Source organism: Salvelinus fontinalis, chromosome 2, assembly GCF_029448725.1.
Source record: "Salvelinus fontinalis isolate EN_2023a chromosome 2, ASM2944872v1, whole genome shotgun sequence".
NCBI classification, from domain to species: Eukaryota; Metazoa; Chordata; class Actinopteri; order Salmoniformes; family Salmonidae; genus Salvelinus; species Salvelinus fontinalis.
In genome coordinates, this window is record NC_074666.1 from 100,412,318 (window position 1) to 100,551,174 (window position 138,857).

Consider the following 138,857-nt stretch of genomic DNA (forward strand, 5'->3'; position numbering starts at 1 on the left):
GACATCATTATGGGGGTTATATGGACATCATTATGGGGGGTTATATGACATCATTATGGGGGGTTATATGACATCATTATGGGGGTTATATGGACATCATTATGGGGGTTATATGACATCATTATGGGGGTTATATGACATCATTATGGGGGTTATATGGACATCATTATGGGGGTTATATGGACATCATTATGGGGGTTATATGGACATCATTATGGGGGTTATATGACATCATTATGGGGGTTATGTGTACATCATTATAGAGTTATATGGACATCATTATGGGGGTTATATGGACATCATTATGGGGGTTATATGGACATCATTATGGGGTTATATGGACATCATTATGGGGGTTATATGACATCATTATGGGGTTATGACATCATTATGGGGGTTATATGGACATCATTATGGGGGTTATGTGGACATCATTATGGGGTTATATGGACATCATTATGGGGGTTATATGGACATCATTATGGGGTTTATATGGACATCATTATGGGGGTTATATGACATCATTATGGGGGTTATATGACATCATTATGGGGGTTATATGACATCATTATGGGGGTTATATGGACATCATTATGGGGTTTATATGGACATCATTATGGGGGTTATATGACATCATTATGGGGTTATATGGACGTCATTATGGGGGTTATATGGACGTACTAATGAGGGTTATGTGGACATCATTATGGGGGTTATATGGACATCATTATGGGGGTTATATGGACATCATTATGGGGTTATATGACATCATTATGGGGGTTATATGGACATCATTATGGGGGTTATATGGACATCATTATGGGGGTTATATGACATCATTATGGGGGTTATATGGACATCATTATGGGGGTTATATGGACATCATTATGGGGGTTATATGACATCATTATGGGGGTTATATGAACATCATTATGGGGGTTATATGACATCATTATGGGGGTTATATGACATCATTATGGGGGTTATATGACATCATTATGGGGGTTATGTGACATCATTATGGGGGTTATATGACATCGTTATGGGGGTTATATGACATCATTATGGGGGTTATATGGACATCATTATGGGGGTTATATGGACATCATTATGGGGGTTATGTGGACATCATTATGGGGGGTTATATGACATCATTATGGGGGGTTATATGACATCATTATGGGGGGTTATATGACATTATTATGGGGGGTTATATGACATCATTATGGGGGTTATATGACATCATTATGGGGGTTATATGGACATCATTATGGGGGTTATATGGACATCATTATGGGGTTATATGACATCATTATGGGGGTTATATGGACATCATTATGGGGGGTTATATGACATCATTATGGGGGTTATATGGACATCATTATGGGGGTTATATGACATCATTATGGGGGTTATATGGACATCATTATGGGGGGTTATATGGCATCATTATGGGGGTTATATGGACATCATTATGGGGGGTTATATGACATCATTATGGGGGTTATATGACATCATTATGGGGGTTATATGGACATCATTATGGGGGTTATATGACATCATTATGGGGGTTATATGACATCATTATGGGGGTTATGTGACATCATTATGGGGGTTATATGGACATCATTATGGGGTTATATGGACATTATTATGGGGGTTATATGGACATCATTATGGGGGTTATATGGACATCATTATGGGGGTTATATGACATCATTATGGGGGTTATGTGGACATCATTATGGGGTTATATGGACATCATTATGGGGGTTATATGGACATCATTATGGGGGTTATGTGGACATCATTATGGGGGTTATGTGGACATCATTATGGGGTTATATGGACGTCATTATGGGGGTTATATGGACATCATTATGGGGGTTATATGGACATCATTATGGAGGTTATATGGACATCATTATGGGGGTTATGTGACATCATTATGGGGGTTATGTGACATCATTATGGGGGTTATGTGACATCATTATGGGGGTTATATGACATCATTATGGGGGTTATATGGACATCATTATGGGGGTTATATGACATCATTATGGGGTTATATGGACATCATTATGGGGGTTATATGACATCATTATGGGGGTTATATGACATCATTATGGGGGTTATATGACATCATTATGGGGTTATATGGACATCATTATGGGGGTTATATGACATCATTATGGGGGTTATATGACATCATTATGGGGGTTATATGACATCATTATGGGGGTTATATGACATCATTATGGGGTTATATGGACATCATTATGGGGTTATATGGACATCATTATGGGGGTTATATGACATCATTATGGGGGTTATATGACATCATTATGGGGGTTATATGACATCATTATGGGGGTTATATGGACATCATTATGGGGGTTATATGGACATCATTATGGGGGTTATATGGACATCATTATGGGGTTATGACATCATTATGGGGGTTATATGACATCATTATGGGGGTTATATGACATCATTATGGGGTTATATGGACATCATTATGGGGGTTATATGACATCATTATGGGGGTTATATGACATCATTATGGGGGTTATATGACATCATTATGGGGTTATATGGACATCATTATGGGGGTTATATGACATCATTATGGGGGTTATATGACATCATTATGGGGGTTATATGACATCATTATGGGGGTTATATGGACATCATTATGGGGGTTATATGGACATCATTATGGGGGTTATATGGACATCATTATGGGGTTATATGACATCATTATGGGGGTTATATGGACATCATTATGGGGGGTTATATGACATCATTATGGGGGTTATATGGACATCATTATGGGGGTTATATGGACATTATTATGGGGGTTATATGGACATCATTATGGGGGTTATATGGACATCATTATGGGGGTTATATGACATCATTATGGGGGGTTATATGACATCATTATGGGGGTTATATGGACATCATTATGGGGGTTATATGGACATCATTATGGGGTTATATGGACATCATTATGGGGGTTATATGGACATCATTATGGGGGTTATATGGACATCATTATGGGGTTATATGGACATCATTATGGGGGTTATATGGACGTCATTATGGGGGTTATATGACATCATTATGGGGGTTATATGACATCATTATGGGGGTTATATGGACATCATTATGGGGGTTATATGGACATCATTATGGGGTTATATGGACATCATTATGGGGTTATATGGACATCATTATGGGGTTATATGGACATCATTATGGGGTTATATGGACATCATTATGGGGGTTATATGGACATCATTATGGGGTTATATGGACATCATTATGGGGTTATATGGACATCATTATGGGGGTTATATGGACATCATTATGGGGTTATATGGACATCATTATGGGGGTTATATGGACATCATTATGGGGTTATATGACATCATTATGGAGTTATATGGACATCATTATGGGGTTATATGACATCATTATGGGGGTTATATGACATCATTATGGGGTTATATGGACATCATTATGGGGTTATATGGACATCATTATGGGGGTTATATGGACATCATTATGGGGTGATATGGACATCATTATGGGGTTATATGGACATCATTATGGGGTTATATGGACATCATTATGGGGTTATGGACATCATTATGGGGTTATATGGACATCATTATGGGGGTTATATGGACATCATTATGGGGTTATATGGACATCATTATGGGGGTTATATGGACATCATTATGGGGGTTATATGGACATCATTATGGGGGTTATATGGACATCATTATGGGGTTATATGGACATCATTATGGGGGTTATATGGACATCATTATGGGGGTTATATGACATCATTATGGGGGTTATATGGACATCATTATGGGGTTATATTGACATCATTATGGGGGTTATATGACATCATTATGGGGTTATATGGACATCATTATGGGGTTATATGGACATCATTATGGGGGTTATATGGACATCATTATGGGGTTATATGGACATCATTATGGGGGTTATATGGACATCATGGGGTTATATGGACATCATTATGGGGGTTATATGGACATCATTATGGGGTTATATGGACATCATTATGGGGTTATATGGACATCATTATGGGGGTTATATGGACATCATTATGGGGGTTATATGGACATCATTATGGGGTTATATGGACATCATTATGGGGGTTATATGGACATCATTATGGGGGTTATATGGACATCATTATGGGGTTATATGGACATCATTATGGGGGTTATATGGACATCATTATGGGGGTTATATGGACATCATTATGGGGTTATATAGACATCATTATGGGGGTTATATGGACATCATTATGGGGTTATATGGACATCATTATGGGGTTATATGGACATCATTATGGGGGTTATATGGACATCATTATGGGGTTATATGGACATCATTATGGGGGTTATATGGACATCATTATGGGGTTATATGGACATCATTATGGGGGTTATATGGACATCATTATGGGGTTATATGGACATCATTATGGGGTTATATGGACATCATTATGGGGTTATATGGACATCATTATGGGGTTATATGGACATCATTATGGGGGTTATATGGACATCATTATGGGGTTATATGGACATCATTATGGGGGTTATATGGACATCATTATGGGGGTTATATGGACATCATTATGGGGTTTATATGGACATCATTATGGGGGTTATATGACATCATTATGGGGGTTATATGGACATCATTATGGGGGTTATATGACATCATTATGGGGGTTATATGACATCATTATGGGGGTTATATGGACATCATTATGGGGGTTATATGGACATCATTATGGGGGTTATATGGACATCATTATGGGGGTTATATGGACATCATTATGGGGTTTATATGGACATCATTATGGGGGTTATATGACATCATTATGGGGGTTATATGGACATCATTATGGGGGTTATATGACATCATTATGGGGGTTATATGGACATCATTATGGGGGTTATATGGACATCATTATGGGGGTTATATGGACATCATTATGGGGTTATATTGACATCATTATGGGGGTTATATGGACATCATTATGGGGGTTATATGGACATCATTATGGGGGTTATATGGACATCATTATGGGGGTTATATGGACATCATTATGGGGTTATATGGACATCATTATGGGGGTTATATGGACATCATTATGGGGTTACACTCTGGTTTAAACCCCGTAGTACACTCTGGTTTAAACCCCGTAGTACACTCTGGTTTGAACCCCGTAGTACACTCTGGTTTAAACCCCGTAGTACACTCTGGTTTAAACCCCGTAGTGCACTCTGGTTTAAACCCCGTAGTGCACTCTGGTTTAAACCCCGTAGTGCACTCTGGTTTAAACCCCGTAGTACACTCTGGTTTAAACCCCGTAGTACACTCTGGTTTAAACCCCATCACTCTGGTTTGAACCCCGTAGCCCCCCCCCCCCCCCCCCCCCCCCCAATGCCACTCGGGTGTTAACGTTTGCCCCCCCCCCCCCCCCCCCCCTCTATGCTTTACCCATTGGCTCTTCAACAGCTGCTTTGACAAACACAGCATAGTACACTGGCCAGACTGTTGTCAATAATGTATGTGTCTGTGTGTGTCTCTCTTTCTCAGATTTGGGCCGATCCAGGGAAGTATGCTTTAATAGGAGCTGCAGCACAACTGGGTGAGAGTCATTCCTGGAGTCCTACCTCTGGTTTAGAGATGTTACATTCCTATCAGTCTGGTTTAGAGATGTTACATTCCTATCAGTCTGGTTTAGAGATGTTACATTCCTATCAGTCTGGTTTAGAGATGTTACATTCCTATCAGTCTGGTTTAGAGATGTTACATTCCTATCAGTCTGGTTTAGAGATGTTACATTCCTATCAGTCTGGTTTAGAGATGTTACATTCCTATCAGTCTGGTTTAGAGATGTTACGTTCCTATCAGTCTGGTTTAGAGATGTTACATTCCTATCAGTCTGGTTTAGAGATGTTACATTCCTATCAGTCTGGTTTAGAGATGTTACGTTCCTATCAGTCTGGAGTCCTACCTCTGGTTTAGAGATCTTACATTGACTGTTTACCTGGTAGTTACATTCCTATCAGTCTGGTTTAGAGATGTTACATTCCTATCAGTCTGGTTTAGAGATGTCACACTGACTGTTTACCTGGTAGTTACATTCATATCAGTCTGGAGTCCTACCTCTGGTTTAGAGATGTTACATTGACTGTTTACCTGATTTGTCTTCATGCATTTTAATGTAATAGTGCAATACCTCCTCCTGTCCAGAAGGGGGCATAGTGACCTCTGCAATCCGCCCTGGCATGCTGTCAATTAACTTCTGGGCCACATCCTGACTGACGGCAGCCCGTTCTTGATTATTAAAATGCTTGGAGTATGTCATAATTTGTGGGTTTTTGTTTGTCCACCCGCCTCTTGAGGATTGACCACAAGTTCCCAATGGGATTAAGGTCTGGGGAGTTTCCTGGCCATGGACCCAAAATATCGATGTTTTGTTCCCCGAGCCACTTAGTTATCACTTTTTCCTTATGGCAAGGTGCTCCATCATGCTGGAAAAGGCATTGTTCTTCACCAAACTGTTCCTGGATGGTTGGGAGAAGTTGCTATCGGAGGATGTGTTGGTACCATTCTTTATTCATGGCTGTGTTCTTAGGCAGAATTGTGAGTGAGCCCACTCCCTTGGCTGAGAAGCAACCCCACACATGAATGGTCTCAGGATGCTTTACTGTTGGCATGACACAGGACTGATGGTAGCGCTCACCTTGTCTTCTCCGGACAAGCTTTTTTCCGGATGCCCCAAACAATGGGAAAGGGGGTTCATCAGAGAAAATGACTTTACCCCAGCCCTCAGTAATCCAATCCCTGTACCTTTTGCAGAATATCAGTCTGTCCCTGATGTTTTTCCTGGAGAGAAGTGGCTTCTTTGCTGCCCTTCTTGACACCAGGCCATCCTCCAAAAGTCTTTGCCTCACTGTGCGTGCAGATGCACTCACACCTGCCTGCTGCCATTCCCGAGCAAGCTCTGTACTGGTGGTGCCCCGATCCCGCAACTGAATCAACTTTAGGAGACGGTCCTGGCGCTTGCTGGACTTTCTTGGGCGCCCTGAAGCCTTCTTCACAACAATTGAACCGCTCTCCTTGAAGTTCTTGATCCGATAAATGGTTGATTTAGGTTCAATCTTACTGGCAGCAATATCCTTGCTTGTGAAGCCCTTTTTGTGCAAAGCAATGATGACGGCACGTGTTTCCTTGCAGGTAACCATGGTTGACAGAGGAAGAACAATGATTCCAAGCACCACCCTCCTTTTGAAGCTTCCAGTCTATTATTTGAACTCAATCAGCATTACAGAGTGATCTCCAGCCTTGTCCTCGTCAACACTCACACCTGTGTTTATAAGAGGATCCCTGACATGATGTCAGCTGGTCCTTTTGTGGCAGGGCTGAAATGCAGTGGAAATGTTTTTTTGGGGATTCAGTTCATCTGCATGGCAAAGAGGGACTTTGCAATTAATCTGATCACTCTTCATCGCATTCTGGAGTATATACAAATTGGCATCATACAAACTGAGGCAGCAGACTTTGTGAAAATGAATATTTGTGTCATTCTCAACTTTTGGCCACGACTATATACTGTATTAATAATAACTAATGTGATGTCTCGTCCTCTCCTCTAGGGGGCATAGTGAGGATGACTCTCAGTTTAACAGTCATCATGGTGGAAGCAACAGGAAATGTGACCTACGGTCTCCCCATCATGTTGGTGCTGTTGACGGCCAAGGTAGTAGGGGACTACTTTGTGGAGGTGAGTCTGAGGCACATGTATACTATACAGACTTAATGAGGCAATCCGTAGTGGACAACAACACGGCTCCCCGCCACTGTCTTGGCCTGAAGACATGTTACCACTCTTACATTCATAGACACAACTATTGATGCAAGGAGCGACCATCCAAGATATCAACATGATAGTTTGAACCATACGTCGAGGCTCTACAGTGTTTATGTTTACAGATAATAGACTACTGTAGCTTATCATTTGGTTCTGATGGGGTTACAACAGTTCAATTAATATCAGCTCATGATGCAAGTTATGTTCTAGAACAATCAATTAGTATTTATTATTCATCTAGAAATCCCATAATGGATGTAGTGACTGCGGATAGCGTCAACAGCAATATCCTGTCAATGAAGTGCGTTGAGGCGGTGGGGCTAAACTCCGCCGTTGTCTTGGTGACGTAGCTACCACGTAGTAGCAGCCTGAAGCTCTCCCCTGCACACGCACTGAGACTGTGGGAGACTGTGGGAGAGTGCCCTGCCCACTGAGACTGTGGGAGACTGTGTGTGAGAGTGCCCTGTCCACTGACACTGTGTAAGACTGTGTAAGACTGTGGGAGACTGTGGGAGACTGCCCTGCCCACTGAGACTGTGGGAGACTGTGGGAGAGTGCCCTGCCCACTGAGACTGTGGGAGAGTGCCCTGTCCACTGAGACTGTGGGAGACTGTGGGAGACTGCCCTGCCCACTGAGACTGTGGGAGACTGTCGGAGAGTGCCCTCTCCACTGATACTGTGGGAGACTGTGGGAGACTGCCCTGTCCACTGATACTGTGGGAGACTGTGGGAGAGTGCCCTGTCCACTGATACTGTGGGAGACTGTGGGAGAGTGCCCTACCCACTGAGACTGTGGGAGACTGTGGGAGAGTGCCCTGTCCACTGATACTGTGGGAGAGTGCCCTGCCCACTGAGACTGTGGGAGAGTGTGGGAGACTGTGGGAGACTGCCCTGCCCACTGAGACTGTGGGAGACTGTGGGAGAGTGCCCTGTCCACTGAGACTGTGGGAGACTGTGGGAGAGTGCCCTGTCCACTGATACTGTGGGAGAGTGCCCTGTCCACTGATACTGTGGGAGAGTGCCCTGCCCACTGAGACTGTGGGAGAGTGTGGGAGACTGTGGGAGACTGCCCTGCCCACTGAGACTGTGGGAGAGTGCCCTGCCCACTGAGACTGTGGGAGACTGTGGGAGAGTGCCCTGTCCACTGATACTGTGGGAGACTGTGGGAGAGTGCCCTGTCCACTGAGACTGTGGGAGACTGTGGGAGACTGCCCTGTCCACTGATACTGTGGGAGACTGTGGGAGAGTGCCCTGTCCACTGATACTGTGGGAGACTGTGGGAGAGTGCCCTGTCCACTGATACTGTGGGAGACTGTGGGAGAGTGCCCTGCCCACTGAGACTGTGGGAGACTGAAGTGTTGCTTCTTAGTATCTGTGGTGTTGCTCGTGGCAACGGAAGTCTCAGTTGACTATTTGACGTCCTGAGGTTCAGTCTGTGTAGTAATCCATCTGGTTGTTTGTTAGGGTCTGTATGAGGTTCAGTCTGTGTAGTAATCCATCTGGTTGTTTGTTAGGGTCTGTATGAGGTTCAGTCTGTGTAGGAATCCATCTGGTTGTTTCTTAGGGTCTGTATGAGGTTCAGTCTGTGTAGTAATCCATCTGGTTGTTTCTTAGGGTCGTTCTGAGGTTCAGTCTGTGTAGTAATCCATCTGGTTGTTTTTTAGGGTCTGTATGACATCCACATCAAGCTGCAGAGTGTTCCCTTCCTGCACTTAGAGGCCCCTGCCACCTCCCACTGGCTAACAGCCAGGTAAGTCACTCTCTCATCTCGTTTCCCATTGGCTTAACTACCAGTTGACCCTCTGACCTCACTACTCTCCTTTTTCTCTCTCTCTAAATCTCACCCTCTCTCTCTATCGATATCACCCTCCCTCCATCTCTCTCTCCATCTGGCCCTCCATCTCTCTCTCCATCTGGCCCTCCCTCCATCCTTCCTCTCTCTCAGGGAGGTGATGGGTGCCCCAGTCACCTGTTTTAACCGTATAGAAAAGGTTGGCACCATCGTGGACGTCCTTAGCAACACCTCCACCAATCACAACGGCTTCCCTGTCGTCGTGCCGGTCGCCGCTAGCGATGATGTATGGAAAGCTCCGCCCGAAGGCCATTAATGTCTTATAGTTGTGCTTGACTTCTAATTGGCTGAGAGAGATTCTCTCTGAACAGTCTATGACTCTCCTTCTTTCATTCATCCCTGCTTTCTGTCTTCTCTTTCACTCATCCCTTCATCCTCAGATGGGGAAGATCTGTGGACTCATCCTTCGTTCTCAGCTCATTGTTCTGCTCAAACACAAGGTGAGAGAAGCTCTAGGTGTCTGTCTCTGTCTCTGTCTGTCTCTGTCTCTGTCTGTCTCTGTCTGTCTCTGTCTGTCTCTGTCTGTCTCTGTCTGTCTCTGTCTGTCTGTCTGTCTGTCTGTCTGTCTGTCTGGTCCCGTCCCGTCCCGTCCCGTCTGTCTCTGTATTAATCTTTCTCTCACCTTCTCTCCCTCCCTGTTTCTCTTTCTCTCTCGGTTTCCCTGTCTCCTCTCTCTCCTCTCTCTCCTCTCTCTCCTCTCTCTCCTCTCTCTCTCTCTCGGTCTCTCTCGGTCTCTCTGTCTCTGTCCAGGTGTTTGTAGAGCTGGCTCGGTCCAGGTTGACCCAGAGGAAGCTACAGCTGAAGGACTTTAGGGATGCCTACCCTCGCTTCCCCCCCATCCAGAGTATCCACGTATCACAGGATGAGAGGGAGTGCATGATGGACCTTACAGAGTTCATGAACCCTACACCCTACACCGTACCACAGGTATATACAGAGCCTTCAGAAAGGACTCATACCCCTTGATGAATTCCACATTTTGTTGTTACACCCATTTACACACAATACCCCATAATGACAAAGTGAAAACTACAATGTTTTCTCCTATCACAGCCATTAAAATCTAACTGTTTTAAAGTCACCATTGGCCTCATGGTGAAATACCTGAGTGGTTTCCTTCCTTTCCGTCAACTGAGTTAGGAAGGACGTCTGTATCTTTGTAGTGTCTGGGTGTATTGATACACCATCCAAAGTGTGATTAATAACTTCACCATGTTCAAAGGGATATTCAATGTCTGCTTTTTTAAATTTTTACCCATCTAGGGGTTGGGGAGTAACAGATTACATTTAGAAAGTAACCTACCAACCCTGTCGACCAATAGGAGCCCTTTGAATCTGTGTTTGTAATTCACTCCTCAACTGAGGGACCTTACAGGGACCACACACACAGAGTACACACTTTTGATCACCCCTCCCTCTCTCCCCCACAACAGGAGACGTCTCTTCCTCGTGTGTTTAAGTTGTTCAGAGCTCTGGGTCTCAGACACCTGGTGGTAGTGGACAGTGAGAACAGGGTGAGTTACTGTGTGTGTGTGTACACCTACGGTACTGTGTGTGTGTGTGTGTGTGTGTACACCTACGGTACTGCGTGTGTGTGTGTGTGTGTGTGTGTACACCTACGGTACTGTGTGATAATGTGATAATATATGTATATATAAGCTGGTGTGTATAGGTTCAACTATATAGATGTTCTATGTGTTAATAGCATATATTCAATATTTTGTTCAGAATTAATTTTTCTACAAATGGTGTCCTATTCCCTATATAGTGTCCTTAAACAATCTGGGACCAGTCCCTGTTCTCTAATAATGTATTATTCCCTATATAGTGTCCTTAAACCATCTGGGACCAGTCCCTGTTCTCTAATGATGATAATGATGTATTATTCCCTATATAGTGTCCTTAAACCATCTGGGACCAGTCCCTGTTCTCTAATGATGATAATAATGTATTATTCCCCTATATAGTGTCTTTAAACCATCGGGGACCAGTCCCTGTTCTCTAATGATGATAATAATGTATTATTCCCCTATATAGTGTCCTTAAACCATCGGGGACCAGTCCCTGTTCTCTAATGATGATAATGATGTATTATTCCCTATATAGTGTCCTTAAACCATCTGGGACCAGTCCCTGTTCTCTAATGATGATAATGATGTATTATTCCCTATATAGTGTCCTTAAACCATCTGGGACCAGTCCCTGTTCTCCAATGATGATAATGATGTATTATTCCCTATATAGTGTCCTTAAACCATCGGGGACCAGTCCCTGTTCTCTAATGATGATAATAATGTATTATTCCCTATATAGTGTCCTTAAACCATCTGGGACCAGTCCCTGTTCTCTAATGATGATAATAATGTATTATTCCCTATATAGTGTCCTTAAACCATCGGGGACCAGTCCCTGTTCTCTAATGATGATAATAATGTATTATTCCCTATATAGTGTCCTTAAACCATCTGGGACCAGTCCCTGTTCTCTAATGATGATAATAATGTATTATTCCCTATATAGTGTCCTTAAACCATCTGGGACCAGTCCCTGTTCTCTAATGTATTATTCCCTATATAGTGTCCTTAAACCATCTGGGACCAGTCCCTGTTCTGTAATGATGACAATAATGTATTAACTGAGTCTGTGACTGCAGATGGAACTGTTTTAGTGTGATCAGTGGTGGGCTTTCAGTCTTACAGTAACATACTGCTATACTGTTATGTAGAATACTGTGATCCTGATGTGATCTTTGCAGACATTGATTCAGCTTTATCTAACGTTATTAAACAGCACCATTCTGCTGTGTAGCCTGTTCTCTGAGTCTAAAGCAGAGCATATGGACACGATGTCATCAGAAGCCTGTTCTCTGAGTCTAAAGCAGAGCATATGGACACGTCATCAGAAGCCTGTTCTCTGAGTCTAAAGCAGAGCATATGGACACGTCATCAGAAGCCTGTTCTCTGAGTCTAAAGCAGAGCATATGGACACGACGTCATCAGAAGCCTGTTCTCTGAGTCTAAAGCAGAGCATATGGACACGACGTCATCAGTAGCCTGTTCTCTGAGTCTAAAGCAGAGCACATGGACTTACCTATAGGTTGTAGGTCTGGTATAACCTGTCTCTTCTCTCTATAGGTTGTAGGTCTGGTATAACCTGTCTCTATAGGTTGTAGGTCTGGTATAACCTGTCTCTATAGGTTGTAGGTCTGGTATAACCTGTCTCTTCTCTCTATAGGTTGTAGGTCTGGTATAACCTGTCTCTATAGGTTGTGGGTCTGGTATAACCTGTCTCTATAGGTTGTAGGTCTGGTATAACCTGTCTCTTCTCTCTATAGGTTGTAGGTCTGGTATAACCTGTCTCTTCTCTCTATAGGTTGTAGGTCTGGTATAACCTGTCTCTTCTCTCTATAGATTGTAGGTCTGGTATAACCGGTCTCTATAGGTTGTAGGTCTGGTATAACCTGTCTCTTCTCTCTATAGGTTGTAGGTCTGGTATAACCTGTCTCTTCTCTCTATAGGTTGTAGGTCTGGTATAACCTGTCTCTATAGATTGTAGGTCTGGTATAACCGGTCTCTATAGGTTGTAGGTCTGGTATAACCTGTCTCTTCTCTCTATAGGTTGTAGGTCTGGTATAACCTGTCTCTATAGGTTGTAGGTCTGGTATAACCTGTCTCTTCTCTCTATAGGTTGTAGGTCTGGTATAACCTGTCTCTTCTCTCTATAGGTTGTAGGTCTGGTATAACCTGTCTCTATAGGTTGTAGGTCTGGTATAACCTGTCTCTTCTCTCTATAGGTTGTAGGTCTGGTATAACCTGTCTCTTCTCTCTATAGGTTGTGGGTCTGGTGACTAGGAAGGACTTGGCTCGCTACCACATGGGGAAGCACGGACTGGAGGAGATGCAACTGGCTCAGACATGATACACATACTACTATTATTAGTACTACTACACACACACACAGACACTATTAAACGCATACACACACACACACACACACACACACACACACACACACACACACACACACACACACACACACACACACACACACACACACACACACACACACACACACGACCTGAGAGACTACACTGGCCACCTGTTGCCTAGTTACCTGTGAGACCCCCCATCTATGCATTCTGATACTCCGGGGGTTAGAGGTCAGAGGTCCTTGTCAATCACCGATGCCGAAGCAGTCTGTCTGACTTTCACCATAACAGCATAACAACTACAGTCTCTCGCTCTCTCTCTCTCTCTCTCTCTCTCTCTCTCTCTGCTCAACAAGGCTATAATGCATCATATCACAGTCATAATGCTTCATAAGACTTGTAAGATGACCTAATGTCTTTCTGTGGTTTTTATAATGCTCCTGACTTGTTGCTGACAGCCGTTTTGACTCCGTCGATAAGTGGCCTTATCGAAAGCCATTATGACGTCACGAGTTTACGATGCATCATAAGGGCTCCTATAGATGCACTATAATGTGTTATACCTGTTGGCGCTCACCTTCTGGCCCTTTAATGAAGTCTCTCCCTGACTCAACACGTTGAGCCTGTTGATAAATCTGTTTTGCACTGTGTGAAAGAAGGAGAAGAAGGAAGTTTTTATTTATTCTAGACCTGTTTTAAAGTAGTCTGTAGACCACTGGGAGAAGCTGCTGAGCTACAGACTACGAACCTTTATTCATGTGTTCTGTTGTAGACTTCATTCAGTAGGTCAGAATTGCAGGTTTTGTATTTTGCGGAGGTTTCACAACGTGGAATTAGAATGAATGTATTGAAATGAATGAATTGTTATTCATTGATCACTCCTGGTAACAGTTGGACTGCAGTGATCGTGTGTGTCCACTAGGTGGGGCTGTTGAGGTCTGTAGCTTTCGTAGCAGGACCACAGTGGTTGTGGGGATTGAAATGAAGTTTATTTATGACAGTCTATACAACATGTACATGGCCAGGGGTTTCTCCTGACATAACCAGGGAAACCTCTGGGCTCGGGTTGGGCGGTATCCACACTTCCATGCTGTTTCTGTACCATACTGGGGCGTACGGTACTACCAGAAGTCCACACAAGGGACTCTATTTCAAACTATTATTATTATTTTAAACATTTTACAGTATGGAAAATCATACCGTGGGTATTTTGAAATACCCCGGTATACGGTATATCGGCCAAGCCTACTCTGGACCCTCATTATATACTACTGCCTGTATAGTGATGTTATGGTACCTACCCAGAACTCTGCTTGTGTTCTAGATGGAACTCTATATAGTTCACTATATATCTCTCTGTCTCTGTCTGTCTCTCTCTCTGTGTCTTTCGCTCTCTGTGTCTGTCTCTCTCTCTGTCTGTCTCTCTGTCTGTCTCTCTATCTGTCCCTGTCTCTCTCTCTCTCTCTGTCTCTCTCGTAGGGTGCCATTTGGGACACAGTCTCTTTATTTTTTCTCTAGATGTTTTGCACTCTGACCTCCTACTATAGAAACATATACATTTACATTGTCAATGTAAAAATCAACGCTGTGTTTCCCTGATGTGAAAACATATGTCCATCTGAATGACAACATGCAGACTGGGTGGGCTCTGGTCAGAAGTAGTGCATTGTATTGGGAATAGGGTGCCATTTGGGATACAGATGGTCTGTTTGAATTTCAGTTGGTGTGTCAGTCATTGCTGGCCAGGATGCCAGATATGTTTGTTGTGACTGTCTGTGCAGAAGCTGGCTAGTGCAGAGACGGGCCTGGCAACCCGGCTGGATCCTTTTAAACAGGGATGACTAATCGTCTCTACAAAAGGTCTGCTGTATTGCCTGGCTACCCAAACTCCCCAACGATTTCTAGAATGGAAATCCATACTAGACCGTCTGATTGGTCCAACCCGTCGGTTTCTGGGACCAGAGCCAGAACACATGTGGCTATAGCTTTGTTTTGATACTCTGATTGGTTAGAGATGATCCAATCGCTGATGACTTTGTTTTGTATGATCATGTGGAGCAAATCAACTAGTTTTTCTAGATATTTCTGACATGATTTCAAATCTGTTTTGACACTTTGCCTCAGGTCACTGGATGATTTAGTCTGCATCTGAAATGGCACCCTATTCCCTATGTAGGGCTCTGGTCTGAAGTAGTGCACTATGTAGGGAATAGGGTGCCATTTGGGACGTTAGTTTACTGTCTCTTGCTTTTTGTTTGTTTTTGTACAGTTCTAGATGTTCAGTAAAGATTTTCCTGTTTTTGTAACTATTTGAAAACCCCGTTTTGTGAACTAATAAAGTGATGTATTAATATCTGACTCATGTTGTCTCTTAAAGAGAAAACGGACCGCTGTGAGTCGCAGACAAACTGTGATTAGCAGCGGGTGTCCGTCCAATCGCCTCTGACCACCGAATGTTGGCCCCCATTTTGTATAAATTTTCTTGACAATTCTACGTGTTGGACCCAGCAGGTGATTTACTGCACCGTCATGTTATTGAATCTCTGACTCTCGTTTTCTCTCCCTCCACGGTGTTCTCTTTGTTACACATGCCATTACTCCATGTGGTTAAGACACCAAGGGCAAAACAGATGACAAAAGCATTTTATACTGTACTATAAATCAAGAGACTGACAGAAGGACAAGAAGGACAGAAACCGTTCAGCAGCACAGAGCTGAAGTCAATAAGGAAGTAGTTCATATTTAATAGACCGCAGGAGATGTAAAACACCCACACATCTCAATACATCTCAAACATTTAAAAACAAATCTACATTTTAAGGCCGTTAACCTCACCAGACATTTTAAAGTATAAGAACCAATGTCCCAGGTCATGAAGTGACAGCGGAAACACTGCTGACTATAGACCCGTAACAATGTCTTGTCTACGCGTTAGTTTACATTCTAAATCTACTCGGTAGTTAACATTCATTTTAGAGGACTCCCTGTTCATGCACTCGCATGGATTAGTGCAGGGTTCCCCAACTGTAGGCCCGAGAGGGGTTTTACCCCCCCCCCCCCCTCCCAAGTAATAAAATCATATATATAATTATCTATATGCATTTGTATTTATTTTTACCATCAAATCGGCTACAATTTATTTATATTTTGAAAATTTGTCCCAAGTATTCCCACTCATAATAGAGAGACGTGGTCGTATACAAATGTAAGCAAGGTTTGAAATGATTATGTTTTAGTCAAATATTATATCTGTCGTCAATTTGCAGTCTACAAATGATTTGTAATTATGTGTGTTCATAAATTCATTCTGGAGTGCCAGAGTGCTCTCTGTGTGTTTTGTAAATTCAGAGCGCTGTCAGATTGTCGGTTCAGAGCGTTTCATTCTTGGATGGAATATGTGAGCGGAGCGTGCCCGATTTGTATGGAGTCTGGAGTGAGATTCCCAAAGGCTGGATCGTCGGCCTTCTCAACCTTCCAATTTAGGTCCAGTAGCGAGGGCATGGCATGCCCTGCCCAGCAGCATCCATTTGTAGTCTGCTACAGCCCCTTGCTTTAGCTGTCATGGAGTAAGCTAAATATTTTAATAAAGAAACCGATAAAACACACAGGTGCTAAATCGATGTGTCTTACAAAGATGAGTAGCAAGAAAGGGAGTGTGGAATCTGAAAATAAATAACTACGTTTGTATGTGTAGCGTTTAAATATTTATAAACAAAAAATCCGATCTCTTAAACTTGTTCTATTATCTATAGGATAGGCCATAACTGATTTTAGCCCAATAGACCTGCATATTCCCAGCTTTCTGTTTTGATTGGGTTATTTTGCCTAAAAGCCTTCAGGCCTTCCTATAGATAAATAACTCTGCATCTCTGTCCAGCCTGGATAGAGCGGCCAAAAGGGTGTTAATCATCCCCAGTGGCTCTGAAAGTGAGGAGAGGATGTTCTCCACTGCTGTCCTGCCCTCCAGACACCATCACATGAGCCTGTAGACAGACTGGCCAAACTCCTGGTTCTGAAAAGGAATTCTGAAATTAAATTAAATGGCACTAGTAAGTTATTTTTTTGTTTCATTTGTATTTAATTTTAAGTAAGTCAGAGCCCATATGTGCAATTTATAGACCATAATGATTTAATACAATAAAATGTTGTTTAGGGTACTAGGGGGTAACTAGCCCCCTCCATCTGTAATTCACATTAACACCACAAGATGTCACAATTATTTCCCCAACACTTGTCCTGGCTGACACTGCTCTTGCTCAACAAAACATTTCAAGAGTCATCCCAACTTTTGGAGATATTTCAACAAAATGATTTGGTGGTAAATTGATTATTGTTTTTGTAGTTGTACATATTCCCATTTAAGTTAAAAAAAAATATACGAGTAGGAAAGCTTTAAGATAAATAATCCACTTTTTTAGAGAGAAAAATGTAGATAATTTTTTTGTAAAGTAGTAATATGTTGGATGAGTGTGTTTGGGGCAACTTGCCACCCCCTCCCCTCCTGGCTAGTTACCCCTTTATGGTTATACATGTGTTTCTACCTGCCATTTAGACAATGACGAGCACCGTTAGGGATAGTTTCTGCTAACTTACTAGTTAGCGACTTCACTAGCGGTAAATGCTAGTTAATTAGCATTAGCTGCTAAGAGTGCTAGCTAGCAACCTTACTACCAGATCGTCTGAGGTAAAATACATTAAAAAGATAACATAACTTCATTGCAGTTGTAAATGTTTCCACTAGTGACTGATAGCTTTAGAGGTAATGTTACTTTATAGCCTTTTAGCTATTTAAATAGCATTTTATAGATAGCTAGCTACGTTTTTGAGGCTATTTTACATAGCATTTTATATCATATAGCTAGATAGTTAGCTACGTTTTTGAGAGCGCTTTTCAACTGGCATCTGTCCCCCTGTTTTCAGTCACAGGTGGGGACTGGATTAGGTGTGAGCAGTGCTGGATGTGGTCTCATGTGTTGTGTTCACATTTTTACTGAGGACAGCTTTATTTGTGACCAATGTACGAATTAGAATCGTCCAATAGCATAGCATAAGAGAGCTGCCACATCAATGTCACACTGAGTTCATTAAGTTTTTGTTATTAAATGTTATAATCCAATGTTATTTAATGTTATTAGTTATATTCCAATATTATATTCCAATACATATTTTGTTTGTATGAATTTAAAAACAACTATTGAAAACCTTTTGCTCCTGAATGTCATTTTAAAGACTGTTGGGATTTAAAATCTTACATTATTCACTAATCATATTTAGTGTTATTGTACATAATGGACTGTCTGGGAAATGAGCAACACAGAAAGAACATAGTAAATGAATGTGGAGGTGAGTTATAAAGAGGGACTTTACATCACATCTCCTCATAGTGTGGATATTAATGATGAATATACAGGTGAGTTATAAAGAGGGACTTTACATCACATCTCCTCATAGTGTGGATATTAATGGTGAATATACAGGTGAGTTATAAAGAGGGACTTTACATCACATCTCATAGTGTGGATATTAATGGTGAATATACAGGTGAGTTATAAAGAGGGACTTTACATCACATCTCCTCATAGTGTGGATATTAATGGTGACGTGCAACACCACCCCCCTCCCCCATATTTTATTTAAATCATTAAAATAAGACAACTAGACTTAACTTTTAAGTATTACTTACTAAAGAATGTCTAAATAAAAGTGATTTCAATGTATTTTAGCACACTTGTGTGAACCGCTATGCCATGACCTTCTACATCTCTGATGTCAAGAGTGTTCAGAGCTGTCATCCAGGCAAAGGGTGGCTACTTTGAAGAATCTAAAATCTTAAATATATTTTCATTTGTTTAATAACACTTTCTTTTGGTTACTACATGATTCCATATGTGTTATTTCATACTTTTGATGTCTTCACTATTATTCTACAATGTAGAAAATAGTAACAATAAAGATAAACCCTTGAATGAGTAGGTGTGTCCGAACTTTTGACTGGTACTGTATATACACACCACACACCACACACACACACACACACACACACACATATATATATATATATATATATCTGTGTATATACACACATACGCCCAAATGGCAGAGAACCAGGAATGTGTTTTCAGAAAAGCCCTGATTCAACAAGACCTGAGACATGTAATTACAACCACCGCCTCTACACACATATACACACACACACGTTTTGGGTATTTCTCATACTTTTGCTCCGAAGCGTTGCCGTGTGTGTGTGTGTGTGTGTGTGATCTATGCCATGCCCCAGGGTAAGGTTTTTCTCCAGTCTCAGCGTTTCTCTGGTCTTTCATGTCTCCCTCCTCTGTTCACTCCTCCGCTCCCTCCTCCGCTCTCTCCCTCTTTTTATCTGTGAGCTCAGATAAGGGTAGGAGAAGGGACACATACACACACACTCTCTTCCCCCCGTCTCTTCTCTCCCTATCCCCCCATCTCTCCCCTCCCTCTCCCCCCGCCTCTCCTCTCCCTATCCCTCCATTTGACTCTCCTCTCCCTATCCCCCCGTCTCTCCTCTCCCTATCCCCCGTCTCTCCTCTCCCTCTCCCCCCGCCTCTCCTCTCCCTATCCCCCCGTCTCTCCTCTCCCTATCCCCCCATCTCTCCCCTCCCTCTCCCCCCGCCTCTCCTCTCCCTATCCCTCCATTTGACTCTCCTCTCCCTATCCCCCCGTCTCTCCTCTCCCTATCCCCCCGTCTCTCCTCTCCCTATCCCCCCGTCTCTCCTCTCCCTATCCCCCCCGTCTCTCCTCTCCCTATCCCCCCGTCTCTCCTCTCCCTATCCCCCCCGTCTCTCCTCTCCCTCACCCCCCGTCTCTCCTCTCCCTATCCCCCCGTCTCTCCTCTCCCTATCACCCCGTCTCTCCTCTCCCTATCCCCCCCGTCTCTCCTCTCCCTCTCCCCCGTCTCTCCTCTCCCTATCCCCCCCGTCTCTCCTCTCCCTATCCCCCCCGTCTCTCCTCTCCCTATCCCCCCCGTCTCTCCTCTCCCTATCCCCCCCGTCTCTCCTCTCCCTATCCCCCCCGTCTCTCCTCTCCCTATCCCCCCCGTCTCTCCTCTCCCTATCCCCATATCCGTCTCTCCTCTCCCTATCCCCCCATCCGTCTCTCCTCTCCCTATCCCCCCATCCGTCTCTCCTCTCCCTATCCCCCCATCCGTCTCTCCTCTCCCTATCCCCATATCCGTCTCTCCTCTCCCTATCCCCCCATCCGTCTCTCCTCTCCCTATCCCCCAATCCGTCTCTCCTCTCCCTATCCCCCCATCCGTCTCTCCTCTCCCTATCCCCATATCCGTCTCCTCTCCCTATCCCCATATCCGTCTCTCCTCTCCCTCTACTAGGTTGCAGTACTACCTAAATAAAAGTAAGATGACCAGAACTGTCTGAATGACTTGATGGATGATACAGACATAGGAATAGATATAATAGACAGGATCAATGCCATACAGATATTATCTACAGTAAATTCTATTCACTTGATATATGGTACAAACATAGAAATAGGTCAAATAGATAGGATAACTTCCATACAGTTGGTGTCATCTCGAGTAAATTATATTCTATTCACTTGATGGATGGTACAGGCATAGAAGTATGTAGAATTGATAGGATCAATGCTATACAGTTGGTGTCATTATCTAGAGTATATTCTATTCTATTCTATTCACTTGATGCATGGTACATACATAGAAATAGGTAGAATAGATAGGATCAATGCTATACAGTTGGTGTCATTATCTAGAGTATATTCACTCCTATCCACTTGCTGCATAGTAGGCCTATAGACATATAATAGGTAGACTGGAAATAATGTCCCCTGTCTCATGTCTACTCTACTCTATTGCATTCCCTTTCAAGCCTGTTATCAAAGTGTACATTATCTGTTGTCACAGACCCCAGGTCGATGCACATATAACATCTCCACACTGCTTCTATACCTGACACGAGATTCATCCCAAAATCACAATCATAACAATGGCTAATTCCCCCCCAAGGTCCCTTCCTTATCGCCAATAGTTTACATGCACAAAGTACTGTCTCCAGTTGGACTCCTTGACCAAAGTACTGTCTCCACTTGGACTCCTTGACCAAAGTACTGTCTCCACTTGGACTCCTTGACAAAGTACTGTCTCCACTTGGACTCCTTGACCAAAGTACTGTCTCCACTTGGACTCCTTGACCAAAGTACTGTCTCCACTTGGACTCCTTGACCAAAGTACTGTCTCCACTTGGACTCCTTGACCAAAGTACTGTCTCCAGTTAGGCACAAGTTATTCTGTCAAACAAGGGATAGTACTGGTAGCCCCCTAGAGAGAACAAGCCTGCTTTATTTAATGTCTCCTCTCAACAAACAACCCAAACTGGTCACAGAGCATTTCATATTATTCTTTACGTAAAAACGAGATTCTATTTAGTATGATATGTTATTTTTGGTGTGGTTACATAAGACAGATGGTTACTTAAAAAAAATGAAAAGAGGGTGGTTGGTTGTGGTGGATGGGTGAACGTGAACACGAATGTCTCGCAACTCAAAGGTTGCAAGTTCTAATCTCATCATGGACAACGTTAGCATTTTAGCAATTTAGCTACTATTCAACTACTTGCCATGTTAGCTAACCCTTCCCCTAAACCTAACCGTGACCCTTTTAACTAACCCTAACCTTAAACATTTAACCTAACCCTAGCCTAGCTAACGTTAGCGAGTTAGCTAACGTTAGCCATCTACCTACAATTTCGTAACATATTTCAAATATGTTGTAAATATTCAAATATTTCGTTTTTCAAATTCGTAACGTTTAATGCAAATTGTAATTCGTAAAATATCTTACTAAATGGGTGATGGACATCCACAAAATAATACATACTCTCTTTTCTGTCATATATTATGTTTTGTATCTCGGGTTTGCGTAAAGAATAATATGAAATGCTCTGAGACCAGGTTGAACAAAGAAACCAAAGTATTTTCTTTAACCGGGGAAAGACGTGTACAGCTACAGAAGACATCAGTAACGAAGTAACGGATGTACAAAAAGACTGGTGTCATTTTGTGTGTACCGATCTTATTGGTAGATACGTCTATTTCCTGCTCAGAGAAAGTGAGACTGAGAGAGAGACGCAGGAGAAATAGTTTGATTTCTGCGCAAGAAAAGTTTTACAGAACAAGTGTCCGTTGCTAAAAAGGTAAGATAAATAATTGATCATCTAATGCAACAGTATAATGTTGTGTTTGTTGTTTCGCTTGTAGGTTTGAGGAGTTTCCGTGGTAAATTGTCGGGTGATTGACGCAGTTGCAGAGAGATTTGCTCATTTGATGCGCGTTGATTGTCTATAGATGATTTTGCGCGCATTGATAAAGTTGAAGGAAAGCACCTGCCATCAGAAAGCCTGCCATAGTCCTATCTGTAAACAGTTTTTGTACTTTTGAAAGACATCAGATATAGAAAACTTTTCCCATTCGGGAAGGAGCTAGACCTACAGTAGTCTAGTGTGTTCTCTACACAGTGGCCCCTTTTTAAATGTTGCTCTAAATTACAGCAAACGCTCTCCCCTACTTATTAAGTGTAGGCCTACACTCGTTTCTCTAGTGAGGTCCGGTTTAGGTAGTGATTTAGTTGGAGGAACAAGTAGAGCCTGAACCAGAGAGACTGTCAGCAGACCCTGCCTTGCTCTAATGGCTAGTGATGAGTCGTTCGCGAACGAACGGAAAGTGTTTCTGCAAATAAATGACAAAACGATTCTCTAAAGAGGGTGAATCCCCAGTGCAGGAATATTAAATAGCGTGGAGAGTTAATCAATCTGGTCCACGCTGATATTTTCAGTACAGGCCATCTAATAATTTGGCCAGCTAAAAATGTATTTCAACGCGCATTTCCCGATCTGACATAATGGTAGCCTACCTTTTAGGCTTTACATTGGATATATATTTTTTTCATGGTTCTAGATCGATTATTAAGCTTTTTGAACTTAGAGTCGTTTGGGATCCATCCCTACACGTTTAAACAGCACCTTAGATTGGTCCCATCCCTACGTAGGTGTTTAACCAGCACCCTAGAAGGGTCGCATCCCTACGTAGTTGTTTAACCAGCTCCCTAGTATGCCTAGAGGGCATTACACTGACATCAGCACTCTGCTTGCATCCTAAGGGAATAGGGTGCCAAAGTAGTGCACTATGTAGGGAATAGGGTGCCAAAGTAGTGAACTATATAGGGAATAGGGTGCCAAAGTAGGGCTCTATACAGTGAATAGGTTGCCATTTAGGGCACGGCCTCTGACCACTGCCTGAGTGTAGACACAGATAGATTAAACAGATTGACTTTAAAGAGAAGATTCACCATCATTAAATATTGATTCATAGAGACTATTTATTATTCATCTGAATAATCTTACATTATTGATGTTGAACGCTGGTCAGAAATATCAGGTCCAGGGTAGAAGGGTTGGAGACATCTGCGCTCCAAATGGCACCCTATTCCCTATATAGTTCACTACTTTGGCACCCTGTTCCCTATATAGTTCACTACTTTGGCACCCTGTTCCCTATATAGTGCACCACTAAGCTGATCCTAGATCTGTAGTTCAGGTTAGTATTGGGGGGAGGGGAAGCTGATCCTAGATCTGTAGTTCAGGTTAGTATTGGGGGAGGGGAAGCTGATCCTAGATCTGTAGTTCAGGTTAGTATTGGGGGAGGGGAAGCTGATCCTAGATCTGTTGTTCAGGTTAGTATTGGGGGGAGGGGAAGCTGATCCTAGATCTGTAGTTCAGGTTAGTATTGGGGGGAGGGGAGGCTGATCCTAGATCTGTTGTTCAGGTTAGTATTGGGGGGAGGGGAAGCTGATCCTAGATCTGTAGTTCAGGTTAGTATTGGGGAGAGGGGAAGCTGATCCTAGATCTGTAGTTTAGGTTAGTATTGGGGGGAGGGGAGGCTGATCCTAGATCTGTAGTTCAGCTGATCCTAGAGCTGTCAGTCAGCTGATCCTAGAGCTGTCAGTCAGCTGATCCTAGAGCTGTCAGTCAGCTGATCCTAGAGCTGTCAGTCAGCTGATCCTAGATCTGTAGTTCAGCTTATCCTAGAGCTGTCAGTCAGCTGATCCTAGAGCTGTCAGTCAGCTGATCCTAGAGCTGTCAGTCAGCTGATCCTAGAGTTGATAATAAATGATTATAAGAGATATTATATCTTACTATGATAAGTATATATATAATAACTAAGTTATTATAACCAGTAATAATGCATTAGCCTTTCTGTTGGTAGTTGGTGTGAAACTACAAGTTAATATTGTTGATCAACCCATTGTTGAGAAATGTTGGTCTGTCTTCCTCTTTTGAGTCAGCATGTGTGTGTGTGCCTGTGTGTGTGTGTGTGCCTGCGTGTGTGTGTGTGCCTGCGTGTGCCTGTGTGTGTGTGTGTGTGTATGTGTGTGCGTGCCTGCGTGTGTGTTTGCTTGCATGTGTGTGCCTGCGTGTGTGTGCCTGCGTGTGCCTGCGTGTGTGTGCCTGCGTGTGTGTGCCTGCGTGTGCCTGCGTGCGTGTGCCTGCGTGTGTGTGCCTGCGTGTGTGTGCCTGCGTGTGTGTGCCTGCGTGTGTGTGCCTGCGTGTGTGTGCCTGCGTGTGCCTGCCTGCGTGTGTGTGCCTGCGTGTGCCTGTGTGTGTGTGCCTGCGTGTGCCTGTGTGTGTGTGCCTGCGTGTGTGTGCCTGCGTGTGTGTGCCTGCGTGTGTGTGCCTGCGTGTGTGTGCCTGCGTGTGCCTGTGTGTGTGTGCCTGCGTGTGTGTGCATGTGCGTGTGTGCCTGCGTGTGTGTGCATGTGTGTGTGCGTTTGTGAGAGAATACACCATATTATTTGTTAATTCTGTGTTGTGTCTGTGTGTGTCTTCTGCTCCTTTTGAGAATCTTTTTTTGTCATCTTCATTTCCTCCTGAACTGTAGCTAACAGAAGAACAAGTCAGACCAGCTTCTCACTCTCTCACCATCCTCACTGAACAGGCCTACAAACAGACTACAGTCCTGGAGAATTATTGTCCTCCATCCATTAGCTGTGTGTTTGTCTTAATATGACCCTCCCCACTCCCCTTTATACCAGCCCCTGAGACTCATTAACCCAGTTTATTAACCCCTCTATACCAGCCCCTGAGTCTCATTAACCCAGTTTATTAACCCAGTTTATTAACCCAGTTTATTAACCCAGTTTATTAACTCCTCTATACCAGCCCCTGAGTCTCATTAACCCAGTATATTAACCCCTCTATGCCAGCCCCTGAGTCTCATTAACCCAGGTTATTAACTCCTCTATACCAGCCCCTGAGTCTCATTAACCCAGTATATTAACCCCTCTATACCAGCCCCTGAGTCTCATTAACCCAGTTTATTAACCCAGTTTATTAACTCCTCTATACCAGCCCCTGAGACTCATTAACCCAGTTTATTAACCCAGTTTATTAACTCCTCTATACCAGCCCCTGAGACTCATTAACCCAGTTTATTAACCCAGTTTATTAACTCCTCTATACCAGCCCCTGAGACTCATTAACCCAGTATATTAACTCCTCTATACCAGCCCCTGAGTCTCATTAACCCAGTTTATTAACCCAGTTTATTAACTCCTCTATACCAGCCCCTGAGACTCATTAACCCAGGTTATTAACCCCTATCTGACCATCAGTACAGTGGCATGGTTATGGTTGGCAGTAAACCACATCATTAATCCCAATTATCTATATAAACATTATAGAGATGTATCTCCTACATGACTTGGTTTATTACATAGACATCCCATTACTCACTGGTGGACATTGGTATCCTAGCAACAGGACAAAAAAAATCTGCCTCCTTTGTCAGGAAAACTGAACATAGATTCTGGTGAGTGTCGACTGATCCTAGATCTGTGCCTGCTAGAGGAAACTTCTACCCAAATCAATGTTTTATTGGTTGCGTACACAGATTTGCAGATGTTATCGCAGGTGCAGATAAATGCTTGTGTTTTCTAGCTCCGACAGTGTAGTAATATCTAGCAATACAAAACAATACACACATAATCCAGGAAATTAAGAAATATCAGAATGAGAAATGTCAGTATCAAAAAAAAATATATATATATTTATAATCCGGGTAGTTTTGGTTTGGGGCTGCTGATTGGCTGAAACCCGTGGTATATCAGACAATATAACATGGGTATGAAACTAAATGACTTGTTTACTGGTCTAATTACATTGGTAACCTGTTAATAATGAGCAATAAGGCTCATCGGGGTTTTGTGGTATATGAGCAATATACTACGGCTAAGGGCTGTATCCAGGCTGTAGACTCTGTGATGCGTTGTGTCTGAGAACAGCCAGATACCACACCTCCTCTGACCTACATTGCTTAAATATACATTGATTGTACAAAACATCAGGAAATCCTGCTCGTTCCATGACATAGACTGACCAGGTGAAAGCTATGATCCCTTATTGATGTCACCTGTTAAATCCACTTCAATCAGTGTAGATGAAGGGGAGGAGACAGGTTAAAGAAAGATTTCAAAACCTTGAGACAATTGAGACATGGCTTGTGTCTGTGTGCCATTCAGAGGGTGAATGGGCAAGACAAAATATTTGTGCCTTTGAACGGGGTATTGTAAGTAGGTGCCAAGTGCACCAGTTTGTGTCAAGAACTGAAACTCTGCTGGGTTTCCCACGCACAACAGTTTCCTGTGTATATCAAGAATAGTCAAACACTGAAAGGACATCCAGCCAACTTGACACAACTGTGGGAACTATTGGCGTCAACATGGGCCAGCATCCCTCTGGAACGCTTTCCAACTGAGGCAGTTCTGAAGGCAACTCAATGTTAGTTCTTGTTCATGTTTGTACACTCAGTGTATAGATGGTGTGTATAGATGGTGTGTATAGAGGGTGTGTGTATAGATGGTGTGTATAGAGGGTGTGTATAGAGGGTGTGTATAATGGTGTGTATAATGGTGTGTATAATGGTGTGTGTAGATGGTGTCTATAGACGGTGTGTATAGATGGTGTGTGTATAGATGGTGTGTATAGAGGGTGTGTATAGAGGGTGTGTATAGATGGTGTGTATAATGGTGTGTATAGATGGTGTGTATAGATGGTGTGTATAGATGTTGTGTGTAGATGGTGTGTGTAGATGGTGTGTATAATGGTGTGTATAATGGTGTGTATAATGGTGTGTATAATGGTGCGTATAATGGTGTGTATAAAAGTGTGTATAATGGTGTGTATAATGGTGTGTATAATGGTGCGTATAATGGTGTGTGTAGATGGTGTGTATAGATGGTGTGTATAGATGGTGTGTATAGATGGTGTGTATAGATGGTGTGTATAATGGTGTGTATAATGGTGTGTATAGATGGTGTGTATAATGGTGTGTATAAAAGTGTGTATAATGGTGTGTATAGATGGTGTGTATAGGTGGTGTGTATAGATGGTGTGTGTAGATGGTGTGTGTAGATGGTGTGTATAGATGGTGTGTGTAGATGGTGTGTGTAGATGGTGTGTATAGATGGTGTGTATAATGGTGTGTGTAGATGTTGTGTATAGGTGGTGTGTATAATGGTATGTATAGATGGTGTGTATAATGGTGTGTTTGTAGGTGGTGTGTATAGATGGTGTGTATAATGGTGTGTTTGTAGGTGGTGTGTATAGATGTTGTGTGTAGATGGTGTGTATAATGGTATGTATAGATGGTGTGTATAGATGGTGTGTATAGATGGTGTGTATAGGTGGTGTGTATAGGTGGTGTGTATAGATGGTGTGTATAACGGTGTGTATAGATGGTGTGTATAGATGGTGTGTATAGATGGTGTGTATAGATGGTGTGTATAGATGGTGTGTGTAGATGGTGTGTGTAGGTGGTGTGTATAGGTGGTGTGTATAGGTGGTGTGTATAGGTGGTGTGTATAGGTGGTGTGTATAGGTGGTGTGTATAGGTGGTGTGTATAGATGGTGTGTATATTGGTGTGTATAGATGGTGTGTATAGACTGTGTGTATAATGGTATGTATAGATGGTGTGTATAGACGGTGTGTATAGATGGTGTGTATAGGTGGTGTGTATAGGTGGTGTGTATAGATGGTGTGTATAGACGGTGTGTATAGACGGTGTGTATAGACGGTGTGTATAGACGGTGTGTATAGACGGTGTGTATAGACGGTGTGTATAGACGGTGTGTATAGACGGTGTGTATAGGTGGTGTGTATAGATGGTGTGTATAGACGGGCGGCAGGGTAGCCTAGTGGTTAGAGCGTTGGACTAGTAACCGAAAGGTTGCAAGTTCAAATCCCCGAGCTGACAAGGTACAAATCTGTCGTTCTGCCCCTGAACAAGGCAGTTAACCCACTGTTCCTAGGCCGTCATTGAAAATAAGAATTTGTTCTTAACTGACTTGTCTAGTTAAATAAAGGTAAAATAAAAATAAAAAAAATAGATGGTGTGTATAATAGTATGTATAGGTGGTGTGTATAGATGGTGTGTATAGATGGGGTGTATAGATGGTGTGTATAGGTGGTGTGTATAGATGGTGTGTATAGGTGGTGTGTATAGATGGTGTGTATAGACGGTGTGTATAGATGGTGTGTATAGATGGTGTGTATAGACGGTGTGTATAGATGGTTTGTATAGACTGTATGGACAGTATATGAATAGAAACGGTGTGTATAGCAGTAGTTATATAGGATGGTGTGTATAGATGGTGTGTGTAGATGGTGTGTATAGATGGTGTGTATAGATGGTGTGTATAGGTGGTGTGTATAGATGGTGTGTATAGATGGTGTGTATAGGTGGTGTGTATAGATGGTGTGTATAGATGGTGTGTATAATGGTGTGTATAGATGGTGTGTATAGATGGTATGTATAATGGTGTGTATAGATGGTGTGTATAATGGTATGTATAATGGTGTGTATAGGTGGTGTGTATAGATGGTGTGTATAATGGTATGTATAATGGTGTGTATAGGTGGTGTGTATAATGGTGTGTATAGGTGGTGTGTATAGACGGTGTGTATAATGGTATGTATAATGGTGTGTATAGACGGGGTGTATAGATGGTTTGTATAGATGGTGTGTATAGATGGTGTGTATAATGGTGTGTTTGTAGGTCGTGTGTATAGATGTTGTGTGTAGATGGTGTGTATAATGGTATGTATAATGGTGTGTATAGACGGGGTGTATAGATGGTTTGTATAGATGGTGTGTATAGATGGTGTGTATAGATGGTGTGTATAGACGGTGTGTAGACAGTATGGACAGTATATGAATAGAAAAGGTGTGTACAGTAGTAGTTATATAGGATGATCCTTGACTAGAATACAGTATATACATATGAAGTGGGTGAAACCGTATGTAAACATTATTAAAAGTGTTCAATGACTCTATGTACATAGGGCAGCAGTCTCTAAGGTGCAGGGTAGAGTACCTGGTGGTAGTCGGTTAGTGACAGTGGTATTGGGTTGAACAGGCCAGGTCTCGGGTTGCTGAGGTCCTTGAAAACTGGTTACCAACGTAATTAGAACAGTAAATAAGTAATTTTGTTCAATAAAAAAAAATGACACTTCTAATTGTGTTGGTAACCAGTTTATAATAGCAACAAGTCACCTCTGGGAGCGGGGTGAACAGGTCCTTGATGATCTTCTTGGCCTTCCTGTGACATCGGGAGCTGTAGATGTCCTGGAGGGAAGGCAGTGTGCCCCCGGTGAAGCGTTGGGCAGACCGTACCACCCTCTGGAGAGCCCTGCGGTTGTGGGCGGTGCAGTTGCCTTACCAGGTGGTGATAGAATTGTGTATCTGTAAAAGTTTGTGAGGGTTTTAGGTGCCAAGTCGAATTTCTTCAGCCTCCTGAGGTTGAATAGGCGCTGTTGTGCTTTCTTCACCACGCTGTCGGTGTGGGGTGGACCATTTCAGGTCCTCAGTGATGTGGACGCAGAGGAACTTGAGGATTTTGACCATCTCCACTGCGGCCCCGTCGATGTGGATGGGGCCGTGCGCTCTCTGCTGTCTCCTGTAGGGATTGGAACCTAAATTATTTTCCAATTGTTTCGTTCTGAACAGAACCATTATATTTTTAGTTCTGTTCCAATGTTCCGACCAGCAAAATAAAGTTCTGAACTGGTTATAACCCCCCCCCCCCCCCCCCCCCCCCCCCCCCCCCAAAGTACTGGTTTATATCATTCCTTTTTAAACCTCTGAAATAAATAAAAAATACAATTTAGCTGGACATTAAATGAGCAGCTTGCTGTGGAGCAGGATGTACATGGACAGACAAGTGTAGGGTACAAGATGGCGCCGGGCATGTTGTTCTTATCTGAATTAGGCCGACAAAATGATACCTATGGAGGAACGGCTTCTATGAAGGCATCTCGTACAAGACAGTACACCGTAAAATAGAAAGTGACATTTTCCAGAAGAATTGTGTGCTTGATTCAGCTGTCCAGAAGTATGTTATTCAGAGGTCAACAAACTGACATCATGAAGCAAACATTCCCAGAAGTTATTTTCCCACCATAATAGTAGAACTAGAATGTAAACAAAGAATAGCAATGCTAGTATGTATTCAAATAACAGTGTAATCTGATCCCAGGGCCGGGATTCAATCCGTATTTAAAGGGGATTTCTGATTGAATGGGGCATCTGCAGCGTTTACTGTGAACGTTGGGATTGATCCTAGATCTGTGGTTAGTGTTGTGTTAGGATTGATCCTAGATCTATGGTTAGTGTTGTGCTAGGATTGATCCTAGATCTGTGGTTAGTGTTGTGTTAGGATTGATCCTAGATCTATGGTTAGTGTTGTGCTAGGATTGATCCTAGATCTGTGGTTAGTGTTGTGTTAGGTTTGATCCTAGATCTGTGGTTAGTGTTGTGTTAGGATTGATCCTAGATCTGTGGTTAGTGTTGTGCCAGGATTGATACTAGATCTGTGGTTAGTGTTGTGCTAGGATTGATCCTAGATCTGTGGTTAGTGTTGTGTTAGGATTGATCCTAGATCTGTGGTTAGTGTTGTGTTAGGATTGATCCTAGATCTGTGGTTAGTGTTGTGCCAGGATTGATACTAGATCTGTGGTTAGTGTTGTGCTAGGATTGATCCTAGATCTGTGGTTAGTGTTGTGTTAGGATTGATCCTAGATCTGTGGTTAGTGTTGTGTTAGGATTGATCCTAGATCTGTGGTTAGTGTTGTACTAGGATTGATCCTAGATCTGTGGTTAGTGTTGTGTTAGGATTGATCCTAGATCTGTGGTTAGTGTTGTGTTAGGGTTGATCCTAGATCTGTGGTTAGTGTTGTGCTAGGATTGATCCTAGATATGTGGTTAGTGTTGTGCTAGGATTGATCCTAGATCAGGGTCCTGTTTCCAAAGCTCTCTACTACACAAGCTGCCAACATACCTCACTTCATTGGGCTCCCGAGTGGCGCAGCAGTCTAAGGCACTGCATCTCAGTGCTAGAGGCGTCACTACAGACCCTGGTTTGATTCCAGGCTGTATCACAACCGTCCGTGATTGGGAGTCCCATAGGGTGGCGCACATTTGGCCCAGTGTCGTCCGGGTTTGGCCGGGGTAGGCCGTCATTGTAAATAAGAATTTGTTCTGAACTGACTTGCCTAGTTAAATATAGGTTAAATAAAACAGTCATTACTCCCTTCTCCATTCCAAAACTACTAAACAGTCCACCATACCTCCCTTCATTACTCCCTTCTCCTTTATAAAACTACTAAACAGTCCACCATACCTCCCTTCATTACTCCCTTCTCCTTTATAAAACTACTAAACAGTCCACCATACCTCCCTTCATTACTCCCTTCTCCTTAACATATCTCACTTCTTTGTTGAAGTATAAAAATATGAGTAAAATATGAATATACCAAACCCCTTCACAGGGTTGGTTAACTGTTCAGGTACCTCTGAGAGAGATGCAAGAGAGAGAGAGGAAGAGGCTATTGACTGTGAGAGATGCAAGAGAGAGAGGAAAAGGCTATTGGCTGTGAGAGATGCAGCAGAGAGAAGAAGAGGCTATTGGCTGTGAGAGATACAGCAGAGAGAGAAAGAGGCTATTGACTGTGAGAGATACAGCAGAGAGAGGAAGAGGCTATTGACTGTGAGAGATACAGCAGAGAGAAGAAGAGGCTATTGGCTGTGAGAGGAAGAGGCTATTGACTGTGAGAGATACAGCAGAGAGATGAAGAGGATATTGACTGTGAGAGATACAGCAGAGAGAGGAAGAGGCTATTGGCTGTGAGAGAGATGCAGAAGAGAGAGGAAGAGGATATTGACTGTGTGAGAGATACAGCAGAGAGAGGAAGAGGCTATTGACTGTGAGAGAGATGAGGAAGAGAGATGAAGAGGCTATTGACTGTGAGAGAGATGAGGAAGAGAGATGAAGAGGCTATTGACTGTGAGAGAGATACAGCAGAGAGAGGAAGAGGCTATTGACTGTGAGAGAGATGAGGAAGAGAGATGAAGAGGCTATTGACTGTGAGAGAGATACAGCAGAGAGATGAAGAGGCTATTGACTGTGAGAGAGATGAGGAAGAGAGATGAAGAGGCTATTGACTGTGAGAGAGATGAGGAAGAGAGAGGAAGAGGCTATTGACTGTGAGAGAGGGGAAGAGGCTATTGACTGTGAGAGAGATACAGAAGAGAGAGGAAGAAATAATGAATAAAGGTAGTGAGAGGGAGAACAGACATTTGATGAAAAAGTAATAATACATAGAGGAATAGAAAGGTATGCACAGAAATATCTGTTGATGAAAGAGAGAGAGGGAGTGGATAGAGAGGGAGGGAGGAGAGTGGATGGAGGGAGGAGAGAGAGAGTGGATGGAGAGGGAGGGAGGAGGGTGGATGGAGGGAGGAGAGAGAGAGTGGATGGAGAGGGAGGGAGGAGGGTGGATGGAGGGAGGAGAGAGAGAGTGGATGGAGAGGGAGGGAGGAGGGTGGATGGAGGGAGGAGAGAGAGAGTGGATGGAGAGGGAGAGAGGAGAGTGGATGGAGGGAGGAGGAGAGTGGATTGAGGGAGGAGGAGAGTGGATGGAGGGAGGAGGAGAGTGGATGGAGGGAGGAGGAGAGTGGATTGAGGGAGGAGATGGAGAGGGAGGAGAGGGAGAGAGGGAGGAGAGGGAGAGAGGATGGAGAGGGAGGAGAGGGAGAGAGGGAGGAGAGGGAGAGAGGGAGAGTGGATGGAGAGGGAGGAGAGGGAGAGTGGATGGAGAGGGAGGAGAGGGAGAGAGGGAGGAGAGGGAGAGTGGATGGAGAGGGAGGAGAGGGAGAGTGAATGGAGTGGGAGGAGAGGGAGAGTGGATGGAGTGGGAGGAGAGGGAGAGTGAATGGAGAGGGAGGAGAGGGAGAGTGGATGGAGTGGGAGGAGAGGGAGAGTGAATGGAGAGGGAGGAGAGGGAGAGTGGATGGAGTGGGAGGAGAGGGAGAGTGAATGGAGAGGGAGGAGAGGGAGAGTGAATGGAGTGGGAGGAGAGGGAGAGTGGATGGAGAGGGAGGAGAAGGAGAGTGGATGGAGAGGGAGGAGAGGGAGAGTGGATGGAGTGGGAGGAGAGGGAGAGTGAATGGAGAGGGAGGAGAGGGAGAGTGGATGGAGAGGGAGGAGAGGGAGAGTGAATGGAGAGGGAGGAGAGGGAGAGTGAATGGAGAGGGAGGAGAGGGAGGGTGGATGGAGAGGGAGGAGAGGGAGGGTGGATGGAGAGGGAGGAGAGGGAGAGTGGATGGAGAGGGAGGAGAGGGAGAGAGGGAGGAGAGGGAGGAGAGGGAGAGTGGATGGAGTGGGAGGAGAGGGAGAGTGAATGGAGAGGGAGGAGAGGGAGAGTGGATGGAGTGGGAGGAGAGGGAGAGTGAATGGAGAGGGAGGAGAGGGAGAGTGAATGGAGAGGGAGGAGAGGGAGAGTGGATGGAGAGGGAGGAGAGGGAGAGTGGATGGAGAGGGAGGAGAGGGAGAGTGAATGGAGAGGGAGGAGAGGGAGAGAGGGAGGAGAGGGGGGAGAGGGAGGAGAGGGAGAGTGGATGGAGAGGGAGGAGAGGGAGAGTGGATGGAGAGGGGGGAGAGGGAGGAGAGGGAGAGTGGATGGAGAGGGAGGAGAGGGAGAGTGGATGGAGAGGGGGGAGAGGGAGGAGAGGGAGAGTGGATGGAGAGGGAGGAGAGGGAGAGTGGATGGAGAGGGAGGAGAGGGAGAGTGGATGGAGAGGGAGAGGGAGAGTGGATGGAGAGGGAGGAGAGGGAGAGTGGATGGAGAGGGGGGAGAGGGAGAGTGGATGGAGAGGGGGGAGAGGGAGAGTGGTGGAGAGGGGGGGAGGGAGGAGAGGGAGAGTGGTGGAGAGGGAGGAGAGTGGAGAGTGGATGGAGAGGGGGGAGAGGGAGAGTGGATGGAGAGGGGGGTGAGGGGGGAGAGTGGATGGAGAGGGGGAGAGGGAGGTGGATGGGAGGGAGGAGAGGGAGGAGAGGGAGAGTGATGGAGAGGGAGGGGGAGGGTGAGGTGATGGGGGGGGGGAGGGAGGAGAGGGAGAGTGGATGGAGAGGGGGGAGAGGGAGAGTGGATGGAGAGGGAGGAGAGGGAGAGTGAGGAGAGGGAGAGTGGATGGAGAGGGGGGAGAGGGAGGAGAGGGAGAGTGGATGGAGAGGGAGAGTGGATGGAGAGGGGGGAGAGGGAGGAGAGGGAGAGTGGATGGAGAGGGAGAGAGGGAGAGTGGATGGAGAGGGGGGAGAGGGAGGAGAGGGAGAGTGGATGGAGAGGGAGGAGAGGGAGGAGAGGGAGAGTGGATGGAGAGGGAGAGTGGATGGAGTGGGAGGAGAGGGAGGAGAGGGAGAGGGGATGGAGAGGGGGGAGAGGGAGGAGAGGGAGAGTGGATGGAGAGGGAGAGTGGATGGAGAGGGGGGAGAGGGAGGAGAGGGAGAGTGGATGGAGAGGGGGGAGAGGGAGAGTGGATGGAGAGGGAGGAGAGGGAGAGTGGATGGAGAGGGAGGAGAGAGAGTGGATGGAGAGGGAGGAGAGGGAGAGTGAATGGAGAGGGAGGAGAGGGAGAGTGAATGGAGAGGGAGGAGAGGGAGAGTGGCTTGTGTACTGAGGAAGCAAAGAAAGAGAGCGTGAGAGAGAGCAAGTGGGAGAAAGGGAGTGAGCGAAAGCAAGCAAGCCAGCGATGGAGGGAGGGAAGGTGGGAAAGGGGGAAAGATGAGCTCATTGCAGTCTCTGGGCTGGTGACTGAAGGGGGAGGAGAGGATGGAGGGAGAGGAGGAGGAGGAGAGGAGGCAGAGGTTTAGCTACTTCTGTCTGAGAATCGATAGCTATCGTCTGCGTACTGGAATGGCAATACTGCAGACAGGGCTAGCATCTCTAACTAAATACAAATTGGAATTAACATTTCTACTTTAGCATCTTAAGCTAACTGAATATGATTTTCAAAATTAGCCGTTAGCATTTCCAATATAAATCAATAGAGGACTTAGCATTTGGTCAATGACATCATCGGGTGTCTCGATGCTACCGTGCTAGCTTACACATTTTGTAGGGAGACGGCACAGACACTCCTATCTTTCTCTCTCTCTCTCTCTCTCTCTCTCTCTCTCTCTCTCTCTCTCTCTCTCTCTCTCTCTCTCTCTCTCTCTCTCTCTCTCTCCCACTCTCTGACTCGCTCCCTCTGCTTCACACACGCTCCATCCCCACCCAAACCCAAGGATTCTCCCTCTCCTCTCTCTCTCTCTCTCTCCTCTCTCTCTCTCTCTGTCGATATCTGTCTTTTTAGGAGAAGAAGGAATGCTTGTTTAATTCCTCTGTTTGAAAGGACTCTTTTTGATGCTGTAGACTTGAAACCGTTTGTGTGCTGGTTACTTTGCCCTACCTGTGGAGGATCCCGGTAGTCAGCCAGCCTCTGGAGCGTGTGTAGCCCCAGCCGCAGCCACCATGCTGGGCTTGGATGTGTGTGAGTTTGGGGGTCAGGTTCTGGAGCTTCTCTGGCTAACCATGTGTTACCAAGGTAACAACACTGCCTTTTATGCTGTTTTACCTGTGTGTGTGTGTGTGTGTGTGTGTGTGTGTGTGTGTGTGTGTGTGTGTGTGTGTGTGTGTGTGTGTGTGTGTGTGTGTGTGTGTGTGTGTGTGTGTGTGTGTGTGAGCTGTGTGTGTGTGTGTGTGTGTGTGAGCTGTGTGTGTGTGTGTGAGCTGTGTCAGATGCCCGATCAGCTGTATAGATTAGTGTTATTGTAGTGTGTGTGTCTTTCTGTCAAGTCTGTACACTGTAGATTATTTTCTTGTGTGTGTGTGTGATCAGTCTCTAGGTGGTTGGAGATGGTTTTATGTTTGATATGATAAGACAAGCCAAAGGTGGTCCATATTGTATTGATCCTGTGTCCTTTGTGGTGTGTGTGTGTTGTGGTGTCTGTTGTAATTACATGTCTCAGGTCTTGTTGTATCAGGGCTTTTCTGTTCACGCACTCCTGGTTGTCTGCCAATTGGGCGTATGTGTGTGTGTGTGTGTGTGTGTATGTGTGTCTGTTAGCTGAATGATGTCACCACATTTACCATACCCCCCCCCCCCCCTGTCAAAAGTGATGGATGAGATTGTGTGTGAGTGGGGGGGGGGCGACACATGTTACACTGAGTGAATCAATTTGACGGCATGTTCTCCCCAAGGTGTTGGTGTTTGTTCCTTCTGTGTGTGTGTAGATGCGTGCATTGGTGTGTGTGTGTGTGTGTGTGTGTACTCCGCCCCGTTGCCTTCTGAGTGTATCCAGTAAAATGCACTGGCCCATGTAATGAAGGGAAATGAGAGACAGAGACTAATATCCTCTCTACGACATACAGTATTACAACCAACCTACTACTGTGTGTGTCAGTGTGTGTTTGTATGTGAGAGTGTCAGTGTGTCAGTGTGTGTTTGTGTGTGAGAATGTCAGTGTGTGTTTGTATGTGAGTGTGTCAGTGTGTGTTTGTGTGTGAGAGTGTGTGTGTGAGAGTGTCAGTGTGTGTTCGTGTTTGTACCTGAGGGGACTCCTAGTAATAAAGGGGGGACCCCCCTCCATCTCCTCCTCTCTGTTTGAGGCCGTCATTGTAAATAAGAATTTGTTCTTCATCGACCCTTCGCTAAGCCCCGCCCCAGAACCAATCGCAACATTCCAATGGACAGCAACTGCCGTGGAGTCCGACAGTCCGCCACTTCGGACAAGGCAGTGAGGGTTATGACAAAACAAAGAGTTTTCTTTAAGAGATAATTCGTTTAAATGTGTAAATAGTTGAACAGTGCACCAGGGGTAACTGTGATTCCTGGTCTGTTGATCAACTATTATGTTTTAATACTGATGTTACATCGTTGCTCAGCTGGTTAGCTAGCTCACTTAAAAGAACTTGTTTTCTCAAAATGTACACTGAACAACAAAAAAATCACGCAAACATGTAAAGTGTTGGTCCCATGTTTCATGAGTTGAAATAAAAGATCCCAGAAATGTTCCATACGCACAATTACAGCACTTACAGTTGACCGGGGAAGCTCCAGCAGGGCAGACATTTAACTAACTGACTTGTTGGAAAGGTGGCATCCTATGACGGTGCCTCGTTGAAAGTCACTGAGCTCTTCAGTACTGGTCATTCTGCTGCTAATGTTTGTCTATGGAGACTGCATGGCTGTGTGCTTGATCTTATACACCTGTCAGCAACGTGTGTGGCTGAAATAACCAAATCCACCAATTTGAAGGTGTGTCCACATACTTTTGGTAATATATTGTATCTGTGACCACACGCATATCTGTATTCCCAGTTATAAGAAAATCCATAGATTAGGGTCTAATTAATTTATTTCAATTGATTGTAATTGTTGCATGTTGTGTTTATATTTCTGTTTAGTACATGTTAGCTAGCTAAGTTAGCAATGATATCAATACAACTCTGTTGTATTAACCTGTATTTAACTAGGCATCAGGATATGATTTAAGAGCGCTACTTAGCTCCGAATGTGGTTATAGCTCTGAATGCTGGCAGTGAACTCAGAGCCATATTACACATGTCATTTTACCAGGTTCCCTCCAAGCAGACCACCACAACATATTACACGTGTCATTTTACCAGGTTCCCTCCAAGCAGGCCACCACAACATATTACACATGTCATTTTACCAGGTTCCCTCCAAGCAGGCCACCACAACATATTACACATGTCATTTTACCAGGTTCCCTCCAAGCAGGCCACCACAATATATTACACGTGTCATTTTACCAGGTTCCCTCCAAGCAGGCCACCACAACATATTACACATGTCATTTTACCAGGTTCCCTCCAAGCAGGCCACCACAATATATTACAGATGTCATTTTACCAGGTTCCCTCCAAGCAGACCACCACAACATATTACACATGTCATTTTACCAGGTTCCCTCCAAACAGACCACCACAACATATTACACATGTCATTTTACCAGGTTCCCTCCAAGCAGGCCACCACAACATATTACACATGTCATTTTACCAGGTTCCCTCCAAGCAGACCACCACAACATATTACACATGTCATTTTACCAGGTTCCCTCCAAGCAGGCCACCACAACATACCCAATGATTCAGAGGGGTTGGGTTAAATGAGGAAGACACATTCAGTTGAAGGCATTCAGTTGTACAACTGACTAGGTCTCCCCCCCTTTCCCTTTCCCTTCCCCTTTCCCTTTCCAATAGCCTTCTGATTAGCAAGAGGTTGTCTGTGTTTCATTTCATTGTGTTTGAGAAACATTGTTTAAGATTTTCTCCAGTGGTTGAATGAGGAATTTGGCTTCCCGGGTAAATGTTGTCCGAGGTCTGAACAGCGAATGTGCAAATGAACTTGCCTGGTTAAATACAGGTTGAAAAATAAATTATCCCCAGCTGCAGGCTTTTAGTTTTACTGTAATTCAGTAGAGAGCCATGATTCCCAGTCCCGACTGAAATGTTTATGTTTATGCAAAGATCCAATGACGTCAATACTTGATTCCCACCACAGTGTGAATTTAGTGAGGATTTGCTCCAAGGCTGTGGTATCCAGGGGGTATCTGACGAAACTACTCTCCCCCCCCTCTGACCATTCATGGTATTACCCCAAAACTACTCTCCCCCTCTGACCATTCATGGTATTCACCCCAAAACTACTCTCCCCCTCTGACCATACATGGTATTACCCCAAAACTACTCTCCCCCCTCTGTCCATTCATGGTATTACCCCCAAACTACTCTCCCCCCTCTAACCATACATGGTATTACCCCAAAGTGTTCTCAGTTATAGTGACTCAGTTACAGTAGTGACTCAGTTATAGTGACTCAGTTATAGTGACTCAGTTGGACTCAGTTATAGTGACTCAGTTGGACTCAGTTATAGTGACTCAGTTGGACTCAGTTACAGTGACTCAGTTATAGTGACTCGGCTGGACTCAGTCAGTTGGACTCAGTTTAGGTCAGTTGGACTCAGTTTAGGTCAGTTGGACTCAGTTTAGGTCAGTTGGACTCAGTCAGTTGGACTCAGTCAGTTGGACTCAGTTTAGGTCTTGGACTCAGTTTAGGTCAGTTGGACTCAGTCAGTTGGACTCAGTCAGTTGGACTCAGTTTAGGTCAGTTGGACTCAGTCAATTGGACTCAGTTTAGGTCAGTTGGACTCAGTTTAGGTCAGTTGATATAATAACATAATGTATGCTATGTATCCAAAGCGACTTACAGTGATGTGTGTATACATTTCTCATACAGTGACCTCAGCAGAACTTGAACCCACAATCTATATATATATGTTTTAAATCCACGTTTTCTTTTGATTGAATATTTAAACATACAATCTACCTTCAGTGAAGCCGCTCAACATCTATATGACATCCAGTCTAACAGACTCCCATCCAGAGAGACACACAGGATCAACCCGGGTCAAGCACCCCGCCCAAGAGCATATTGACAGATCTCCCACCAAGTTGAATCGGGGATTGGAATTAGCGACCTCTCAGCCACAAGCTCCCAGCCGCCAGGCCACCAAACCATCCAAGGTCCCCCCACAGTTCCCCCGTGAGAGTTGCCCCTCAACCCACAGTCTTTAGTGTTGAAAGCAACATGCTCTGCCAGCTGAGCCATACAGGACCACTGTTGGACTCCGTTGGACTCAGTTTGAGTACGTTGTAGTTAGTTGGACTCAGTTGTAGTCAGTTGGACTCAGTTGTAGTCAGTTGGACTCAGTTGAAGTCAGTTGGACTCAGTTGAAGTCAGTTGGACTCAGTCAGTAGGACTCAGTTGTAGTCAGTAGGACTCAGTCAGTAAGACTTGGTTGTAGTCAGTAGGACTCAGTCAGTAAGACTTGGTTGTAGTCAGTAGGACTCAGTCAGTAAGACTTGGTTGTAGTCAGTAGGACTCAGTCAGTAAGACTTGGTTGTAGTCAGTAGGACTCAGTCAGTAAGACTTGGTTGTAGTCAGTAGGACTCAGTTGTAGTCAGTAGGACTCAGTCAGTTTAACTCAGTCAGTTGGACTCAGTTTAGGTCAGTTGGACTCAGTTTAGGTCGGTTGGACTCAGTTTAGGTCGGTTGGACTCAGTTTAGGTCGGTTGGACTCAGTTTAGGTCGGTTGGACTCAGTTTAGGTCAGTTGGACTCAGTCAGTTGGACTCAGTTTAGGTCAGTTGGACTCAGTTTAGGTCGGTTGGACTCAGTCAATTGGACTCAGTCAGTTAGACTCAGTCAGTTGGACTCAGTCAGTTGGACTCAGTTTAGGTCAGTTGGACTCAGTTTAGGTCAGTTGGACTGAGTCAGTTGGACTCAGTCAGTTGGACTCAGTTAAGGTCAGTTGGACTCAGTTTAGGTCAGTTGGACTCAGTTTAGGTCCGTTGGACTGAGTCAGTTGGACTCAGTCAGTTGGACTCAGTTAAGGTCAGTTGGACTCAGTCAGTAAGACTCAGTCAGTTGGACTCAGTTAAGGTCAGTTGGACTCAGTCAGTAAGACTCAGTCAGTTGGACTCAGTTTAGGTCAGTTGGACTCAGTTTAGGTCGGTTGGACTCAGTTTAGGTCGGTTGGACTCAGTTTAGGTCAGTTGGACTCAGTTTAGGTCAGTTGGACTCAGTCAGTTGGACTCAGTCAGTTGGACTCAGTCAGTTGGACTCAGTTTAGGTCAGTTGATATAATAACATAACGTATGCTATGTATCCAAAGCGACTTATAGTGATGTGTGTATACATTTCTCATACAGTGATGTGTGTATACATTTCTCATAGTGATGTGTGTATACATTTCTCACAGTGATGTGTGTATACATTTCTCACAGTGATGTGTGTATACATTTCTCTTAGTGATGTGTGTATACATTTCTCTTAGTGATGTGTGTATACATTTCTCTTAGTGATGTGTGTATACATTTATCTTAGTGATGTGTGTATACATTTCTCTTAGTGATGTGTGTATACATTTCTCTTAGTGATGTGTGTATACATTTCTCTTAGTGATGTGTGTATAGATTTCTCTTAGTGATGTGTGTATACATTTCTCATACAGTGATGTGTGTATACATTTCTCACAGTGATGTGTGTATACATTTCTCTTAGTGATGTGTGTATACATTTCTCTCAGTGATGTGTGTATACATTTCTCTTAGTGATGTGTGTATACATTTCTCATACAGTGATGTGTGTATACATTTCTCACAGTGATGTATGTATAAATTTCTCATACAGTGACCTCAGCAGAACTTGAACCCACAATATATATATATATGTTTTAAATCCACGTTTTCTTTTTATTTGATTGAATATTTCAACATACAATCTACCTTCAGTGAAGCCGCTCAACATCTATATGACATCCAGTCTAACAGACTCCCATCCAGATAGACACACAGGATCAACCCGGGTCAAGCACCCCGCCCAAGAGCACATGGACAGATCTCCCACCAAGTTGAATCGGGGATTGGAATTAGCGACCTCTCAGCCACAAGCTCCCAGCCGCCAGGCCATCAAACCATCCAAGGTCCCCCCACAGTTCCCCCGTGAGAGCTGCCCCTCAACCCACAGTCTTTAGTGTTGAAAGCTCCATGCTCTGCCAGCTGAGCCATACAGGACCACTGTTGGACTCCGTTGGACTCAGTTTGAGTACGTTGTAGTTAGTTGGACTCAGGTGGAGTCATTTGGACTCAGTTGAAGTCAGTTGGATTTGGTCAGTTGGACTCAGTTGTAGTCAGTAGGACTCAGTCAGTAAGACTTGGTTATAGTCAGTAGGACTCAGTTGTAGTCAGTAGGACTCAGTTGTAGTCAGTAGGACTCAGTTGTAGTCAGTAGGACTCAGTTGTAGTCAGTAGGACTCAGTCAGTAGGACTCAGTTGTAGTCAGTAGGACTCAGTCAGTAAGACTTGGTTGTAGTCAGTAGAACTTAGTTGAAGTCAGTCGGACTCAATCAGTAGGACTCAGTTGTAGTCAGTTGGACTCAGTCAGTAAGACTTGGTTGTAGTCAGTAGGACTTAGTTGTAGTCAGTAGGACTCAGTCAGTAGGACTCAGTTGTAATCAGTAGGACTCAGTCAGTAGGACTGAGTTGTAGTCAGTAGGACTGAGTTGTAGTCAGTAGGACTCAGTTGTAGTCAGTAGGACTCAGTTGTAGTCAGTAGGACTCAGTTGTAGTCAGTAGGACTCAGTTGTAGTCAGTAGGACTCAGTTGTAGTCAGTAGGACTCAGTCAGTAGGACTCAGTTGTAGTCAGTAGGACTCAGTCAGTAAGACTTGGTTGTAGTCAGTAGGACTCAGTTGTAGTCATTTGGACTCAGTTGTAGTCAGTAGGACTCAGTCAGTAAGACTTGGTTGTAGTCAGTAGGACTCAGTTGTAGTCAGTAGGACTCAGTCAATAGGACTCAGTTGTAGTCAGTAGGACTCAGTCAGTAAGACTTGGTTGTAGTCAGTAGGACTCAGTCAGTAAGACTTGGTTGTAGTCAGTAGGACTCAGTCAGTAAGACTTGGTTGTAGTCAGTAGAACTCAGTCAATAGGACTCAGTTGTAGTCAGTAAGACTCAGTCAGTAGGACTCAGTTGTAGTCAGTAGGACTCAGTCAGTAAGACTTGGTTGTAGTCAGTAGGACTCAGTCAGTAGGACTTGGTTGTAGTCAGTAGGACTCAGTCAGTAAGACTTGGTTATAGTCAGTAGGACTCAGTTGTAGTCAGTAGGACTCAGTTGGAGTCAGTAGGACTCAGTCAGTAAGACTTGGTTGTAGTCAGTAGGACTCAGTTATAGTCAGTAGGACTCAGTTGTAGTCAGTAGGACTCAGTTGTAATCAGTAGGACTCAGTCAGTAGGACTCAGTTGTAGTCAGTAGGACTCAGTCAGTAAGACTTGGTTGTAGTCAGTAGAACTCAGATGTAGTCAGTAGGACTCAGTCAGTAGGACTCAGTTGTAGTCAGTTGGACTCAGTCAGTAAGAATTGGTTGTAGTCAGTAGGACTTAGTTGTAGTCAGTAGGACTCAGTTGTAGTCAGTAGGACTCAGTCAGTAGGACTCAGTTGTAGTCAGTAGGACTCAGTTGTAGTCAGTAGGACTCAGTCAGTAGGACTCAGTTGTAGTCAGTAGGACTCAGTCAGTAAGACTTGGTTGTAGTCAGTAGGACTCAGTTGTAGTCATTTGGACTCAGTTGTAGTCAGTAGGACTCAGTCAGTAAGACTTGGTTGTAGTCAGTAGGACTCAGTTGTAGTCAGTAGGACTCAGTCAATAGGACTCAGTTGTAGTCAGTAGGACTTGGTTGTAGTCAGTAGGACTCAGTCAGTAAGACTTGGTTGTAGTCAGTAGGACTCAGTCAGTAAGACTTGGTTGTAGTCAGTAGGACTCAGTCAGTAAGACTTGGTTGTAGTCAGTAGGACTCAGTCAGTAAGACTTGGTTGTAGTCAGTAGGACTCAGTCAGTAGGACTCAGTTGTAGTCAGTAGGACTCAGTCAGTAAGACTTGGTTGTAGTCAGTAGGACTCAGTCAGTAAGACTTGGTTGTAGTCAGTAGGACTCAGTCAGTAGGACTTGGTTGTAGTCAGTAGGACTCAGTCAGTAAGACTTGGTTGTAGTCAGTAGGACTCAGTCAGTAGGACTTGGTTGTAGTCAGTAGGACTCAGTCAGTAAGACTTGGTTGTAGTCAGTAGGACTCAGTCAGTAAGACTTGGTTGTAGTCAGTAGGACTCAGTCAGTAAGACTTGGTTGTAGTCAGTAGGACTCAGTTGTAGTCAGTAGGACTCAGTTGTAGTCAGCAGGACTCAGTCAGTAAGACTTGGTTGTAGTCAGTAGGACTCAGTCAGTAAGACTTGGTTGTAGTCAGTAGGACTCAGTCAGTAAGACTTGGTTGTAGTCAGTAGGACTCAGTAAGACTTGGTTGTAGTCAGTAGGACTCAGTTGTAGTCAGTAGGACTCAGTTGTAGTCAGTAGGACTCAGTCAGTAAGACTTGGTTGTAGTCAGTAGGACTCAGTTGTAGTCATTAGTACTCAGTCAGTAAGACTTGGTTGTAGTCAGTAGGACTCAGTTGTAGTCAGTAGGACTCAGTTGTAGTCAGTAGGACTCAGTTGTAGTCAGTAGGACTCAGTTGTAGTCAGTAGGACTCAGTTGTAGTCAGTAGGACTCAGTCAGTAGGACTCAGTTGTAGTCAGTAGGACTCAGTCAGTAAGACTTGGTTGTAGTCAGTAGAACTCAGTTGTAGTCAGTAGGACTCAGTCAGTAGGACTCAGTTGTAGTCAGTTGGACTCAGTCAGTAAGACTTGGTTGTAGTCAGTAGGACTTAGTTGTAGTCAGTAGGACTCAGTCAGTAGGACTCAGTTGTAATCAGTAGGACTCAGTCAGTAGGACTGAGTTGTAGTCAGTAGGACTGAGTTGTAGTCAGTAGGACTCAGTTGTAGTCAGTAGGACTCAGTTGTAGTCAGTAGGACTCAGTTGTAGTCAGTAGGACTCAGTCAGTAGGACTCAGTTGTAGTCAGTAGGACTCAGTCAGTAAGACTTGGTTGTAGTCAGTAGGACTCAGTTGTAGTCATTTGGACTCAGTTGTAGTCAGTAGGACTCAGTCAGTAAGACTTGGTTGTAGTCAGTAGGACTCAGTTGTAGTCAGTAGGACTCAGTCAATAGGACTCAGTTGTAGTCAGTAGGACTCAGTCAGTAAGACTTGGTTGTAGTCAGTAGGACTCAGTCAGTAGGACTTGGTTGTAGTCAGTAGGACTCAGTCAGTAAGACTTGGTTGTAGTCAGTAGGACTCAGTCAGTAAGACTTGGTTGTAGTCAGTAGGACTCAGTCAGTAAGACTTGGTTGTAGTCAGTAGAACTCAGTCAATAGGACTCAGTTGTAGTCAGTAAGACTCAGTCAGTAGGACTCAGTTGTAGTCAGTAGGACTCAGTCAGTAAGACTTGGTTGTAGTCAGTAGGACTCAGTCAGTAGGACTTGGTTGTAGTCAGTAGGACTCAGTCAGTAAGACTTGGTTATAGTCAGTAGGACTCAGTTGTAGTCAGTAGGACTCAGTTGGAGTCAGTAGGACTCAGTCAGTAAGACTTGGTTGTAGTCAGTAGGACTCAGTTATAGTCAGTAGGACTCAGTTGTAGTCAGTAGGACTCAGTTGTAGTCAGTAGGACTCAGTTGTAGTCAGTAGGACTCAGTTGTAGTCAGTAGGACTCAGTCAGTAGGACTCAGTTGTAGTCAGTAGGACTCAGTCAGTAAGACTTGGTTGTAGTCAGTAGAACTCAGATGTAGTCAGTAGGACTCAGTCAGTAGGACTCAGTTGTAGTCAGTAGGACTCAGTTGTAGTCAGTAGGACTCAGTCAGTAGGACTCAGTTGTAGTCAGTAGGACTCAGTTGTAGTCAGTAGGACTCAGTCAGTAGGACTCAGTTGTAGTCAGTAGGACTCAGTCAGTAAGAATTGGTTGTAGTCAGTAGGACTTAGTTGTAGTCAGTAGGACTCAGTTGTAGTCAGTAGGACTCAGTCAGTAGGACTCAGTTGTAGTCAGTAGGACTCAGTTGTAGTCAGTAGGACTCAGTCAGTAGGACTCAGTTGTAGTCAGTAGGACTCAGTCAGTAAGACTTGGTTGTAGTCAGTAGGACTCAGTTGTAGTCATTTGGACTCAGTTGTAGTCAGTAGGACTCAGTCAGTAAGACTTGGTTGTAGTCAGTAGGACTCAGTTGTAGTCAGTAGGACTCAGTCAATAGGACTCAGTTGTAGTCAGTAGGACTTGGTTGTAGTCAGTAGGACTCAGTCAGTAAGACTTGGTTGTAGTCAGTAGGACTCAGTCAGTAAGACTTGGTTGTAGTCAGTAGGACTCAGTCAGTAAGACTTGGTTGTAGTCAGTAGGACTCAGTCAGTAGGACTTGGTTGTAGTCAGTAGGACTCAGTCAGTAAGACTTGGTTGTAGTCAGTAGGACTCAGTCAGTAGGACTTGGTTGTAGTCAGTAGGACTCAGTCAGTAAGACTTGGTTGTAGTCAGTAGGACTCAGTCAGTAAGACTTGGTTGTAGTCAGTAGGACTCAGTCAGTAAGACTTGGTTGTAGTCAATAGGACTCAGTTGTAGTCAGTAGGACTCAGTTGTAGTCAGTAGGACTCAGTCAGTAAGACTTGGTTGTAGTCAGTAGGACTCAGTCAGTAAGACTTGGTTGTAGTCAGTAGGACTCAGTCAGTAAGACTTGGTTGTAGTCAGTAGGACTCAGTAAGACTTGGTTGTAGTCAGTAGGACTCAGTTGTAGTCAGTAGGACTCAGTTGTAGTCAGTAGGACTCAGTCAGTAAGACTTGGTTGTAGTCAGTAGGACTCAGTTGTAGTCATTAGTACTCAGTCAGTAAGACTTGGTTGTAGTCAGTAGGACTCAGTTGTAGTCAGTAGGACTCAGTTGTAGTCAGTAGGACTCAGTTGTAGTCAGTAGGACTCAGTTGTAGTCAGTAGGACTCAGTTGTAGTCAGTAGGACTCAGTTGTAGTCAGTAAGACTTGGTTGTAGTCAGTAGGACTCAGTCAGTAAGACTTGGTTGTAGTCAGTAGGACTCAGTCAGTAAGACTTGGTTGTAGTCAGTAGGACTCAGTCAGTAAGACTTGGTTGTAGTCAGTAGGACTCAGTCAGTAAGACTTGGTTGTAGTCAGTAGGACTCAGTCAGTAAGACTTGGTTGTAGTCAGTAGGACTCAGTCAATAGGACTTGGTTGTAGTCAGTAGGACTCAGTCAATAGGACTCAGTTGTAGTCAGTGGGACTCAGTCAGTAAGACTTGGTTGTAGTCAGTAGGACTCAGTCAGTAAGACTTGGTTGTAGTCAGTAGGACTCAGTCAGTAGGACTCAGTTGTAGTCAGTAGGACTCAGTCAGTAAGACTTGGTTGTAGTCAGTAGGACTCAGTCAGTAAGACTTGGTTGTAGTCAGTAGGACTCAATCAGTAAGACTTGGTTGTAGTCAGTAGGACTCAGTCAGTAGGACTTGGTTGTAGTCAGTAGGACTCAGTTGTAGTCAGTAGGACTCAGTTGTAGTCAGTAGGACTCAGTCAGTAAGACTTGGTTGTAGTCAGTAGGACTCAGTTGTAGTCATTAGGACTCAGTCAGTAAGACTTGGTTGTAGTCAGTAGGACTCAGTCAGTAAGACTTAGTTGTAGTCAGTAGGACTCAGTTGTAGTCAGTAGGACTCAGTTGTAGTCAGTAGGACTCAGTCAGTAAGACTTGGTTGTAGTCAGTAGGACTCAGTTGTAGTCAGTAGGGCTCAGTTGTAGTCAGTAAGACTTGGTTGTAGTCAGTAGGACTCAGTCAGTAAGACTTGGTTGTAGTCAGTAGGACTCAGTCAGTAAGACTTGGTTGTAGTCAGTAGGACTCAGTCAATAGGACTCAGTTGTAGTCAGTAGGACTCAGTCAGTAAGACTTGGTTGTAGTCAGTAAGACTTGGTTGTAATCAGTAAGACTTGGTTGTAGTCAGTAGGACTCAGTCAGAAGGACTTGGTTGTAGTCAGTAGGACTCAGTCATTAGAACTCAGTTGTAGTCAGTAGGACTCAGTTGTAGTCAGTAGGACTCAGTCAGTAGGACTCAGTTGTAGTCAGTAGGACTCAGTCAGTAGGACTTAGTTGTAGTCAGTAGGACTCAGTTGTAGTCAGTAGGACTCAGTTGTAGTCAGTAGGACTCAGTTGTAGTCAGTAGGACTCAGTCAGTCGGACTCAGTTGTAGTTAGTAGGACTCAGTCAGTAAGACTTGGTTGTAGTCAGTAGGACTCAGTTGTAGTCAGTAGGACTCAGTTGTAGTCAGTAGGACTCAGTCAGTAAGACTTGGTTGTAGTCAGTAGGACTCAGTTGTAGTCAATAGGACTCAGTCAATAAGACTCAGTTGTAGTCAGTAGGACTCAGTCAGTAAGACTTGGTTGTAGTCAGTAGGACTCAGTCAGTAAGACTTGGTTGTAGTCAGTAGGACTCAGTCAGTAGGACTCAGTTGTAGTCAGTAGGACTCAGTCAGTAAGACTTGGTTGTAGTCAGTAGGACTCAGTCAGTAAGACTTGGTTGTAGTCAGTAGGACTCAATCAGTAAGACTTGGTTGTAGTCAGTAGGACTCAGTCAGTAAGACTTGGTTGTAGTCAGTAGGACTCAGTTGTAGTCAGTAGGACTCAGTTGTAGTCAGTAGGACTCAGTCAGTAAGACTTGGTTGTAGTCAGTAGGACTCAGTTATAGTCATTAGGACTCAGTCAGTAAGACTTGGTTGTAGTCAGTAGGACTCAGTCAGTAAGACTTGGTTGTAGTCAGTAGGACTCAGTTGTAGTCAGTAGGGCTCAGTTGTAGTCAGTAAGACTTGGTTGTAGTCAGTAGGACTCAGTCAGTAAGACTTGGTTGTAGTCAGTAGGACTCAGTCAGTAAGACTTGGTTGTAGTCAGTAGGACTCAGTCAATAGGACTCAGTTGTAGTCAGTAGGATTCAGTCAGTAAGACTTGGTTGTAGTCAGTAAGACTTGGTTGTAGTCAGTAAGACTTGGTTGTAATCAGTAAGACTTGGTTGTAGTCAGTAGGACTCAGTCAGAAGGACTTGGTTGTAGTCAGTAGGACTCAGTCATTAGAACTCAGTTGTAGTCAGTAGGACTCAGTTGTAGTCAGTAGGACTCAGTTGTAGTCAGTAGGACTCAGTCAGTAGGACTCAGTTGTAGTTAGTAGGACTCAGTCAGTAAGACTTGGTTGTAGTCAGTAGGACTCAGTTGTAGTCAGTAGGACTCAGTTGTAGTCAATAGGACTCAGTCAGTAAGACTTTGTTGTAGTCAGTAGGACTCAGTTGTAGTCAGTAGGACTCAGTCAATAAGACTCAGTTGTAGTCAGTAGGACTCAGTCAGTAAAACTTGGTTGTAGTCAGTAGGACTCAGTCAGTAAGACTTGGTTGTAGTCAGTAGGACTCAGTCAGTAAGACTTGGTTGTAGTCAGTAGGACTCAGTCAGTAAGACTTGGTTGTAGTCAGTAGGACTCAGTCAGTAAGACTTGGTTGTAGTCAGTAGGACTCAGTCAATAGGACTCAGTTGTAGTCAGTAGGACTCAGTCAGTAAGACTTGGTTGTAGTCAGTAGGACTCAGTCAGTAAGACTTGGTTGTAGTCAGTAGGACTCAGTCAGTAAGACTTGGTTGTAGTCAGTAGGACTCAGTCAGTAAGACTTGGTTGTAGTCAGTAGGACTCAGTCAGTAAGACTTGGTTGTAGTCAGTAGGACTCAGTCAATAGGACTCAGTTGTAGTCAGTAGGACTCAGTCAGTAAGACTTGGTTGTAGTCAGTAGGACTCAGTCAGTAAGACTTGGTTGTAGTCAGTAGGACTCAGTCAGTAGGACTCAGTTGTAGTCAGTAGGACTCAGTCAGTAAGACTTGGTTGTAGTCAGTAGGACTCAGTCAGTAAGACTTGGTTGTAGTCAGTAGGACTCAGTCAGTAAGACTTGGTTGTAGTCAGTAGGACTCAGTCAGTAAGACTTGGTTGTAGTCAGTAGGACTCAGTTGTAGTCAGTAGGACTCAGTTGTAGTCAGTAAGACTTGGTTGTAGTCAGTAGGACTCAGTCAGTAAGACTTGGTTGTAGTCAGTAGGACTCAGTCAGTAAGACTTGGTTGTAGTCAGTAGGACTCAGTCAGTAAGACTTGGTTGTAGTCAGTAGGACTCAGTCAATAGGACTCAGTTGTAGTCAGTAGGACTCAGTCAGTAAGACTTGGTTGTAGTCAGTAGGACTCAGTCAGTAAGACTTGGTTGTAGTCAGTAGGACTCAGTCAGTAGGACTCAGTTGTAGTCAGTAGGACTCAGTCAGTAAGACTTGGTTGTAGTCAGTAGGACTCAGTCAGTAAGACTTGGTTGTAGTCAGTAGGACTCAGTCAGTAAGACTTGGTTGTAGTCAGTAGGACTCAGTCAGTAAGACTTGGTTGTAGTCAGTAGGACTCAGTTGTAGTCAGTAGGACTCAGTCAGTAAGACTTGGTTGTAGTCAGTAGGACTCAGTTGTAGTCAGTAGGACTCAGTCAGTAAGACTTGGTTGTAGTCAGTAGGACTCAGTCAGTAAGACTTGGTTGTAGTCAGTAGGACTCAGTTGTAGTCAGTAGGACTCAGTTGTTGTCAGTAGGACTCAGTCAGTAAGACTTGGTTGTAGTCAGTAGGACTCAGTTGTAGTCAGTAGGACTCAGTAAGACTTGGTTGTAGTCAGTAGGACTCAGTCAGTAAGACTTGGTTGTAGTCAGTAGGACTCAGTCAGTAAGACTTGGTTGTAGTCAGTAGGACTCAGTCAATAGGACTCAGTTGTAGTCAGTAGGACTTGGTTGTAGTCAGTAAGACTTGGTTGTAGTCAGTAGGACTCAGTCAGTAGGACTTGGTTGTAGTCAGTAGGACTCAGTCAGTAGGACTTGGTTGTATTCAGTAGGACTCAGTCAGTAAGACTTGGTTGTAGTCAGTAGGACTCAGTTGTAGTCAGTAGGACTCAGTCAGTAGGACTTGGTTGTAGTCAGTAGGACTCAGGCAGTAAGACTTGGTTGTAGTCAGTAGGACTCAGTTGTAGTCAGTAGGACTCAGTCAGTAGGACTTGGTTGTAGTCAGTAGGACTCAGGCAGTAAGACTTGGTTGTAGTCAGTAGGACTCAGTCAGTAAGACTTGGTTGTAGTCAGTAGGACTCAGTCAGTAGGACTTGGTTGTAGTCAGTAGAACTCAGTAAGTAGGACTTGGTTGTAGTCAGTAGGACTCAGTCAGTAAGACTTGGTTGTAGTCAGTAGGACTCAGTTGTAGTCAGTAGGACTCAGTCAGTAGGACTTGGTTGTAGTCAGTAGGACTCAGGCAGTAAGACTTGGTTGTAGTCAGTCAGCTGTAGATTGTTTTAGTAATGTCCCACTGTTGATCCTCTTCTACTTCCTCATATTGTGTCATGAGGCTTGAGCCATGATGTTTATTGGACAGGATAGAGATACAGAAATAGGAAGTGGATCAGAGTTTGACCGCTCCAGCACCCCAGGCTGTTCTTTATTTAAAGGACTGGGCCATTTAACCACTCACTCATTCTGTGTACTGACTTAGTGGATACTTCCTCAAGTGAAACCATTGAAATCAGATACCAAGTGATTCATAGAGGTAAAAGAGTCATTTTTTAATCTTCATGGTATGGACATTATCAGTATAGTGATGTCATGTTATTTAATTATTTTTTAAGTGGTTGCCATGGAGACTGAGAGAGAAAGAGAGCAGCTTCTTCGACCCTGGTTGTCTAGGAGACGCTGTAAATAACAGACACTCAGGAGATAACACACACACACACACACACACACACACACACACACACACACACACACACACACACACACACACATATATCTATCCTCCACGGGGAGTTGACCCCATCTAGACAGGTGGAAGGCATTATGTCATCCTGTAGTGTGCGTGTGTTTGTCCGTGTGCACCTGTGTGTTTTCAGAGCTGCTCTGTTCTAGATAATTAACCATACAAACAACTCTGTATCCCACCACAAGCTGTTAAACATCTAACCCCTTACAGTACTCTGTTCACTGTAATTAACCTGTAGTAACAACACTGTAATTAACCTGTAGTAACAACAGGGAGATCAAATGAAGATCCTACATCTGTAACCTGTAGCAACAACAGGGAGATCAAATGAAGATCCTACATCTGTAACCTGTAGCAACAACAGGATGATCAAATGAAGATCCTACATCTGTAACCTGTAGTAACAACATGGTGATCAAATGAAGATCCTACATCTGTAACCTGTAGTAACAACAGGGAGATCAAATGAAGATCCTACATCTGTAACCTGTGGTAACAACAGGATGATCAAATGAAGATCCTACATCTGTAACCTGTAGCAACAACAGGATGATCAAATGAAGATCCTACATCTGTAACCAGTAGTAACAATGCTTTTTGCTTTTCTTCTCCAACAATACATCTAATTCAAAGGGGTTTTGGCAGATATATAGAAACTCTTCCTGGTAGGATACACTTGTGCTTCCTCCCCAAAAGGAGGCTGTTGAGGAGGGGAGACAGACTGTGTCTTCTGTTTGCCTACTAACAAACTGACACACTCCTCAACCACTTAGTGGTTTCTGGGTCATGTAGGAGAGAGGTCAGAAGAGAGAGGGTGGAGGACAGACTTTTGCCCAAATGAGAAAAGGCCAGAGAGTAAGACAGAGAGGGACAGAGAGAGAAAAACAGAGATGGAGAAAGAGAGTGCGAGGGAGAGAGAGAGAAAGACAGAGATGGACAGAGAGAGAAAGACAGAGAGAGAAAGAGAGTGAGAGAGAGAGAGTGTGTGAGAGAGAGAGAAAGACAGAGAGAGAGAAAGAGAATGTGTGTGAGAGAGAGAGAGATGCAGGGTCTCTGATTGTGTTGATACCCTGTGTTCCCATGCAGGTTTGATGGCGGATAAGGAGGAGAAGCCTGTGGGAGAGGAGGAGGACGAGACAGACCTGAACTACACTCCTCCAGCCCAGAAGAGCCTGCAGGAGATACAGGAACTAGACAAGGATGATGAGAGTCTCAGGAAATACAAACAGACTCTACTAGGAGCTGGACCAGTGGTGGCAGGTCAGTGTGTTACTGTGCTACTGTGGTCAGTGTGTTACTGTGGTCAGTGTGTTACTGTGCTACTGTGGTCAGTGTGTTACTGTGTTACAGTGGTCAGTGTGTTACTGTGGTCAGTGTGTTACAGTGTGTTACTGTGGTCAGTGTGTTACTGTGGTCAGTGTGTTACTGTGGTCAGTGTGTTACTGTGGTCAGTGTGTTACTGTGTTACTGTGGTCAGTGTGTTACTGTGTTACTGTGGTCAGTGTGTGTTACTGTGTCTTACTGTGTTACTGTGTGTTACTGTGTTACTGTGGTCAGTGTGTTACTGTGGTCAGTGTGTTACTGTGTTACTGTGGTCAGTGTGTTACTGTGTCTTACTGTGTTACTGTCTTACTGTGTTATTGTCTTACTGTGTTACTGTGTTACTGTCTTACTGTCTTACTGTGTTACTGTCTTACTGTGTTACTGTCTTACTGTGTTACTGTGTTACTGTGGTCAGTGTGTTACTGTGTCTTACTGTGTTACTGTGTCATACTGTGTTACTGTGTTACTGTGGTCAGTGTGTTACTGTGTTACTGTGGTCAGTGTGTTACTGTGTTACTGTGTTACTGTGGTCAGTGTGTTACTGTGTTACTGTGTTACTGTGGTCAGTGTGTTACTGTGTTACTGTGGTCAGTGTGTTACTGTGTCTTACTGTGTTACTGTGTCATACTGTGTTACTGTGTTACTGTGGTCAGTGTGTTACTGTGTTACTGTGGTCAGTGTGTTACTGTGTTACTGTGTTACTGTGGTCAGTGTGTTACTGTGTTACTGTGTTACTGTGGTCAGTGTGTTACTGTGGTCAGTGTGTTACTGTGTTACTGTGTTACTGTGGTCACTGTGTTACTGTGTTACTGTGTTACTGTGTTACTGTGGTCAGTGTCTTACTGTGTTACTGTGGTCAGTGTGTTACTGTGTTACTGTGTTACTGTGTTACTGTGGTCAGTGTCTTACTGTGTTACTGTGTTACTGTGTGTTACTGTGGTCAGTGTGTTACTGTGTTACTGTGGTCAGTGTGTGTTACTGTGTTACTGTGTGTTACTGTGTTACTGTGTCTTACTGTGGTCAGTGTGTTACTGTGTTACTGTGTTACTTTGGTTAGTGTGTGTTACTGTGGTCAGTGTGTGTTACTGTGTTACTGTGTTACTTTGGTTAGTGTGTGTTACTGTGGTCAGTGTGTGTTACTGTGGTCAGTGTGTGTTACTGTGTTACTGTGTTACTTTGGTTAGTGTGTGTTACTGTGGTCAGTGTGTGTTACTGTGGCCAGTGTGTGTTACTGTGTTACTGTGTTACTGTGGTCAGTGTGTGTTACTGTGGTCAGTGTGTGTTACTGTGTGTGCTTTCTAGCAATTGACATGGAATCGCTTTTATTGCAAGACCACATCAAAGACCACAGTAATGCTGGTACTGGGCCCTGCATCAAAGACCACAGTAATGCTGGTACTGGGCCCTGCATCAAAGACCACAGTAATGCTGGTACTGGGCCCTGCATCAAAGACCACAGTAATGTTAGTACTGGGCCCTGCATCAAAGACCACAGTAATGCTGGTACTGGGCCCTGCATCAAAGACCACAGTAATGTTGGTACTAGAGTTGATTCGTCCTGTTATCTAGTTGATTCATCCTGGTATCTAGTTGATTCATCCTGGTATCTAGTTGATTCATCCTGGTATCTAGTTGATTCATCCTGGTATCTAGTTGATTCATCCTGGTATCTAGTTGATTCATCCTGGTATCTGGTTGATTCATCCTGGTATCTGGTGTTAATGCTGCTTTAATAATAGCTATAACTCAATATTAACAACAAGAACACACACACACACACACACACACACACACCCTCTCTGATTTTTCAGACCCGACCATTCCCAATGTCCAGGTCACCAGACTGACCCTGATGTGTGACCAAGCACCTGGCCCCATCACCATGGACCTCTCAGGTAAATACCACTCCTTTATCCCTGGTCCCTGGTATCTCTCCATTCCTCTCCTTCCCTCACCATCTCTCCATCCCTCCATCCCTCTCCTGCCCTCACTATCTCTCCATCCCTCCATCCCTCTCCTGCCCTCACTATCTCTCCATCCCTCCATCCCTCTCCTGCCCTCACTATCTCTCCATCCCTCCATCCCTCTCCTGCCCTCACTATCTCTCCATCCCTCCATCCCTCTCCTGCCCTCACTATCTATCCATCCCTCCATCCCTCTCCTGCCCTCACCATCTCTCCATCCCTCCATCCCTCTCCTGCCCTCACTATCTCTCCATTCCTCTCCTTCCCTCACCATCTCTCCATCCCTCCATCCCTCTCCTGCCCTCACTATCTCTCCATCCCTCCATCCCTCTCCTGCCCTCACTATCTCTCCATCCCTCCATCCCTCTCATGCCCTCACTATCTCTCCATTCCTCTCCTTCCCTCTCCATCCCTCCATCCCTCTCCTGCCCTCACTATCTCTCCATCCCTCCATCCCTCTCCTTCCCTCTCCATCCCTCCACCCCTCTCCTGCCCTCACCATCTCTCCATCCCTCCATCCCTCTCCTGCCCTCACTATCTCCCCATCCCTCTACTGCCCTCACTATCTCTCCATCCCTCCATCCCTCTCATGCCCTCACTATCTCTCCATCTCTCATCCCTATCCTGCACTCACTATCTCTCCATCCCTCTACTGCCCTCACTATCTCTCCATCCCTCTCCTGCACTCACTATCTCTCCATCTATGACATGTAACTCTCTGAATTTAGTGTAGTAAAATGTGGCTCCAATATGATGAATGAATTCAGTGGTGGGATGAGGCTCCAATATGAATGAATTCAGTGTAGTGGGATGAGGCTCCAATATGAGTGAATTCAGTGTAGTGGGATGAGGCTCCAATATGAGTGAATTCAGTGTAGTAGGATGAGGCTCCAATATGAATGAATTCAGTGGCTCCAATATAAGTGAATTCAGTGTAGTGGGATGAGGCTCCAATATGAATGAATTCAGTGTAGTGGGATGAGGCTCCAATATGAGTGAATTCAGTGTAGTGGGATGAGGCTCCAATATGAATGAAGTCAGTGTAGTGGAATGTGGCTCCAATATGATGAATGAATTCAGTGTAGTGGGATGAGGCTCCAATATGAATGAATTCAGTGGCTCCAATATGAGTGAATTCAGTGTAGCGGGATGAGGCTCCAATATGAGTGAATTCAGTGGTGGGATGAGGCTCCAATATGAGTGAATTCAGTGTAGTGGGATGAGGCTCCAATATGAGTGAATTCAGTGGTGGGATGAGGCTCCAATATGAATGAATTCAGTGGTGGGATGAGGCTCCAATATGAGTGAATTCAGTGGTGGGATGAGGCTCCAATATGAATGAATTCAGTGTAGTTGGATGAGGCTCCAATATGAATGAATTCAGTGTAGTGGGATGAGGCTCCACTATTAATAAATTCAGTGGTGGAATGTGGCTCCAATATGAATTAATTCAGTGGTGGGATGAGGCTCCAATATGATGAATGAATTCAGTGTAGTGGGATGAGGCTCCAATATGAATGAATTCAGTGGGATGAGGCTCCAATATGAGTGAATTCAGTGGTGGGATGAGGCTCCAATATGATGAATGAATTCAGTGTAGTGGGATGAGGCTCCAATATGAATGAAGTCAGTGGTGGGATGAGTCTCCAATATGAATGAATTCAGTGTAGTGGGATGAGGCTCCAATATGAATGAATTCAGTAGTGGGATGAGGCTCCAATATGAATGAATTCAGTGGTGGGATGAGGCTCCAATATGAATAAATTCAGTGGTGGGATGAGGCTCCAATATGAATGAATTCAGTGGTGGGATGAGGCTCCAAAATGAATGAATTCAGTGGTGGGATGAGGGTATGTATGGTTTAGTTCCACTGTTATTCTGGGATGGAGGAAGACCAGGTACTGGATCCTGTTCTTGGGGACTGTGTATGCACTAGTGGGTGTATTTGTCTTTCTGTGTCTGTATGTGCATATATACAGTATATGTGTGTGTGTGTGTGTGTGGTGTGTGGGTGTGTGTGTGTGTGTCAGGGGACAGCTCAGCATAATAATGTGTCAACGCCCCATCCTGCAGAGCCATGATGATGTCATCCTCCCACAGAGCAGGAGACTGTGGAGGACCGTGTGTGTGGTGTCTGGTGTGTGTGGTGTCTGGTGTGTGTGGTGTCTGGTGTGTCTGGTGTGTGTGGTGTGTCTGGTGTGTCTGGTGTGTGTGGTGTGTCTGGTGTGTGTGGTGTCTGGTGCGTGGTGTCTTGTGTGTGTGGTGTTTCTGGTGTGTGTGGTGTCTTGTGTGTGTGGTGTCTGGTGTGTGTGTGTGGTGTCTGGCGTGTGTGTGTGTGTGTGTCGGCGTGTGAGAGTGTTTGTGTGTGTGTTCTCCTGTGGATGACTTGTGCGCTAGTGGGTGTGTCTGTGTGCATCAGTGTGTCTGTGTGTGTGGTGGGACTTTCTGTTTTCTGGTAGATAAACTGTGGGTGGGCGGGTGGGTGGGTGATTGTGTGGGTGGGTGCGAAGGGGCTTCCCTCGAATGAGACGATATCCAAGTATACACCACTATCTTCTATTTCACAAAGGATAACCAACACACACATACATACACACACACACACACACACACACACACACACACACACACACACACACACACACACACACACACACACACACACACACACACACACACACACACACACACACACACATACAAACAAAGTGAGACTGAGACAAATGGGAAAGGTCACCTGGTTGCTAGGCGATAGAACCATCCAAGAGAGAGAGAAACAGAGAGAGAGTTAGAGAGAGAGAGATGTAGCGAGAGCTGCAGAGAGAGAGAGACGTTTGTATATTATCTACTTCACTTGCTTTGGCAATGTTAACGTGTTTCCCATGCCAATAAAGCTCCTTGAATTGAATTGAATTGAGAGAGAGCGAGAGGTAGAGAGAGGTAGAGAGAGGTAGAGAGAGGTAGAGAGAGGTAGAGAGAGGTAGAGAGAGGTAGAGAGAGGTAGAGAGAGGTAGAGAGAGGTAGAGAGAGAGAGATGCAGAGTGAGAGACCGATGCTGTAATGTAGATACCTCATAGAGTTGGCTTAACTAACGTTGGACCAGAACCAGCCCTTCATCATTACATTATACAGTACATAATGATGATGTCATGTAGATACTTCATAGAGTTGGCTTAACTAACGTTGGACCAGAACCAGCCCTTCATCATTACATTATACAGTACATAATGATGATGTCATGTAGATACTTCATAGAGTTGGCTTAACTAACGTTGGACCAGAACCAGCCCTTCATCATTACATTATACAGTACATAATGATGATGTCATGTAGATACTTCATAGAGTTGGCTTAACTAACGTTGGACCAGAACCAGCCCTTCATCATTACATTATACAGTACATAATGATGATGTCATGTAGATACTTCATAGACTTGGCTTAACTAACGTTGGACCAGAACCAGCCCTTCATCATTACATTATACAGTACATAATGATGATGTCATGTAGATACTTCATAGAGTTGGCTTAACTAACGTTGGACCAGAACCAGCCCTTCATCATTACATTATACAGTACATAATGATGATGTCATGTAGATACTTCATAGAGTTGGCTTAACTAACGTTGGACCAGAACCAGCCCTTCATCATTACATTATACAGTACATAATGATGATGTCATGTAGATACTTCATAGAGTTGGCTTAACTAACGTTGGACCAGAACCAGCCCTTCATCATTACATTATACAGTACATAATGATGATGTCATGTAGATACTTCATAGAGTTGGCTTAACTAACGTTGGACCAGAACCAGCCCTTCATCATTACATTATACAGTACATAATGATGATGTCATGTAGATACTTCATAGAGTTGGCTTAACTAACGTTGGACCAGAACCAGCCCTTCATCATTACATTATACAGTACATAATGATGATGTCATGTAGATACTTCATAGAGTTGGCTTAACTAACGTTGGACCAGAACCAGCCCTTCATCATTACATTATACAGTACATAATGATGATGTCATGTAGATACTTCATAGAGTTGGCTTAACTAACGTTGGACCAGAGCTAGCCCTTCATCATTACATTATACAGTACATAATGATGATGTCATGTAGATACTTCATAGAGTTGGCTTAACTAACGTTGGACCAGAGCTAGCCCTTCATCATGACATCATTACATTATACAGTACATAATGATGATGTCATGTAGATACCTCATAGAGTTGGCTTAACTAACGTTGGACCAGAGCTAGCCCTTCATCATGACATCATTACATTATACAGTACATAATGATGATGTCATGTAGATACTTCATAGAGTTGGCTTAACTAACGTTGGACCAGAACCAGCCCTTCATCATTACATTATACAGTACATAATGATGATGTCATGTAGATACTTCATAGAGTTGGCTTAACTAACGTTGGACCAGAACCAGCCCTTCATCATTACATTATACAGTACATAATGATGATGTCATGTAGATACTTCATAGAGTTGGCTTAACTAACGTTGGACCAGAACCAGCCCTTCATCATTACATTATACAGTACATAATGATGATGTCATGTAGATACTTCATAGAGTTGGCTTAACTAACGTTGGACCAGAACCAGCCCTTCATCATTACATTATACAGTACATAATGATGATGTCATGTAGATACTTCATAGAGTTGGCTTAACTAACGTTGGACCAGAACCAGCCCTTCATCATTACATTATACAGTACATAATGATGATGTCATGTAGATACTTCATAGAGTTGGCTTAACTAACGTTGGACCAGAACCAGCCCTTCATCATTACATTATACAGTACATAATGATGATGTCATGTAGATACTTCATAGAGTTGGCTTAACTAACGTTGGACCAGAACCAGCCCTTCATCATTACATTATACAGTACACAATGATGATGTCATGTAGATACTTCATAGAGTTGGCTTAACTAACGTTGGACCAGAACCAGCCCTTCATCATTACATTATACAGTACATAATGATGATGTCATGTAGATACTTCATAGAGTTGGCTTAACTAACGTTGGACCAGAACCAGCCCTTCATCATTACATTATACAGTACATAATGATGATGTCATGTAGATACTTCATAGAGTTGGCTTAACTAACGTTGGACCAGAGCTAGCCCTTCATCATTACATTATACAGTACATAATGATGATGTCATGTAGATACTTCATAGAGTTGGCTTAACTAACGTTGGACCAGAGCTAGCCCTTCATCATGACATCATTACATTATACAGTACATAATGATGATGTCATGTAGATACCTCATAGAGTTGGCTTAACTAACGTTGGACCAGAGCTAGCCATTCATCATGACATCATTACATTATACAGTACATAATGATGATGTCATGTAGATACCTCATAGAGTTGGCTTAACTAACGTTGGACCAGAACCAGCCCTTCATCATTACATTATACAGTACATAATGATGATGTCATGTAGATACTTCATAGAGTTGGCTTAACTAACGTTGGACCAGAACCAGCCCTTCATCATTACATTATACAGTACATAATGATGATGTCATTTAGATACTTCATAGAGTTGGCTTAACTAACGTTGGACCAGAGCTAGCCCTTCATCATTACATTATACAGTACATAATGATGATGTCATGTAGATACTTCATAGAGTTGGCTTAACTAACGTTGGACCAGAGCTAGCCCTTCATCATGACATCATTACATTATACAGTACATAATGATGATGTCATGTAGATACCTCATAGAGTTGGCTTAACTAACGTTGGACCAGAGCTAGCCCTTCATCATGACATCATTACATTATACAGTACATAATGATGATGTCATGTAGATACCTCATAGAGTTGGCTTAACTAACGTTGGACCAGAGCCAGCCCTTCATCATGACATCATTACATTATACAGTACATAATGATGATGTCATGTAGATACCTCATAGAGTTGGCTTAACTAACGTTGGACCAGAGCTAGCCCTTCATCATGACATCATTACATTATACAGTACATAATGATGATGTCATGTAGATACCTCATAGAGTTGGCTTAACTAACGTTGGACCAGAGCTAGCCCTTCATCATTACATTATACAGTACATAATGATGATGTCATGTAGATACCTCATAGAGTTGGCTTAACTAACGTTGGACCAGAGCCAGCCCTTCATCATGACATCATTACATTATACAGTACATAATGATGATGTCATGTAGATACCTCATAGAGTTGGCTTAACTAACGTTGGACCAGAGCTAGCCCTTCATCATGACATCATTACATTATACAGTACATAATGATGATGTCATGTAGATACCTCATAGAGTTGGCTTAACTAACGTTGGACCAGAGCCAGCCCTTCATCATGACATCATTACATTATACAGTACATAATGATGATGTCATGTAGATACCTCATAGAGTTGGCTTAACTAACGTTGGACCAGAGCTAGCCCTTCATCATGACATCATTACATTATACAGTACATAATGATGATGTCATGTAGATACCTCATAGAGTTGGCTTAACTAACGTTGGACCAGAGCTAGCCCTTCATCATGACATCATTACATTATACAGTACATAATGATGATGTCATGTAGATACTTCATAGAGTTGGCTTAACTAACGTTGGACCAGAGCTAGCCCTTCATCATGACATCATTACATTATACAGTACATAATGATGATGTCATGTAGATACCTCATAGAGTTGGCTTAACTAACGTTGGACCAGAGCTAGCCCTTCATCATTACATTATACAGTACATAGTGCCGCCTAGGCGGAGGTCGGTAATCCAGAGGTGGGGCAAAGGTACAGGATGGAAGGCAGGCTCAGGGTAAGGGGCAGGCAGAGTGGTTAGGCGGGCGGGATCAGGGTCAGGACAGGCAAGGGTCAAAAACCAGGAGGATGAGAAAAGAGAGACCGGGGAAAAGCAGGAGCTGAGACAAAACGCTGGTTGACTTGACAAACAAGACCAACTGGCAACAGACAAACAGAGAACACAGGTATATGTACACAGGGGATAATGGGGAAGATGGGCGACACCTGGAGGGGGGTGGAGACAATCACAAAGGCAGGTGAAACAGATCAGGGTGTGACAACAGATAATAAACAGGAACTTTCACAATGTTATCATCAGCAAACCGCTCGCCCACATAACGCCATACACGTGGTCTGCGGTTGTGAGGCCGGTTGGATGTACGGCCAAATTTTTTAAAACGACATTGGAGGCGGCTTATGGAAGAGAAATTAACATTCAATTCTCTGGCAACAGCTCTGGTGGACATTCCTGCAGTCAGCATGACAATTACACGCACCCTCAAAACTTGAGACATCTATGGTATTGAGTTGTGTAACAAAACTGCACATTTTATAGTGGCCTGTTATTGTCCCCAGCACAAGGTGCACCTGTGTAATGATTATGCTTTTTAAATCAGCTTCTTGATATGCCACACCTGTCAGGTGGATGGATTATCTTGGCTAAGGAGAAATTCTCACTAACAGGGATGTAAACAAAATTGTGCACAGAATTTGAGAGAAATAAGCTCCTTTCCCTACGCTGCTCCCTCCTCCATTCTCACTACAACCTGTTCTATATAGAGTCAAAGGATTTTCTAATGGAAAGAGGAGACCGAAATGAGAGAGAGGGAAGCTAAGGGGTAGGGATGGAGAGGGAGGGAGGTTGAGAGAGAGGGAGGGTGAGAGAGACAGAGAGGAAAGCTAAGGGGTAGGGATGGAGAGAGAGGTAGGGTGAGAGAGACAGAGAGGGAAAAGAGATGCCTGATATACCTGCATGTGATCTGCTGGTTCTCTCTGTCTGCAGCTTGTGGGTTTTTACCACAGCAGATGGAGAGAGGGAGAGAGGAGAGAGGGGGAGGGGGAGCGAGAGGGAGGGAGAGAGAGGTTATTCTATTGTTGACCCATTTTTTCAGTCTCAGTGAGAAACACTCTCCAGGGAACCAATGTCTGATCCTGTCTTCAGAGAGGGAGGGTGAGAGAGAGAGAGGAAGAGGCAGAGTGAGGGAGAGTGATAGGGAGAGGGAGAAAGTGGGAGACTATAAAGGAGAGAGCTAAAGGGTTCTCCTATGAGGACAGCCAAACCCTTTTTTCTGAGAGTGTAATGGTTGTCTGATGTGACTTTGATGTTAACTGGTAGTACCAGGAGTTACTGTTAAACTAGGTCTAGGGAGAGGCAGGGCTGTGTGTGTGTGTGTGTGTGTGTGTGTGTGTGTGTGTGTGTGTGTGTGTGTGTGTGTGTGTGTGTGTGTGTGTGTGTGTGTGTGTGTCTCCACCACAACACATCAGTGCTGTCCTTTCCCTTTATTCTCTACTGCTTCCTTCTTCCCTCTCTTCCTTTCAACACCATCACCACTCTGTTCTCTGTCCATCTCTCTCCTTTTATTTCTCATCTTCTTCCTCCTCCTCCTCCTCCCCCTCCTACTCTTCATCCCCCTCCTCCCTTGTATCCCTCCACGATAAGGCTTTTACAGCAGGGTAAAGTGTAGAGTTTAAATGTATTAAACACCCATTACTGTGCTGTATCTGTGATCAGAGGGTTCTAGAGTGGGTTCTGGTCTAAAGTAGTGCACTATATATGGAATAGGGTGCCATAGGGCCCTGGTCAAAGTAGTGCCAATTGGGACTTATATTTAATCTATAAACCCCAGACACAGAGAACAGACACAGAGACCAGACCCAGAGGACAGTCAGAGACCCAGAGGACAGTCAGAGACCCAGAGGACAGTCAGAGACCCAGAGGACAGTCAGAGACCCAGAGGACAGTCAGAGACCCAGAGGACAGTCAGAGACCCAGAGGACAGTCAGAGACCCAGAGGACAGTCAGAGACCAGACACAGAGACCAGACACAGAGAACAGACCCAGAGAACAGACCCAGAGGACAGTCAGAGACCAGACACAGAGACCAGACACAGAGACCAGACACAGAGACCAGACACAGAGACCAGACACAGAGACCAGACACAGAGACCAGACACAGAGACCAGACACAGAGACCAGACACAGAGACCAGACACAGAGACCAGACACAGAGACCAGACACAGAGACCAGACACAGAGACCAGACCCAGAGGACAGTCAGAGACCAGACACAGAGATCAGACACAGAGACCAGACACAGAGACCAGACACAGAGACCAGACACAGAGACCAGACACAGAGACCAGACACAGAGACCAGACCCAGAGGACAGTCAGAGACCCAGAGGACAGTCAGAGACCCAGTTGACAGTCAGAGACCCAGAGGACAGTCAGAGACCCAGAGGACAGTCAGAGACCCAGAGGACAGTCAGAGACCAGACACAGAGAACAGACACAGAGAACAGACCCAGAGGACAGTCAGAGACCAGACCCAGAGGACAGTCAGAGACCAGACCCAGAGGACAGTCAGAGACCAGACCCAGAGGACAGTCAGAGACCAGACCCAGAGGACAGTCAGAGACCAGACCCAGAGGACAGTCAGAGACCAGACCCAGAGGACAGTCAGAGACCAGACCCAGAGGACAGTCAGAGACCAGACCCAGAGGACAGTCAGAGACCAGACCCAGAGGACAGTCAGAGACCAGACCCAGAGGACAGTCAGAGACCAGACCCAGAGGACAGTCAGAGACCAGGCACAGAGGACAGTCAGAGACCAGACCCAGAGGACAGTCAGAGACACAGAGAACTTGAGAACAATATGGATATAATCTGCAGTTTGGCTGTTGTGTTTGAATATTGAAGTGATAATCTCATCTGTTGACCTCATGTTGTCATGGTGTTGACCAGCAGGTGACCTGGAGGCTCTGAAGAAGAAGAGTTTCACCATGAAGGAAGGAGTGGACTATAGAGTGAAGATACATTTCAAGGTAAGAGCCCTCTCCTCCTCCTCCCCTCTCCTCCTTTCTCCTGGACTACAGAGTGAAGATACACTTTAAGGTGAGAACATCTCTATCACGACTCAGGATATGATGGAGACACAGGAGTCGGATGGTTCAGTTGTCAGAATATTTATTATAACAAAGGGACAGATTAAAGGGCAGGTCGAGGTTCGTAGTCCTAGGCAGAGTCAATCAGGGCCAGGACAGGCAGACAGGTTAGAACCGGGAAGACTAGGAAACAAGAACTTGAGGAGAAACAGGAAACACGCTGGTAAGAACTAACAAACCAAGATGAACTGGCTACAGACAAACAGAAAATGCAGGTATAAATACCCAGGGGATAATGGAGGAAAATAGGAGACACCTGGTGGGGGATGGAGACAAGCACAAGACTGGTGGAACAGATCAGGGATCAATCTCCTCTCCACCTTTCTGTTCTGCTCTGTTTGGTTCTGTTCTGCTCTGCTCTGTTTGGTTCTGTTCTTCTCTGCTTTGTTTGGTTCTGTTCTGTTCTTCTCTGCTCTGTTTGGTTCTGTTCTGTTCTGCTCTTCTCTGTTTGGTTCTGTTCTGTTCTTCTCTGCTCTGTTTGGTTCTGTTCTGTTCTTCTCTGCTCTGTTTGGTTCTGTTCTGTTCTTCTCTGCTCTGTTTGGTTCTGTTCTGTTCTTCTCTGCTCTGTTTGGTTCTGTTCTGTTCTTCTCTGCTCTGTTTGGTTCTGTTCTGTTCTTCTCTGCTCTGTTTGGTTCTGTTCTGTTCTTCTCTGCTCTGTTTGGTTCTGTTCTGTTCTTCTCTGCTCTGTTTGGTTCTGTTCTTCTCTGCTCTGTTTGGTTCTGTTCTGTTCTTCTCTGCTCTCTTCTCGTCTTCTCTTTTTTATTTATTTAAATTTTATTTCACCTTTATTTAACCAGGTAGGCCAGTTGAGAACAAGTTCTCATTTACAACTGCGACCTGGCCAAGATATAGCAAAGCAGTGTGACAAAAACGAAGAGGCGAAATAATTACAATTTAGCAAATTAACACTGAAGTGACAGATGTGCAGATGATGATGTGCAAGTAGAGATACTGGGATGCAAAAGAGCAAGAAGTTAAGTAACAATATGGGGATGAGGTAGTTGGATGGGCTATTTACAGATGGGCTGTGTACAGGTGCAGTGATTGGTAAACTGCTCTGACAGCTGATGCTTAAAGTTAGAGAGGGAGATATAAGACTCCAGCTTCAGTGATTTTTGCAGTTCCTTCCAGTCATTGGCAGCAGAGAACTGGAAGGAAAGGCGGCCAAAGGAAGTGTTGGCTTTGGGGATGACCAGTGGGGCTTTGGTGACAAAACGGATGGCACTGTGATAGACTACATCCAGTTTGCTGAGTAGGGTGTTGGAGGCTATTTTGTAAATGACATCGCCAAAGTCAAGGATCGGTAGGATAGTCAGTTTTACGAGGGTATGAGGAGACGCATACAAAGCGCTCCCTCGCCCTCCATTTGGCAAATCTGACCATAATTCTATCCTCCTGATTCCTGCTTACAAGCAAACATTGAAACAGGAAGCAGCAGTGACTCGATCAATAAAAAAGTGGTCCAATGAAGCAGATGCTAAGCTACAGGACTGTTATGCTAGCATAGACTGGAATATGTTCTGAGATTCCTCCGATGGCATTGAGGAGTACACCACATCAGTCATTGGCTTCATCAATAAGTACATCGATGACATCGTCCCCACAGTGACCGTATGTACATACCCCAACCAGAAGCCATGGATTACAGGCAACATCTGCACTGAGTTAAAGGCTATAGCTTCCGCTTTCAAGGAGCGGGACTAACCCGGAAGCTTATAATAAATCCCGCAAAGCCCTCCGATGAACCATCAAACAGGCAAAGCGTCAATACAAGACTAAGATCGAGTCGTACTACACCGGCTCTGACGCTCCTCGGATGTGGCAGGGCTTGCAAACCATTACAGACTACAAAGGGAAGCACAGCCGAGAGCTGCCCAGTGACACGAGCCTACCAGATGAGCTAAACTACTTCTATGCTCGCTTCGAGGCAAATAACACTGAAATATGCATGAGAGCACGAGCTGTTCCGGAAGACTGTGTGAACACACTCTCCTCAGCCGATGTGAGTAAGACCTTTAAACAGGTCAACATTCACAAGGCCGCAGGGCCAGACGGATGCTTGCCAGTGCTGACCAACTGGCAAGTGTCTTCACTGACATTTTCAACTTCTCCCTGTTCGAGTCTGTAATACCAACATGTTTTAAGCAGATCACCATAGTCCCTGTGTCCAAGAACACTAAGGTAACCTGCCTAAATGACTACCGACCCGTAGCACTCACGTCTGTAGCCATGGAGTGCTTTAAAAGGCTGGTAATGGCTCACATCAACACCATTATCCCAGAAACCCTAGACCCACTCCACTTTGCATACCGCCCTAACAGATCCACAGATGATGCAATCTCTATTGCACTCCACACTGCCCTTTCCCACCTGGACAAAAGGAACACCTATGTGAGAATGCTATTCATTGACTACAGCTCAGCGTTCAAGCCCATAGTGCCCTCAAAGCTCATCAATAAGCTAAGGACCCTGGGACTAAACACCTCCCTCTGCAACTGGATGCTGGACTTCCTGACGTGCCATCCCCAGGTGGTAAGGGTAGGTAACAACACATCTGCAACGCTGATCCTCAACACAGGGGCCCCTCAGGGGTGTGTGCTCAGTCCCCTCCTGTACTCCCTGTTCACTCATGACTGTACGGCCAGGCACAACTCCAACACTATCATCAAGTTTGTCGATGACACAACAGTGGTAGGCCTGATCACAGGCAACGATGAGACAGCCTATAGGGAGATGGTCAGAGACCTGGCCGTGTGGTGCCAGAATAACAACCTATCCCTCAACATAATCAAGACAAAGGAGATGATTGTGGACTACAGGAAAAAGAGGACCGAGCATGCCCCCATTCTCATCGACGGGGCTGTAGTGGAGCAGGTTGAGAGCTTCAAGTTCCTTGGTCTCCACATCACCAACAAACTAACATGGTCCAAACACACCAAGACAGTCGTGAAGAGGGCACGACAAAACCTATTCCCCCTCAGGAGACTGAAAAGATTTGGCATGGGTCCTCAGATCCTCAAAAGGTTCTACACCTGCACCATCGAGAGCATTCTTACGGGTTGCATCACTGCCTGGTATGACAACTGTCCGGCCTCCGACCGCAAGGCACTACAGAGGGTAGTGTGTAAAGCCCAGTACATCACTGGGGCCAAGCTTCCTGCCATCCAGGACCTCTAAAACAGGCGGTGTCAGAGGAAGGCCCTAAAAATTGTCAGACTCCAGCAACCCTAGTCATAGACTGTTCTCTCTGCTACCGCACGGCGAGCGGTACCGGAGCGCCAAGTCTAGGTCCAAGAGGCCTTTAAACAACTTCTACCCCCAAGCCATAAAACTCCTGAACATGTAATCAAATGGCTACCCAGACTATTTGCATTGCCCCCCCCCCCCCCTCTCTTTTACACTGCTGCTACTCTCTGTTGTTATCATCTATGCATAGTCACTTTAATAACTCTACCTACGTGTACATATTACCTCAACTAACCAGTGCCCCCGCACATTGACTCTGTACCGGTACCCCCCTGTATATAGTCTCGCTATTGTTATTTTACTGCTGCTCTTTAATTACTTTTTACTTTTAATTCTTATTCTTATATCTATTTTTTTTAACTGCATTGTTGTTTAGGGGCTCGTAAGTCAACATTTCACTGTAAGGTCTACACCTGGTGTATTCAGCATTTCACTGTAAGGTCTACACCTGGTGTATTCAGCATTTCACTGTAAGGTCAACACCTGGTGTATTCAACATTTCACTGTAAGGTCAACACCTGGTGTATTCAGCATTTCACTGTAAGGTCAACACCTGGTGTATTCAACATTTCACTGTAAGGTCTACACCTGGTGTATTCAGCATTTCACTGTAAGGTCTACACCTGGTGTATTCAGCATTTCACTGTAAGGTCTACACCTGGTGTATTCAGCATTTCACTGTAAGGTCAACACCTGGTGTATTCGACATTTCACTGTAAGGTCAACACCTGGTGTATTCAGCATTTCACTGTAAGGTCTACACCTGGTGTATTCGACATTTCACTGTAAGGTCAACACCTGGTGTATTCAGCATTTCACTGTAAGGTCTACACCTGGTGTATTCGACATTTCACTGTAAGGTCAACACCTGGTGTATTCAGCATTTCACTGTAAGGTCTACACCTGGTGTATTCAGCATTTCACTGTAAGGTCTACACCTGGTGTATTCAGCATTTCACTGTAAGGTCTACACCTGGTGTATTCAGCATTTCACTGTAAGGTCTACACCTGGTGTATTCAGCATTTCACTGTAAGGTCTACACCTGGTGTATTCAACATTTCACTAAGGTCTACACCTGTTGTATTCAGCATTTCACTGTAAGGTCTACACCTGGTGTATTCAGCATTTCACTGTAAGGTCTACACCTGGTGTATTCAGCATTTCACTGTAAGGTCTACACCTGGTGTATTCAACATTTCACTGTAAGGTCTACACCTGGTGTATTCAACATTTCACTGTAAGGTCTACACCTGGTGTATTCAGCATTTCACTGTAAGGTCTACACCTGGTGTATTCAGCATTTCACTGTAAGGTCTACACCTGGTGTATTCAGCATTTCACTGTAAGGTCTACACCTGGTGTACTCAGCATTTCACTGTAAGGTTAACACCTGCTGTATTCAGCATTTCACTGTAAGGTCTACACCTGGTGTATTCAGCATTTCACTGTAAGGTCTACACCTGGTGTATTCAGCATTTCACTGTAAGGTCTACACCTGTTGTATTCAGCATTTCACTGTAAGATCTACACCTGGTGTATTCAGCATTTCACTGTAAGGTCTACACCTGTTGTATTCAGCATTTCACTGTAAGGTCTACTACCCCTGTTGTATTCAGCATTTTACTGTAAGGTATACACCTGGTGTATTCAGCATTTCACTGTAAGGTCTACACCTGGTGTATTCAGCATTTCACTGCAAGGTCTACACCTGGTGTATTCAGCATTTCCCTGCAAGGTCTACACCTGGTGTATTCAGCATTTCACTGCAAGGTCTACACCTGGTGTATTCAGCATTTCACTGTAAGGTCTACTACACCTGTTGTATTCAGCATTTCACTGTAAGGTCTACACCTGGTGTATTCAGCATTTCACTGTAAGGTCTATACCTGGTGTATTCAGCATTTCACTGCAAGGTCTACACCTGGTGTATTCAGCATTTCACTGCAAGGTCTACACCTGGTGTATTCAGCATTTCACTGCAAGGTCTACACCTGGTGTATTCAGCATTTCACTGCGAGGTCTACACCTGGTGTATTCAGCATTTCACTGCGAGGTCTACACCTGGTGTATTCAGCATTTCACTGCGAGGTCTACACCTGGTGTATTCAGCATTTCACTGTGAGGTCTACACCTGTTGTATTCAGCATTTCACTGTAAGGTCTACACCTGGTGTATTCAGCATTTCACTGTAAGGTCTACACCTGGTGTATTCAACATTTCACTGTAAGGTCTACACCTGGTGTATTCGGCGCATGTGACTAATAACATTTGATTCTATTTGAATTTTTATTAATTTATTTTTTTACCCAATTTGTTACCTAAATCCAATTACATGATGACATTTTGTGTTGATTTTAAATTAGTTGACAAATCAACCACATGTAAATAAAAACAAATAGACGTCTGTGTTCAGTCTGAAGAAGTTGTAGGTGACGTTGAAAAGTAGTGAGAAAGAAGGGAGAGTGATCTATGTTGTTCAGGCCCATTCTAATGGATGGTGACAGTGGCATGACCAGTTCTACTTGGGAATGAGAAAGATCTTAGTTGATATGACAGATTATTATGGAATCAGATGAAACTCTGAGATACTCTGGTCTAGGCTGGGATTCAAACCTATTGCACATTGCCGACAAGGCACCTTTTAAAGGCCATGATCCCGTGTTGATGGAGACTGTATTCACCAAGCAGCCCTCTCTCCCCTCCCTCAGACACACCAAGCAGCCCTCTCCCCCCCAGACTCATCAAGCAGCCCTCTCTCCCCCTCCCTCAGACACACCAAGCAGCCCTCTCCCCCTCCCCTCCCTCAGCCCTCTCTCCCCCTCCCTCAGACACACCAAGCAGCCCTCTCTCCCCCTCCCTCAGACTCACCAAGCAGCCCTCTCTCCCCTCCCTCAGACACACCAAGCAGCCCTCTCTCCCCCTCCCTCAGACTCACCAAGCAGCCCTCTCCCTCAGACTCACCAAGCAGCCCTCTCTCTCCCCTCCCTCAGACTCACCAAGCAGCCCTCTCTCCCTCAGACACACCAAGCAGCCCTCTCTCCCCCTCCCTCAGACTCACCAAGCAGCCCTCTCCCTCAGACTCACCAAGCAGCCCTCTCTCCCTCAGACTCACCAAGCAGCCCTCTCCCTCAGACTCACCAAGCAGCCCTCTCTCCCTCAGACTCACCAAGCAGCCCTCTCTCCCTCAGACTCACCAAGCAGCCCTCTCTCCCCTCCCTCAGACTCACCAAGCAGCCCTCTCTCCCTCAGACTCACCAAGCAGCCCTCTCTCCCTCAGACTCACCAAGCAGCCCTCTCCCTCAGACACACCAAGCAGCCCTCTCTCCCTCAGACTCACCAAGCAGCCCTCTCTCCCTCAGACTCACCAAGCAGCCCTCTCTCCCCTCCCTCAGACACACCAAGCAGCCCTCTCTCCCCTCCCTCAGACACACCAAGCAGCCCTCTCCCCCTCCCCTCCCTCAGCCCTCTCTCCCCCTCCCTCAGACTCACCAAGCAGCCCTCTCTCCCTCAGACTCACCAAGCAGCCCTCTCTCCCTCAGACTCACCAAGCAGCCCTCTCTCCCTCAGACACACCAAGCAGCCCTCTCCCCCTCCCCTCCCTCAGCCCTCTCTCCCCCTCCCTCAGACTCACCAAGCAGCCCTCTCTCCCTCAGACTCACCAAGCAGCCCTCTCTCCCTCAGACTCACCAAGCAGCCCTCTCCCCCTCAGACTCACCAAGCAGCCCTCTCTCCCTCAGACTCACCAAGCAGCCCTCTCTCCCTCAGACTCACCAAGCAGCCCTCTCTCCCTCAGACACACCAAGCAGCCCTCTCCCCCCCAGACACACCAAGCAGCCCTCTCTCCCTCTGACTCACCAAGCAGCCCTCTCTCCCTCAGACTCACCAAGCAGCCCTCTTTCCCTCAGACTCACCAAGCAGCCCTCTCTCCCTCAGACTCACCAAGCAGCCCTCTCTCCCTCAGACACACCAAGCAGCCCTCTCCCCCCCAGACACACCAAGCAGCCCTCTCCCCCCCAGACACACCAAGCAGCCCTCTCCCCCCCAGACACACCAAGCAGCCCTCTTTCCCCCAGACTCACCAAGCAGCCCTCTCTCCCCCAGACACACCAAGCAGCCCTCTCCCCCCCAGACACACCAAGCAGCCCTCTTTCCCCCAGACACACCAAGCAGCCCTCTCCCCCCCAGACACACCAAGCAGCCCTCTCTCCCCCAGACACACCAAGCAGCCCTCTTTCCCTCAGACTCACCAAGCAGCCCTCTCTCCCCCAGACACACCAAGCAGCCCTCTCCCCCCCAGACTCACCAAGCAGCCCTCTCCCCCCCAGACACACCAAGCAGCCCTCTCTCCCTCAGACTCACCAAGCAACCCTCTCTCCCTCAGACACACCAAGCAGCCCTCTCCCCCCCAGACACACCAAGCAGCCCTCTCTCCCCCAGACACACCAAGCAGCCCTCTTTCCCTCAGACTCACCAAGCAGCCCTCTCTCCCCCAGACACACCAAGCAGCCCTCTCTCCCCCAGACACACCAAGCAGCCCTCTCTCCCTCAGACACACCAAGCAGCCCTCTTTCCCTCAGACTCACCAAGCAACCCTCTCTCCCCCAGACACACCAAGCAGCCCTCTCCCCCCCAGACACACCAAGCAGCCCTCTTTCCCTCAGACTCACCAAGCAACCCTCTCTCCCCCAGACACACCAAGCAGCCCTCTCCCCCCCAGACACACCAAGCAGCCCTCTTTCCCTCAGACTCACCAAGCAGCCCTCTCTCCCCCAGACACACCAAGCAGCCCTCTCCCCCCCAGACTCACCAAGCAGCCCTCTCCCCCCCAGACTCACCAAGCAGCCCTCTCTCCCCCAGACACACCAAGCAGCCCTCTCCCCCCCAGACACACCAAGCAGCCCTCTTTCCCTCAGACACACCAAGCAGCCCTCTCCCCCCCAGACACACCAAGCAGCCCTCTCCCCCCCAGACACACCAAGCAGCCCTCTTTCCCCCAGACACACCAAGCAGCCCTCTCCCCCCCAGACACACCAAGCAGCCCTCTCCCCCCCAGACACACCAAGCAGCCCTCTCTCCCTCAGACACACCAAGCAGCCCTCTCCCCCCCAGACACACCAAGCAGCCCTCTCCCCCCCAGACACACCAAGCAGCCCTCTCTCCCCCTCCCTCAGACACACCAAGCAGCCCTCTCCCCTTCCCCTCCCTCAGCCCTCTCTCCCCCTCCCTCAGACACATCAAGCAGCCCTCTCCCCCTCCCCTCCCTCAGCCCTCTCTCCCCCTCCCTCAGACACACCAAGCAGCCCTCTCTCCCCTCCCTCAGACTCACCAAGCAGCCCTCTCTCCCTCAGACTCACCAAGCAGCCCTCTCTCCCCTCCCTCAGACTCACCAAGTAGCCCTCTCTCCCTCAGACTCACCAAGCAGCCCTCTCTCCCTCAGACTCACCAAGCAGCCCTCTCTCCCTCAGACTCACCAACAAGCCCTCTCTCCCTCAGACTCTGCAGTGAGGACACCTGGAGGTAGAAGAGTGCAACTGCAGCTGGGGAACAGTGATGGCAGGAATAGTAGAGTAGGCCTTGGCTAAGGGCGCTACTTCAGACCAGGGCCTATAGGGCACTACTTTAGACCAGGGCCTATAGGGCTGTGCCCTGGTCAAACGTTGTGCACTGAATAGGGAGTAGGGTGTCATTTGGGACAAAGCTGTATAAAGTTGACTCTTGATGAGACTTTATATAAGAAAGCTCTCCTTTCCTCTCCTCTCCTCTCCTTCCCTCCTCTCCCCTCCTCTCCCCTCCTCCACTTTCCACTCTCCTCTCTCCCCTCCTCTCATCTCCCCTCCTCCACTCTCCTCTCTCCCCTCCTCTCATCTCCCCTCCTCTCCCCCCCCTCCTCTCTCCCCTCCTCTCCTTCCCTACTCTCTCCTCCTCCACTCTCCTCTCTCCCCTCCTCTCATCTCCACTCCTCTCATCTCCCCTCCTCTCACCTCCCCTCCCCCTCTCCTCTCTCCCCTCCTCTCATCTCCACTCCTCTCATCTCCCCTCCTCTCACCTCCCCTCCCCCTCTCCTCTCCTCCATATAAGTTCATACTGTGTTTAAATGCACTACAGATTTCCAGTCCCAATGAATTTACATTGTTTATTTATTGCTCCTGATATCTCTCCTCCCCTCCTCCTCTCCCCTTCCCTCGTCTCCTCCCCTCCTCCTCTCCCCTTCCCTCCTCTCCTCTCCAGGTTAACAGAGATATTGTGTCTGGGCTGAAGTACGTCCATCTGACCTACAGGAAAGGAATCAGAGGTAAGGAGGACCCCATTTTGTGCCAAGCTGTGGATACGCTGTGCTGTTTAGACCCATAGATCGTGTCAGTTTCTGATACATACACCTAAACCCTGGCTAGCAAGGGTGCAACTGAGCTGCCATTTTATGTGTTGTCATCGACACAAGACATCACAGTTTCCCCCACATACACTTAAAACCTGATTACCAACTGTTCAACTGAGCCGCCATTTGGTGTCTTGTCACTGACCCAAATTGTCACAGTTTCCCCCACATTCACCTAAAACCTGGCTAGCAAGTGTGCAACTGAGCGTCCATTTTGTGTCGTGCAGTGGACAAGGCGGTGTACATGGTGGGCAGCTACGGGCCGCGGGTGGAGGAGCACGAGTTCATGACCCCGGTGGAGGAGGCGCCCAAAGGCATGATTGTCAGAGGCAGCTACCACATCAAGTCCCACTTCACCGACGACGACAAGACCGACCACCTCTCCTGGGAGTGGAACCTGGGGATCAAGAAGGACTGGGACGAATAGAGAGGAGCCTCATTTCTCTCTCCCTCCTTCCCTCTCCCTGTGTCTCCACCTCTCCCTTTCCCCTTCCTTCTTACCCCTTCTCTCCCCTGTCTCCCCCACTTTCATCCCTCCTTCCCTCCCTCCATCAAGAAGGACTGGGACGAATAGAGGAGCCTCATTTCTCTCTCCCTCCTTCCCTCTCCCTGTGTCTCCACCTCTCCCTTTCCCCTTCCTTCTTACCCCTTCTCTCCCCTGTCTCCCCCACTTTCATCCCTCCTTCCCTCCCTCCATCAAGAAGGACTGGGACGAATAGAGAGGAGCCTCATTTCTCTCTCCCTCCTTCCCTCTCCCTGTGTCTCCACCTCTCCCTTTCCCCTTCCTTCTTACCCCTTCTCTCCCCTGTCTCCCCCACTTTCATCCCTCCTTCCCTCCCTCCATCAAGAAGGACTGGGATGGATAGAGACCTCATCCCTCATCTCCATGCTTCCCTCTCCCCGTGTCTCCCCTCTCCCTCCTTCTCTCCCTCTTCATTAAGAAGGACTGTCTCTCCCTCTTTCTTCCTCCCCCTTCCTCTCCCCCCTCCCTCCCTCCCTCCTCCCTCCCTCCCTCCCTCCCTCCCTCCCTCCCTCCCTCCCTCCCTCCCTCCCTCCCTCCCTCCTTCCCCTCTCCCTCCCCTCCCCCCTCCCTCCAAGGCCCACCTGTATAATAGTAAAAGACAGAGACCGGTATGAAAGGTGTAAACAGGAAGTCAGGTCAGACACGGTCTAGAACGAGACAGAGAGGATGTTGGTCATAAACCAAACCAGTATACATCATAGTAGACAACCGAACATCGTGGGCTACATCCCAAAATGCCCCCCTATTTCCTATATAGTGCACTACCCACAGGGCTCTGGTTAAAAGTAGTGCACTATGTAAGGAATAGGGGCCATTTGGGAGGCAGGGGGTATGAGCTGTAGGTGGAGATCCACTTGTCTACCTGTGATGTAATCTGATGTTCTCCACTACAGTGTGTTAACTGAAGGGGATCAGATGAAGTTAAACACGTGGGACTCACTCATACAGTGAAGTTGGAGTATGGAGATGTATTTACACCCCATAGTGTGAGAGGTACATTCTAGACGGTTATTCTAAAGTGTTCTATTCTGGAAATTGCCAGTTCAACAAGGTTTCAAGGAGCAGCCCTTTGTAATGTTAGTTATCAGTTAGAATGTTTGACAACAGTGTGTCTCATACTCCTCAACAAGTTACCATCTTCTAAGTTCTAGTTCTAGAATGACCATCTTCTAAGTTCTAGTTCTAGAATGACCATCTTCTAAGTTCTACATCTAGAATGACCATCTTCTAAGTTCTACATCTAGAATGACCATCTTCTAAGTTCTACATCTAGAATGACCATCTTCTAAGTTCTACATCTAGAATGACCATCTTCTAAGTTCTACATCTAGAATGACCATCTTCTAAGTTCTACATCTAGAATGACCATCTTCTAAGTTCTACATCTAGAATGACCATCTTCTAAGTTCTAGTTCTAGAATGTATCTATCTCAGTTTGCTCTTTACATCTGCATTTCTGTTACTGTGTCTTTCAGTTGCCTTCTGTCTCTGTTATACTTGACACACCTGAGCTGTTATTGGATTAATGTAAAACAACATGGTTTCACACTGTCTGGAGGTGTTTTACAGGGAAGATGGGTTACCATGGTAACATATCAACAGACAACTGTTGTTTTCTCAGGTTTGTCCTTATATTTGCTCTATTTTTCAATGCTGCTTGAATGTCATTTTCCCCAATGTCTGCCTCTGCCTTTGCATATTGAGAGAGTTGCTCTTTAAAAGATACGCCATTCACCATGTATCAACCATCTTCCATTAAACATCATGTGAACATCATGAGGAAACCTGTTGTCTGGCTATGATGAAGAACATGTGATTGTGATGTGTACAATATGTTCTGTAGTAGTCGCTACAGGACAAAGTCCATTGGAAGTAGCCTACACAGTGTCTTTACCTCTCTGGCAGGTAGCGGCCCTGAGACATCTCTATACAGTAGAGGGTCAACTGGGTTTGAGGTTTAGTATCTTAATGGGCGCCATGTTAGCACCCGAAGTATCATGACATGATTATTCCAGTCAGAATGTAAATTAGAATGTTATGATGGTGATTGGTTAGCCTGGGTATCAGTATGTTTGTTGCATCATGTCACTCCTTGCCACTTCTTGGCATCCAAACATGACAATGAATGGAATGATGGCACACACTGATCTGGGAGCAGCAGGTTAGACACTGATCTGGGAGCAGCAGGTTAGACACTGATCTGGGAGCAGCATGTTAGACACTGATCTGGGAGCAGCAGGTTAGACACTGATCTGGGAGCAGCAGGTTAGACACTGATCTGGGAGCAGCATGTTAGACACTGATCTGGGAGCAGCAGGTTAGACACTGATCTGGGAGCAGCAGGTTAGACACTGATCTGGGAGCAGCAGGTTAGACACTGATCTGGGAGCAGCAGGTTAGACACTGATCTGGGAGCAGCAGGTTAGACACTGATCTGGGAGCAGCAGGTTAGACACTGATCTGGGAGCAGCAGGTTAGACACTGATCTGGGAGCAGCAGGTTAGACACTGATCTGGGAGCAGCAGGTTAGACACTGATCTGGGAGCAGCAGGTTAGACACTGATCTGGGAGCAGCAGGTTAGACACTGATCTGGGAGCAGCATGTTAGACACTGATCTGGGAGCAGCAGGTTAGACACTGATCTGGGAGCAGCAGGTTAGACACTGATCTGGGAGCAGCATGTTAGACACTGATCTGGGAGCAGCATGTTAGACACTGATCTGGGAGCAGCGGGTTAGACACTGATCTGGGAGCAGCGGGTTAGACACTGATCTGGGAGCAGCAGGTTAGACACTGATCTGGGAGCAGCAGGTTAGCGTTTGGTGCCAACATGGAGGTTAGACACTGATCTGGGAGCAGCAGGTTAGACACTGATCTGGGAGCAGCAGGTTAGACACTGATCTGGGAGCAGCAGGTTAGACACTGATCTGGGAGCAGCAGGTTAGACACTGATCTGGGAGCAGCAGGTTAGCGTTTGGTGCCAACACAGAGGTTAGTTTGCTGAAGTGTAGTGTATATCTGTTGCTCAGGGTCACGGTCCCCCTTTAACACCAAGCATGAGGCCTGAAGGCATCGACTGACTCGGGAAACACACTCATCAAACAAAAAAGAACCCTGTTCCATCTATAACGTGACCCTTCTGTCCTGTAACTCAGTGGATGAGGTCTTCAAGATTTGATCGATTCTGTCCTTTCCCAAAAACGTCCTTGTCACTATTGTGTAAAGTCTTATGGTGTTGTAAGTGTTGATGATAATGATCATGATATTGATGATGCCATTCAAAATGGTGGTGAACCCAGAAGTAACTGTAATGTGGGCTTGTTGAGTGTTGCATGGTCTCAGATCTCTTCTTTAAAGACTGTTTTACTGTCACGTTGTGATTTGAAAAGAAAACCAATATGCAGATTGAAATGGGTTGGCAAGGATACCGCAGATATTTACAGGGATTATGATCAAAAATAGCTTTGTTATTATTACTGTGGCTGTGTTCCAAATGGCCCCCTATTCCCTTTATAGTGTGTTAACCTGGACCCATAGAGAGGCATTCTATTCCCTTTATAGAGTGTTAACCTAGACCCATAGAGAGTCATTCTATTCCCTTTATAGAGTGTTAACCCATAGAGAGTCATTCTATTCCCTTTATAGAGTGTTGACCTGGACCCATAGAGAGTCATTCTATTCCCTTTATAGAGTGTTAACCCATAGAGAGTCATTCTATTCCCTTTATAGTGTGTTAACCTGGACCCATAGAGAGTCATTCTGTTCCCTTTATAGTGTGTTAACCTGGACCCATAGAGAGTCATTCTATTCCCTTTATAGAGTGTTGACCTGGACCCATAGAGAGTCATTCTGTTCCCTTTATAGTGTGTTAACCTGGACCCATAGAGAGTCATTCTGTTCCCTTTATAGTGTGTTAACCTGGACCCATAGAGAGTCATTCTATTCCCTTTATAGTGTGTTAACCTGGACCCATAGAGAGTCATTCTGTTCCCTTTATAGTGTGTTAACCTGGACCCATAGAGAGTCATTCACAGGGTGATTAACAGGACAAACACAATGTTAGATTCAGATGTATACAGATGATTAGGTGTTGTCTGGTCTATACAGGGCTTTGGTTAAAAGTAGTGCACTATATAGGGAATAGGGCTCTGGTCTAAAGTAGTGCACTATATAGGCAATAGGGCTGTAGTATAAAGTAGTGCATTATATAGGGAATAGGGCTCTGGTTAAAGGTAGTGCACTATATAGGCAATAGGGCTCTGGTTAAAGGTAGTGCACTATATAGTGAATAAGGGACCATTTTGGACACAGCCTCTGTGAGTTTGGTTGGGCACAAGCCTGGGCCTGTGTGTAAAGTACTGTGAGTTTGGTTGGGCACAAGCCTGGGCCTGTGTGTAAAATACTGCTGCATCCTAAAGTGTTGGTATTCCAGCAACTTGTATCTTTTAATAAAGGTGATTTAATCAGCCACTTCCTGTCTGTCTGAACATGTGGACTTAACATCATTCCAACAAGGCACTCAAATAAGCGGACGATAGGTGAAGGGACACTATATATACAAAAGTATTTGGACACCCTTTCAAATTAGCGGATTTAGCTATTTCAGCCACACCCGTTGCTGACATGTGTATGAAATCGAACACACAGTCACGAAATCTCCATAGACACTCGGCAGTACCGTTCTGTGAGCTTGTGTGGCCTACCACATCGCGGCTGAGTCTTTGTTGCTCCTAGACTTTCCCACTTCACAATAACAGCACTTACAATTGACCGGGGCAGCTTTAGCAGGGCAGAAGTTAGACGAACTGACTTGTTGGAAAGGTGGCATCCTATGACGGTGCCACGTTGAAAGTCACTGAAGTCTTCAGTAAGGCCATTCTACTGCCAATGTTTGTCTATGGAGACTGCATGGCTGTGTGCTCGATTTTATGTGGCTGAAATAGCTGACCCCACAAATTTGAAGGTTGTGTCCACATACTGCTGTATATATAGTGTATTCCCCTGGTACATTACTCAGGTCTCACCAGTCCATTTATGCTGCTCTGGCGCCATCCTGTGGACTTCTGGGAACACAACTTCAACTCCATTACATTCGATGTATCCCACAAAGAGCCACTGAGCTGGACAAAGAGCCACTGGGCTGGAGGACAACGCAGTCTGAATCAGGTACTTATATGAATAAAGACACTGACAGGTCATATCACTGAGTCTCAGTTTAAAATCAGGGTTTAAACAGAACACAAGACATTACAAGTAAAAACATTCCTCAATTAGGTTTTATTTATTCACCAAATAAAATAAGTGAAACACAGTACAGATATAAACTGGTATCGACAGTGTTCAGGCTGGAAGACAGTACAGATATAAACTGGTATCAACAGTGTTCAGGTTGGAAGACAGTACAGATATAAACTGGTATCAACAGTGTTCAGGTTGGAAGACAGTACAGATATAAACTGGTATCAACAGTGTTCAGGCTGGAAGACAGTACAGATATAAACTGGTATCAACAGTGTTCAGGTTGGAAGACAGTACAGATATAAACTGGTATCAACAGTGTTCAGGCTGGAAGACAGTATAGATATAAACTGGTATCAACAGTGTTCAGTTTGGAAGACAGTACAGATATAAACTGGTATCAACAGTGTTCAGGCTGGAAGACAGTACAGATATAAACTGGTATCAACAGTGTTCAGGTTGGAAGACAGTACAGATATAAACTGGTATCAACAGTGTTCAGGCTGGAAGACAGTACAGATATAAACTGGTATCAACAGTGTTCAGGCTGGAAGACAGTACAGATATAAACTGGTATCAACAGTGTTCAGGCTGGAAGACAGTACAGATATAAACTGGTATCAACAGTGTTCAGGCTGGAAGACAGTACAGATATAAACTGGTATCAACAGTGTTCAGGCTGGAAGACAGAACATATGGCCTATTTATTGACTTACCTCCCTAATCTTACTATATTTGCAGACACTGTATATGGACTTTTCTATTGTGTTATTGACTGTACGTTTGTTTATTCCATGTGTAACTCCGTGCTGTTTGTGTCGTACTGCTTTGCTTTATCTTGGTCAGGTCGAAGTTGTAAATGAGAACTTGTTCTCTACTGGCCTACCTGGTTCAATAAAGGTGAAATTGTCACGACCGGCGTATAAATAATTGGACCAAGGCGCAGCGTGAGTAGAGTTCCACATTTTAATAATCGTGAAACTTCCAAAACAACAAAGATATAACGATCGTGACGCACATAGGCACTCACACAACAAAACAATATCCCACATCGCAGGTGGGAAAAAGGACAACCTGAGTATGATCCCCAATTAGAGATAACGATAATCAGCTGCCTCTAATTGGGAACCATACAACACACCAACATAGAAATATATATCCTAGAACACCCCCTAGTCACGCCCTGTCCTAAAACACCATGGAGAACCCCGAGGGCTCTCTATGGGCAGGGCGTGACAGAAATAAAAATTTTAAATGTGAGGTGTGGCAGTGGGTAGGGTGAAGGTTATCACATTGGGTAGCATGAAGGTTATCACAGTGGGTAGCGTGAAGGTTATCACAGTGGGTAGGGTGAAGGTTATCACATTGGGTAGCATGAAGGTTATCACAGTGGGTAGGGTGAAGGTTATCACAGTGGGTAGCATGAAGGTTATCACAGTGGGTAGCGTGAAGGTTATCACAGTGGGTAGGGTGAAGGTTATCACAGTGGGTAGGGTGAAGGTTATCACAGTGGGTAGGGTGAAGGTTATCACAGTGGGTAGGGTGAAGGTTATCACAGTGGGTAGGGTGAAGGTTATCACAGTGGGTAGGGTGAAGGTTATCACAGTGGGTAGGGTGAAGGTTATCACAGTGGGTAGGGTGAAGGTTATCACAGTGGGTAGGGTGAAGGTTATCACAGTGGGTAGCGTGAAGGTTATCACAGTGGGTAGGGTGAAGGTTATCACAGTGGGTAGGGTGAAGGTTATCACAGTGGGTAGGGTGAAGGTTATCATATTGGGTAGGGTGAAGGTTATCACAGTGGGTAGGGTGAAGGTTATCACAGTGGGTAGGGTGAAGGTTATCACAGTGGGTAGGGTGAAGGTTATCACAGTGGGTAGGGTGAAGGTTATCACATTGGGTAGGGTGAAGGTTATCACAGTGGGTAGGGTGAAGGTTATCACAGTGGGTAGGGTGAAGGTTATCACAGTGGGTAGGGTGAAGGTTATCACAGTGGGTAGGCTGAAGGTTATCACAGTGGGTAGGGTGAAGGTTATCACATTGGGTAGGGTGAAGGTTATCACAGTGGGTAGGGTGAAGGTTATCACAGTGGGTAGGGTGAAGGTTATCACATTGGGTAGGGTGAAGGTTATCACAGTGGGTAGGGTGAAGGTTATCACAGTGGGTAGGGTGAAGGTTATCACAGTGGGTAGGGTGAAGGTTATCACAGTGGGTAGGGTGAAGGTTATCACAGTGGGTAGGGTGAAGGTTATCACAGTGGGTAGGGTGAAGGTTATCACAGTGTCTTGTGTTATATAGATGGATTTCAGAATGAACCTGGAAGAATCCATTGAAGGGTTTAGGTAAACTGTCTGGGAGGTATTTGTAGATGACAATATTATGGCCCAGACAATATTACAGGAAGTGAGATATGGGTAAATTAATCTCTAGTAAAGAGTTAGGAAGCTGATGAACCAAACCACTCATCTGTCTGATGATACCAACAGACTGCATCACTTTGCTGCAGACAAACTGAATAGGATCTTTACAGGATAACTCTTCATCACTTAGAACTCAGAGGAATCTAGTGGATGTGACTGGTTCCATTTCATTCCCACCAATTGAGATTCTGTCTATTTTTTTACATGTTTTAATTTTATTTTTTTGACAATATTTCTTCATCTTCTAGGCCATTGAGTCTATCAATGGAATCTCCTCTCCAGCTGAGGTTCGGGACTCTGCAATTCATAGACAGAGCTATGGATGCAAGGATTGACCATCCGTGATATAAAAGTTATAGTTTTAACTATGATTTGAGGCTATATAGTGTTTGTTTACATTTTTCTTTGTTTACAAACATTGGAGTAATACAAACTTATATTTTGGGATCTGATTGGGTACAACAGTTGAACCAAGCTCATGAGTCACTTATGAGTTACATTCTTCGAGAATCAATTGGTACATATCATTAATGATGTATCAATTGCCGATTGCCACTTTTAAGTAGACCGGAACTGTGACAAATTGTTTCAATGATAAACAGCCTGAGTGAGACATCTTCATTCATCCACCATCTCTGGTTGTACAGGCAGTGTTAGGAAAGCTAACAGTGTGATCAACCATTTCTATGTACTGAACAGAACCGCTTATTACTGTACTGCCATATTCTGATTAATATTAAAACATTTCCACCTCTCTTCTCCCATCTATTACTGTACTGTCATATTGTGATCAATATTAAAACATTTCCACCTCTCTTCTTCCATCTATTACTGTCCTGTCATATTGTGATCAGTATTAAAACATTTCCACCTCTCTTCTCCCATCTATTACTGTACTGTCATATTGTGATCAATATTAAAACATTTCCACCTCTCTTCTTCCATCTATTACTGTACTGTCATATTGTGATCAATATTAAAACATTTCCACCTCTCTTCTTCCATCTATTACTGTACTGTCATATTGTGATCAGTATTAAAACATTTCCACCTCTCTTCTTCCATCTATTACTGTACTGTCATATTCTGATCAATATTAAAACATTTCCACCTCTCTTCTTCCATCTATTACTGTACTGTCATATTCTGATCAATATTAAAACATTTCCACCTCTCTTCTTCCATCTATTACTGTATTGTCATATTGTGATCAATATTAAAACATTTCCACCTCTTCTTCCATCTATTACTGTACTGTCATATTGTGATCAATATTAAAACATTTCCACCTCTCCTCTTCCATCTATTACTGTACTGCCATATTCTGATCAATATTAAAACATTTCCACCTCTCTTCTCCCATCTATAACTGTACTGTCATATTGTGATCAATATTAAAACATTTCCACCTCTCTTCTTCCATCTATTACTGTACTGTCATATTGTGATCAATATTAAAACATTTCCACCTCTCTTCTTCCATCTATTACTGTACTGTCATATTGTGATCAGTATTAAAACATTTCCACCTCTCTTCTTCCATCTATTACTGTACTGTCATATTCTGATCAATATTAAAACATTTCCACCTCTCTTCTTCCATCTATTACTGTACTGTCATATTCTGATCAATATTAAAACATTTCCACCTCTCTTCTTCCATCTATTACTGTACTGCCATATTCTGATTAATATTAAAACATTTCCACCTCTCTTCTTCCATCTATTACTGTACTGCCATATTGTGATCAATATTAAAACATTTCCACCTCTCCTCTTCCATCTATTACTGTACTGCCATATTCTGATCAATATTAAAACATTTCCACCTCTCTTCTTCCATCTATTACTGTACTGCCATATTCTGATTAATATTAAAACATTTCCACCTCTCTTCTTCCATCTAATACTGTACTGTCATATTGTGATCAATATTAAAACATTTCCACCTCTCCTCTTCCATCTATTACTGTACTGTCATATTGTGATCAATATTAAAACATTTCCACCTCTCTTCTTCCATCTATTACTGTACTGTCATATTGTGATCAGTATTAAAACATTTCCACCTCTCTTCTTCCATCTATTACTGTACTGTCATATTCTGATCAATATTAAAACATTTCCACCTCTCTTCTTCCATCTATTACTGTACTGTCATATTGTGATCAATATTAAAACATTTCCACCTCTCTTCTTCCATCTATTACTGTACTGCCATATTCTGATTAATATTAAAACATTTCCACCTCTCTTCTTCCATCTATTACTGTACTGTCATATTGTGATCAATATTAAAACATTTCCACCTCTCCTCTTCCATCTATTACTGTACTGTCATATTGTGATCAATATTAAAACATTTCCACCTCTCTTCTTCCATCTATTACTGTACTGTCATATTGTGATCAGTATTAAAACATTTCCACCTCTCTTCTTCCATCTATTACTGTACTGTCATATTGTGATCAATATTAAAACATTTCCACCTCTCTTCTTCCATCTATTACTGTACTGTCATATTGTGATCAATATTAAAACATTTCCACCTCTCTTCTTCCATCTATTACTGTACTGTCATATTGTGATCAATATTAAAACATTTCCACCTCTCTTCTTCCATCTATTACTGTACTGTCATATTGTGATCAATATTAAAACATTTCCACCTCTCTTCTTCCATCTATTACTGTACTGTCATATTGTGATCAATATTAAAACATTTCCACCTCTCTTCTTCCATCTATTACTGTACTGTCATATTGTGATCAGTATTAAAACATTTCCACCTCTGTTCTTCCATCTGGTTGATGATCCTTTATTAGTCACATGTGTCACATGTACATTTCATTCAGTTGAATCGAGTTTATACACAAACAGGATTGTTGTGTCAAGAATTTGACAAATAAACATTGTACAATATTTACAAACACCAAGAAGCTCAATAATAACAAGAACAATGATTTCTACATGAAACCAGTTTCTACAACACAGTGAGGTGATAGTTCTATTAATGACTATTAACATAGGTGGTGTATAACCGTGAATATTTAGATATAATAATCACATTTTAACTCATGACTAGAGAGATATTCTACATTGTTGCTCCAGTGTGTCTGACTGAACATGACCCTGATTAGAGTGAAACATCATGTAGTGTTTGACACAGGGACGCTGAGGCGCCCTGACCCCAAAGATGAAACCCTGGATAGAGGGGCTCAGTGAATGTGGAGGTGAATGTGAACAGGTGGGTCAGTGTGTCGGAGGAGACTGTATAGAAGGACAGAGTGCCGGCTGGCCAGTCCAGATACACTCCTACTCTGTGGGAGCTGGAGGAGGGGACGTCTATGGTAGTGGGATTATTATTGTGCCAGGCAGAGTAACTGTTGTCAGAGCAGCGCAGAATCCAGGACTTGTCATTAAATCCAAGCCAACAGTCCTCACCCCCTTCTCTCCTGCTGATTCCTTTATATGTCACTCCTATATCAACCCTTCTCCCACTCCACACTTCCTTTCCTCTCCCACTCCACTCTACCTCCCAGTAACAGCGCCCAGTCAGACTCTCTCTACACAGCACCTCTCCACATTCCATAAATCTCTCTGGGTGGTCAGGATACAGCTGGCACTCTCCCATATGTGTCACCTTTTTGTTCTTCTCAGACAGAGAGAGGCGCATGTATACTGTGTTTGGGTCCAGTGTGAGATCACAGACATCTGATGGATGAAACCAGACACAATATTAGAAATCATCATCATTCACATTAGAATGTTAACTCACTTTTCACTAATTCATTTAATGTAGATGTTTCTAGGTATCAAAAGGAGAAGTTCAGGTAACTTGAGACTTGTTGAATGATCATATGTTATACTGTATGGTAATATAAAACACACTTATTCCCATTAAATACACACACACATACACACACACACACACACACACACACACACACACACACACACACACACACACACACACACACACACACACACACACACACACACACACACACACACACACACACACACATTGTCAAAGCAACTCTTTGTAAACGTTGGTGTCCCTGATTTCTGCTTCTGTAGAACTACAGCTGATATTTAATATGACCAAGTAAGTAATGATGGTGGTCTTTGACTTTGACTTAACTTGAATTAAGACTTATTCTTAGTCATATTCTTCACAGCAGTCAACACTCACATTTTCTAAGCCCAGGTTTCATTCTGTTCTCTCCACCATGTTCCACACTGTAGCGGTAAGCAGAAGAACAGACAGTCATTGAGGGATACACCTGAACACACACACACACACACACACACACACACACACACACACACACACACACACACACACACACACACACACACACACACACACACACACACACACACACACACACACACACAGTCAGCATATAACTTTGTCCAAGTGGTGGTCAGAATGTTTGTCTTAACTTGCCTGATAAGTCCAACATGTCTGATATGAACATTGACATAAACCCTCTACATACTTGAGTTTCTCCAGTCTGCAGTGTGGATCCTCCAGTCCAGCAGAGAGCAGTCTGACTCCTGAGTCTCCTGGGTGATTGTAGCTCAGGTCCAGCTCTCTCAGGTGTGAGGGGTTTGACCTCAGAGCTGAGACCAGAGAAGCACAGCCTTCCTCTGTGACTAGACAGCCTGACAGCCTGCAAAGAGTCAAATCATATTAAAATCACACTGATATTCTTTGGTGGTGAAAATAGCGGCAGTCCATTTGATTCTACATTTTCAGATACATCGGTGTCCTGAAACCTGCCATATCTAATTATAAATGGATGTTTCATTTTTAGAAATGACAAATTATCAAAGTGTTGCTTAAAATGCATATAAAAAATATTTGAGGAGATATTTGATTATTCATAATCATGGTAGCATCCACATGAATGTAGAAGTGTTCAGAAACATCTTCTATTCTTACTGACAATACAAGTGAAGTGACTCCAAAATGACAGGACATTATTCACCATTCAGTATCTATCAGGAAAAACATCCAAAACACAACCAAGACAAACTGCAAATGAATTCAACAAGTTAGTAGAATCACAAGCTTGATGTAATCACTGCAGGCATGGAATATGGGACCACATACTAAACTCTTGTCTAAATTAATTGACTAAATTCATTTGTCCAAATAATTAAGACTTCTTCAAATGGGAGAACAAGATACATAAAGTGCTTTCATTTCTAAACAGTAAAATATATATGTATGAATACCTTTAAATAAAAGGTGACATTCTGTATTGTTGCCGTATATGAAACATTGTCTCTCATATCCAAAATGCTGGAGCATAGCACCAAATGTAAAACTGTAAGCTTCACTGTCCAAACACATATGGTGTGGACTATGTGTGTCCTGTAAACACATGTGGATCTGGTGAACAGTTATCACTTGTTGACCAACTACAGGAATACTGACCTCAGAGTCTCCAGTTTACAGTGGGGATTCCCCAGTTCAGCAGAGAGCAGCTTCACTCCTGAATCCTTCAGGTCATTGTTACTCAGATCCAGCTCTCTCAGGTGTGAGGGGTTTGACCTCAGAGCTGAGACCAGAGAAGCACAGCCTTCCTCTGTGACTAGACAGCCTGACAGCCTGCAAAGAGTCAAATCATATTAAAATCACAGTGATATTCTTTGGTGGTGAAAATAGTGGCCGTACATTTTTTTCAACATATTCAGATATATCAGTGTCCTGAAACCTGCCATTTCTATTCATAAATTAATGTCTCATTATTAGATATGACAATTTATCAAATTATTGCTTGTACATTTATTGTGCAAATATTTGAGTAGACTGACCAGACCAGTTTAACAATCTCACACTTTTCTTTAAAGACAAATAAAACAACAACATAATGAAATGTCCCAAGTATTATTTAAGTTCCTCATTACAAATGGGTTGTTTGACTCAGTTTATATTTGTATTAGTCAAGCTGCCACTTTCCATTACTGAGTGTCTATAGGAGCACAAGACCGGATGCTCCCTTTTTAGTCAGACAGTCAGGAAGCTGCTCCTTTGTGGTCGACCAGGAAAACAGCTTTGAGGTGTGGAATCACAGTTGTAGCAAAGGTCTGTGAGCCACCCCAGATGAAGTCATCAACATGACAGGCAAGTACTCCAGTCAAGCCAATAGAAAACTGCAGGATCCACTTGTGACATTTTTCCACCTGTACTCAGCACTGTTGCCTTGACTTTGCTGTACCAGTAGAGTGATGCACCTGCCAGGCCAGACACACACCTTTTTAGTTTCCACAGTGTTCCTTCACCCTTAGCTTCAGGCGGAGGGCAGATGTGAATGTCCCTTGATGCTCTGTTCCCCGCAAAAATGCAGATTTCATGTCTATGGAATTAAGTTTACATTGTTTCTGGCAGATCACTGTCAGCAGCAATCTGAGTGATTCTGAGACGCATGTCGGTGAGTCTTTTGGGAGTTGTTTAGCAGCCAGCTCCTCTAAACCTCTAGCCACCAGATGAGTCGTTTGGGAGTTGTTTAGCAGCCAGTTCCTCTAAACCTCTAGCCACCAGATGAGTCGTTTGGGAGTTGTTTAGCAGCCAGTTCCTCTAAACCTCTAGCCACTAGATGAGTCGTTTGGGAGTTGTTTAGCAGCCAGCTCCTCTAAATCTCTAGCCACTAGATGAGTCTTTTGGGAGTTGTTTAGCAGCCAGCTCCTCTAAACCTCTAGCAACTAGGTGAGTATTTTGGGAGTAGTTTAGCAGCCAGCTCCTCTAAACCTCTAGCCACTAGATGAGTCTTTTGGGAGTTGTTTAGCAGTCAGTTCCTCCAATTACTGAGCTCATCTAGTTTAGCTGAGTCAAATGAAATATCTGTTGTTTCAAGTACATCATCATTTTGAATGTCATTCTGTTTTTCGTGATTTTCCATTGGATGAAATCTGAGATTATCTACAAGTGACAGGTCAGCTGACCCTGTTGTACCAGGAAGTGTAGCTGGTTCAGAGTACTGCAAGTTGGACCAGTTCTGGTGTTTTCCTTTGGCTTTTCCTGCTCGTCCAATGACGGTTGCTGTATATGGAATACCACTTTCTCTGTCCATGTATTTAACAGTTTGTCCAGTTTTCAGATTGGAACAACCATGCTGTCTTAACACATGTGTCTGTTGTTGAACGTTTTCCTCAATTGAACCCTCAACAGTATTACCTGTGTCATGGTTGAAGGTCTCTGCTCCATTTCCTGTGTCAGTTTCAGTGTCCATATCATTGGATGTGACATCTGGTAGGTTTGTGTCTGTTATTGTGTCCTTTTTCATTTTCAGTAGGAGGCTGATTCTCAGCAACAGCCCCTCCATCTTGTTGCTAATTTATTTTCCACAATCTTGAGTGATGCACCTTAAAAATGGTTTCCTCCGTGCCTTACAAATATCACCACACCATCTTGGCCAATGACCACTCCCGGTACCTTTCCACTCTTGACAGTCAACTCGTTTGTAGTACACTTTGTTTCCAGTCTCGTACTTCTCATCGGTGGGTCAAAGATGTTTCCGCAGAGCCCTGTGAATTCTCTCTGAACACTCTGCTTCAGTGAACGCTTTTCTCACTGCATGTAGTGCTGAAAGGTGCTGTCCCACCCCCATTGCACTCACACTGGTCCCTTCTAGTGCTGAAGGCTTGTCAACCAGTACAGAGGGAAGATTAGGGTTCTGCCCCAACACTAGTTGCTATGGGCTGTAACTATGAACATTGTGCATTGAGTTGCCATCAAAGCCCAATCTAGGGCTGTTTTCCAGTCACATCCATTCTTGCCTCACATTCAGCATAATCTCTGAGTGTTTGATTATGTCTCTCCACAAGTCCATTGCTCCACGGACTGTATGCAGCAGTTGTCTTTACTTCCATGTTGAATTTCTCTGCCATTTCTCTTATTTCATTATTTTTGAATTCTCCTCCATTGTCACTGTATAATTTCTGTGTCGGGCCATGCACACGTATCCAGGAATGAATGAAGTGCTTGACCATTTCACTGTGTTTCTTTGTATTCACAATGCTTCCAGCACTGAAGCGTGTGAAGTGGTGGATTATGTGAAGATACCACACACTTGGTCCAGGCTCATGTAGATATACAGCCACTGTTTCATTGTACTTGGAAGCCAGTGACAAACCGCTGGTTTGCTGTATTTCTGGAATGTCTCACAACTGTTAACTATCTGCTGTAGAATGGAAACACTCTCATCATTATTCCCAGAACTGCTGAGTCATTTCTGAAGTCTGTCAACTGTAGCATGTCCAGACTGGTTGTGAAGTTAACAATACTTTGTGTTTTTTCTTTATGCTCATTTTCTCTGTGCTGTCAGAATCTCCATGTTGTCTGTGCTGTCAGAATCTCCATGTTCTCTGTGCTGTCAGAATCTCCATGGTCTCTGTGCTGTCAGAATCTCCATGTTCTCTGTGCTGTTAGAATCTCCATGTGCTCTGTGCTGTCAGAATCTCCATGTTCTCTGTGCTGTCAGAATCTCCATGTTCTCTGTGCTGTTAGAATCTCCATGTTCTCTGTGCTGTCAGAATCTCCATGTTCTCTGTGCTGTCAGAATCTCCATGTTCTCTGTGCTGTTAGAATCTCCATGTGCTCTGTGCTGTTAGAATCTCCATGTTCTCTGTGCTGTCAGAATCTCCATGTGCTCTGTGCTGTTAGAATCTCCATGTTCTCTGTGCTGTTAGAATCTCCATGTTCTCTGTGCTGTTAGAATCTCCATGTTCTCTGTGCTGTCAGAATCTCCATGTTCTCTGTGCTGTCAGAATCTCCATGTGCTCTGTGTCCGTTAGAATCTCATTTTTACATGGACTCTGTGTAATGTCTTTGTCTAAAATGTTTACACAATAGTGGCCCTGAGGTGGTAAGTTCAAGGGTCACTGGTTGTTTAAACATCACTGTCTTGTCATGTTTTATGTCTAGTACAGCCCCTGCCTTCTTGAGGGAAGCTTTGCTTAATAGTAAGGGGATATCTGTAGGGACCACCTCTGTTTCAATGTGACACTTAGTCTGACACCTTTTGCTGGTATCTTGACTCACTTGGTAGAATGGACGGTTCTCCCATCTACAAATTTGAAAGCTCTGTTGTTTGGTGTGTCAATCATAATTTGTACTTATTTCATATTTACTTCACTGACACAGCTATCAATACATTTTTCACCACACACTGTGCGTGTACATGCAGTATCAACCGCAGCAGATCCTAAGGATTCAACTATAATGATCTCAGTATCAGAAGCAGATTTGTTTGATGTAATGTTGCTCAATCTGTGTGTTTATATGTTCCTCTGTTAGTTTAACGTGATCATTTTTATGAGGACAGTCTTTAACCCAGTGGTGCTTTGACAAATAGCACATGTTGATCTCCTTCCATACCTGTCCAGTGGATTTGTGCCAGGCAATGGCGCCCTCTTCTGGTTGTCTTGAGAACGTGATTTATTTATTTATTTTCTTGTTGGAGCCTTTTCTCTGCTGCTCAGTGTAATAAGCTGCATCACTCACTTGCATTGGCGCAATAGACGTCTTTTCAACCAAAATTATTTTTAGTGTCGACTTCATTGACGCAAAAGTCAGCACAGTCAAAGCCAACTATTGCTCCCTACCATCCAGACAGGCAGTATCTAGCAACTTGAACCCTAACACTGCATCCAGGAGAACCATGTCTCTACCATCCAGACAGACAGTATCTAGCAACTTGAAAACTAACACTGCAGGAGAACCATGTCTCTACCATCCAGACAGGCAGTATCTAGCAACTTGAAAACTAACACTGCAGGAGAACCATGTCTCTACCATCCAGACAGGCAGTATCTAGCAACTTGAAATCTAACTCTGCATCCAGGAGAACCATGTCTCTATCATCCAGACAGACAGTATCTAGCAACTTGAAATCTAACACTGCATCCAGGAGAACCATGTCTCTATCATCCAGACAGACAGTATCTAGCAACTTGAAATCTAACACTGCATCCAGGAGAACCATGTCTCTATCATCCAGACAGACAGTATCTAGCAACTTGAAATCTAACACTGCAGGAGAACCATGTCTCTACCATCCAGACAGACAGTATCTAGCAACTTGAAATCTAACACTGCAGGAGAACCATGTCTCTACCATCCAGACAGACAGTATCTAGCAACTTGAAATCTAACACTGCAGGAGAACCATGTCTCTACCATCCAGACAGACAGTATCTAGCAACTTGAAATCTAACACTGCAGGAGAACCATGTCTCTACCATCCAGACAGACAGTATCTAGCAACTTGAAATCTAACACTGCTGGAGAACCATGTCTCTACCATCCAGACAGACAGTATCTAGCAACTTGAAATCTAACACTGCAGGAGAACCATGTCTCTATCATCCAGACAGACAGTATCTAGCAACTTGAAATCTAACACTGCAGGAGAACCATGTCTCTACCATCCAGACAGACAGTATCTAGCAACTTGAAATCTAACACTGCATCCGGGAGAACCATGTCTCTACCATCCAGACAGACAGTATCTAGCAACTTGAAATCTAACACTGCATCCAGGAGAACCATGTCTCTACCATCCAGACAGACAGTATCTAGCAACTTGAAAGCTAACACTGCAGGAGAACCATGTCTCTACTATCCAGACAGACAGTATCTAGCAACTTGAAATCTAACACTGCATCCAGGAGAACCATGTCTCTATCATCCAGACAGACAGTATCTAGCAACTTGAAAGCTAACACTGCAGGAGAACCATGTCTCTACTATCCAGACAGACAGTATCTAGCAACTTGAAATCTAACACTGCATCCAGGAGAACCATGTCTCCACCATCCAGACAGACAGTATCTAGCAACTTGAAATCTAACACTGCAGGAGAACCATGTCTCTACCATCCAGACAGACAGTATCTAGCAACTTGAAAGCTAACACTGCAGGAGAACCATGTCTCTATCATCCAGACAGGCAGTATCTAGCAACTTGAAATCTAACACTGCAGGAGAACCATGTCTCAACCATCCAGACAGACAGTATCTAGCAACTTGAAAGCTAACACTGCAGGAGAACCATGTCCCTACCATCCAGACAGACAGTATCTAGCAACTTGAAATCTAACACTGCAGGAGAACCATGTCTCTATCATCCAGACAGGCAGTATCTAGCAACTTGAAATCTAACACTGCAGGAGAACCATGTCTCTATCATCCAGACAGACAGTATCTAGCAACTTGAAATCTAACACTGCAGGAGAACCATGTCTCTACCATCCAGACAGACAGTATCTAGCAACTTGAAATCTAACACTGCAGGAGAACCATGTCTCTATCATCCAGACAGACAGTATCTAGCAACTTGAAAGCTAACACTGCATCCAGGAGAACCATGTCTCTACCATCCAGACAGACAGTATCTAGCAACTTGAAATCTAACACTGCATCCAGGAGAACCATGTCTCCACCATCCAGACAGACAGTATCTAGCAACTTGAATGCTAACACTGCAGGAGAACCATGTCTCTACTATCCAGACAGACAGTATCTAGTAACTTGAAATCTAACACTGCAGGAGAACCATGTCTCTACTATCCAGACAGACAGTATCTAGCAACTTGAAATCTAACACTGCATCCAGGAGAACCATGTCTCTATCATCCAGACAGACAGTATCTAGCAACTTGAAATCTAACACTGCAGGAGAACCATGTCTCTATCATCCAGACAGACAGTATCTAGCAACTTGAAATCTAACACTGCAGGAGAACCATGTCTCTATCATCCAGACAGACAGTATCTAGCAACTTGAAATCTAACACTGCATCCAGGAGAACCATGTCTCTATCATCCAGACAGACAGTATCTAGCAACTTGAAATCTAACACTGCATCCAGGAGAACCATGTCTCTATCATCCAGACAGACAGTATCTAGCAACTTGAAATCTAACACTGCATCCAGGAGAACCATGTCTCTACCATCCAGACAGACAGTATCTAGCAACTTGAAATCTAACACTGCATCCAGGAGAACCATGTCTCTATCATCCAGACAGACAGTATCTAGCAACTTGAAATCTAACACTGCATCCAGGAGAACCATGTCTCTATCATCCAGACAGACAGTATCTAGCAACTTGAAATCTAACACTGCATCCAGGAGAACCATGTCTCTATCATCCAGACAGACAGTATCTAGCAACTTGAAATCTAACACTGCAGGAGAACCATGTCTCTATCATCCAGACAGACAGTATCTAGCAACTTGAAATCTAACACTGCAGGAGAACCATGTCTCTATCATCCAGACAGACAGTATCTAGCAACTTGAACGCTAACACTGCAGGAGAACCATGTCTCTATCATCCAGACAGACAGTATCTAGCAACTTGAACGCTAACACTGCAGGAGAACCATGTCTCTATCATCCAGACAGACAGTATCTAGCAACTTGAAATCTAACACTGCATCCAGACAGGCAGTATCTAGCAACTTGAAATCTAACACTGCAGGAGAACCATGTCTCTACCATCCAGACAGACAGTATCTAGCAACTTGAAATCTAACACTGCATCCAGCAGACAGTATCTAGCAACTTGAAATCTAACACTGCAGGAGAACCATGTCTCTATCATCCAGACAGACAGTATCTAGCAACTTGAAATCTAACACTGCAGGAGAACCATGTCTCTATCATCCAGACAGACAGTATCTAGCAACTTGAACGCTAACACTGCAGGAGAACCATGTCTCTATCATCCAGACAGACAGTATCTAGCAACTTGAAAGCTAACACTGCATCCAGGAGAACCATGTCTCTACCATCCAGACAGGCAGTATCTAGCAACTTGAAAGCTAACACTGCAGGAGAACCATGTCTCTATCATCCAGACAGACAGTATCTAGCAACTTGAAATCTAACTCTGCATCCAGGAGAACCATGTCTCTACCATCCAGACAGACAGTATCTAGCAACTTGAAATCTAACACTGCATCCGGGAGAACCATGTCTCTATCATCCAGACAGACAGTATCTAGCAACTTGAAAGCTAACACTGCATCCAGGAGAACCATGTCTCTATCATCCAGACAGACAGTATCTAGCAACTTGAAAGCTAACACTGCAGGAGAACCATGTCTCTACCATCCAGACAGACAGTATCTAGCAACTTGAAATCTAACACTGCAGGAGAACCATGTCTCTATCATCCAGACAGACAGTATCTAGCAACTTGAAATCCAACACTGCATCCAGGAGAACCATGTCCCTACCATCCAGACAGACAGTATCTAGCAACTTGAAATCTAACACTGCAGGAGAACCATGTCCCTACCATCCAGACAGACAGTATCTAGCAACTTGAAATCTAACACTGCAGGAGAACCATGTCTCTATCATCCAGACAGGCAGTATCTAGCAACTTGAAAGCTAACACTGCATCCAGGAGAACCATGTCTCTACTATCCAGACAGGCAGTATCTAGCAACTTGAAATCTAACACTGCAGGAGAACCATGTCTCTATCATCCAGACAGACAGTATCTAGCAACTTGAAATCTAACTCTGCATCCAGGAGAACCATGTCACTACTATCCAGACAGACAGTATCTAGCAACTTGAAATCTAACACTGCAGGAGAACCATGTCTCTACCATCCAGACAGACAGTATCTAGCAACTTGAAATCTAACACTGTAGGAGAACCATGTCTCTATCATCCAGACAGACAGTATCTAGCAACTTGAAAACTAACACTGCATCCAGGAGAACCATGTCTCTATCATCCAGACAGACAGTATCTAGCAACTTGAAATCTAACACTGCAGGAGAACCATGTCTCTACCATCCAGACAGACAGTATCTAGCAACTTGAAATCTAACACTGCAGGAGAACCATGTCTCTATCATCCAGACAGGCAGTATCTAGCAACTTGAAATCTAACTCTGCATCCAGGAGAACCATGTCTCTACCGTCCAGACAGACAGTATCTAGCAACTTGAAATCTAACACTGCAGGAGAACCATGTCTCTATCATCCAGACAGACAGTATCTAGCAACTTGAAATCTAACACTGCAGGAGAACCATGTCTCTACTATCCAGACAGACAGTATCTAGCAACTTGAAATCTAACACTGCATCCAGCAGACAGTATCTAGCAACTTGAAATCTAACACTGCAGGAGAACCATGTCTCTATCATCCAGACAGACAGTATCTAGAAACTTGAAAACTAACACTGCATCCAGACAGGCAGTATCTAGCAACTTGAAATCTAACACTGCATCCAGGAGAACCATGTCTCTATCATCCAGACAGACAGTATCTAGCAACTTGAAATCTAACACTGCAGGAGAACCATGTCCCTACCATCCAGACAGACAGTATCTAGCAACTTGAAAGCTAACACTGCATCCAGGAGAACCATGTCTCTATCATCCAGACAGACAGTATCTAGCAACTTGAAATCTAACACTGCATCCAGGAGAACCATGTCTCTACCATCCAGACAGACAGTATCTAGCAACTTGAAATCTAACACTGCATCCAGCAGACAGTATCTAGCAACTTGAAATCTAACACTGCATCCAGGAGAACCATGTCCCTACCATCCAGACAGACAGTATCTAGCAACTTGAAATCTAACACTGCAGGAGAACCATGTCTCTATCATCCAGACAGGCAGTATCTAGCAACTTGAAATCTAACACTGCATCCAGGAGAACCATGTCCCTACCATCCAGACAGACAGTATCTAGCAACTTGAAATCCAACACTGCAGGAGAACCATGTCTCTACTATCCAGACAGACAGTATCTAGCAACTTGAAATCTAACACTGCATCCAGGAGAACCATGTCCCTACCATCCAGACAGACAGTATCTAGCAACTTGAAATCTAACACTGCATCCAGGAGAACCATGTCTCTACCATCCAGACAGACAGTATCTAGCAACTTGAAATCTAACACTGCATCCAGGAGAACCATGTCTCTATCATCCAGACAGACAGTATCTAGCAACTTGAAATCTAACACTGCAGGAGAACCATGTCTCTACCATCCAGACAGACAGTATCTAGCAACTTGAAATCTAACTCTGCAGGAGAACCATGTCGTACTTGCAAATCCTATTGTAGCTCTGTTTCGAAATCAATTATGTTGTCCGTCATTGCAACCGAAATGTCTCAAGTAACACTGTCAGAGTGTGAATATGCCTCGTAGGCCTTTCTCTTCTTTAAGAAACACAGAATCCAGTGCTGTGATCAAAGACCAATACCGTAATCCTTGTTCAAATCCTCCAGGGATATTTCCAGTGCTGTATCTCTCACTCTTCCTTCCAGCGATAATACCACCGAACTGCTTTTTCTGGTCCAGATTAGTAACCAGTGTCCAGATTAGTAACCAGTGTCCAGATTCCAAGGTTATTTTCCCAACTTTCATACAACATCTTCTCGTGGAAGCGAGGTGGCACATTGTAGTTATTAGCCATCTTCTGCTACCAATGTTAACTTAAAATGACACAACGACTATGATCCAGTTGCACAACGTTGACTAAACCGTATTTCCACACCATTACCAATAACAGAGGCTACAACAAAACATGCTAACCTCTCACCATTACCAATAACAGAGGCTACAACAAAACATACTAACCTCTCACCATTACCAATAACAGAGACTACAACAAAACATGCTAACCTCTCACCATTACCAATAACAGAGGCTACAACAAAACATGCTAACCTCTCACCATTACCAATAACAGAGGCTACAACAAAACATACTAACCTCTCACCATTACCAATAACAGAGACTACAACAAAACATGCTAACCTCTCACCATTACCAACAACAGAGACTACAACAAAACATGCTAACCTCTCACCATTACCAACAACAGAGACTACAACAAAACATGCTAACCTCTCACCATTACCAATAACAGAGGCTACAACAAAACATACTAACCTCTCACCATTACCAATAATAGAGGCTACAACAAAACATGCTAACCTCTCACCATTACCAATAACAGAGACGACAACAAAACATGCTAACCTCTCACCATTACCAATAACAGAGGCTACAACAAAACATGCTAACCTCTCACTATTACCAATAACAGAGGCTACAACAAAACATGCTAACCTCTCACCATTACCAATAACAGAGGCTACGACAAACATGCTAACCTCTCACTATTACCAATAACAGAGGCTACAACAAAACATGCTAACCTCTCACTATTACCAATAACAGAGGGTTTATGATCTTTGTTCCTCTGTAACTTTCTCATTCATCATCATCACATCATCACATCATCATCATCACTAATCATCACAATTCATTCCTGATTAGTCATAATCATGGTAGCATCCACATGAATGTAGAAGTGTTCAGAAACATTTTCTATTCTTACTGACAATACAAGTGAAGTGACTCCAAAATGACAGGACATTATTCACCATTCAGTTTCTATTAGGAAAAACATCATCCAAAACACAACCAAGACAAACTGTAAATGAATTCAACAAGTTAGTAGAATTACAAGCTTGATGTAATCACTGCAGGCAAAGTGGAATATGGGACCAAATACTAAACTTATGACTACTTTAATGCAATATAAGTGAATTTGTCCAGAAATAAAGACTTATCAAATTGGAGAACTAGATACATAAAGTGATTTCATTTCTAAACTGTAAAATATATATGTATGAATACCTTAAAATAAAACGTGACATTCTATACTGTCGCCTAATATGAAACATTCTTTCTCAAATCCAAAATGCTGGAGCATAGCACCAAATTTAAAACTGTAAGCTTCACTGTCCAAACACATATGGTGTGGACTGTGTGTGTCTGGTAAACACATGTGGATCTGGTGAACAGTTATCACTTGTTGACCAACTACAGGAATACTGACCTCAGAGTCTCCAGTTTACAGTGGGGATTCCCCAGTTCAGCAGGGAGCAGCTCCACTCCTGAATCCTTCAGGTCATTGTAGCTCAGGTCCAGCTCTCTCAGGTGTGAGGGGTTTGACCTCAGAGCTGAGACCAGAGAAGCACAGCCTTCCTCTGTGACTAGACAGCCTGACAGCCTGCAAAGAGTCAAATCATATTAAAATCACACTGCTAATCTTTGGTGGTGAAAATAGTGGCAGTATATTTTTTTAACATTTTCAGATATATCAGTGTCCTGAAACCTGCCATATCTATTCATAAATGAATGTCTCATTATTAGAAATTACATATCATAAAATGATTGCTTGTACATAGAAACATGTATTGTACAAATATTTGAGTAGACTGACCAGACCAGTTTAAAAAGCAGTATCAGTCAAAAGACAGACAGTGAGGCATCAGATTTAGATTGTATTGAGTAAACAGTCCACACCATATCTATAATGACAGTGAGGTATCAGATTTAGATTGTATTGAGTAAACAGTCCACACCATATCTATAATGACAGTGAGGTATCAGATTTAGATTGTATTGAGTAAACAGTCCACAACATATCTATAATGACAGTGAGGTATCAGATTTAGATTGTATTGAGTAAACAGTCCACATCATATCTATATTGACATTGAGGTATCAGATTTAGATTGTATTGAGTATACAGTCCACACCATATCTATAATGACAGTGAGGTATCAGATTTAGATTGTATTGAGTAAACAGTCCACATCATATCTATAATGACAGTGAGGTATCAGATGTAGATTGTATTGAGTAAACAGTCCACATCATATCTATAATGACAGTGAGGTATCAGATTTAGATTGTATTGAGTATACAGTCCACACCATATCTATAATGACAGTGAGGTATCAGATTTAGATTGTATTGAGTAAACAGTCCACAACATATCTATAATGACAGTGAGGTATCAGATTTAGATTGTATTGAGTAAACAGTCCACACCATATCTATTTGGACAGTGAGGTATCAGATGTAGATTGTATTGAGTAAACAGTCCACACCATATCTATAATGACAGTGAGGTATCAGATGTAGATTGTATTGAGTAAACAGTCCACACCATATCTATAATGACAGTGAGGTATCAGATTTAGATTGTATTGAGTAAACAGTCCACACCATATCTATAATGACAGTGAGGTATCAGATTTAGATTGTATTGAGTAAACAGTCCACACCATATCTATAATGACAGTGAGGTATCAGATGTAGATTGTATTGAGTAAACAGTCCACACCATATCTATTTGGACAGTGAGGTATCAGATGTAGATTGTATTTAGTAAACAGTGTTCCCTCAAAATGACACAACGACTATGTTCCAGTTGAACAACGTTTACTAAACCGTACTACCACAATACATGGTTACCATGACACTCAGGCAGGTCCATCAACACTGACACTCCCAGGCGTAGTAATAACAGAGTGATATCACCGTAGTAACAGAAATATAGGGAGACTTAAAACATGAACTTAACAATCTCCCACTTCTTTAAAGACAAATAAAACAACAACATAATGAAATGTCCCAAGTATTTGTAACGGCGGTCCTCCTTCTCTTCGGTCCAAAAGGAGGAGTATTGATCGAACCAAGGCGCAGTGGAGTTTGAACACATATTTATTAAACGAAAACACGAACTTAACTAAACTAACAAAACAACAAACGGTGTAGACAGACCTAGACGACGAACTTACATGAAACAAGAAGAACGCATGAAGAGAAAACAGGCTACACAAAAACAACGATGAACAAAACAAACCGAAAACAGTCCCGTGTGGTGCAACGACATACACAAACACGGAAGACAATCACCCACAACGAACACTGTGACAACGCCTACCTAAATATGACTCTTAATTAGAGGAACGCCAAACACCTGCCTCTAATTAAGAGCCATACCAGGCAACCCAAAACCAACACAGAAACAGAAAACATAGAATGCCCACCCAACCTCACGTCCTGACCAACTAACACACATAACAAACTAACATAAATAGGTCAGGAACGTGACAGTATTATTTAAGTTCCTCATTACAAATGGGTTGTGTGACTCAGTTTATATTTGTATTAGTCAAGCTGCCACTTTCCATTACTGAGTGTCTATAGGAGCACAAGACCGGATGCTCCCTTTTTAGTCAGACAGTCAGCAAGCTGCTCCTTTGTGGTGGACCAGGAAAACAGCTTTGAGGTGTGGAATCACAGTTGTAGCAAAGGTCTGTGAGCCACCCCAGATGAAGTCATCAACATGACAGTCAAGTACTCCAGTCAAGCCAATAGAAAACTGCAGGATCCACTTGTGACATTTCTCCACCTGTACTCAGCATTGTTGCCTTGACTTTGCTGCACCAGTAGAGTGATGCACCTGCCAGGCCAGACACACACCTTTTCAGTTTCCACAGTGTTCCTTCACCCTTAGCTTCAGGCGGAGGTCAGATGTCAATGTCCCTTGACACTCTGTTCTCTGCAAAAATGCAGATTTGATGTCTATGGAATTAAGTTTTCATTGTTTCTGGGAGATCACTGGCAGCAGCAATCTGAGTGATTCTGAGACGCATGTCAGTGAGTCTTTTGGGAGTTGTTTTGCAGCCAGCTCCTCTAAACCTCTATCCACTAGATGAGTCTTTTGGGAGTAGTTTAGCAGCCAGCTCCTCTAAACCTCTAGCCACTAGATGAGTCTTTTGGGAGTTGTTTAGCAGCCAGCTCCTCTAAACCTCTAGTCACTAGATGAGTCTTTTGGGAGTTGTTTAGCAGCCAGCTCCTCTAAACCTCTAGCCACTAGATGAGTCTTTTGGGAGTTGTTTAGCAGCCAGCTCCTCTAAACCTCTAGCCACTAGATGAGTCTTTTGGGAGTTGTTTAGCAGCCAGCTCCTCTAATCCTCTAGCCACTAGATGAGTCTTTTGGGAGTTGTTTAGCAGCCAGCTCCTCTAAACCTCTAGCCACTAGATGAGTCTTTTGGGAGTTCTTTAGCAGCCAGCTCCTCTAATCCTCTAGCCACTAGATGAGTCCTTTGGGAGTTCTTTAGCAGCCAGCTCCTCTAAACCTCTAGCCACTAGATGAGTCTTTTGGGAGTTGTTTAGCAGTCAGTTCCTCCAATTACTGAGCTCATCTAGTTTAGCTGAGTCAAATTAAATATCTGTTGTTTCAAGTACATCATAATTTTGAATGTCATTCTGTGTTTCCGCGATTTTCCATTGGTTGAAATCTGATAAGTGACAGGTCAGCTGACCCTGTTGTACCAGAAAGTGTAGCTGATTCAGAGTTCTGCAAGTTGGTCCAGTTGTTGTGTTTTCCTTTGGCTTTTCCTGCTCGTCCAATGACGGTTGCTGTGTGTGAAATACCACTTTCTCTGTCCATGTATTTAACAGTTTGTCCAGTTTTCAGATTGGAACAACCATGTTGTCTGAACACATGTGGCTGTTGTTGAACGTTTTCCTCAATTGAACCCTCAACAGTATTACCTGTGGCATGGTTGAAGGTCTCTGCTCCATTTCCTGTGTCAGTTTCAGTGTCCATATCATTGGATGTGACATCTGGTAGGCTTGTGTCTGTTAATGTGTCCTTTCTTCTCATTTTCAGTAGGAGGCTGATTCTCAGCAACAGCCCCTCCATCTTGTTGATAATTTACTTTCGCCCCCCGGGTGGCGCAGTGGTCTAAGGCTGTGCCACCAGAGATACTGGGTTCGAGCCCAGGCTCTGCCGCAGCCGGCAGCAACCGGGAGGTCCATGGGGCGACGCACAAATGGCTCAGCGTCGTCCGGGTTAGGGAACGTTTGGCCGACAGGGCAATCCTTGTCTCATCGCGCACTAGCGACTCATGTGGCGGGCCGGGAGCAGTGCACGCTGACCAGGTCGCCAGGTGTACAGTGTTTCCTCTGACACATTGGTGCGGCTGGCTTCCGGGTTGGATGCGCGTTGTGTCAAGAATCAGTGCGGCTTGGTTGGGTTGTGTTTCAGGGGACGCATGGCTCTCGACCTTCGCCTCTCCCGAGTCCGTACGGGAGTTGCAGCAATGAGACAAGACCGTAACTACTACCAATTGTACACCACGAAATTGGGGAGAAAAAGGGGTAAAAATAATAATAAAAAAATAATAAAAAAAAAAATAATAATTTAAAAAAAAAGATTATTTACTTTCCTCAATCTGGAGTGATGCACCTTAAATATTGTGCCTCACAAATATCACCACACCATCTTGGCCAATGACTACTCCCGGTCCTTTCCACTCCTGCCAGTCAACTCGTTTGTAGTACACTTTGCTTCCAGTCTCGTACTTCTCATCGGTGGGTCGAAGCTGTTTCCGCAGAGCCCTGTGAATTCTCCCTGAACACTCTGCTTCAGTGAAACCTTTTCTCACTGCATGTAGTGCTGAAAGGTGCTGTCCCACCCCCATTGCACTCACACTGGTCCCTTCTAGTGCTGAAGGCTTGTCAACCAGTACAGAGGGAAGATTAGGGTTCTGCCCCAACACTAGTTGCTATGGGCTGTAACTATGAACATTGTGCATTGAGTTGCCATCAAAGCCCAATCTATGGTTGTTTTCCAGTCACATCCATTGTCTTGCCTCACATTCAGCATAATCTCTGAGTGTTTGATTATGTCTCTCCACAAGTCCATTTCTCTACGGACTGTATGCAGCAGTTGTCTTTACTTCCATGTTGAAGTTCTCTGCCATTTCTCTTATTTCATTATTTTTGAATTCTCCTCCATTGTCACTGTATAATTTCTGGGTCGGGCCATGCACACGTATCCAGGAATGAATGAAGTGCTTGACCATTTCACTGTGTTTCTTTGTGTTCACAATGCTTCCAGCACTGAAGCGTGTGAAGTGGTGGATGATGTGAAGATACCACACACTTGGTCCAGGCTCATGTAGATATACAGCCACTATTTCATTGTACTTGGAAGCCAGTGGAAAACCGCTGGTTTGCTGTATTTCTGGAATGTCTCACAACTGTTAACTATCTGCTGTAGAATGGAAACACTCTCATCATTATTCCCAGAACTGCTGAGTCATTTCTGAAGTCTGTCAACTGTAGCATGTCCAGACTGGTTGTGAAGTTAACAATACTTTGTGTTTTTCCTTTGTGTTCATGTTCTCTGTGCTGTTAGAATCTCCATGTGCTCTGTGCTGTCAGAATCTCCATGTTCTCTGTGCTGTCAGAATCTCCATGTTCTCTGTGCTGTCAGAATCTCCATGTTCTCTGTGTCTGTTAAAATCTCATTTTTACATGGACTCTGTGTAACGTCTTTGTCTAAAATATTTACTCAACTCAAAAGTGGCCTGAGGTAGTAAGTTCAAGGGTCACTGGTTGTTTAAACATCACTGCCTTGTCATTGTTTTATGTCTAGTACAGCCTCTGCCTTCTTGAGGGAAGCTTTGCTTAATAGTTAGGGGATATCTGTAGGGACCACCTCTGTTTCAACGTGACACTTAGTCTGACCAATGTTAATAGTAAGGGGATATCTGTAGGGACCACCTCTGTTTCAATGTGACACTTAGTCTGACCAATGTTAATAGTAAGGGGATATCTGTAGGGACCACCTCTGTTTCAACGTAACACTTAGTCTGACCATGTTTGCTGGTATCTTGACTCTCTTGGTAAAATGGACGGTTCTCCCATCTCCAAATTTGAAAGCTCTGTAGTAGTTTGGTGTGTCAATAATATTTTGTACTTCTTTCATATTTAGTTCACTGACACAGCTATCAAGCCATTTCTCACCACACAATGTGTTTTACATACAGTATCAATCACAGCAGATCCTAAGGATTCAACTATAACGATCTCAGTATCAATCACAGCAGATCCTAAGGATTCAACTATACAGATCTCAGTATCAATCACAGCAAATCCTAAGGATTCACCTATAAAGATCTCAGTATCAATCACATCAGATCCTAAGGATTCAACTATAAAGATCTCAGTATCAATAACAGCAGATTCTAAGGATTCAACTATAAAGATCTCAGTATCAATCACATCAGATCCTAAGGATTCAACTATACAGATCTCAGTATCAATCACAGCAGATCCTAAGGATTCAACTATAAAGATCTCAGTATCAATCACATCAGATCCTAAGGATTCAACTATAAAGATCTCAGTATCAATCACAGCAGATCCTAAGGATTCAACTATACAGATCTCAGTATCAATCACAGCAAATCCTAAGGATTCACCTATAAAGATCTCAGTATCAATCACATCAGATCCTAAGGATTCAACTATAAAGATCTCAGTATCAATAACAGCAGATTCTAAGGATTCAACTATAAAGATCTCAGTATCAATCACATCAGATCCTAAGGATTCAACTATAAAGATCTCAGTATCAATCACAGCAGATCCTAAGGATTCAACTATAAAGATCTCAGTATCAATAACAGCAGATCCTAAGGATTCAACTATAAAGATCTCAGTATCAATCACAGCAGATCCTAAGGATTCAACTATAAAGATCTCAGTATCAGATTCGTTTGGTGTAATGTTGCTCAATCTTTGTGTTTATATTTTCCTCTGTTAGTTTAACTTGTTCATTTTTATGAGGACAGTCTTTAACCCAGTGGTGCTTTGACAAATAGCACATGTTGATCTCCTTCCATACCTGTCCAGTGGATTTGTGCCGGGAAAGGGCGCCCTCTTCTGGTTGTCTTGAGAACGTGACTTTTTTTCTTTTTTTTCTTGTTGGAGCTTTTTCTCTGCCGCTCAGTGTAATAAGCTGCGTCACTCACTTGCATTGGCGCAATAGACGTCTTTTCACCCAAAATTTTTAGTGCCGACTTCATTGACGCAAAAGTCAGCACAGTCAAAGCCAACTGTTGCTCCCAACCATCCAGACAGACAGTATCTAGCAACTTGAAAACTAACACTGCAGGAGAACCATGTCTCTACCATCCAGACAGACAGTATCTAGCAACTTGAAATCTAACACTGCATCCAGGAGAACCATGTCGTACTTGCAAATCCTATTGTAGCTCTGTTTCGAAATCAATTATGTTGTCCGTCATTGCAACCGAAATGTCTCAAGTAACACTGTCAGAGTGTGAATATGCCTCGTAGGCACAGCCTTTCTCTTCTTTAAGGAACACAGAATCCAGTTCTCTGATCAAAGTTCCCATACTGTCATCCTTGTTCAAATCCTCCAGGGATATTTCCAGTGCTGTATCTCTCACTCTTCCTTCCAGCGATAATACCACCCAAGTGCTTTTTCACGTCCAGATTAGTAACCAGTGTCCAGATTAGTAACCAGTGTCCAGATTCCAAGGTTATTTTCCCAACTTTCATACAACATCTTCTCGTGGAAGCGAGGTGGCACATTGTAGTTATTAGCCATCTTCTGCTACCAATGTTAACTTAAAATGACACAACGACTACGATCCAGTTGAACAACGTTTACTAAACCGTATTTTCACACCATTTCCAAAAACAGAGGCTACAACAAAACATACTAACCTCTCACCATTACCAATAACAGAGGCTACAACAAAACATGCTAACCTCTCACCATTACCAATAACAGAGGCTACAACAAAACATGCTAACCTCTCACCATTACCAATAACAGAGGCTACAACAAAACATGCTAACCTCTCACCATTACCAATAACAGAGGATACAACAAAACATGCTAACCTCTCACCATTACCAATAACAGAGGCGACAACAAAACATGCTAACCTCCCACCATTACCAATAACAGAGACTACAACAAAACATACTAACCTCTCATCATTACCAATAACAGAGACTACAACAACACATGCTAACCTCTCACTACTACCAATAACGGAGGCTACGACAAACATGCTAACCTCTCACCATTACCAATAACAGAGACTACAACAAAACATGCTAACCTCTCACCATTACCAATAACAGAGGCTACAACAAAACATGCTAACCTCTCACCATTACCAATAACAGAGGCTACAACAAAACATGCTAACCTCTCACCATTACCAATAACAGAGGCTACAACAACACATGCTAACCTCTCACCATTACCAATAACAGAGGCTACAACAAAACATGCTAACCTCTCACCATTACCAATAACAGAGACTACAACAACACATGCTAACCTCTCACCAATAACAGAGGGTTTATGATCTTTGTTCCTCTGTAACTTTCTCATTCATCATTATTCAGGATTCATTCCTGATTATTCATAATCATGGTAGCATCCACATGAATGTAGAAGTGTTCAGAAACATCTTCTATTCTTACTGACAATACAAGTGAAGTGACTCCAAAATGACAGGACATTATTCGCCATTCAGTTTCTATTAGGAAAAACATCCAGAACACAACCAAGACAAACTGCAAATGAATTCAACAAGTTAGTAGAATTACAAGCTTGATGTTATCACTGCAGGCAAAGTGGAATATGGGACCAAATACTAAACTTATGACTACTTTAATGCAATATAAGTGCATTTGTCCAAAAATAAAGACTTATTCAAATGGGAGAACAAGATACATAAAGTGATTTCATTTCTAAACTGTAAAATATATATGTATGAATACCTTAAAATAAAACGTGACATTCTATACTGTCGCCTAATATGAAACATTCTTTCTCAAATCCAAAATGCTGGAGCATAGCACCAAATGTAAAACTGTAAGCTTCACTGTCCAAACACATATGGTGTGGACTATGTGTGTCTGGTAAACACATGTGGATCTGGTGAACAGTTATCACTTGTTGACCAACTACAGGAATACTGACCTCAGAGTCTCCAGTTTACAGTGGGGATTCCCCAGTCCAGCAGAGAGCAGCTTCACTCCTGAATCCTTCAGGTCATTGTTACTCAGATCCAGCTCTCTCAGGTGTGAGGGGTTTGACCTCAGAGCTGAGACCAGAGAAGCACAGCCTTCCTCTGTGACTCCACATCCTGACAGCCTGACAAAGAGATCATCATGAGTTCAAAAACACTGTTAATTTAACACCAGTAGTGTAGAAGGACAATTTGCATTTTGTTGTTCTCCCAAACAACATATAGATTCATCTTCTGTCTCCTAGAATTGTATGGTCATTTTGTTATACTAATGTAAACATCAATGCATTTATTCAATATGTTTTTCAACATAAAATTATATAAGGATTATGTACATCATTTTCTCTAAACTTAATATTTCTTCCTGATGATTAGTTCTTATATGTCATTTTATTTACTCACAGAACAGCTCTGGAGGCTTTGACCACTGGCAGCAGCCTCAGAAGACCTTCCTCTGATCTGGAGTATTTCTTCAGGTCAAACACATCCAGCTCCTTTTCTGAAGTCAGCAACACAAAGACCAGAGCTGACCACTGTGCAGGTGACAGGTTGGGTTTTGAGAGACTTCCTGATCTCAGGTATCTTTGGATCTCCTCCACTAGAGAATGGTCATTCAGTTCATTCAGACAGTGGAACAGATTGATGCTCCTCTCTGGAGAGGGATTCTTCCTGATCTTCTTCTTGATGTACTTGACTGTTTCTTCATGGCTCTGTGAGCTGCTTCTTGTCTTTGTCAGTAGACCTTGTAAGTGTTTCTGATTGGACTCCAGTGAGAGGCCCAGAAGGAAGCGGAGGAAAAGGTCCAGGTTTCCCGTCTCACTTTGTAAGGCTTTATCCACAGCACTCTTGTAGAAAGTAACTTCAGCATTGTCTCTGAACAGCAAAGAAAAGATGCTGGACTTTGTTTGCAGTTTGTCCATTAGATTCTCATTGTTGCTGATGAATGAGAGGAACACATATACAGCAGCCAGAAACTCCTGAATGCTCAGATGAACAAAGCAGTACACCTTGTCCTGGTACAGCACACATTCCTCTTTAAAGATCTGTGTGCACAATCCTGAGTACACTGAGGCTTCATTGACATCAATGCCAGCCTCTTCCAGGTCTCCTTCATAGAAAATCAGATTGCCATTCACAAGCTGTTGAAAAGCCAGTTTTCCCAGTGACAGAATGCTCTCTTTATTCCAGTGTGGACCTGTCTCTTCATTCCCAAGATACTTTTCATTCTTCTGTTTGGTATGAAACTCCACAAGGTGTGTGTACATCTCAGTCAGAGTCTTGGGCATCTCTTCTCTCTTATGTTCCAGCATGTGTTCAAGGACTGTTGCAGAAATCCAACAGAAGACTGGAATGTGGCACATGATGTGGAGGCTCCTTGATGTCTTTATGTGTGAGATGATTCTGCTGGCCAGGTCCTCATCACTGAATCTCTTCCTGAAATACTCCTCCTTCTGTGGGTCACTGAACCCTCGTACCTCTGTCACCTGGTCAACACACCCTGAAGGGATCTTATTGGCTGCTGCAGGTCGGGTAGTTATCCAGAGGAGAGCAGAGGGAAGCAGATTTCCCTTGATGAGATTTGTCAGCAGAACATCCACTGAGGTTGACTCTGTGACGTCCCAACAGATCTTGTTCTTCTTGAAGTCTAGGGGCAGTCGGCACTCATCCAGACCATCAAAGATGAACAGAACTTTGTACTTGTCGTAGTTGGAGATTCTTGATTGTTTGGTTTCCATTGAGAAGTGATTAAGAAGTTCAATCAAAGTGTGTTTGTCCTCTTTCATCAAATTCAGCTCCCGGAAAGGGAATGAAAATACAAATTGGACATCCTGATTTGCTTTTCCTTCAGCCCAGTCCAGAATGAACTTCTGCACAGAGACTGTTTTTCCAATGCCAGCGACTCCCTTTGTCAGCACAGTTCTGATACGTTTGTCTTGTCCAGTTAAGGGTTTGAAGATGTCGTTACATTTGATTGCAGTTTCTGGTCTTGCTTGTTTCCTGGTTGTTGTCTCCATCTGTCTCAGTTCATGTTCATTATTGACCTCTCCTGTTCCACCCTCTGTGATGTAGAGCTCTGTGTAGATCTTATTGAGAAGTGTTGGGTTTCCTTGTTTAGCGATCCCCTCAAATACACATTGAAACTTCTTCTTTAGATTAGATTTGAGTTCACGTTGGCAAATCACAGCAAGCTCATCTGAATCTAGAAATAACACAGAGGATATTAATATTACGTCTGTTTTAATGCTTACAGTATTGTAGGACTGTTATAACGTTTTAGATGATAATAAATTATTCTCTTAACTGACTGTTTAAATGTGTAAATGTTTTCATTACAGACTGGTGTGACTGATTATATTATTATTGGTATTATTGATGGTATTATTAATGTTGTCTCTCTCTCTCTAAATGAATCACCACAACACATCCCTGCTGCTACTTGATGAGGTCACTAGGTGTTGTGTTAAGGCTAGAGGTCGACCGATTAATCGGAATGGCCGATTAATTAGGGCCAATTTCAAGTTTTCATAACAATCGTAAATCGGTATTTTTGGACACCGATTTTGCCGTTTTTTTTTTTTTTTTACACCTTTATTTAACAAGTCAGTTAAGAACACATTCTTATTTTCAATGACGGCCTAGAAACGGTAGGTTAACTGCCTCGTTCAGGGGCAGAATGACAGATTTTCACCTCTTCAGCTCGGGGGATTCAATCTTGCAACCTTCAGGTTAACTAGTCCAACGCAATAACGACCTGCCTGCCTCTTGTTGCACTCCACAAGGAGACTGCCTGTTACGCGAATGCAGTAAGCCAAGGTAAGTTGCTAGCTGGCATTAAACTTAAACAGAAGCTATACTGTTACACTGGCAATACTAAAGTGCCTATAAGAACATCCAATAGTCAAAGGTTAATGAAATACAAATGGTATAGAGGGAAATAGTCCTATAATTCCTATAATAACCATAACCTAAAACGTCTTATCTGGGAATATTGAAGACTCATGTTAAAAGTAACCACCAGCTTTCATATGTTCTCATGTTCTGAGCAAGGAACTTAAACGTTAGCTTTCTTACATGGCACATATTGCACTTTTACTTTCTTCTCCAACACTTTGTTTTTGCATTATTTAAACCAAATTGAACATGTTTCATTATTTACTTGAGGCAAGATTGATTTTATTGATGTATTAAATTAAGTTAAAATAAGTGTTCATTCAGTATTGTTGTAATTGTCATTATTACAAATAAATGTAAAAAAAAAATTGTATCGGCTTTTTTGGTCGTCCAATAATCGGTATCGGTATCTGCGTTGAAAAATCATAATCGGTCGACCTCTAGTTAAGGCTGCTACAATATCATTGAGTTACACAGCTACTTTAGCTGTACTTAAATGTTATAAAACAGCATTCAACATGAGGCAGACAGATCTTACATTTCTCCAGTGTGTCAGCAAGCTCCTTCTGGTTCATTTTCCTCAGGACGTGCAGTGTGATCTTCAGAGCCCCCTCTCTGGCACTGCTCTCCTGCTTCTCATCTTCAGCATCCACCACTTCCTTATCCTGCTTCTGACTCTCAAAGCATTCTGGGAGTTCTGGACTAAGAATCCTCTTGAACATCTTCAGCTCGTTCTTCACAAATGTCATAATATTCTCTTCAAGCACCTGAAATAAATCAAGTAAATAAGTTAAGCAAGAGACAAAATGCTTTTTTAATTAATTAATTTATTTATTTAACCTTTATTTAACCAGGTAGGCAAATTGAGAACACGTTCTCATTTACAATTGCGACCTGGCCAAGATAAAGCAAAGCAGTTCGACACATACAACAACACATAGTTACACATGGAGTAAAACAAACATACAGTCAATAATACAGTAGAAAAATAAGTCTATATACAATATGAGCAAGTGAGGTGAGATAAGGGAGGTAAAGGCAAACAAAATATATATATAAATAAATTAAAATATAAAAAGGCCATGGTGGCGAAGTAAATACAACACAGCAAGTAAAATAAAAACTAAAAACACTGGAATGGTTGGTTTGCAGTGGAAGAAAGCGCAAAGTAGAGACAGAAATAATGGGGTGCAAAGGAGCAAAATAAATAAATAAATACAGTAGGTAAAGAGGTAGTTGTTTGGGCTAAATTGTAGATGGGTTATGTACAGGTGCAGTAATCTATGAGCTGCTCTGACAGCTGGTGCTTAAAGCTAGTGAGGGAGATAAGTGTTTCCAGTTTCAGAGATTTTTGTAGTTCGTTCCAGTCATTGGCAGCAGAGAACTGGAAGGAGAGGCGTCCAAAGGAAGAATTGGTTTTGGGGGTGACTAGAGAGATATACCTGCTGGAGCGCGTGCTACAGGTAGGTGCTGCTATGGTGACCAGCGAGCTGAGATAAGGGGGGACTTTACCTAGCAGGGTCTTGTAGATGACCTGGAACCAGTGGGTTTGGCGACGAGTATGGAGCGAGGGCCAGCCAACGAGAGTGTACAGGTCGCAGTGGTGGGTAGTATATGGGGCTTTGGTGACAAAACGGATGGCACTGTGATAGACTGCATCCAATTTATTGAGTAGGGTTTTGGAGGCTATTTTGTAAATGACATCACCGAAGTCGAGGATTGGTAGGATGGTCAGTTTTACAAGGGTATGTTTGGCAGCATGAGTAAAGGATGCTTTGTTGCGGAATAGGAAGCGAATTCTAGATTTAACTTTGGATTGGAGATGTTTGATGTGAGTCTGGAAGGAGAGTTTACAGTCTAACCAGACACCTAGGTATTTGTAGTTGTCCACATATTCTAAGTCAGAGCCGTCCAGAGTAGTGATGTTGGACAGGCGGGCAGGTGCAGGCAGCGATCGGTTGAAGAGCATGCATTTAGTTTTACTTGTATTTAAGAGCAATTGGAGGCCACGGAAGGAGAGTTGTATGGCATTGAAGCTCGCCTGGAGGGTTGTTAACACAGTGTCAAAAGAAGGGCCAGAAGTAAACAGAATAGTGTCGTCTGCCTAGAGGTGGATCAGAGAATCACCAGCAGCAAGAGCGACATCATTGATGTATACAGAGAAGAGAGTCGGTCCAAGAATTGAACCCTGTGGCACCCCCATAGAGACTGCCAGAGGCCCGGACAACAGACCCTCCGATTTGACACACTGAACTCGATCAGAGAAGTAGTTGGTGAACCAGGCGAGGCAATCATTAGAGAAACCAAGGCTGTCGAGTCTGCCGATGAGGATGTGGTGATTGACAAAAGCCTTGGCCAGGTCAATGAATACGGCTGCACAGTATTGTTTCCTATCGATGGCGGTTAAGATATCGTTTATGACCTTGAGCGTGGCTGAGGTGCACCCATGACCAGCTCTGAAACCAGATTGCATAGCGGAGAAGGTATGGTGGGATTCGAAATGGTCGGTAATCTGTTTGTTGACTTGGCTTTCGAAGACCTTAGAAAGGCAGGGTAGGATAGATATAGGGCTGTAGCTGTTAGGGTCAAGAGTGTCCCCCCCTTTGAAGAGGGGGATAACCGCAGCTGCTTTAGTACTGCTTTCTCTTCAAGACATTAATGAATGATTGACAGATCAACTTTACTTGATGTAAACAAAAACAAATGTACATAACAGGACCACATACACTAAATATGGAGGCCAGGTCTGTTTGATGACTCTGGGAAGACTGACCACTGAGAATCTCTGACTCTGATCTCTCCTGTTGGTTTCTGTGGACAAAACATGAGATTACATCTCCTCATCCAGGGAGTACGTACACACACACACACACACACACACACACACACACACACACACACACACACACACACACACACACACACACACACACACACACACACACACACACACACACACACACACACACACACACAGAGAGAGGGAATGTTGTGTTTGTTTAATATTGTTTTAGGACTATGAAAATGGACAAAAGGATTAGCCTATGGATTATGAAAACAACAAAAATAAATGGGAAAATGGGAGAGGAGAAATGACTAGAGACAGTGTTGTTTAACTCACTGACCATGACCCATGAGTTCTTCTTACCTTTGTTCAGTAGAAAAGTCTCCCTCTCTAAAGTATAGAGGAGGTTCCATAGACTGGTCACTCTTCATGGACACACAGCTGGGAACAGGGGAGGCTGGTCTCTCCTGCTTGATTGGGCTTCAACACAACAGAGACAAACATTACATCTCTCATCTACTCTGAGCTCAGATGGGGAAACATAACAAGAGTTTAATTCCAAAACTCTATATATCCATTTTCAGAAATGTTCGAAAATTAGCCTCTATTGTTTAAAGAAATTATGAAAGAGATTGGTGTTTTTTCACTATCAAATCAAATCAAATGTTATTTGTCACATACACCTGGTTATCAGATGTTAATGCGAGTGTAGCGAAATGCTTGTGCTTCTAGTTCCGACAATGCAGTAATAACCAACGAGTAATCTAACCTAACGATTCCACAACTACTACCTTATACACACCAGTGTAAAGGGATAAAGAATATGTACATAAAGATATATGAATGAGTGATGGTACAGAACGGCATAGGCAAGATGCAGTAGATGGTATAGAGTACAGTATATACATATGAGATGAGTAATGTAGGGTATGTAAACATAAAGTGGCATAGTTTAAAGTGGCTAGTGATACATGTATTACATAAAGATGGCAAGATGCAGTAGATGATATAGAGTACAGTAAATACATATACATATGAGATGAGTAATGTATGGTGTGTAAACATTATATTAAGTGGCATTGTTTAAAGTGGCTAGTGATACATTTTTACATACATTTCCATCAATTCCCATTATTAAAGTGGCTGGAGTTGAGTCAGTATGTTGGCAGCAGCCACTAAATGTTAGTGGTGGCTGTTTAACAGTCTGATGGCCTTGAGATAGAAGCTGTTTGTCAGTCTCCCAGTCCCTGCTTTGATGCACCTGTACTGACCTCGCCTTCTGGATGATAGCGGGGTAAACAGGCAGTGGCTCGGGTGGTTGTTGTCCTTGATGATCTTTATGGCCTTCCTGTGACATCGGGTGGTGTAGGTGTCCTGGAGGGCAGGTAGTTTGCCCCCGGTGATGCGTTGTGCAGACCTCACTACCCTCTGGAGAGCCTTACGGTTGTGGGAGGAGCAGTTGCCGTACCAGGAGGTGATACAGCCCGACAGGATGCTCTCGATTGTGCTTCTGTAGAAGTTTGTGAGTCATTTTGGTGACAAGCCGAATTTCTTCAGCCTCCTGAGGTTGAAGAGGCGCTGCTGCGCCTTCTTCCCAACGCTGTCTGTGTGGGTGGACCAATTCAGTTTGTCCGTGATGTGTACACCGAGCAACTTAAAACTTACAACCCTCTCCACTACTGTCCCGTCGATGTGGATAGGGGGGTGCTCCCTCTGCTGTTTCCTGTAGTCCACAATCATCTCCTTTGTTTTGTTGACATTGAGTGTGAGGTTATTTTCCTGACACCACACTCCGAGGGCCCTCACCTCCTCCCTGTAGGCCGTCTCGTTGTTGTTGGTAATCAAGCCTACCACTGTAGTGTCGTCTGCAAACTTGATGATTGAGTTGGAGGCGTGCATGGCCACGCAGTCGTGGGTGAACAGGGAGTACAGGAGGGGGCTGAGAACGCACCCTTGTGGGGCCCCAGTGTTGAGGATCAGCGGGATGGAGATGTTGTTACCTACCCTCACCACCTGGGGGCGGCCCGTCAGGAAGTCCAGTACCCAGTTGCACAGGGCGGGGTCGAGACCCAGGGTCTCGAGCTTGATGACGAGTTTGGAGGGTCCTATGGTGTTAAATGCTGAGCTGTAGTCGATGAACAGCATTCTCACATAGGTATTCCTCTTGTCCAGATGGGTTAGGGCAGTGTGCAGTGTGGTTGCGATTGCGTTGTCTGTGGACCTATTGGGTCGGTAAGCAAATTGGAGTGGGTCTAGGGTGTCAGGAAGGGTGGAGGTGATATGGTCCTTGACTAGTCTCTCAAAGCACTTCATGATGACGGAAGTGAGTGCTACGGGGCGGTAGTCGTTTAGTTCAGTTACCTTAGCTTTCTTGGGAACAGGAACAATGGTGGCCCTCTTGAAGCATGTGGGAACAGCAGACTGGGATAAGGATTGATTGAATATGTCCGTAAACACACCAGCCAGCTGGTCTGTGCATGCTCTTAGGACGCGGCTGGGAATGCCGTCTGGTCCTGCAGCCTTGCGAGGGTTAACACGTTTAAATGTTTTACTCACCTCGGCTGCAGTGAAGGATAGCCCGCAGGTTTTGGTTGCGGGCCGTGTCAGTGGCACTGTATTGTCCTCAAAGCGAGCAAAAAAGTTATTTAGTCTGTCTGGGAGCAAGACATCCTGGTCCACGACGGGGCTGGTTTTCTTTTTGTAATCCGTGATTGACTGTAGACCCTGCCACATACCTCTTGTGTCTGAGCTGTTGAATTGCGACTCTACTTTGTCTCTTACTGGCACTTAGCTTGTTTGATTGCCTTGCGGAGGGAATAGCTACACTGTTTGTATTCGGTCATGTTTCCGGTCACCTTGCCCTGGTTAAAAGCAGTGGTTCGCACTTTCAGTTTCGGGCGAATGCTGCCATCAATCCACGGTTTCTGGTTTGGGAATGTTTTAATCGTTGCTGTGGGTATTACATCGCTGATGCACTTTCTAATGAACTCGCTCACCGAATCAGCGTATTCGTCAATGTTGTTGTTGGACACAATGCGGAACATATCCCAATCCACGTGATCGAAGCAGTCTTGAAGCGTGGAATCAGATTGGTCGGACCAGCGTTGAACAGACCGGAGCGCGGGAGCTTCCTGTTTTAGTTTCTGTCTGTAGGCTGGAAGCAACAAAATGGAGTCGTGGTCAGCTTTTCCGAAAGGAGGGCGGGGGAGGGCCTTATATGCGTCGCGGAAGTTAGAATAACAATGATTCAGGGTTTTACCAGCCCTGGTAGCACAATCGATATGCTGATAGAACTTAGGGAGTTTGGTTTTCTGATTTGCCTTGTTAAAATTCCCAGCTACGATGAATGCGGCCTCAGGGTGTGTGGTTTCCAGTTTACAAAGAGTCAGATAAAGTTTGTTCAGGGCCATCGATGTGTCTGCTTGGGGGGGAATATATACGGCTGTGATTATAATCGAAGAGAATTCCCTTGGTAGATAATGCGGTCGACATTTGATTGTGAGGAATTCTAAGTCAGGTGAACAGAATGACTTGAGTTCCTGTATGTTTTTATGATCACACCACGTCTCGTTAATCATAAGGCATACCCCCCCGCCCCTCTTCTTACCAGAAAGATGTTTGTTTCTGTCGGCGCGATGCGTGAATAAACCAGCTGGCTGCACCGACTCCGTTAGCGTCTCTTGAGTTAGCCATGTTTCCGTGAAGCAAAGAACGTTACAGTCTCTGATGTCTCTCTGAAATGCTACCCTTGCTCAGATTTCATCAACCTTGTTGGCAAGAGACTGGACATTGGCGATTAGTATGCTGGGGAGTGGAGCGCGATGTGCCCGTCTCCGAAGCCTGACCAGAAGACCGCTTCGTTTGCCCCTTTTACGGCGTCGTTGTTTAGGGTCGCCGGCTGGGATCCGATCCATTGTCCTGGGTGGAAGGCAAAACACAGGATCCGCTTCGGGAGAGTCATATTCCTGGTCGTAATGATAGTGAGTTGACATTGCTCTTATATTCAGTAGTTCCTCCCGACTGTATGTAATGAAACCTAAGATTACCTGGGTTACCAATGTAAGAAATAACACGTAAAAAAACAAAATACTGCATAGTTTCCAAGGAAGCGAAGCGAGGCGGCCATCTCTGTCGGCGCCGGAAGTAGAAGGCAGAGCGGGTAAATCATGGGGTTGAAAAAAGAGAGAAAGAGATTGGTGTGTTTGTTCACTATCTAATCATGGCATGGGGTTGTTCAATGACAGACATTTATTTGTTTAAAATCTTTCACTTGATGGTTTCATTTCAGAGGGACAAATAATCATGTTTTTCTTTTGCAAATTGCTGTATATCTGCCTCAAAATGTGACCGACCGTCTCGATTCGGTCTTATGTAGAAAAATATGCAATGGTGTTTTTTACATTGGATAAAAGCAGAGAATATTCCGAGGTTGTTCCGAGGTTGTGCAGTACCTCCACAGACCCCGGATTGAGAACCCCTGCAGTACCTCCACAGACCCCGGATTGAGAACCCCTGCAGTACCTCCACAGACCCCGGATTGAGAACCCCTGCAGTACCTCCACAGACCCCGGATTGAGAACCCCTGCAGTACCTCCACAGACCCCGGATTGAGAACCCCTGCAGTACCTCCACAGACCCGGATTGAGAACCCCTGCAGTACCTCCACAGACCCCGGATTGAGAACCCCTGCAGTACCTCCACAGACCCCGGATTGAGAACCCCTGCAGTACCTCCGCAGACCCCGGATTGAGAACCCCTGATTTAGCAGATGCTCTTATCCAGAGTGATTTACAGTAAGTGCATTCATCTTAAAATAGCTATTTATTTAGGAAATTAACTTAATAAATTCTTCATAAAATTGTCATCTTACCTCTTAGCTTTGGTGTCATGTCCTCAGAGAGACTCATTTTAGAGGCAGGACCCCCCTCCCCTCTCTCCCCAGAGAGACTCATTTTAGAGGCAGGGCCCCCCTCCTCTCTCTCCCCAGAGAGACTCATTTTAGAGGCAGGACCCCCCTCCCCTCTCTCCCCAGAGAGACTCATTTTAGAGGCAGGACCCACCTCCTCTCTCTCCCCAGAGAGACTCATTTTAGAGCACTGGCCCCTAAACAGAAATCCAGTATGTTGGTTGTGGTTAACACAGTGACAACTAATTATTAAATGTTAATTGTTCTCATTTATTCATTATCTCTTTGAGAAATAAAACATTTCCTAACAGACATAGAAACAGTCAGGTGATTTAATGCATCACATGAACATGCAGTTGTGACATTTCATCTCCATGGTAACTGTCAATAATAATAATAATAAGTCACTGTTTGTTAAGGTAGTTATAGACAGTACAGCAACAATAATAATAATAATAATGATAATAAGTCACTGTTTGTTAAGGTAGTTATAGACAGTACAGCAACAATAACAATAATAATAATAATAATAAGTCACTGTTTGTTTAGGTAGTTATAGACAGTACAGCAACAATAATAATAATAATAATAAGTCACTGTTTGTTTAGGTAGTTATAGGCAGTACAGCAACAATAATAATAATAATAATGATAATAAGTCACTGTTTGTTAAGGTAGTTATAGACAGTACAGCAACAATAATAATAATAATAATGATAATAAGTCACTGTTTGTTAAGGTAGTTATAGACAGTACAGCAACAATAACAATAATAATAATAATAATAAGTCACTGTTTGTTTAGGTAGTTATAGACAGTACAGCAACAATAATAATAATAATAATAAGTCACTGTTTGTTTAGGTAGTTATAGGCAGTACAGCAACAATAACAATAATAATAATAATAATAAGTCACTGTTTGTTAAGGTAGTTATAGACAGTACAGCAACAATAATAATAATAATAATGATAATAAGTCACTGTTTGTTAAGGTAGTTATAGACAGTACAGCAACAATAACAATAATAATAATAATAATAAGTCACTGTTTGTTTAGGTAGTTATAGACAGTACAGCAACAATAATAATAATAATAATAAGTCACTGTTTGTTTAGGTAGTTATAGGCAGTACAGCAACAATAACAATAATAATAATAATAATAAGTCACTGTTTGTTAAGGTAGTTATAGACAGTACAGCAACAATAATAATAATAATAATAAGTCACTGTTTGTTAAGGTAGTTATAGACAGTACAGCAACAATAATAATAATAATAATAATAATAATAAGTCACTGTTTGTTAAGGTAGTTATAGACATTACAGCAACACAAGGTCATGTCTCACACTTATTTGTATTCACTAACAGTAGGCTATTTATTGTCTTTCAATCTGTTATTTACTAAATGTATCTGAGAATATAGACAGAAGGGCTAAAACGGACATGATTGATCTGAGGGGGAAATCACTGATCCATTCAGAAAGGTTTTTTGCATCAAGTAAGAGATTTTATATTATGAAAAGTAGTCTAGGTTATAATGTGTAGTAGTGGGTTGTTCGTGATATGTAGATGTTATATTATGTAAAGTAGACTAGGTTATAATGTATAGTAGTGGTTTGTTAGTGATATGTAGATCAAGGTCTATACCTCAGCTATAGCCTACATATCATAGATGACCACCCTAAACCTGTTCAGGTCAGTTCACATAATGTTATAGTCCTACCAGTAGCAGGACAGAGAATGTACTGTATATAACCTACATATCATAGATGACCAGCTAAACTAAACCTAAACCTGTTCAACTAATTATTTTAATCAGGTGACTAGTTTTGAATAGTAGTGAAAACCTACAGGATGGTATCTCTCCAGGAACTGGGTTGGAGTGAAAACCTACAGGGTGGTATCTCTCCAGGAACTGGGTTGGAGTGAAAACCTACAGGGTGGTATCTCTCCAGGAACTGGGTTGGAGTGAAAACCTACAGGATGGTATCTCTCCAGGAACTGGATCAGGGAGCCCTGTTTTAGAAGATGAATCAAATCCACCCTAAAACTTTTTTTTTTACTATTCAGATTCAGTTAACCGTCCTAAAATCTGATTAGAAATTGCTATATTTTTTGTAACAGTAACGTTACCATTTACCTGGTCATTAAATATAATTTATTTAGAATTGATCAGAATAATTTTTTCGTGTATTCTCAAATTGAAAGTGCTCCCTCGCGCTCCCCAGCACTACACACATGATGATCAGTGATCATAGATCAAACCTACTCTGACTATTAAATGTCTGAAGACGAACTAACTTTATAATAGTTTGTATGTAGCCTCTAGACTTACCAGAGTCTGCTCGTCTTTCCTTCAAATCAATACTTTTACCCGACTTCTAATGTTGCCGAGAAATGTGCGCCACAGTTTCAACATTCATTTTGTAAGTGCATTCGCCTACAAACTTACTTTCAACTTCATGAGGAAATTACATAACCAGAATTCCTAAACCCAGACGCAACATCCCGAGTCTACCGGGACCGCTGGGAAGCAGACTGTAGGAAGTAGACCAAAGCCGTGATTTGGGGTTTGAGAAGTCATACGATAAGTGAAAAATGATTCCTTAGTTGTACATTTTCTCGAAATCTAAAGGCAAAACCTAGATTCGAGCCAATGTTTTAAGTATTTGAACATGTTATTACTCCAACTTCGTGAAAGTGACAAACTGACACGTTATTATTTGAGTCAAAAATACTTGATATCGAAGGAGTGCCTTTAACGGACTGCACATGCCCAGTTCGGCGTGAGACGACCGTTAGACCCGATGGTGTGTTTCTGCGCATGCGTTTAGCAAACCAACGTTGCCATGACATGGGCGTCTGTGTCTAGTTAGTATAAATGTATGTACACATAACACTATATAACACTTTTGGAGCGGCAGGTAACCTAGTGGTTAGAGCGTTGGGCCAGTAACCGGAGCTGACACGGTAAATATCTGTCGTTCTGCCCCTGAACAAGGCAGTTAACCCACTGTTCCCCGGTAGACCGTCATTGTAATAAATAATGTGTTCTTAATTAACTGACTTGCCTAGTTAAATAAAGGTTACTTACATTTTTTTTTTTTAAGTAAACTAAATCAAAAAAACTAAAGTATGTGGACACCCCTTTAAATTTGTGGATTTGGCTATTTCAGCCACACCTGTTGCTGACAGGTGTATAAAATCGAGCAGATATATAATCTCCATAGGAAACATTACCAGTAGAATGGCCTTACTGAAAATCTCAGTGACTTTCAACGTGGCACAGTCATAGGATGCCACCTTTCCACAAAGTCAGTTCATCACATTTCTGCCCTGCTAGAGATTCCCCAGTCAACTGTAAATGCTGTTATTGTGAAGTTGAAACATCTAGGAGAAACAACGGCTCAGACGCAAAGTGGTAGGCCACACAAGCTCACAGAGCGGGGCTGCTGAGGGCTGAAGCACGTCTGTCCTCGGTTGTAACTATTGAGTTCCAAACTCGGTAGTGAGCCTCAGACCAGGCATATCAAGCTGAAGGACGAGCACAGTCACAATGCATTTCAAATGGCTCCTTTTGAGCATCTGTAAATACTAAATAAATACCTATTCTGCATTTGAAATAATACCACTTCCGATCGAGAAATCAAACGTGTCCGTGGCAAAATATCACGTGTACAGTAATTAAAAAATCTAATCAAATCAAATTTTATTTGTCACATGCGCCAAATACAACAGGTGTAAACCTTACAGGGAAAGCCTTACTTACAAGCACTTAACCAGCAATGCTTTAAGAAGTTTAAAAAAAGTTTGGAGTAAAAAACAGATAAGTAAAAAATAGAAAATAAAAGTACCACATTATTCAACAGCAGCAGTAAAATAACAATAGCGAGGCTATATACAGGGGGTACTGTTACAGAGTCAATGTGGAGGCTATATACAGGGGGTACCGGTACAGAGTCAATGTGGAGGCTATATACAGGGGGTACCGGTACAGAGTCAATGTGGAGGCTATATACAGGGGGTACCGGTACAGAGTCAATGGGTTCGGGCACTGGTTAGTCGAGGTAATTGTGGTAATATGTACATGTAGGTAGAGTTAAAGTGGCTATGCATAGATAATAAACAGAGAGTAGCAGCAGAGTAAAAAAGGGGTATGGGTAGCCCTTTGATTACCTATTCAGGAGTCTTATGGCTTTGGGGTAGAAGCTGTTAAGAAGTCTTCTGGACCACAGCTCAGAGATTTAACGATGCTCCTACGACCACTAGAACAGCCAAGTAATCTACCACCTGCCTCAGACCACTAGAACAGCTGAGTAATCTAACACCTGCCTCAGACCACTAGAACAGCTGAGTAATCTACCACCTCCCTCAGACCACTAGAACAGCTGAGTATTCTAACACCTGCCTCAGACCACTAGAACAGCTGAGTAATCTACCACCTGCCTCAGACCACTAGAACAGCTGAGTAATCTAACACCTGCCTCAGACCACTAGAACAGCTGAGTAATCTACCACCTGCCTCAGACCACTAGAACAGCTGAGTAATCTACCACCTCCCTCAGACCACTAGAACAGCTGAGTATTCTAACACCTGCCTCAGACCACTAGAACAGCTGAGTAATCTACCACCTCCCTCAGACCACTAGAACAGCTGAGTATTCTAACACCTGCCTCAGACCACTAGAACAGCTGAGTAATCTAACACCTCCCTCAGACCACTAGAACAGCTGAGTAATCTAACACCTGCCTCAGACCACTAGAACAGCTGAGTAATCTAACACCTCCCTCAGACCACTAGAACAGCTGAGTAATCTACCACCTCCCTCAGACCACTAGAACAGCTGAGTATTCTAACACCTCCCTCAGACCACTAGAACAGCTGAGTAATCTAACACCTGCCTCAGACCACTAGAACAGCTGAGTAATCTAACACCTGCCTCAGACCACTAGAACAGCTGAGTAATCTAACACCTGCCTCAGACCACTAGAACAGCTGAGTAATCTAACACCTGCCTCAGACCACTAGAACAGCTGAGTATTCTAACACCTCCCTCAGACCACTAGAACAGCTGAGTAATCTAACACCTGCCTCAGACCACTAGAACAGCTGAGTAATCTACCACCTGCCTCAGACCACTAGAACAGCTGAGTAATCTAACACCTGCCTCAGACCACTAGAACAGCTGAGTAATCTACCACCTGCTTCAGACCACTAGAACAGCTGAGTAATCTACCACCTGCCTCAGACCACTAGAACAGCTGAGTAATCTACCACCTGTCTCAGACCACTAGAACAGCTGAGTAATCTAACACCTGCCTCAGACCACTAGAACAGCTGAGTAATCTAACACCTGCTTCAGACCACTAGAACAGCTGAGTAATCTAACACCTGCCTCAGACCACTCGTAGAACAGCTGAGTAATCTAACACCTGTCTCAGACCACTAGAACAGCTGAGTAATCTACCACCTGCCTCAGACCACTAGAACAGCTGAGTAATCTAACACCTGTCTCAGACCACTAGAACAGCTGAGTAATCTACCACCTGTCTCAGACCACTAGAACAGCTGAGTAATCTAACACCTCCCTCAGACCACTAGAACAGCTGAGTAATCTAACACCTGTCTCAGACCACTAGAACAGCTGAGTAATCTACCACCTGCCTCAGACCACTAGAACAGCTGAGTAATCTACCACCTGTCTCAGACCACTAGAACAGCTGAGTAATCTAACACCTCCCTCAGACCACTAGAACAGCTGAGTAATCTAACACCTGTCTCAGACCACTAGAACAGCTGAGTAATCTAACACCTGCCTCGGACCACTAGAACAGCTGAGTAATCTAACACCTGTCTCAGACCACTAGAACAGCTGAGTAATCTACCACCTGCCTCAGACCACTAGAACAGCTGAGTAATCTAACACCTGTCTCAGACCACTAGAACAGCTGAGTAATCTAACACCTGCCTCAGACCACTAGAACAGCTGAGTAATCTACCACCTGCCTCAGACCACTAGAACAGCTGAGTAATCTAACACCTGCCTCAGACCACTAGAACAGCTGAGTAATCTAACACCTGCCTCAGACCACTAGAACAGCTGAGTAATCTATCACCTGCCTCAGACCACTAGAACAGCTGAATAATCTAACACCTGCCTCAGACCACTAGAACAGCTGAGTAATCTAACACCTGCCTCAGACCACTAGAACAGCTGAGTAATCTACCACCTGTCTCAGACCACTAGAACAGCTGAGTAATCTACCACCTGCCTCAGACCACTAGAACAGCTGAGTAATCTAACACCTGCCTCAGACCACTAGAACAGCTGAGTAATCTAACACCTGCCTCAGACCACTAGAACAGCTGAGTAATCTACCACCTGCCTCAGACCACTAGAACAGCTGAGTAATCTAACACCTGCCTCAGACCACTAGAACAGCTGAGTAATCTAACACCTGCCTCAGACCACTAGAACAGCTGAGTAATCTACCACCTGCTTCAGACCACTAGAACAGCTGAGAAATCTACCACCTGCCTCAGACCACTAGAACAGCTGAGTAATCTAACACCTGCCTCAGACCACTAGAACAGCTGAGTAATCTAACACCTGCCTCAGACCACTAGAACAGCTGAGTAATCTAACACCTGCTTCAGACCACTAGAACAGCTGAGTAATCTAACACCTGCCTCAGACCACTCGTAGAACAGCTGAGTAATCTAACACCTGTCTCAGACCACTAGAACAGCTGAGTAATCTACCACCTGCCTCAGACCACTAGAACAGCTGAGTAATCTAACACCTGTCTCAGACCACTAGAACAGCTGAGTAATCTACCACCTCCCTCAGACCACTAGAACAGCTGAGTAATCTAACACCTCCCTCAGACCACTAGAACAGCTGAGTAATCTAACACCTGTCTCAGACCACTAGAACAGCTGAGTAATCTACCACCTGCCTCAGACCACTAGAACAGCTGAGTAATCTACCACCTGTCTCAGACCACTAGAACAGCTGAGTAATCTAACACCTCCCTCAGACCACTAGAACAGCTGAGTAATCTAACACCTGTCTCAGACCACTAGAACAGCTGAGTAATCTAACACCTGCCTCGGACCACTAGAACAGCTGAGTAATCTAACACCTGTCTCAGACCACTAGAACAGCTGAGTAATCTACCACCTGCCTCAGACCACTAGAACAGCTGAGTAATCTAACACCTGTCTCAGACCACTAGAACAGCTGAGTAATCTAACACCTGCCTCAGACCACTAGAACAGCTGAGTAATCTATCACCTGCCTCAGACCACTAGAACAGCTGAGTAATCTAACACCTGCCTCAGACCACTAGAACAGCTGAGTAATCTAACACCTGCCTCAGACCACTAGAACAGCTGAGTAATCTATCACCTGCCTCAGACCACTAGAACAGCTGAATAATCTAACACCTGCCTCAGACCACTAGAACAGCTGAGTAATCTAACACCTGCCTCAGACCACTAGAACAGCTGAGTAATCTACCACCTGTCTCAGACCACTAGAACAGCTGAGTAATCTACCACCTGCCTCAGACCACTAGAACAGCTGAGTAATCTAACACCTGCCTCAGACCACTAGAACAGCTGAGTAATCTACCACCTGCCTCAGACCACTAGAACAGCTGAGTAATCTAACACCTGCCTCAGACCACTAGAACAGCTGAGTAATCTACCACCTGCCTCAGACCACTAGAACAGCTGAGTAATCTAACACCTGCCTCAGACCACTAGAACAGCTGAGTAATCTAACACCTGCCTCAGACCACTAGAACAGCTGAGTAATCTACCACCTGCCTCAGACCACTAGAACAGCTGAGTAATCTAACACCTGCCTCAGACCACTAGAACAGCTGAGTAATCTAACACCTGTCTCAGACCACTAGAACAGCTGAGTAATCTAACACCTGCCTCAGACCACTAGAACAGCTGAGTAATCTAACACCTGCCTCAGACCACTAGAACAGCTGAGTAATCTACCACCTGTCTCAGACCACTAGAACAGCTGAGTAATCTACCACCTGCCTCAGACCACTAGAACAGCTGAGTAATCTAACACCTGCCTCAGACCACTAGAACAGCTGAGTAATCTACCACCTGCCTCAGACCACTAGAACAGCTGAGTAATCTAACACCTGCCTCAGACCACTAGAACAGCTGAGTAATCTACCACCTGCCTCAGACCACTAGAACAGCTGAGTAATCTAACACCTGCCTCAGACCACTAGAACAGCTGAGTAATCTAACACCTGTCTCAGACAACTAGAACAGCTGAGTAATCTACCACCTGCCTCAGACCACTAGAACAGCTGAGTAATCTACCACCTGTCTCAGACCACTAGAACAGCTGAGTAATCTAACACCTCCCTCAGACCACTAGAACAGCTGAGTAATCTAACACCTGTCTCAGACCACTAGAACAGCTGAGTAATCTAACACCTGCCTCGGACCACTAGAACAGCTGAGTAATCTAACACCTGTCTCAGACCACTAGAACAGCTGAGTAATCTACCACCTGCCTCAGACCACTAGAACAGCTGAGTAATCTAACACCTGTCTCAGACCACTAGAACAGCTGAGTAATCTAACACCTGCCTCAGACCACTAGAACAGCTGAGTAATCTACCACCTGCCTCAGACCACTAGAACAGCTGAGTAATCTAACACCTGCCTCAGACCACTAGAACAGCTGAGTAATCTAACACCTGCCTCAGACCACTAGAACAGCTGAGTAATCTATCACCTGCCTCAGACCACTAGAACAGCTGAATAATCTAACACCTGCCTCAGACCACTAGAACAGCTGAGTAATCTAACACCTGCCTCAGACCACTAGAACAGCTGAGTAATCTACCACCTGTCTCAGACCACTAGAACAGCTGAGTAATCTACCACCTGCCTCAGACCACTAGAACAGCTGAGTAATCTAACACCTGCCTCAGACCACTAGAACAGCTGAGTAATCTACCACCTGCCTCAGACCACTAGAACAGCTGAGTAATCTAACACCTGCCTCAGACCACTAGAACAGCTGAGTAATCTACCACCTGCCTCAGACCACTAGAACAGCTGAGTAATCTAACACCTGCCTCAGACCACTAGAACAGCTGAGTAATCTAACACCTGCCTCAGACCACTAGAACAGCTGAGTAATCTACCACCTGCCTCAGACCACTAGAACAGCTGAGTAATCTAACACCTGCCTCAGACCACTAGAACAGCTGAGTAATCTAACACCTGTCTCAGACCACTAGAACAGCTGAGTAATCTAACACCTGCCTCAGACCACTAGAACAGCTGAGTAATCTAACACCTGCCTCAGACCACTAGAACAGCTGAGTAATCTACCACCTGTCTCAGACCACTAGAACAGCTGAGTAATCTACCACCTGCCTCAGACCACTAGAACAGCTGAGTAATCTAACACCTGCCTCAGACCACTAGAACAGCTGAGTAATCTACCACCTGCCTCAGACCACTAGAACAGCTGAGTAATCTAACACCTGCCTCAGACCACTAGAACAGCTGAGTAATCTAACACCTGTCTCAGACCACTAGAACAGCTGAGTAATCTAACACCTGCCTCAGACCACTAGAACAGCTGAGTAATCTACCACCTGTCTCAGACCACTAGAACAGCTGAGTAATCTAACACCTGCCTCAGACCACTAGAACAGCTGAGTAATCTAACACCTGCCTCAGACCACTAGAACAGCTGAGTAATCTATCACCTGCCTCAGACCACTAGAACAGCTGAATAATCTAACACCTGCCTCAGACCACTAGAACAGCTGAGTAATCTAACACCTGCCTCAGACCACTAGAACAGCTGAGTAATCTACCACCTGTCTCAGACCACTAGAACAGCTGAGTAATCTACCACCTGCCTCAGACCACTAGAACAGCTGAGTAATCTAACACCTGCCTCAGACCACTAGAACAGCTGAGTAATCTACCACCTGCCTCAGACCACTAGAACAGCTGAGTAATCTAACACCTGCCTCAGACCACTAGAACAGCTGAGTAATCTAACACCTGCCTCAGACCACTAGAACAGCTGAGTAATCTAACACCTGCCTCAGACCACTAGAACAGCTGAGTAATCTACCACCTGCCTCAGACCACTAGAACAGCTGAGTAATCTAACACCTGCCTCAGACCACTAGAACAGCTGAGTAATCTAACACCTGTCTCAGACCACTAGAACAGCTGAGTAATCTAACACCTGCCTCAGACCACTAGAACAGCTGAGTAATCTACCACCTGTCTCAGACCACTAGAACAGCTGAGTAATCTACCACCTGCCTCAGACCACTAGAACAGCTGAGTAATCTAACACCTGCCTCAGACCACTAGAACAGCTGAGTAATCTACCACCTGCCTCAGACCACTAGAACAGCTGAGTAATCTAACACCTGCCTCAGACCACTAGAACAGCTGAGTAATCTAACACCTGTCTCAGACCACTAGAACAGCTGAGTAATCTAACACCTGTCTCAGACCACTAGAACAGCTGAGTAATCTACCACCTGTCTCAGACCACTAGAACAGCTGAGTAATCTAACACCTGCCTCAGACCACTAGAACAGCTGAGTAATCTACCACCTGCCTCAGACCACTAGAACAGCTGAGTAATCTAACACCTTCCTCAGACCACTAGAACAGCTGAGTAATCTAACACCTGTCTCAGACCACTAGAACAGCTGAGTAATCTAACACCTGTCTCAGACCACTAGAACAGCTGAGTAATCTACCACCTGTCTCAGACCACTAGAACAGCTGAGTAATCTAACACCTGCCTCAGACCACTAGAACAGCTGAGTAATCTACCACCTGCCTCAGACCACTAGAACAGCTGAGTAATCTAACACCTTCCTCAGACCACTAGAACAGCTGAGTAATCTACCACCTGTCTCAGACCACTAGAACAGCTGAGTAATCTACCACCTGCCTCAGACCACTAGAACAGCTGAGTAATCTAACACCTGCCTCAGACCACTAGAACAGCTGAGTAATCTAACACCTGCCTCAGACCACTAGAACAGCTGAGTAATCTACCACCTGCCTCAGACCACTAGAACAGCTGAGTAATCTAACACCTGCCTCAGACCACTAGAACAGCTGAGTAATCTAACACCTGCCTCAGACCACTAGAACAGCTGAGTAATCTACCACCTGCCTCAGACCACTAGAACAGCTGAGTAATCTAACACCTGCCTCAGACCACTAGAACAGCTGAGTAATCTACCACCTGCTTCAGACCACTAGAACAGCTGAGTAATCTACCACCTGCCTCAGACCACTAGAACAGCTGAGTAATCTAACACCTGCCTCAGACCACTAGAACAGCTGAGTAATCTAACACCTGCTTCAGACCACTAGAACAGCTGAGTGAGTCGTTAGATGTTTTTTCCACGTGACTTTATACGCAGAAGATCTCATCTAAATATAGAATCACATGGTTTATCCGTCTCTCTGTGACCTCTGACAAATTCAGAAAGTTGACTACAAATACAAAGTTGACAATTGATTCAAACAAGGGATGTAAACACATTTTCTTTATATGAAAACCAAGATGACTGCATTAAAATATAAACATTAGGCTTTAGGCCTCTTTCAATCATATTGAAATATATTCCATGTTCAATATATTGAGTTCTATTTTGCTACTTGTAATCTACTGTCTGTAATTTATCTCAATATATTTTATAACATGTGCCCAATTACGTGCTAAATCTGAGATGTTTTATGTGTCAGCATTAGAATTAGCCGCCTCAATATCTGCAGCCATAGGTGCTAATAGAAGCTGATCTGTGGTCAGTATTGTGAACTAATTATAATGTTAATGTTAACAATTTATGTTATTCTTCAATAACACAAACTCCAAAGCAAATCAGGGGAATAAAGATAGGTTTATTCAGAGAGGACAAATCAAGATGTTAAGCTGGGAGGTAGATGTTCAGATGTTCAGTCTCCCCTATAACCCCCCACCCTAGCCTGGGGTTGACCAATCAGAAGTCCCCTGTCCTCAGCTTTTCTCCACCGAACAAAGGAACAGGATGTTATTTATAACCCCCCACCCTAGCCTGGGGTTGACCAATCAGAAGTCCCCTGTCCTCAGCTTTTCTCCACCGAACAAAGGAACAGGATGTTATTTATAACCCGCCCACCCAAGCCTGGGGTTGACCAATCAGAAGTCCTTGCAGTACAACTTGGCCAATGGCCGTAGTTGTATACTGCTCTCGACTCAATGTGCAGACCAATGACACCGTGGCCCACGTAGCACACGTCGCTCTGAGTTCAGGACATTCCACAGATTCTAACAGATGTTGAACTGAAACCCAACTCCTATTTACAATTCACTATTGACCATTAGTACTCTAGTACTCCAGTCCTCTAGTACTCTAGTACTCTAGTACTCTAGTCCTCTAGTACTCTAGTACTCTAGCCCTCTAGTACTCTAGTACTCTAGTACTCTAGTACTCTAGTACTCCAGTCCTCTAGTACTCTAGTACTCTAGTCCTCTAGTCCTCTAGTACTCTAGTACTCTAGTACTCCAGTCCTCTAGTACTCTAGTACTCTAGTCCTCTAGTCCTCTAGTACTCTAGTACTCTAGTCCTCTAGTCCTCTAGTACTCTAGTACTCTAGTCCTCTCAAACTCTGTGTTGTGTATTTATCTTCAAAATATTCTCACATTAAGGAAAGATTTGAATGGAGAATATCATCAGAGAGCAGCGATCCCCTTCTTTAGATCCTATCAGTATTGATACATGATCCACCGGACATCCAACCTTGTCGTGCTGCTGATTTCTGCTGGTCTGACTGAGGATATGAACTCTGACCTGTTCACCAGACGTGTTACCTTTTCCCGAACCTGCTGTTTCGCTCCCTCTCAGTCTCTCTCTCAGTCTCTCTCTCTCTCAGTCTCTCTCTCAGTCTCTCTCTCAGTCTCTCTCTCAGTCTCTCTCTCGACCTCTCTCTCGACCTCTCTCTCTCGACCTCTCTCTCTCTCTCTCTCTCTCTCTCTCTCTCTCTCTCTCTCTCTCTCTCTCTCCCTCTGAATGCTATGAAAAGCCAACTGACATTTACTCCTGAGGTACTGACCAATTGCACCCTCTAAAACCACTGTGATTATTGTCTGACCCTCCTAGTAGTGTATGAACATTTGAACATCTAGAAGAACAATCTGAACTTAATGGCCATGTTCTCCTATAATCTCCCCCCGGCACAGCCAGAAGAGGACTGGCCACCCCTCAGAGCCTGGTTCCTCTCTAGGTTTCTTCCTAGGTGCCTGCCTTTCTGGGGAGGTAATAATGAGACTATAAGGAGTACCAGTACTGAGTCAATGTGCAGGGGTACCAGGTAGTTGAGGTAATAATGAGACTATAAGGAGTACCAGTACTGAGTCAATGTCCAGGGGTACCAGGTAGTTGAGGTAATAATGAGACTATAAGGAGTACCAGTACTGAGTCAATGTGCAGGGGTACCAGGTAGTTGAGGTAATAATGAGACTATAAGGAGTACCAGTACTGAGTCAATGTGCATGGTACCAGGTAGTTGAGGTAATAATGAGACTATAAGGAGTACCAGTACTGAGTCAATGTGCAGGGTACCAGGTAGTTGAGGTAATAATGAGACTATAAGGAGTACCAGTACTGAGTCAATGTGCAGGGGTACCAGGTAGTTGAGGTAATAATGAGACTATAAGGAGTACCAGTACTGAGTCAATGTGCAGGGGTACCAGGTAGTTGAGATAATAATGAGACTATAAGGAGTACCAGTACTGAGTCAATGTGCAGGGGTACCAGGTAGTTGAGGTAATAATGAGACTATAAGGAGTACCAGTACTGAGTCAATGTGCAGGGGTACCAGGTAGTTGAGGTAATAATGAGACTATAAGGAGTACCAGTACTGAGTCAATGTGCAGGGGTACCAGGTAGTTGAGGTAGTTGAGGTAATATGTACATGTAGGTCAGTGTAAAAGTGACTAGACAATCAGGATAGAGATTACATCTCCTCATCCAGGGAGTACACACACGCACGAACACACACACAAACACACACACACATACAGAGGGAATGTTGTGTTTGTTTAATATTGTTTTAGGACTATGGAAATGGATAAAAGGATTAGCCTATAGATCATGAAAACAACAAAAGAAATGGGAAAATGGGAGAGGAGAAATGACTAGAGACAGTGTTGTTTAACTCACTGACCATGACCCATGAGTTCTTCTTACCTTTGTTCAGTAGAAAAGTCTCCCTCTCTAAAGTTCAGAGGTGGACTCATAGACCGGTCACTCTTCATGGACACACAGCTGGGTACAGGGGAGGTTGGTCTCTCCTGCTTGATTGGGCTTCAACACAACAGAGACAAACATTACATCTCTCATCTACTCTGAGCTCAGATGGGGAAACATAAGAAGAGTTTCATTCCAAAACGCTATATATCCATTTTCAGAAATGTTGGTAAATGAAATGTTATTGTTTAATAAAGAAAATATAAAAGAGATTGGTGTGTTTGTTCACTATCTAATCATGGCATGGGGTTGTTCAATAACATACATGTATTTGTTTAAAATCTATCACTTGATAGATGCTATATATCTACCTAAATGCTATATATCTACCTAAATGCTATATATCTACCTAAATGCTATATATCTACCTAAATGCTATATATCTACCTAAATGCTATATATCTACCTAAATGCTATATATCTACCTAAATGCTATATATCTACCTAAATGCTATATATCTACCTAAATGCTATATATCTACCTAAATGCTATATATCTACCTAAATGCTATATATCTACCTAAATGCTATATATCTACCTAAATGCTATATATCTACCTAAATGCTATATATCTACCTAAATGCTATATATCTACCTAAATGCTATATATCTACCTAAATGCTATATATCTACCTAAATGCTATATATCTACCTAAATGCTATATATCTACCTAAATGCTATATATCTACCTAAATGCTATATATCTACCTAAATGCTATATATCTACCTAAATGCTATATATCTACCTAAATGCTATATATCTACCTAAATGCTATATATCTACCTAAATGCTATATATCTACCTAAATGCTATATATCTACCTAAATGCTATATATCTACCTAAATGCTATATATCTACCTAAATGCTATATATCTACCTAAATGCTATATATCTACCTAAATGCTATATATCTACCTAAATGCTATATATCTACCTAAATGCTATATATCTACCTAAATGCTATATATCTACCTAAATGCTATATATCTACCTAAATGCTATATATCTACCTAAATGCTATATATCTACCTAAATGCTATATATCTACCTAAATGCTATATATCTACCTAAATGCTATATATCTACCTAAATGCTATATATCTACCTAAATGCTATATATCTACCTAAATGCTATATATCTACCTAAATGCTATATATCTACCTAAATGCTATATATCTACCTAAATGCTATATATCTACCTAAATGCTATATATCTACCTAAATGCTATATATCTACCTAAATGCTATATATCTACCTAAATGCTATATATCTACCTAAATGCTATATATCTACCTAAATGCTATATATCTACCTAAATGCTATATATCTACCTAAATGCTATATATCTACCTAAATGCTATATATCTACCTAAATGCTATATATCTACCTAAATGCTATATATCTACCTAAATGCTATATATCTACCTAAATGCTATATATCTACCTAAATGCTATATATCTACCTAAATGCTATATATCTACCTAAATGCTATATATCTACCTAAATGCTATATATCTACCTAAATGCTATATATCTACCTAAATGCTATATATCTACCTAAATGCTATATATCTACCTAAATGCTATATATCTACCTAAATGCTATATATCTACCTAAATGCTATATATCTACCTAAATGCTATATATCTACCTAAATGCTATATATCTACCTAAATGCTATATATCTACCTAAATGCTATATATCTACCTAAATGCTATATATCTACCTAAATGCTATATATCTACCTAAATGCTATATATCTACCTAAATGCTATATATCTACCTAAATGCTATATATCTACCTAAATGCTATATATCTACCTAAATGCTATATATCTACCTAAATGCTATATATCTACCTAAATGCTATATATCTACCTAAATGCTATATATCTACCTAAATGCTATATATCTACCTAAATGCTATATATCTACCTAAATGCTATATATCTACCTAAATGCTATATATCTACCTAAATGCTATATATCTACCTAAATGCTATATATCTACCTAAATGCTATATATCTACCTAAATGCTATATATCTACCTAAATGCTATATATCTACCTAAATGCTATATATCTACCTAAATGCTATATATCTACCTAAATGCTATATATCTACCTAAATGCTATATATCTACCTAAATGCTATATATCTACCTAAATGCTATATATCTACCTAAATGCTATATATCTACCTAAATGCTATATATCTACCTAAATGCTATATATCTACCTAAATGCTATATATCTACCTAAATGCTATATATCTACCTAAATGCTATATATCTACCTAAATGCTATATATCTACCTAAATGCTATATATCTACCTAAATGCTATATATCTACCTAAATGCTATATATCTACCTAAATGCTATATATCTACCTAAATGCTATATATCTACCTAAATGCTATATATCTACCTAAATGCTATATATCTACCTAAATGCTATATATCTACCTAAATGCTATATATCTACCTAAATGCTATATATCTACCTAAATGCTATATATCTACCTAAATGCTATATATCTACCTAAATGCTATATATCTACCTAAATGCTATATATCTACCTAAATGCTATATATCTACCTAAATGCTATATATCTACCTAAATGCTATATATCTACCTAAATGCTATATATCTACCTAAATGCTATATATCTACCTAAATGCTATATATCTACCTAAATGCTATATATCTACCGAACGGCTCGATTCTCATGGAGCAAAATATGAAATTGTGTTTTTTACATTTGATAAAATTAGAAACTAGAAAATGTTATATATATTTTTTTATTTCTCCTTTATTTAACCAGGTCGGCCAGTTTGAACAAGTTCTCATTTACAACTGCGACCTGACCAAGATAAAGCAAAGCAGTGCGACACAAACAACAACACACAGTTACACATGGAGAAAACAGACGTACAGTTAATAACACAATAGAAAAGTCTATATACAGTGTGTGTAAATGGCATGAGGAGGTAAGGCAATAAATAGGCAATAGTAGCGAAGTAATTACAATTTAGCAAATTAAAACTGGAGTGATTTACAGATGGCCTATGTACAGCTGTAGCGATCGGTAAGCTGCTCAGATAGCTGATATTAAAGTTAGTGAGGGAGATATAAGTCTCCAACTTCAGCGATTTTTGTAATTCGTTCCAGTCATTGGCAGCAGAGAACTGGAAGGAAAGGCGGCCAAAGGAAGTGTTGTCTTTGGGGATGACCAGTGAGATATACCTGCTGGATCGCGTGCTGCGGGTGGGTGTTGTTATGGTGACCAGTGAGCTGAGATAAGACGGAGCTTTACCTAGCAAAGACTTATAGTTGACCTGGAGCCAGTGGGTCTGGTGACAAATATGTAGCGAGGGCCAGCCGACGAGAGCATACAGGTCGCAGTGGTGGGTGGTATATGGGGCTTTGGTGACAAAACGGATGGCACTGTGATAGACTGCATCCAGTTTGCTGAGTAGAGTGTTGGAGAACATTTTGTAAATGACATCGCCGAAGTCGAGGATCGGTAGGATAGTCAGTTTTACGAGGGTATGTTTGGCAGCGTGAGTGAAGGAGGCTTTGTTGCGAAATAGGAAGCCGATTCTAGATTAAATTTTGGATTGGAGATGCTTAATATGAGTCTGGAAGGAGAGTTTACAGTCTAGCCAGACACCTAGGTATTTGTAGTTGTCCACATATTCTAAGTCAGAACTGTCCAAAGTATTGATGCTAGGCGGGCGGGCGGGTGCGGGCAGCGATCGGTTGAAAAGCATGCATTTAGTTTTATGAGCGTTTAAGAGCAGTTGGAGGCCACGGAAGGAATGTTGTATGGCATTGAAGCTTGTTTGGAGGTTAGTTAACACAGTGTCCTTAGAAGGGCATGTATACAGAATGGTGTCATCTGCATAGAGGTGGATCAGGGAATCACCAGCAGCAAGAGCGACATCATTGATGTATACAGAGAAGAGCGACATCGTTGATATATACAGAGAAAAGACTCGGCCCGAGAATTGAACCCTGTGGTACCCCCATAGAGACTGCCAGAGGTCCGGACAACAGGCCCTTCGATTTGACACACTGAACTCTATCTGAGAAGTAGTTGGTGAACCAGGCGAGGCAGTCAATTGAGAAACCAAGGCTGTTGAGTCTGCCAATAAGAATACGGTGATTGACAGAGACAAAAGCCTTGGCCAGGTGGATGAAGACGGCTGCACAGTACTGTCTTTAATCGATGGCGGTTATGATATCGTTTAGTATCTTGAACGTGGCTGAGGTGCACCTGTGACCAGCTCGGAAACAAGATTGCACAGCGGAGAGGGTACGGTGGTTTATATCATTTGCTAAATAATATATATCTGCCTCACTCTCAGAGAAATCAGTAGTACTGCTAGGTTTTATACATTCAAACGTTACCGTACGGCTCAATTTAGTCTTATATGGCAAAATTTGAAATAGTGTTTTTTACATTGGATAAAAGTAGAGACTCAGAGCTAGAAAATGGTTTAACAGACACCACAGTTGAGGGATATTGAGAAAGTAATTCTGCTTTGAACGTTGATTAACTTGTAACCTCACTTGTGAGAAAATGTCCTTTGAATATTTTGGTTCCTACTGGAGAGCTCTTCTTTGTCTACAGGGCTGTTATTTTGGCAGAT

At 43.7% G+C, this 138,857-nt stretch overlaps 3 protein-coding genes and 1 long non-coding RNA gene across 6 annotated transcripts in view; 3 read left to right on the forward strand and 1 right to left on the reverse strand.

Moving 5' to 3' along the window:
• The window catches only part of clcn7 (chloride channel 7), a 108,821-nt gene extending 92,748 nt beyond the window's left edge, over nucleotides 1-16,073 (forward strand). The window contains exons 18-25 of the mRNA XM_055897631.1: nucleotides 5,662-5,713; nucleotides 7,728-7,855; nucleotides 9,607-9,692; nucleotides 9,888-10,020; nucleotides 10,175-10,234; nucleotides 10,545-10,721; nucleotides 11,228-11,308; nucleotides 13,626-16,073. Of these exons, the coding sequence (XP_055753606.1) occupies nucleotides 5,662-5,713; nucleotides 7,728-7,855; nucleotides 9,607-9,692; nucleotides 9,888-10,020; nucleotides 10,175-10,234; nucleotides 10,545-10,721; nucleotides 11,228-11,308; nucleotides 13,626-13,712 (804 nt within the window). The 3' untranslated portion in view covers nucleotides 13,713-16,073. The remainder of the gene's footprint in view (nucleotides 1-5,661; nucleotides 5,714-7,727; nucleotides 7,856-9,606; nucleotides 9,693-9,887; nucleotides 10,021-10,174; nucleotides 10,235-10,544; nucleotides 10,722-11,227; nucleotides 11,309-13,625) is intronic.
• A 6,658-nt stretch (nucleotides 16,074-22,731) lies between these two features.
• On the forward strand, nucleotides 22,732-76,346 carry arhgdig (Rho GDP dissociation inhibitor (GDI) gamma). Of its 3 annotated transcripts, none has more exons than XM_055897727.1 (6): nucleotides 22,732-22,922; nucleotides 53,493-53,666; nucleotides 55,541-55,624; nucleotides 65,520-65,599; nucleotides 75,195-75,258; nucleotides 75,570-76,346. In XM_055897727.1, exons 2-6 carry the CDS (start codon nucleotides 53,498-53,500, stop codon nucleotides 75,767-75,769), a joined length of 597 nt encoding a protein of 198 aa, XP_055753702.1. In that variant the 5' UTR covers nucleotides 22,732-22,922; nucleotides 53,493-53,497; the 3' UTR covers nucleotides 75,770-76,346. The 3 variants fall into 3 exon arrangements, with proteins under 3 accessions (XP_055753702.1, XP_055753688.1, XP_055753695.1); XM_055897713.1 differs by lacking the exon at nucleotides 22,732-22,922 and adding an exon at nucleotides 35,970-36,700; XM_055897720.1 differs by lacking the exon at nucleotides 22,732-22,922 and adding an exon at nucleotides 35,980-36,700 and having other exon boundaries at nucleotides 65,523-65,599.
• Nucleotides 76,347-76,395: 49 nt separating this feature from the next.
• LOC129833330 (uncharacterized) lies at nucleotides 76,396-80,335 on the forward strand. Its single transcript, XR_008756060.1, has 2 exons — nucleotides 76,396-78,026; nucleotides 78,651-80,335. It is a non-coding gene; the product is annotated as an uncharacterized LOC129833330 (long non-coding RNA).
• A 5,987-nt stretch (nucleotides 80,336-86,322) lies between these two features.
• LOC129833195 (NACHT, LRR and PYD domains-containing protein 12-like) lies at nucleotides 86,323-112,940 on the reverse strand. The gene is made up of 8 exons (XM_055897598.1): nucleotides 112,698-112,940; nucleotides 109,670-111,467; nucleotides 109,219-109,392; nucleotides 100,432-100,605; nucleotides 88,970-89,143; nucleotides 88,026-88,199; nucleotides 87,716-87,762; nucleotides 86,323-87,234 (listed from the first exon to the last, which is right to left on the reverse strand). Exons 1-8 carry the CDS (start codon nucleotides 112,906-112,908, stop codon nucleotides 86,657-86,659), a joined length of 3,330 nt encoding a protein of 1,109 aa, XP_055753573.1. The 5' UTR covers nucleotides 112,909-112,940; the 3' UTR covers nucleotides 86,323-86,656.
• Nucleotides 112,941-138,857: the final 25,917 nt, after the last annotated feature.

Coding starts and splice junctions, on each gene's coding strand:
- arhgdig (XM_055897713.1), top strand. CDS start 36,628: ATGCTGGGCTTGGATGTGTGTGAGTTTGGGGGTCAGGTTCTGGAGCTT. Junction 55,625..65,519: donor CATCACCATGGACCTCTCAG/GTAAATACCACT, acceptor GGTGTTGACCAG/CAGGTGACCTGGAGGCTCTG. Junction 75,259..75,569: donor CTACAGGAAAGGAATCAGAG/GTAAGGAGGACC, acceptor TGTGTCGTGCAG/TGGACAAGGCGGTGTACATG.
- LOC129833195 (XM_055897598.1), bottom strand. CDS start 112,908: ATGACATTTGTGAAGAACGAGCTGAAGATGTTCAAGAGGATTCTTAGT. Junction 111,468..112,697: donor TGCTGACACACTGGAGAAAT/GTAAGATCTGTC, acceptor TGTTATTTCTAG/ATTCAGATGAGCTTGCTGTG. Junction 89,144..100,431: donor TGTAAACTGGAGACTCTGAG/GTCAGTATTCCT, acceptor GACTCTTTGCAG/GCTGTCAGGCTGTCTAGTCA.